The following is a 136421-nucleotide window of genomic DNA, read 5'->3' as shown; positions in this document are numbered from 1 at the left end:
GAGGCCCTGGAGAATAAAATGGTGGTAATTGTTAAGGTGTTCCTCGTACACAAATGTCACCTTCATAAGGGGGATTATTTTCTACTTTCCCCCATTTTCTATGGTGTGATCTTTTCTACAATACTTTTATACATAAAATAGTGGAAAAATGTGTGTAATAACCACAACAACACCTCTCCATTCACATTGGCGTCATGATGAAAATATACAAACAGTAAAAAAAAAAAGCGAAAAAGATGTGCAAACATCACATTCCAAACATTCCTCAAACAAAGTCCATTAATAACTGTGAAGAATAAATCGCTCCACTCCCTTATATATACACCACTTAGTGCTCGTGTCACCCCTCCCCCCTCTGGAAGCCACTCACCGGAACTATATGCCCCCCACTTTCATGGGTGGGAACACACATTATACACAATTTTCAGGTAAAATATAAAAGATGAGGTTTGATGAGTAAATAGATACCAAACATGTCAAGTAATAAAATTGTGTGTGCCTGTGACATGGCAAAATACTACAGTACCTTAAAATCTCCATGGGAGGCGCTTTCCTGCTCATCAGTTTAGAGATAAGTGTGATCTCTGGTGGTAGAATTATTCCTCTCACTCCGACATTCGTGGTGATCTCTCAAATGTGTGGTGCAATCACACTTTACATACACATATTCACAGTATGGGTGTGTTTGCAGGTATGTGCTGGGTAATGGGGGTTACTTTTCATTTTTTAATATACATTTTATGATCATTTTTATTTTTTAACTTAGCGGTATTATTTTTTTTTATTTAGCTGTATTGCTATCACAAGAGGTTAACAAACTCCCATGTGATATCATTGTGCAGGTGACAGGTCCTCTTTATGAGACATGGGGGTGTATTAGACCTACAATGTCTCCTCTACTCTCCAATGCACAGGTGGTGCTCGGTTAGATGGTTCCTTGGCGGTATCATCCGGGGAACGACAACTCAAAAATGGGAAACACTCAGAGCTGAGGACTGCCACCTTCATTCAGTGCAGAGGAGATCGGGGGATGGATGGTCACCAGTCTCCTCCCTCTTGGCCTCCTGAAGCTGTTGGGTGTGGTCTCGGGATCCGAAGATCAACAAGAGAGCCCAGGAACCATTCTGAGGGCAGTCATATTGGGGGGACCGGGCCGCCTGCAGTGTAAATGGGATGATGCAGCTATATAGCCCCCAGGATCACTCTTACTGTGCAGCTGGGACCCGGCTAAAGAAAACGAGCACTGCTACTGCCACCATCAGCTTGTGATTAACCCTTCACTCTCTGGGTGTACTATGGCTGATCGCCTCCATGCCACTCTGCATTGATGCAGGATTCATGCAAAAGGAGCCCTGACCAAGCATTGAGTGCATACTATACTGTACATGGACAGACTTTTCACTAAGCCAACATTACTGTATTAACAATTATTTTTTTATTGGTCTTGTGTATTATTCTAATTAACTAAGATACTGAATTTTGGGGTGTCACTAGCTGTAAGCCATAATCATCAAAATTAAAAGAAAGAAATGCTTGAAATATATCACTCTGTGTGTAACGCATCTGTATAAAATATAGGAGTTTCACTTTTGATTTGAATTACTGAAATAAATTAACTTTTTGACAATATTCAAAATTCAATATTCAAAATGATATCTCTCGGTCTGGCTCCTTCTATATTAGTCATCTTTCCTACCTGGTGGACTCTTTCAATCCTAGGAAAGTCTCCTGGTTCTCTCTCTAGCAGGGGATTGAAAATAGTTTTTATATTTTCCTTCAGGTCTTCTCTCTTTTCTTCATAGACTGCACGTATTCTCAAATTCGACCTTCTGTCTCGATTTGCCTGATCTTCTAATGTATACAGGATATTTATTTGGTTTTGTTGGGCTATTTTCAGCTGTTCCCTTAACCTGCACAGCTCTTTAGCATGTTTCTCAGCTCTATCCTCTGCCACTTCCACTCTAGTCAGCAGGTGTCCCAGGTCTGTTCGCAACAGATTCATCTCACATTTGATCGTTTTCTCTAGTCCCATAAACATTTCTTGAATATCCCCTTTAGTTAATATTGCAGCCGAGACGCTTAAGTCCTCTGCCCTGCTAGAATCCACTACACTTTCTGTTAAAATATCCTCCGCTGAATGATCAGGTGTTTCACTTGTCTTCTTGTCCGACCCCTTTTTCTTATGCGATCTCTCCCTTTGCTGTTCCCCCAGACCACTGGTTTGGGGGGGGTCTCCCTGGGTCATATACATTTGTTTCGTACTTGTTGCTGCCGTTGGGGTTTTACTTCCACCCCGCTTTGGTCCTTTACTCCCCATTTTGCTCCTATAATATATGTCTTTCTATGTTTTGATCCTTCCCTTCACCCTTATTAATAAATCTCAGACGCTTTTGGTATCTCTGCGTAGCAGTTCCAGAGGAGGGGGGGGGGCGTTGTCGCCTTTGACAGGTAGGTGTCAAGCCCAAAGAGCCCGATATCAATACCTGGGAGAGAGGGGGATGGGGGGGGGGGGGCAAGAAGAAAAAGAAAAGAAGAGGGAAGAAGAGAAGAGAAAAAGAGCAGAGGATGGTATGGAGGAGCCGTATTGATAAGCTGGCAGTTGCCACCTCATTTTCCCTTTTTCCTCCCGATAATATGCCTTACTCTTGCTTCCTTCAGTCCACTTTGCTCTCTCTCCTTTGCTACTCCTACTGCCCTTCAATATGTATATGCAGTCGCATACAGTCTTATGTCTTACTGACCTCTTACAGTCTTATGTAGTTGTATATATTCACAGCGACTCTGGTAACACAGGAGGGTATAAGCAGGCTTTCAGCACGGGAAAAAAGAAGAAAACAAGAGATAAAGAAATACCATACAGAGGTTCAAATCCTGTCCCTCACTTCCTAATCTGGTGAAATAGGGTCAATAGTCTTTTTAATGCAAGGCAGTCTGTGCTCAGTAGTCAAAGATGAATAAAATGGCTCCCTTTTATTGCATTTCCAAATACTCTTCTCGAGTGTTATTCTTATTTTTGATGATTATTCGAGTATCTATATAATTTCAAATATTTTCAAGCATTTCCAGGAGGGATATACATTAATCACAGGTCATTACATATAATTACCGTCCTCTATCAGTGCTCAGTCCACAGTTTTCTCTGGCTTTCCTACTCACACTTGTGGATTTTATAGGTTTTATTCCAGAGCCATCCTTGTACAGTGGAAAGCAGTCAGAGGGGGGGTGGGGGAGCGCGGATCTATCACAGTCCTCTGAATTCACTCCTCTCTTGTTCTCCCCCCCTTGCACTGATCAAAGATGAATAAGATAATCCCCTTTTAATGCCTTTCAGACACACTTCTCTGGCATTTATGCTGGTTGCTGTTTAAATGCCTGTATAATTGGGTGTTTCCAAAAACCTTCAGACATTCCCAGGCGAGATATACTTAAATCACAGACAGTTTCATATGATTACCCTTCTGTGTCAGGTCTCAGCCAGGGCCGGACTGGCATACCGGGAGATTTCCTGGTAGGCCGCCAGCCCTGGGGCCGTTTTGCGGCTGCACTGCTACTCTCCTTCTCATGTGTATCACAGAGCTGGCTGGCTCTGTGTTCGGCGGCCGTGCTGTAACACGGCCCGCCCCCCTAAACCTGCTTGTGTGATAGGCGGAATATTGATTCTACTATCACACAAGCAGGTCTAGGGGGGCGAACACAGAGCCAGCCAGCTCTATGATACACAGTAAGAGATGCTGCCCTGTGCCTGGATTGGAGGAGAAGCAGGACATATAGAGGAGATGAGCTTTCTATATTCCTCCATGCAGCCGCTGCTTCTTCTCCTCCTATCCAATCCAACTTCTTTTACTGCCCCCTCCAGTTATCCTTGTGCTCCCTGCCCCCCCCCTGCTCTCCTCCCTCACCACACTCTCCAGCAATCCACAGTGCTCTCCAGCCACCCCCCCCCCCCCCCACAGTGTGCTCTCCAGACCCCCACGGTGCTGTCCACCCCCCCCCCCACAATGCTGTCCACCCCAAATAGTGCTGTCCACTCCCCCACAGTACTCTCCAGCCCCCCACAGTGCTCTGCAGCCCCCACAGTGCTGTCCACCCCCCCCCCCCACAGTACTCTCCAGCCCCCCACAGTGCTCTCCAGCCCCCACAGTGCTGTCCACCCCCCACAGTGCTCTCCAGCCCCCACAGTGCTTTCCACCCCCCACAGTGCTCTCCAGCCCCCCACAGTGTTTTCCAGCCCCCCACAGTGCTCTCCACCCCCCCACTGTGCTCTCCAGCCCCCTACTGTGCTCTCCAACCCCCACACTTCTCTCCAGCCTCCCACAGTGCTCTCTACCCCCCCTCAGTGCTCTCCACCCCCCCCCCACAGTGCTCTCCACCCTCCCACAGTGCTCTCCACCCCCCCCCCCACAGTGCTCTCCACCCCCCACAGTAGTCTCTAGCCCCCGCAGTGCTCTCCAGCCCCCCCAGTGCTCTCCAGCCACCCCCCCACAGTGCTCTCTAACCCCCCCCAGTGCTCTCCACCCCCCCACAGTGCTCTCCACCCTCCCACAGTGCTCTCCACCCCCCACAGTGCTCTCCAGCCCCCCCACAGTGCTCTCCACCCCCCATAGTGCTCTCCACCCCCCCACAGTGCTCTCCAGCCCCCCCCCACAGTGCTGTCCACCCCCCACAGTGCTCTCCAGACCCCCACAGTGCTGTCCACCCCCCACAGTGCTCTCCAGACCCCCACAGTGCTGTCCACCCCCCACTGTGCTCTCCAGCCCCCCACTGTGCTCTCCAGCCCCCTACAGTGCTCTCCAGCCCCCACACTTCTCTCCAGCCTCCCACAGTGCTCTCTACCCCCTCTCAGTGCTCTCCACCCCTCTCCACAGTGCTCTCCACCCCCCACAGTAGTCTCTAGCCCCCACAGTGCTCTCTACCCCCCCTCAGTGCTCTCCAGCCCCCCACAGTGCTCTCCACCCCCCCACAGTGCTCTCCACCCTCCCACAGTGCTCTCCACCCCCCCTCCCCCCACAGTGCTCTCCAGCCCACCCACAGTGCTCTCCACCCCCCCCCCCAACAGTACTCTCCAGCCCCCCCCCCACAGTGCTGTCCACCCCCCACAGTGCTCTCCAGACCCCCACAGTGCTGTCCACCCCCCCCCCCCCCCACAGTGTGCTCTCCAGACCCCCACGGTGCTCTCCAGACCCCCACAGTGCTGTCCACCCCCACAGTGCTCTCCACCCCCCACAGTGCTTTTCAGCCCCCCCCACAGTGCTGTCCACCCCCCACAGTGCTCTCCAGACCCCCACAGTGCTGTCCACCCCCCCCCCCCCCCACAGTGTGCTCTCCAGACCCCCACGGTGCTCTCCAGACCCCCACAGTGCTGTCCACCCCCCACAGTGCTGTCCACCCCAAATAGTGCTGTCCACCCCCCTCACAGTGCTGTCCATCCCCCACAGTACTCTCCAGCCCCCACAGTACTCTCCAGCCCCCACAGTGCTCTCCAGCCCCCACAGTGTTGTCCACCCCCCACAGTGCTCTCCACCCCGCCACAGTGCTCTCCAGCCCCCCCTTCCCACAGTGCTCTCCAGCCCCCCCACAGTGCTCTCCAACCCCCCACTGTGCTCTCCAGCCCCCCACAGTGCTCTCCAACCCCAACAGTGCTCTCCAACCCCCACACTTCTCTCCAGCCTCTCACAGTGCTTTCTACCCCCCCACAGTGCTCTCCACCCTCCCACAGTGCTCTCCACCCCACACAGTGGTCTCTAGCCCCCACAGTGCTCTCCACCTCCCCCCCACAGTGGTCTCCAGCCCCCCACAGTGGTCTCCAGCCCCCACAGTGCTCTCCACCCCACCCCGCAGTGCTCTCCACCCCCCCCCCCCCACAGTGGTCTCCGGCTCCCACAGTGCTCTCCAGCCCCCCATGCTCCCCACCCCTGTTCTTTATGCCCCCGGCACTCTCTGCCCCGTGCTCTCCAACCCTGTTCTTTTTGGCTCCCCCTCCAGTGCTCTCTCAAGCTCCCCCCAGCACTCTCCGCTCCCCACCCCTGTACTCTCCACTCCCCCCTGCATTTTGCCCCCACCCATGTGCTCTCCAACTCTGCCAGTCCTCTCCGCCCCCCATAGCACTCTCCAGTCCCCCGTGCTTTCCACCCCTTTTCTTTCTGGCCCCCACTGGTGTTCTCAAGCTCCCCCCATTTCTCTCCACTCCTCCCTGCTCTTTGTACCCCCAGTGCTCTCCAGCCCTGTTTTTCTTCCCCCCAGTAGTCTCAAGCTCCCCCCAGTGCTCTTCGCCACCCCACACTCTTAGCCCCCCCAGTGCTCTCAGCCTCCCGTGCTCTCCACAGCTGTTCTTTTTGGCCCCCACCATTGCTCTCAAGTTCCCCCAGCACTCTCCGCTCCCCACCCCTGTACTCTCTACTCCCCCTGCATTTTGCCCCCACCCATGTGCTCTCCAACCCCGCCAGTGCTCTCCGTCCTCCATAGTGCTCGCCAGTCCCCCGTGCTTTCCACGCCTGTTCTTTCTGCCCCCCACTGGTGCTCTCAAGCTCCCCCAATTGCTCTCCACTCCACCCTGCTCTTTGTACCCCCCAGTGCTCTCCAGCCCTGTTTTTCGGCCCCCAGTACTCTCAAGCTCCCCTCCCCCCAGTGCTCTTCGCTACCCCACACTCTTAGCCCCCCAGTACTCTCAGCCTTCCGTGCTCTCATCCCCTGTTCTTTTAGACCCCCGCCATTGCTCTCAAGTCCCCCCCCAGCACTCCCCACCCCTGTGATCTCCACTTGCCCTGCTCTTTGCCCCCACCCATGTGCTCTCCAACCCCACCAGTACTCTCTGCTCCCCCTTCTCTCCAGCTCCCACCCAGTGCTCTCCACTTCCCCAGGACCAGAGGACAGGCTGACTGGGGCCGAAAAATAAGGACGGCTGAAGGTGCAGGCGGCCAAGGACCACTCCATCTCACAGCAAACAGATCCTCTGGAAGGAGCACCGTCCCCATCCAAAACGAGAACAGGCTCTGCCTGCTGCTGGCCATCATTGATATCCTGCTGACATGCAAGGTACTGTACCGAGCATCAACAGCACACCTTCTCACAGACAGGGACTGCAGACTGGGACATGCGGCACAGGAGAGGCTGACATGATGGGCACAGCGAGACTGCATTCACGGCACAGTGAGGCTGCATTGATGGACACAGCGAGGCTGCAATGATGGGAACAGTGAGGCTGCAATTATGGGCACAGTGAGGCTGCAATGGTGGGCACAGTGAGGCTGCAATGGTGGGCACAGTGAGGCTGAATTTGGGCACAGTGAGGCTGAATTTGGGCACAGTGAGGCTGCATTTGATGGGCACAGTGAGGCTGCAATGATGGACACAGTGAGGCCAAATTCATGGGGACAGTGAGACTGCATTTGATGAGCACAGTGAGGTTGCATTGATGGGCACAGTGAGGCTGAATTTGGGCACAGTGAGGCTGCATTTGATGGGCACGGTGAGGCTGCAATGGTGGGCACAGTGAGGCTGCATTTGATGGGCACAGTGAGGCTGCAATGATGTGCACAGTGAGGCTGCAATGGTGGGCACAGTGAGGCTGCATTCATGGGCACAGTGAGATTGCATTTGATGAGCACAGTGAGGCTGCATTGATGGGCACAGTGAGGCTGCATTTGATGAGCACAGTGAGGCTGCATTGATGGGCACAGTAAGGCTGCATTTGATGGGCACTGGTGAGGCTGCATTGAGCTCTTGTATCATGCCTGCAGTCTCTGACCATCTCTGGTATTATGTCTGCAGTCTCTGACCATCTCCTGTATCATGTCTGTAGTCTCTGAGGGAGTCTGGAGAGGAGTCAGGATGGGGGTCATGGGAGAAGTCAGACTTGTGTGGACTGTGAAGAAGAGACTATAGGATAAAACCAGAGCCAACCAAGCTGGAACTGACTGACTGAGCCCTGCATGGTGCACCTGAGAGGTCGACAGTGACAGCACCACCAGGCCAGTCTGAAGGGGGGTCACTGATGTAAGGGGGGAGTGAATACGATAATGGCACTTATATAAAGGGTTTCCCCCTTATATCAGTAACCCACCCCCCCCTTACCTTAGTGTATTCTTTCTGCAGAAGGTGGTTCTCCCCCCCCCCCATGTTCTGAGTTCCTCGGGTCCCCCTTGATGATTGACCACTTTTAACTGGAATTTGCTTTTATATATATATATATATATATATATATATATATATATATATATATATACATACATATAAATCCCTATGTGATTTCATATCTGTCTTATCTATATATAATACACTCTTCAAATGTGCATTAAAGTGGTTGTATAGCCAAATTGGAGACTTTTACCTACAGGAAAGCCTATAATAAGGCTATAATAAGGTAAAAAAAAAAATCTCCCAAACCTGTATGGTTTAGGAGATATTCCCCTCGCAATGCGCCGCTGACTGCAGTGGCGCATGCGCACAGGGGATTCCCGGCTGGAAGCCCGGCAGACGTCGGACCCTGCCGGAGAGAAATCTCCTGCGCGCATGCGCGGGAGTAACGATATCACGGCTCCGGCCACTCACAGCGCCGGAGCAGCGATACCCGGAAGAAACGAAGAGGGAACATGTCAGCTCCCTCTGCGTGGATCAGGACAGATGTCGGGCCTCATTCTAAGGTAAGTATTTCATAATGAGCTAGTATGCGGTGCATACTAGCTCATTATGCCTTTTGCTTTGCAGGTGAGGAAAAAAAAAAAATTCAGCGGGTATACAACCGCTTTAAAATGTGTGGTTTTTCCCTTTTATGAACATAAAATAATGACGTTATGCTGTTGCGCTTGTATAATAATGCTGTGGGGCTGGTATGAAATTTTTTCCAGGGCTGGATTTTATTCCCAGTCCGGCCCTGGTCTCAGCCAGAAGTTTTCTCTGGCTTTCGTACTCACGTTGTAGGTTTTATTCCAGAGTCTTTGTGCAGAGAAATAGCCAGGGGAGGGGGGAGGGGGAGTGCCGGTCTCTCAGCAGGTCTGTGTTCACTCCTCTCCAGGGCCGTCTTTAATTTTGATTGGGCCCTGGGCAAACATTTTCTTGGGGCCCCCCCCCTCCATTCTGAGACATACAAAAAATAGCAGGTAGACTCAAAATCAGTTTACTGCAGCAGATCACGCAGTGATTGCAATTGTTTGCCAGAGGTTACAGCCTATCCTTACTGCTCACTGGCTGGTTGCTAAAGGTTACAACACATAATTTCTGCTTGCCGATTGGTTGCTAGAGGTTAATGCACATCATTACCACGTACTGATTGGCTGCTAGAGATTAAAGCAGATCACTACTGTTCGCTGATTAGTTGCTACAGGTAAATGCACATCATTACCTTTCACTGAGCAGTGGAGCAATCCTAAATAATTGAGAAAGTAAAGGGGCACATTAATACACATACTACAGGAGAGTGTCAGAGACTGCGGACATACTGCAGGAGACAATCAGAGACTGCAGACATACTGCAGGAGACAATCAGAGACTGCAGACATACTGCAGGAGACAATCAGGGATTGCAGACATACTGCAGGAGATTACCAGAGGCTGCAGACATACTGCAGGAGATTACCAGAGACTGGAGACATACTGCAGGAGATTACCAGAGACTGCGGACATACTGCAGGAGATTACCAGAGACTGCGGACATACTGCAGGAGACAATCAGAGACTGCGGACATACTGCAGGAGACATTTAGAGACTGCGGACATACTGCAGGAGACAATCAGACACTGCGGACATACTGCAGGAGACAATCAGGGACTGCGGACATACTGCAGGAGACAATCAGAGACTGCGGACATACTGCAGGAGACATTTAGAGACTGCGGACATACTGCAGGAGACAATCAGAGACTGCGGACATACTGCAGGAGACAATCAGGGACTGCGGACATACTGCAGGAGACAATCAGGGACTGCGGACATACTGCAGGAGACAATCAGGGACCGCGGACATACTGCAGGAGACAATCAGGGACTGCGGACATACTGCAGGAGACAATCAGGGACTGCGGGCATACTGCAGGAGACTATCAGGGAGTGCGGGCATACTGCAGGAGACAATCAGGGGGTGCGGGCATACTGCAGGAGACAATCGGGGGGTGCGGGCATACTGCAGGAGACAATCAGGGACTACGGACATACTGCAGGAGACAATCAGGGAGTGCGGGCATACTGCAGGAGACAATCAGGGAGTGCGGGCATACTGCAGGAGACAATCAGGTACTACAGACATACTACAGGAGACAATCAGGGACTGCGGACATACTGCAGGAGACAATCAGGGACTGCGGGCATACACTACAGGAGACAATCAGGGACTGCGGATATTATACAGGTGATAGTCAGAGAACTATCAGCAACGCACAGCTTTACAGTTGAATAGCACAGCTCAGGGTTTAAGCAGTCAGGCATTTTATAGGTGTAAGGACATACCTGGCTAGCGAAACTCATTACATAAATTTAGAGGTGTGTGGGCGGGGCTTCCATTCTCGCCTCTCACTACAACAACCGGGAGCTCCACTGATGCTTTGTAGGGGAGGCCCCGTTACCCGTGAATTGGGGCCCCGATGACGGCTTTGCAGAGTGCACAGAGGACACGGGAATCTGTATTCCCGCGCTAGCCAGCTGAGAGGGGGCGGGGCCGGGAGCTCCACTGACGCTCTGACCCCGCCCCCGTGCAGCCTATATGCTCGGAACAGAGCGGCTGTAGTGAGAGCCAGTTATCGGAGTGGGAGCGTCAGTGGAGCTCCCGGCCCCGCCCCCTTTATAATGGCTGGGGAATACAGAGGTCCGTGGGCGGGGCCGGGAGCTCCACTGACGCTTCCACTCCGATCACTGGCTCTCACTACAGCCGCTCTGTTCCGAGCATACAGGCTGCACGGGGGCGGGGTCAGAGCATCACTGGACCTCCCGGCCCCACCCCCTCTCAGCTGGCTATCACGGGAATACAGCCTCCTGTGTCCTCTGTGCACTCTGCAAAGCCGTCATCGGGGCCCCAATTCACGGGTAGCAGCGCGGGCCCCCCTACAAAGATTGGGCCCAGGGCAGGTGCCCCGTTTGCCCTATGCTAAAGACGGCCCTGCTCCTCTCCCTGTTCTCGCACGCTGTTTACCTCCTCCACGCTGACTATCGGGGAAGGAGATCCTGTCATCTGGGGGCTCTCACTCCCCGTCACCTACAGCGCTGCGGTTGTGGTGCTACAATGGGGAGATCCAGGAGGCCCATGTCCCAGCCGGCCGGCTCCCTCAGGCTCCTCCCTCCGTGATGCACACTACATCATCATGTTGATCGAGAACTACAGTCTTAACTATAAACCGGCATTCCCAACCGTACAATTTTACTGGAGGGGATGAGATCAGTTTTGGGCATGAGCAGGTCGGCCTTGGCATTCGCTGACTCTTTTTTAAGAGGGCAGAGTTCAGGAAGTCAAGATTGGCTCCTTTTACTCTAAGAACTCCACCTTGGACTGCGTAATGCCACAGGGTTCTGCCCTGTCTCCTCTGCTGTTCAACATCTACTGTATATGAGGCCTTTTACTGACCTAAAGACTCACACCTTCCAGTACCATGTATATACAGACAACACCCAGGTCTACATGAGGATTCCTAGGAACTAGCAGGCTGATGCTGCCCTTGCCAACTGCTTGGAGGCCATCAATACATGAATGTCCACCAATTTTTTGAAACTCAATGGTGGAAAAACTGAAGTGATCATCTTCAGTGTTTTAGCTATTCCTCCAGATATTCTGCCTTGGCCTTCCTCATTTGGTTCTCCTCCTGAGGTGGCCTCCCAGGGTTGTGACTTGGGATTCGTCTTAGCCCTTGTACACACAGTCAGAAATTCCAATGGAAAATGTCCAATCGGACTGCGTTGTCGGATAATCCGACCGTGTGTGGGCTCCATAGGACTGTTTCCATCGGAATATCCGACGGACAAAGTTTGAGAGCTTGGCTATAAAATTTTCCGACAACATGATCCGATCTGACTTTTTCCGATCGTTTGTAGAGAATTCCGATTGGACAAAGTGCCACGCATGCTCAGATCAAATTAGGAGACCAAAGCTATTGGCTACTAGCCTGAACGTAGTCCCGCCGCAACGACTGAACATCATCACGTTCTGAACGATCGGATTTTCCAACAACTTTGTCCGACCGTGTGTATGCAACACCAGTTTCGGAAAAAATCTGACGGATTTTGTTGTCAGAATGTCCGACCGTGTGTACAAGGGCTAAGACTCAGGCTTAACCTGGTCCCTTAGGTAATGAGGGTTGTCAGTGCATGCTACTGGCAGCTAAAACTCCTGAGGGTGTTGTTTAAATACTTGGACCCTCCGGACAAGAAAACCATCATCTGTGCCACGATAGCCAGCCGCCTAGACTATTGCAACTCATTATATCTGGGATTGCCAAAGAAGACAGTGCAGAGGTTTCAACTCATACAGAATGTTGCGGCAAGGCTACTTATGGGTGTCCCTTTGAGGGATCATATCACCCCGTTCTTTGTGCCTTGCACTGGCTGACGGTCTACCATCATACTCTGTTTAAAGCAGGTTGTGTCATGTTCAAAATTATGAGAAGTCTTGCTCCGAGTTACCTCTGTTCACGCTTCTACAAACAAGTTCTGGGAAGATCATTTAGATCGAGAAGAAGAGACCTCCTCCACATCTCCGTGCCTAAGAAGACCTGATGTGGTGGCCGAGCTTTCTCCCACCAAGGTGCTGTGCTATAGAACAGCCTCCTTGCTGAGTTCCAGGAGGATCCTACCATCTTGGTCTTTCGCAGGAAACTGAAGACTTGGCTCTTCACACAAGCCTTTCCTGTGTAGCCTCTCTTGTTCCAGCTCTCATGCTGCTTCCCTGCTGCTGTCTCCTCCTAGCCCCTGGGTTTTTTCCAGGGACTCCCCCAAGCGCGTCGGGACCCTACAGGGTAAATGACCGCGCTATATTAAGGTGCCACTCAACTCAACCCCTTGTGACATCACCAACCCAAACATGCACTGGTCTGTGACATCACAAGGGGGGCAGAGCCACCAGGTGGCCCTGCCTTTACTTGTATAGGAACTGTCAAACGGCAAGCCAGCCATTATGCAGTTTGCCTTCACAACGGGCGGATCATTTTTTTGTTCTTTTTCTGGTCTGGCGGCATCGTGATTGATGATAGATTTACATCGGGGATGTCTAAAACTGTCTCTGTGTTTTTATTACTTTTCACACTCTTTTGGTGAACGGGTAGGGGTACTCTGGGGGATCGATCAGTGATTTTTTATTATTTATTGCTTATAACACTAATGATCAATGTTAAAATCAATACTTTTAACTGTTGTGATAGGCTTTTATTCATGACAGCCTGCTTACTATTGTGATGCTGTGATCGGCAACAGCTAAGCGAATCACATGATACCCCAGCCACTAACAGAGGCCTGGTTATGAGCGCCTCAGGGGGTGCCCAGTGCACATGAGCTAAGCAATGTACCAGTACATCACTGCTGCCCCCCCCCCCCTCCACAGTAAATGTACTGTGGGCGGGCAGCAAATGGTTAAAGTGTAGAGTCATTTCTGGGTACTAAAGTTTGTCTTCATTGTACCAATATGCACAATATTTGTTTTTTTCGTTCAATACGTTTTTATTAATAGTTTTACTTCTAGCAAGATTGCAGTAAAAAAAAAAATAAGGAATTAGTAAAGGTATTAGCCACCGTTCACACCGGGTGCAATTTGTCTTGTGACTTGACAGTCTAAAGTCGCATGACAAGTTGCAACAACGTAATCGTTCAGCACAATTCAGGGAAAATGCATGTAGGAATGTATTCTCTCCTTGTGCTTGCAGGCACTACCATCCCTCCTGGCTACTCTGAAGATCTCCCAGGGAAAAGTAATAAAGGGTTAAGCCCAATGCTGTCCTTTAGAAGGCCTGCTACATGTGGCAGTCTCTCCCCTTAAGGAATCTCTGGGTCTGCTGATGTACTCACTCTGTCCTCCTTGCTCCCACTGTCTTTCAGGTAAGATTCGCTCTGCTGAATGGATCCTCCTGAGCCAGTCCGAGCCCAGCCTGGAGATGGGGTCAATCCTATACCTAAGAGACCACCTAGGCCACCAACAGCCTCCTCAACACTCCATCTTCCATATTTAAGGGCTGGCCTAACCACTGTGCCAGGACCGTATGTCGGGTATTTGCCAGGTTCCCCTAAGTATGAAGAGGTATGCCTGACTTCCACCCACTAACTTCTAGAAATTTCTCCAAACTTCCAGAACCAGGGAGAGGCACCAGAGACTTGCCTCTGTGAGTCATCCAGCCTGACCTGCAGTAAACCTTGACCCAGATTCCAGACACCTACCATGAGTCAATAAATGTGCCTGCACTTAAACTAATTACAAACTAGAGGGTGTTACACAGAAAATGAATAAGTAAGAGGGAGAGGCCTTCTAAGTGCAGTATAAAGACATATTTATTGTTAAACACAATTGGCAAATCACATGTATAAATAAGCTATGCGCTCTTCATAAAAAAAGCAAGTCTCTGTAATAAATGTTTCCTTCTCCTTGAGAGCGGTCTGTGTGAGGTGTACACAGAGGCAGTGTTGACCAGTCCCTTAGCTTGCCTCAGAACTACACTGGAACACACCTGGCGAAAGTGACATCAGAATTGGAGGATAACTGGACATGGCTACATGTTTCAGAGCATGCACACTCCCTTCTTAACTGCTTGCCGACCATATACTTTACATATACGGAGTCTACGTGGGTCTCCTGTGCAAGATCACGTACCCATACGTAATCATGCACTTCAGGGTCTGGGGCACGCACGCACACCTCAGATGACCCTCCCCAGCTGTGATTGTAACCAGCGGGAGCCAATCAGCGGTTCTGGAAGACTCTATGTCCGCCAGGACCCGCCCATCATTCGGGACAGAAGCAGAACCACAATCTGACTATGTAAACAAGGCAAATCGCCGTTCTGTAAGGCCGGATTCACACCTATGCATTTTTAGTGCTTTTTGCATTTTGCAGATTTGCATTACAGTCCATTTAACATGGTTTCCTATGGAACATGGTCTGTAGTGCAAATCTGCAAAATGCACAAAAAATGCCTAGGTGTGAATCCAGCTTAAGTAGGGAAGGTTGTGATCCTGTGTTTCTGCAAAGCAGGAACAGGGATCTCTGCCTTCCCATAGTACAAGCACCTCCCCCACATAGTGAGTAAGCACATTTTAGGCACACATTTAACCCTTTGATCGCCTCTGATGTTAACTCCTTCCCTGCCAATGTCATTAGTACAGTGACAGTGCATATTTTTAGCACTGATCACTGTATTAGTGTCATTGGTTCCCAAAAAAGTGTTCGTTAGTGTCCGATTTGTCTGCCGCAATGTCACAGTCCTGAAATAATTCGCTGATCCCCGCCATTACGAGCAAAAAATAAACAGAAAATGCCATAAATCTGTCCCCTATTTTGTAGATGCTATAACTTTTGTGCAAACCAATCAATATACACTTATTGGGATTCTTTTTACCAAAAACATTTAGCAAAATACACATTGGCTAATTTTTTTTTTTTGGATGTGTTATAGCAGAAAGTAAAAAATATAGTTTTTTTTTTCCAAAACTGATGCTCTTTTTTGTTTATAGCACAAAAAATAAAAACAGCAAAGGTGATCAAACACCATAAATAGAAAGCTCTATTTGTGGGGAAAAAAAGGACAATCATTTTTTTGGGTACAGCGTCACACAATTGTCAGTTAAAGTAACACGTGGCGTATCGCAAATAAATGGCCTGTTCAACATTCCGGGGTTTACGTGGTTAAGGGTGGTTAAGCCTAGGCTTCAGAAAGAAGTGCGGGTGCTCCAAAATGCGTCCTTTGAGAAAGCCCATAGAAATGCATTAGGGGTATGGTTTACTACATGTGTGGGCCAGCAGAGACGAGTGGTGGTGATCGGAGGCAGCTGGTGCAATGAGAACAGTCGTATACACACTGACAGTCGCTGGACAGGTAGACAGGTCGCCGTATTGCCGGCGTTTGCTGGGCTATGCTGATTGGTTCTTATGTGAGTGCATAAAAACAATAAGAATTTTACATTATCACACTATTGTGGATTTAATTCAATTTTATTGGGAAGATCCGTGTTGTATATATGATGAGACGGAGCAGTAATATACTTGGAGGGAAATCAAAAGCTGGAGATCCTGTAGAATTCTGAGGCTCGGAAGAGGATATACTGGGAGGACATGCTCGGCTCATCCATCCATCTCGGTTATTATGCTATACGTTTGACTCGAACATCGGCTGTTCGTATGTTCGGCGAAGTCTGAACATTTTGGTCTGTTCGCGCCAAATTCGCGTGGCGCTCACGGCCCACAATGCACTGCGATGGCGCAGTGCATTGCTGGCTCATGATTGGCCAAGCATGCACTGTGACCCCGCATGCTTGGCCAATCGCAGCGCCAGCAGCGAGGAGAGCCATGATTGGCCACAGGCAGGATGCCTGTGGCCAATCATAGCTCAGGCTGTGTAGTGCACGCCCCACACTATATAAGGCCGCCAGCGCGGCGGCCTTGTGTAGTGTGTTGGCGTCTAAAGCAGTGGGTGTTCTGTGTACCTTCAACACAGTACACACCGATCGTTTTCGGACGATTTTCGATCTTGCTGTTGTGTAGTGGTTGTTGTCTGCATGCCCTGACCGCAGTATACACCGCTATATTCACCTCACCTATATAGCTAGTGATCTATCTTTTATAATAGAGCTTGCAGTCAGTAGTGTTAGGAGCTTGTGCGTGCTGTCTGCGTGCTCTGTACCCAGTACATACCGCTATATCCACCTACATAGCTGTTCTCTATTTGAGCCCACTTGCCATCTGCAGGAGTTATTGGAAGTTGTGTGTGCCTCCAGCACAGCACAGTATACATCTGTATATACCCCTTTATCTCTGGTGTTCTATAATAAAGGCATCTGCAGGAGTTAGTGGGTGTTCTGTGTACCTTCAACACAGTACACACCGATAGTTTTCGGATGATTTTCGATCTTGCTGTTGTGTAGTGGTTGTTGTCTGCATGCCCTGACCGCAGTATACACCGCTATATTCACCTCACCTATATAGCTAGTGATCTATCTTTTATAATAGAGCTTGCAGTCAGTAGTGTTAGGAGCTTGTGCATGCTGTCTGCGTGCTCTGTACCCAGTACATACCGCTATATCCACCTACATAGCTGTTCTCTATTTGAGACCACTTGCCATCTGCAGGAGTTATTGGAAGTTGTGTGTGCCTCCAGCACAGCACAGTATACATCTGTATATACCCCTTTAGTGGGCTTAGTGGGTGTTGTGTGCCTCCAGTACAGTATACCCCTTTATCTCTGGTGTTTTATAATAAAGGCATCTGCAGGAGTTAGTGGGTGTTGTGTGCCTCTAGCACAATATACACTACCCAACTGCTTTTTTACCCAACTCCCTTCAGGCCATTACCATGTCTGGAAGGCCAGCAAGGAGAGGCAGACAGGCGCGAGCCGATAAAAGAGGGCAAGCAGGCTCTGTGTCTAGAGACAACAGTGCTGGTCGTGGACGCGGTGCATTGTCATCAGCACGTGGCCATGGGACACGCTTGTCCTTCTTTTCGGCAGCTGGACATGTTGAGCCGCAACATGCCAACGACTTGGTAGAGTGGATGACCAAGCCCTCTTCATCCTCCTCATCCTCTCTCACCCAGTCTCAGGGTACTAGCAAAGCAGCTGCCAACGCATCGTCTTCCCTCCTCTCAATGTCATCATCAGTGACTCCTTCCCTAGACCCACCACGTCCTCCTGAGGAGTCTCCTGAACTCTTTGAGCACAGTGTTGGGTACATGCTCCAGGAGGATGCCCAGTGTTTTGTGGGCTCTGATGATGACACTCAGCTAGAGGAAGGCAGTAGCGTGAGCGCAGAGAGAGGGGATGCTCAAGAAGGACAGCAATCTGGCAGTCATGTTCCACAAGCTGCAGCATACTGCCAGGTTTGCTACAGCGATGAAGAGGGAGGAGATGATGAGGGCACTGACTCCACGTGGGTGCCTGGAAGGAGAGAGGAGGAGGAGGAGGAGGGGGCACATGTCCAACGAGGCAGGATGCCCTCCGGGGGCCAGCTTAGGGGCAGCACACCGACTAAATCACACCGCAGAGCTCCGCCTGTGCAGGGCGCTGCCTCTGCGCGTTATTCTAAAAGTTCTTTGGTGTGGGCCTTTTTTGAGACGAGTGCATCAGATCGCACCACTGCTATTTGCAACATATGTCTCAAGCGTATCTCGCGTGGCCAAAACATCAGCCGCTTGGGCACCACATGCTTGACCAGACATATGTTGACCTGCCATGCAGCTCGTTGGCAAGCGTACCTCAAAGACCCACACCAAAGAACAAAGCGAACCTCTCCTTGCTCCTCATCAGCTGGCATCTCCAACCCCACTAGACCTTCAGTCCTCTCTGAAACCTGCTCTGAGAGGAATGAAAGTGTAGAATTAGGTGTATCACAGCCAAGTGCTTCCGGGAACTCTGCTAGCGGTACACCCACGTCCGATTATAGCAGGCAAATGTCCCTGCCCCAGCTGCTGGACCGGCGAAAGAAGTTCACTCCCAGCCATCCACATTCCCAGCGGTTGAATGCTAGCTTGGCTAAATTGCTAGCACTTCAACTGCTGCCTTTTCAGTTGGTAGACTCGGTCCCCTTCCGTGAGTTTGTACAATGTGCGGTTCCTCAGTGGCAGGTCCCCAAACACCACTTTTTCTCACGGAAGGCGATTCCGGCTCTCTACCGGCATGTGGAAGGCAATGTCCTTGCCTCGCTGGACAGGGCAGTCAGCGGTAAGGTGCATATTACCGCTGACTCATGGTCCAGCAGGCATGGACAGGGACGTTACCTGTCTTTCACGGCCCATTGGGTCACTCTTCTGGCAGCTGGGAAGGATGCAGGACAAGGTGCAGTAGTGTTGGAGGTTGTTCCGCCACCACGCCTACAAAATGCTACTATTGGTTCTGACACACCTCTCTCCTCCACCCCCTCCTCTTCTTCTTCCTCCATGGCCTCTTCCAGTGCTCTGTCCTCAGAACCAGCGGTGCTTTGTAGGCGTTCCAGGGGCTACGCAAGTACGCAGGCAAAACGATGCCATGCCGTGCTTGCGCTGGTTTGTTTGGGGGACAGGAGCCACACTGGGGCGGATGTTTTGTCAGCTCTGCAGGGGCAGGCCGAGAGGTGGTTGACGCCACGCCAGCTTAAGCCAGGAATGGTGGTTTGTGACAATGGCACCAACCTCCTCTCCGCCCTCCGACAGGGACAACTGACCCATGTGCCCTGTGTAGCTCACGTCCTTAACCTGGTGGTGCAGCGGTTCTTGGGCAAGTACCCCAGCTTACAGGATGTCCTGAAGCAGGCCAGGAAAGTCTGTGTGCATTTCCGCCGATCATTTAATGCCTGTGCTCGGCTGGCTGAGCTCCAAAAGGAGTTGAACCTGCCCAAGAACCGCCTTACATGTGACATGCCCACCAGATGGAACTTAACGTTGGCCATGCTGCAGCGGCTGCACGCGCAGCAGAGGGCCATCAATGAGTACCTGTGCGACTACGGCACCAGGACAGGGTCAGGGGAGCTCGGTTTTTTCTCACCACGCCAGTGGGGCATGATCAGGGATGCATGCACTGTCCTGTCACCGTTTGAGGAGGCCACAAGGATGGTGAGCAGTGACAGTGCATGCATCAGTGACACTGTACCTCTTGTCCACCTCTTGGAGCATACGCTGCGTGGAATAATGGACAGGGCACTTGAGGCAGAACAGAGGCAGGAAGAGGAGGACTTCCTTGCCTCTCAAGGCCCCCTTTATCCAGACAGTGTTCCTGCTGTGCCACCCATCACACAGGAAGAGGATGAGGAGGAGGAGGATGATTGTGTCAGCATGGAGGTGGAGGCTGGCACTCAGCATCAGCAGTCTTGTAGGGATGATTTACAGTCCCAAGAAACACGTGGACTTGTACGTGGCTGGGAGGAGGTAGCTGCGGATCATGTTGTCCTTAGTGACCCAGAGGACTCCGGACCGAATGCCTCAGCTAACCTACGCTGCATGGCCTTCCTGATCCTGCAAAGCCTGCGGAAGGATCCTCGTATTCTTCGGATCAAGGAGAGGGACCATTACTGGCTGGCCACTCTCCTTGATCCACGGTACAAGGGTAAGGTTGCCGACCTTATCTTGCCATCGCAGAGGGAGCAGAGGATGAGACGTCTCCAGGAGGCCTTGCAGAAAGGTCTGTGCAACGCGTTCCCAGAGACTGGGAGGTTACAAACTGCTGGTCCTGGACAACGTGTTGCTGAGGCATCGGTCAGAAGGAGCGGTGGAGAAGGTGGCCGTCTGACTGATGCTTTCAGACAATTTTTTAGTCCGCAGCCCCAAGGTATGATCGGTTCCAGCACCCATCGCCAGCGTATGATTTACATGGTGCAGGAATACCTAGGGGCAAGGTCAGACTTGGACACCTTTCCCACCGAAAATCCTCTGGCTTACTGGGTCTTGAGGATGGATCACTGGCCAGAGCTTGCACAGTATGCAATTGAGCTACTGGCCTGTCCTACATCCAGCGTTCTTTCGGAACGCACCTTCAGTACTGCTGGTGGCTTTGTTACCGATCACAGGGTGCGCCTGTCCACCGAATCAGTTGATCGACTGACCTTCATCAAGATGAATCAGTCTTGGATCACCCACAGCTACCAAGCACCTGAAGCTGATGTAACAGAATAATTTGTGTTGAAATATCACATCCCTTCAAGACTGCCTATGCTGATGCTGAGTGACTGTCCCGTTATGTTGATTGTCTATCCTCTTCCTCCTCCGCTGATATGTTGGAAGAACATTTCTGGTTCTGGGTGATGCCATCAGCCCAATTTTTCTGCCCCTGTTTAACAGGGGTATTTAAGTACAATTTTTGATGCAATGCTTTGCAGCAGGGCTAATTCCTGCAATAAAACAAGAGTATATGGCAGAGGTTGCAGTGTGGTGGCACCAGCACCATCAGCCCAATTTTTCTGCCCCTGTTTAACAGGGGCGTTTAATTACAATTTTTGATGCAATGCTTTGCAGCAGGGCTAATTCCTGCAATAAAACTAGAGTATATGGAAGAGGTTGCAGTGTGGTGGCACCAGCACCAGTGCCTAAGGCCCAATTTTTCTGCCCCTGTTTAACAGGGGCGTTTAATTACAATTTTTGATGCAATGCTTTGCAGCAGGGCTAATTCCTGCAATAAAACTAGAGTATATGGCAGAGGTTGCAGTGTGGTGGCACCAGCACCAGTGCCTAAGGCCAAATTTTTCTGCCCCTGTTTAACAAGGACATGTAATTACAATTCTTGATATAATATTTCACAGGAGGGCCCCTTCCTGTGCCCACCCAGAGTAACGGTGAGGACTTATAGTGTTGTGGCACCAGCACCACAACCACCAAAGGTCAATTTTTCTACCACTGTTCAACAATGGCATGTAATTACAATTCTTAATATAATCATTCACAGCAGGGCGCTCCAGCGCCCACCAAGAGTCACTTTGAGGGCTTACAATGTTGTGGCAAAACCAACACCTTGTTCCACCATTTCTGCAGAGCATATAGGGCAGGCCCCTACTTTCAAACATCCAACTTACAAACATCTCCTACTTGCAAACGGAAGGAGACAACAGCAAGTGAGATGAAAAAAGATGGACGACAAAACAAATTATACAGGGGTGATAACCCTTCCCTATGTTTTCCAAAAAGCTTAAAAATAGTTTTTTTGACTGGAGCTACACTTTAAAAATGTACCAGTTGAAAATTACAAACAGATTCAACTTAACACAACAAACCTACACAGTCCCTGTCTTGTTTGCACCGCCTGTATACTGCTGTTCTGAGTATATAGGGCCTGGGGGCCACACGCATTTCCTTTTTTTAATATGGGTACGAGGTTCCCCTTAATATGCGTACAAGACCCAAATAGGCTGGTAATGGGCAGGGAGGGCTACCCATGCCATTTTTCTCAATGATTTTCAACCATCTTGCAGGAACCAGATATAACATTAAAACCGCAAGCAGTTTTAAATGGTGTTATTTCCGTTTAATGTCATTTTGTGCAGGGACTGTTCTAAACACGGGAAACACGTGGCACTTCACAGGCATACTACAGACACCCCCCAGGCACCATATTTAAAGGAATATTTCACTTTTTTTTTTCACTTTAATCGTCATTAAAATCAGTGCTCCCGCCAAAAAGGCCATTTTTAAAAACATTTTAGGCATTGACCCATGTCCCCTGGGGCAGGAGCCAGGTCCCCAAACCCTTTTTAGGACAGTATCTTGCATATTTAGCCGTTAAAATTAGCACTTTTAATTTCGAACGGTCGAGTCCCATAGACTTCAATGGGGTTCTAACGTTCGTACGAATTTGGGGTCCGTTCGAAAGTTCTGGTGCGAACTGAACCGGGGGGTGTTCGGCTCATCCCTATTATGCTGTTTTAGCCCAAATCCAGTAGATGGTGGTCTGCACTCCAGTATTCAAGTCACAGTGGTGAACATATATGAAGATGGATCGGTGTATGTGCATGGAGAGATACACATTATGTGGACTGGATTGTGCTAATAATGACACATTCTATCAGTTTATGTTGTATATTCATTCACTGAGGGGTGTCTAAATAGTCTGGGTATTGACATCCTGAGATTTATTTATTTCATATTGTATTATCATTTCTGACATGAACTGTTGTTTTGGGTAAACTTTATAGTTTTGAAGGTTTATTACTACGGAAGATTTCACATTAGGATCTTGAATCTGGGGTTTGATTTATATTATTTAGAGCCAAGTGGGGTTTCTACTATTTATATCAGGGATATGCAATTAGTGGACCTCCAGCTGTTGCCGAACTACAATTCCCATGAGGCATAGCAAGACTCTGAAAGCCACAAGCATGACAGCCAGAGGCAGAGGCATTATGGGACTTGTAGTTTTGCAACAGCTGGAGGGCCGCCAATTGCATATCCCTGATTTATACGAATACCGCATTATGGCCACTAGATTGAGCCAATGAAATCGCTCTATGAAATCAAATATGTCCAATATTCATCATGGCTGGGTGAATGCCAGTCACATCCATTCAACTATTTTTTTTTTTTTAAACAGACCTGTAAATGTTTGTGAAATCTTACGCCACAAAATGTACTCAAAGGTAATGACTCAATTTTATTTTTCTACTGCTATCAATGGCCAAAACGGTACAACACTTCATCCATGTCTTTGGTGATCTCTGATCTCCTTATCAACTGTTTCTTACATGATGAAGATCAGCCATGGAGTATATCTGAGGTGTATATCAGGGTGTGCTTCTTCCCCACATGAGAGCTGTGATGTCCAGCAACATTCATATAGAAGACATTTCCCGCACTCAAGGCACTAATACACCTCGAGGGTTGTGTGGGGTCCCTGATGTACAGGAAGACAGGACTTCAGTGAGGAACAATTCCCTCACTCAGGGCAGGGAAGTGGCTTCTCCCTTGTGTGAGATCTCTGATGGCTGTAAAGACTGGACTTCTGTGAAAAACATTTCCCGCACTCAGTACAGGAATAAGGCTTCTCCCCAGTGTGAGATCTCTGATGTGTGTAAAGATGGAACTTCCGTGAAAAACATTTCCCACACTCAGGACAGGCATATGGCTTCTCCCCCGTGTGCAATCTCTGATGCCTGTAAAGACCAGACTTCCGTGAAAAAAAATTCCCGCACTCAGGACAGGAATACGGCTTCTCCCCCGTGTGAGATCTCTGATGTCTGTACAGACTAGAATTTTCAGAAAAACGTTTCCCACACTCAGGACAGGAATACGGCTTCTCCCCCGTGTGAAATCTCCGATGTCTGTAAAGACTAGAATTGTCTGAAAAACATTTCCCACACTCAAGACAGGAATATGGCTTTTCCCCGGTGTGAGATCTCTGATGTCTGTAAAGATCGGACTTCTGTGAAAAACATTTCCCGCACTCAGGGCAGGAATACGGCTTCTCCCCTGTGTGAGATCGCTGATGTATGACAAGCTCTGATTTTTGTATAAAACATTTCCCACACTCAGGACAGGAATGTGGCTTTACCCCTGTGTGAGATCTTTTATGAACATTAAGATTGGATTTAAATTGAAAACACTTCCCGCACTCAGTACAGGAAAAGCTCTTCTCTGTTGGAAGGACGGCCCCGTCCCTCACAGTCTGAGGTTCCTCAGGATAAGAGGAATACGATGGTCCATCTACACTGTGTGGTGCCGGATGGACATTTGAGGTAGTCGGGTTTTCTCCTGGACTATACTGTGTGATGTCCTCATCTTCTACTTTACAGTCTGGAGACAAAGTGAGACAATCCTCTGAGGTTTTCCTCATCTCCCGTCCATCTACTAAAATAGAAATACAAAGATTATTACTAGACATCAGCTGATTGGTTCCCCTAAACCAGGACTCCGCCCACATCAGGCAGCTTTGTCTCTGAGGATATTACAATTCCCCCCTCAAGGTAACTAGTAAATGGGTCCTCTGATCTCCTAGCAGATCATTTCTTTATTCATGGACCTTAGTCAGAGAGTGAGGAAACAACGAGAACTGTCTTTTATAGGAGTGACAGTGATGAGGGGATTATAGGACGAGTGTCCCCTCCCCCTCTATCACTCATTGCCATCTTCCCAGCACAAGAAGTCCTGCACTTCCTTATTTAGTCCATGATTTAGTCATGAATAACAGCGGGGCTGAGCCCCACCAGAGGTCAAAGAGTGAGGATGGGGGGAGAACAACCAAGATGAAGACTGGACTGATCCTGAAGACCCCCATCATTGGGTTATTGACTCCTCCCTCATTATCACTTTCTGTTTAAGGTTCCAAACTTTGAGGATGTTATCACATTATCATTAACATGTAAAAGTCTGTGCTCCAATCAAATCATCAGATATAAAATGTTCAGCTGGTAGGAAATGGGTGTAAAAGAGGTAAGGCATATGCAATATGTACAACGTATTATGTAGGATACAACAGTTAGAATTTTATAGTATCAGAATAATGTAATGTACAACATAGAATATATAGTGCAGGGGTCAGGAGTATGTAATGTACAATATAAAGTATACAGTGTAAGGGTCAGGACTCATAATATTGGTATTCAGTAATCATTGAAAGCCTAAATGTTTACACGAGACAAGTTGCAGAGGTCCCACACCGCTGCCTCCCATCTCCTGAGACTGCACTCGGTGACTTAGGTGACCTAGGCCCGGCACAGCCAGCAGACAACAGAGCAAGTAATCCTGGGGGGGATTGTTCTGTCAGACTTCTTTCCATACCCGGGTATGAAGACCCAAAGCACATACCCCAGGTGCCTAGGTCTAGTAACATCTATGGTGAAAATGAACATTTCTTTATTGTACATCACGGGACACAGAGCAGCATAGTAATTATTATGTGGGTTATAGGCCACCTTCAGGCGATGGACACTGGCATACCCAAGACAGGACGTTTCCTCCCTATATAACCCCTCTCATACAGGGAGTACCTCAGTTTTTACAACAGTGTCGGTGACAAAGGTGTTGGTCATGATTAAAGATGTGCTACGAGGAGCTCCTCTGGAAGGATCCTTACTAGATCAAACAGCCTTTTGTAAGACCAGATCCATCCAAAGTGCCACTGAGGCCAAAGTGGATGGTACCCGGGCCTCGTAAAAGAATGAGGTTTTTCCTGTAACGCCTATACTTGGAGGGCTGGACCCAGAGATCCAGTACTTTGGTCATGCATCTAATACCATAACGTTTTCTGGCAGGGTGCTATACAGGTCCAAGGGAGTTGACCTCAGATAAGAAAGGGACCCAGTCCTTGAAGGTTTTTTTAAAAACATAGCCTTCCGTGATGGGTGAAGGTTGTGTCTGTCTGCTTACCAACAGTATCCTGCAGCGGGGAAATGTTAAGTGAAGAATCCTAAGGAACTTTAAGTTCACTTATGAATTTCTTCTTTTTGAGTAAATGTGGTCATGCCTAGTTTCTACCACTAGAGGGTGTGAGAGCACATACCTTTTACATGCTCCTCAGTATCTCGCTCTGTGTCAGTAGGAGACGGCGTGCTTAGCCTCCAGGAGGATATTGCAGGGGGGGATTCTTGGATGTTCCATGGATATGCTTGCACGTTCTACAGGCGGCTCTTTTCCGCCCCGGGAGCAAGGGTGATGGAGGCCACAGCGGATGGACTATAACCCCCCTCGGGGGTCGCGGTAGCTCCCCCCCCCACACCGGATCTGCCGAACGGCGTGCACGTGAGAATCAAAGATATAAAATAATAGAGCGAGGTGTGTTGGGGAGGGAAAGAGTATGGCTTAACGCAGCGCCGCGTGCATGACCCAGAGTTCACATGCACCACGCGGCGCAGGTGCAGGGCTGTTGAGCCCATAAGACAGCCTCTTGTAAGTGCAGCTGACTGATCTGAATGGACACAGGAGCAGTGGGGACATGTAAGCTGGTGCATACGGGCATTCCCAGGACATATTTACTCAGCATCAGGCTGAGCACTGATAGCAGCATTTTATTTTGCTGGACTATAGCTCAGCAGGTGGTGCGTTTGTTTTCTTTTAGTACTGCTGCTTTTTGTGCTTAGGACTATGCCTTCCAAAAAGGGGGGTACAAACACCTCAAAGAAGGGACCAAACGCATCACCTTTGGGCACTGAGGATCCTAATCATGCCTTTTCAATGCCATGTTACCCTGAAGGACCAGAAGTGGCTGGCCAGGGTGAGCCATTGGCACCATTAGATGTTGCAGCTGTTTCCAACATTTCAGCCCCTGTCTATGTAACTGAGGACGTTTTATCCTCAACCCTGCTGGGGTTAGTAGAAAGGCTAGCTGCTTTAATCGCACCTTCGCACCCAAAGTGGGAGAAAATGCGATAGATCCCCCTCCCTCGCCCCTGGTCCTCTAACAAGGAAGCAGTCGACAAAGGAGGATGAGTTACCCTCAGGGGATCGGGAAGAGTGACAGACTAGTGGTTCCTCTTCTGAGGAATCAACTGTGGAGGAACCCTTTTCAGCCTCACAATCTGAACAATTGCTGGTGCAATCCCTTACAGAAATAGTCCATTCTGCATTCAAGCTGCCCCTAGCTGAGTCAGCTGAAAGGCCCGTTTCTTCCCTGGGTTCTCTAATACCTCCTCAGGCTCTGCATGCCTTTCCTGTCCATCCATTGCTGAAGCAACTTATATATGCTGAGTGGGATCACCCAGATAGGCATTATCTCCCTGCTAAAAAAGTTTTCAGCACTCTATCCCATGGAGGAAAAATTCACCAACAAATGGGGTATACCAGCAGTTGACACTGCTATATACTGTGTGAATAAAAATTTTACTTGTCCTGTAGACAATGCTCAAATGTTTAGGGATCCAACAGATAAAAGATTGGAATTCTTATTGAAAACCTCTTTTTCCTTGGCAGGTGCAGTAACTCAACTTGCGGTTGCAGCAGCAGGCATTTGTCAATCCCTAAAAGACCAGTTTAACCACTTCGGTACCGCGCTATTGCCAAATGACGGCATTAGCGCGGACCTACATTTCCGGGACTACGTCTATTGACGTCGTCCCGTGTACGAGCGGCCTGCGCCCCCCCTGAGGGGCGCGCGCGGCGCGCTCTGTGATCGGCGAGTCCATGAGACTCGCCTGATCACCGATCCGTGCAAGGGGTCGATCCCGACCCCTTATCATGTGATCAGCTGTCAGCCAATGACAGCTGATCATGTGATAGAACGGAGCCGGTAATCGGCTATTATTCCTCCTCGCGCTGACAGCGCGAGGAGAAAGAAAAAAAGCCGATCACCGGCGGCCGTGTTCGGGACATCAGTCCCGATCACGGCCAGTAATGTAAGCACTCACCTGCCCCCTGCCAGTGCCCACCTGCCCCCTGCAGTGACAATTTAATAAAAGTTAGTGCCCCCCGTCAGTGCCACCCAGCAGTGCCCACAGTGCCACCCAGCAGTGCCACCCACAGTGCCCACAATCTGCCTCAAAGGTGCTGCACCCCAGTGCTGCCCATCAGTGCCCAGCAGTGCCACCTATCAGAGCCACCTATCAGTGCCACCTATCAGTGCCCATCTATCAGTGGTACCCATCCGTGCCACCCATCCGTGCCACCCATCCGTGCCACCCATCCGTGCCCATCTTATCTGTGCCCATCTTATCTGTGCCCATCTTATCTGTGCCGCCTTATCTGTGCCCATCGGTGCCGCCTTATCTGTGCCTATTAGTGCCGCCTTAACTATGCCTATCAGTGCCCACCAGTGCAGCCTATCAGTGCCCACCAGTGCAGCCCATCAGTGCCCACCAATGCAGCCCATCAGTGCCCACCAATGCAGCCCATCAGTGCCCACCAATGCAGCCTATCAGTGCCGCCTAATCAGCGCACTTCAATGAAGGAGAAAAATGACCCGTTTGCAAAATTTTAGAACAAACTATTAAAACATGATTTTTTTTTTGCATCTTTTTTTGTTTGTTTAGCAAAAAATAAAACTCCGAGCTGTAACTAAATACCACCAAAAGAAAGCTCTATTTGTGGGAAAAAAATGATAAAAATTTCATTTGGGTACAGTGTTGTATGCCCGCGCAATTGTCATTCAAAGTGCATCAGCGCTGAAAGCTGAAAATTGGTCTGGGACTGAGGGGGGTTTAAGTGCCCAGTAAGCAAGTGGTTAAACAGGCTTTCAAGGTGATCACTGTTCAGCAGGCCCAGGACTTAGCTGAGCTGCCAAGGGCATTATGTTTTGAAATTGATGCCATTAATGATTCTATTCACCCAGCGTCACGATTTACACTCTTGCTAGTGCATATGCGTAGGATCCTGTGGTTGAAAAATTGGTCAGCCGAAGCACCGTGCAAAAACTCCTGGCTGAGTTTCCTTTTCATGGGGAATGGCTGTTTGGGGATGATTTGGATAAATACATCCAAAAAATTTCAAGTGAAAAAAGTACCCTTTAAATGTCCCTCCTTTAAACTGGCTTCTTCTCCAGGGCTGGGGCATCAGCATCTAGGCAGTTGTGACGGCCTCCACCATCAGGTTCAAGTTGTAAACCTCAAGGTCAAGCCCAGGGACAAACGAAGTCCTGGGGAAGGAAACCTAGAAAACAGAATTCTAAGACCTCTTTATGAAGGGGTGCTCCCCACTCACTCGGGAGGTTCTCAGAAGTTTGGCAGGAAGAGATTCAGGACAGATGGGTCATCTCCACAATAGCTCTAGGTTACAAACTAGAGTTCAGAGAGTTCCTGTCCCCTCGTTTTTTGAGGTCAAGCGTCCCCAAAGATCCAGAGAAAAGGAAGTCTCTGTTTCTAGCATTAGAACTCTTGATGTCTCAAGGGGTGATCATGGAGATTCCCACGGAGGAGCAAGGGTTGGGGTTTTATTCAAACCTCTTAACGGTGCCCAAACCAAGTGGAGATGTCAGACCCATTCTAGATCTCAAAGATCTGAATTGGTTCCTGAATATCCGCTCCTTTCGCATGGAGTCGTTTGGGTCGGTAGTTTCCATCCTACAAAGAGGGGAACTTCTGGCGTCAATCGACATCAAGGATGCATACCTACATGCGCCTATTTTTCCCACTCACCAGAAATATCTGCAATTCAAAGTGGAACAGCACCATTTGCAGTTTGTAGCCTTGCCCTTCGGTCTAGATACTGCACCCCGGGTATTTACAAAACTTCTTAGCAGGATCAAGTAGGAAAGAAAGCCAGTAATTCTTGTAGCCCCAGCGTGTCCCAGAATGTCCTGGTATGCAGAGTTCATAAAGATGGCAGTAGGGGACCCATGGACCCTTCCACCACATCCAGACCTACTCTCGCAGGGGCCAATATTCCATCCTACCTTACAAACTCTAAGTTTAACGGCTTGGCTATTGAAGCCCACATTCTAAAGAATTGCGGACTCTCCGGGTCAGTGGTTTCTACCTTGATTAATGCGAGGAAACTGGCTTCCAGAGTCGTATATTATAAAGTCTGGAGGGCTTATGTTTCCTGGTTTTAATCCAAGGGTTGGCATCCTCGGAAATATAGCATAGGTAGAATTTTTGCCTTTCTACAATTAGGGGTAGAGATGAAGCTGGCCTTAAGTACTATCAAGGGTCAAGTCTCAGCTTTATCGGTATTATTTCAAAGACCATTTGCTTCGCATTCTTTGGTCCGGGTTTTTATGCAACGGGTAACGTGGCTTAATCTGCCAGTTCGGTCACCCTTGAACCCTTGGGACTTGAATTTAGTTTTGTCGGTATTGCAAAAACAGCCTTTCGAACCGATACAGCATACTGCCTTGGTCCTTCTGACAAGAAAATTTATTTTTCTGGTTGCTATATCCTCTGCAAGAAGGGTATCAGAGTTGGCTACTCTTTCTTGTAAAGAGCCATATTTAATTATTCACAAGGACAAGGTGGTGTTGCGTCCTCATCAAAGTTTTTTGCCTAAAGTGGTGTCAGGTGTCCATCTAAACCAAGATATTGTCCGACCGTCCTTTTTTTTTCCAGAACCCTGTTCTGCGGAAGAGAAATCACTACATTCCATTGATGTAGTGAGAGCAGCCAAGGTCTATTTAAAGACGACTGCTCAGATTCGGAAGACTGATATTTTATTTGTGCTGCTAGAAGGTCCTAGGAAAGGACAAGCAGTGTCAAAATCTACTATTTCAAAGTGGATTCGGCAAGTTATAATTCAGGCCTATGGTTTAAAAGGGAGAATTCCACCTTTTTCAAGTCAAAGCACACTCCACCAGAGCAGTTAGTGCATCATGGGTAGGGATGAGCTTCGTGTTCGAGTCGAACATACGTTCGACTCGGACATCGGCTGTTCGCCCGTTTGGCGAATTCCGAACGTTATGGGCCTTTGGCGCCAAATTCGTGTGGCGCTCAAGGCCCACAATGCACTGCGATAGGGCAGTGCATTGCTGGCCAAGTATGCACTGTGACCCCGCATGCTTGGCCAATCACAGCGCCGGCAGCGAGGAGAGCCATGATTGGCCACAGGCAGGATGCCTGTAGCCAATCATAGCTCAGGCTGTGTAGTACACGCCCCACACTATATAAGGCCGCCAGCGCGGCGGCCTTGTGTAGTGTGTTGGCGTCTGAAGCAGTTAGTGGGTGTTCTGTGTACCTTCAACACAGTATACACCGATCGTTATCGGCCGATTTTCGTTCTTGCTCTTCTGTAGTGGTTGTTGTTGCGTGCCCTGACCGCAGTATACACCGCTATATTCACCTCACCTATATAGCTAGTAATCTATCTTTTATAATAGAGCTTGCAGTCAGTAGTGTTAGGAGCTTGTGCGTGCTGTCTGCGTGCTCTGTACCCAGTACACACCGCTATATCCACCTACATAGCTCTTCTCTATTTGAGCCATCTGCAGGAGTTATTGGAAGTTGTGTGTGCCTCCAGCACAGCACAGTATACATCTGTATATACCCCTTTATCTAGGAGTTAGTGGGTGTTTTGTGCCTCCAGCACAATATACACCTGTATCTACCCTTTATTGCTGTTCTCTAATAGAGCCATCTGCAGGGCTTAGTGGGTGTTGTGTGCCTCCAGTACAGTATACCCCTTTATCTCTGGTGTTTTATAATAAAGGCATCTGCAGGAGTTAGTGGGTGTTGTGTGCCTCCAGCACAATATAAACTACCCAACTGCTGTTTTACCCAACTCCCTTCAGGCCATTACCATGTGTGGAAGGCCAGCAAGGAGAAGCAGACAGGCGCGAGCCGATAAAAGAGGGCAAGCAGGCTCTGTGTCTAGAGACAACAGTGCTGGTCGTGGACGCGGTGCATTGTCATCAGCACGTGGCCATGGGACACGCTTGTCCTTTTCGGCAGCTGGACATGTTGAGCCGCAACATGCCAACGACTTGGTAGAGTGGATGACCAAGCCCTCTTCATCCTCCTCATCCTCTCTCAGCCAGTCTCAGGGTACTAGCAAAGCAGCTGCCAACGCATCGTCTTCCCTCCTCTCAATGTCATCATCAGTGACTCCTTCCCTAGACCCACCACGTCCTCCTGAGGAGTCTCCTGAACTCTTTGAGCACAGTGTTGGGTACATGCTCCAGGAGGATGCCCAGTGTTTTGTAGCCTCTGATGATGACACTCAGCTAGAGGAAGGCAGTAGCGTGAATGCAGAGAGAGGGGATGCTCAAGAAGGACAGCAATCTGGCAGTCATGTTCCACAAGCTGTAGCATACTGCCAGGTTTGCTACAGCGATGAAGAGGGAGGGGATGATGAGGGCACTGACTCCACGTGGGTGCCTGGTAGGAGAGAGGAGGAGGAGGCACATGTCCAACGAGGCAGGATGCCCTCCGGGGGCCAGCTTAGGGGCAGCATACCGACTGAATCACACCGCAGAGCTCCGCCTGTGCAGGGCACTGCCTCTGCGCGTTATTCTAAAAGTTCTTTGGTGTGGGCCTTTTTTGAGACGAGTGCATCAGATCTCTCAAGCAACATATGTCTCAAGCGTATCTCACGTGGCCAAAACATCAGCCGCTTGGGCACCACATGCTTGACCAGACATATGTTGACCTGCCATGCAGCTCGTTGGCAAGCGTACCTCAAAGACCCACACCAAAGAACAAAGCGGACCTCTCCTTGCTCCTCATCAGCTGGCATCTCCAACCCCACTAGACCTTCAGTCCTCTCTGAAACCTGCTCTGAGAGGAATGAAGGTGTAGAATTAGGTGTGTCACAGCCAAGTGCTTCCGGGCACTCTGCTAGCAGTACACCCACGTCCGAATATAGCAGGCAAATGTCCCTGCCCCAGCTGCTGGAGCGGCAAAAGAAGTTCACTCCCAGCCATCCACATGCCCAGCGGTTGAATGCTAGCTTGGCTAAATTGCTAGCACTTCAACTGCTGCCTTTTCAGTTGGTAGACTCAGCCCCCTTCCGTGAGTTTGCACAATGTGCGGTTCCTCAGTGGCAGGTCCCCAAAAGCCACTTTTTCTCACGGAAGGCGATTCCGGCTCTCTACCGGCACGTGGAAGGCAATGTCCTTGCCTCGCCGGACAGGGCGGTCAGTGGTAAGGTGCATATTACCGCTGACTCATGGTCCAGCAGGCATGAACAGGGACGTTACCTGTCTTTCACGGCCCATTGGATCACTCTTCTGGCAGCTGGGAAGGATGCAGGACAAGGTGCAGTAGTGTTGGAGGTTGTTCTGCCACCACGCCTCCAAAATGCTACTATTGGTTGTGACACACCTCTCTCCTCCACCCCCTCCTCTTCTTCTTCCTCCATGGCCTCTTCCAGTGCTCTGTCCTCAGAACCAGCGGTGCTCCGTAGGCGTTCCAGGGGCTACGCAAGTACGCAGGCAAAACGATGCCATGCCGTGCTTGCGCTGGTTTGTTTGGGGGACAGGAGCCACACTGGGGCGGATGTTTTGTCAGCTCTGCAGGGGCAGGCCGAGAGGTGGTTGACGCCACGCCAGCTTAAGCCAGGAATGGTGGTTTGCGACAATGGCACCAACCTCCTCTCCGCCCTCCGACAGGGACAACTGACCCATGTGCCCTGTGTAGCTCACGTCCTTAACCTGGTGGTGCAGCGGTTCTTGGGCAGGTACCTGGGCTTACAGGATGTCCTGAAGCAGGCCAGGAAAGTCTGTGTGCATTTCCGCCGATCATTTAATGCCTGTGCTCAGCTGGCTGAGCTCCAAAAAGAGTTGAACCTGCCCAAGAACCGCCTTATATGTGACATGCCCACCAGGTGGAACTCAACGTTGGGCATGCTGCAGCGGCTGCACATGCAGCAGAGGGCCATCAATGAGTACCTGTGCGACTATGGCACCAGGACAGGGTTAGGGGAGCTCGGTTTTTTCTCACCACGCCAGTGGGGCATGATCAGGGATGCATGCACTGTCCTGTCACCGTTTGAGGAGGCCACAAGGATGGTGAGCACTGACAGTGCATGCATCAGTGACACTGTACCTCTTGTCCACCTTTTGGAGCATACGCTGCGTGGAATAATGGACAGGGCACTTGAGGCAGAACAGAGGCAGGAAGAGGAGGACTTCCTTGCCTCTCAAGGCCCCCTTTATCCAGACAGTGTTCCTGCTGTGCCACCCACCACACAGGAAGAGGATGAGGAGGAGGAAGAGGATGATGATTGTGTCAGCATGGAGGTGGAGGCTGGCACTCAGCATCAGCAGCAGCAGCAGTCTTGTAGGGATGATTTACAGTCCCAAGAAACCCGTGGACTTGTACGTGGCTGGGAGGAGGTAGCTGCGGATCATGTTGTCCTTAGTGACCCAGAGGACTCCGGACCGAATGCCTCAGCTAACCTACGCTGCATGGCCTCCCTGATTCTGCAAAGCCTGCGGAAGGATCCTCGTATTCTTTGGATCAAGGAGAGGGACCATTACTGGCTGGCCACTCTCCTTGATCCACGGTACAAGGGTAAGGTTGCCGACCTTATCTTGCCATCGCAGAGGGAGCAGAGGATGAGACATCTCCGGGAGTCCTTGCAGAAAGGTCTGTGCAACGCGTTCCCAGAGACTGGGAGGTTACAAACTCCTGGTCCTGGACAACGTGTTGCTGAGGCATCGGTCAGAAGGAGCGGTGGAGAAGGTGGCCGTCTGACTGATGCTTTCAGACAATTTTTTAGTCCGCAGCCCCAAGGTATGATCGTTTCCAGCACCCATCGCCAGCGTTTGATTTACATGGTGCAGGAATACCTAGGGGCAAGGTCAGACTTGGACACCTTTCCCACCAAAAATCCTCTGGCTTACTGGGTCTTGAGGATGGATCACTGGCCAGAGCTTGCACAGTATGCAATTGAGCTACTGGCCTGTCCTGCATCCAGCGTTCTTTCGGAACGCACCTCCAGTGCTGCTGGTGGCTTTGTTACCGATCACAGGGTGCGCCTGTCCACCGAATCAGTTGATCGACTGACCTTCATCAAGATGAATCAGTCTTGGATCACCCACAGCTACCAAGCACCTGAAGGTGATGTAACCGAATAATTTTTTTTTAAATATCACATCCCTTCAAGACTGCCTATGCTGATGCTGAGTGACTGTCCTGTTATGTTGATTGTCTATCCTCTTCCTCCTCCGCTGATATGTTGGAAGAACATTTCTGGTTCTGGGTGATGCCATCAGCCCAATTTTTCTGCCCCTGTTTAACAGGGGCGTTTAATTAAAATTTTTGATGCAATGCTTTGCAGCAGGGCTAATTCCTGCAATAAAACAAGAGTATATGGGAGAGGTTGCAGTGTGGTGGCACCAGTGCCTAAGGCCCAATTTTTCTGCCCCTGTTTAACAGGGGCGTTTAATTACAATTTTTGATGCAATGCTTTGCAGCAGGGCTAATTCCTGCAATAAAACTAGAGTATATGGGAGAGGTTGCAGTGTCGTGGCACCAGCACCAGTGCCTAAGGCCCAATTTTTCTGCCCCTGTTTTTTTTTTTTTTTTTGAAACAACGAGTTTATTGGTAAACGAGCCAGTAAAAAAATTTACAGTTTTGGTACATCCAACAATAGAGGGCAGCAACAAACAAAAACAGTTCACTGACATAGAATATTACAGGCCAGATCCATTAAAACTGTAACAATATACATATATGAACACATACACTGTAAGACGTACGGCGCAGACAAAGTGATAGTCTTTAAAAGCATATCCAGATTACCCACTGGTCCCTGGTTAGAGCAATGGGACAAACAACACATCATAAGTTCGCTCAATACATGAAAACTAATACGATCCATCACTGCCCTATCCCGCCCATTTTCTGCCCCTGTTTAACAGGGGAGTTTAAGTACAATTTTTGATGCAATGCTTTGCAGCAGGGCTAATTCCTGCAATAAAACTAGAGTATATGGGAGAGGTTGCAGTGTGGTGGCACCAGCACCAGTGCCTAAGGCTCAATTTCTCTGCCCCTGTTTAACAGGGGAGTTTAATTACAATTTTTGATGCAATGCTTTGCAGCAGGGCTAATTCCTGCAATAAAACTAGAGTATATGGGAGAGGTTGCAGTGTCGTGGCACCAGCACCAGTGCCTAAGGCCCAATTTTTCTGCCCCTGTTTAACAGGGACATGTAATTACAATTCTTGATATAATATTTCACAGGAGGGCCCCTTCCTGTGCCCACCCAGAGTAACTGTGAGGACTTATATTGTTGTGGCACCAGCACCACAACCACCAAAGGTCAATTTTTCTACCACTGTTCAACAATGGCATGTAATTACAATTCTTGATATAATCGTTCACAGCAGGGCGCTCCAGCGCCCACCAAGAGTCACTTTGAGGGCTTACAATGTTGTGGCAAAACCAACACCTTGTTCCGCCATTTCTGCAGAGCATATAGGGCAGGCCCCTACTTTCAAACATCCAACTTACAAACATCTCCTACTTGCAAACGGAAGGAGAATACAGCAAGTGAGATGAAAAAAGATGGACGACAAAACAAATTATACAGGGGTGATAACCCTTCCCTATGTTTTCCAAAAAGCTTAAAAATTGTTTTTTTGACTGGAGCTACACTTTAAAAATGTACCAGTTGAAAATTACAAACAGATTCGACTTAACACAACAAACCTACACAGTCCCTGTCTTGTTTGCACCGCCTGTATACTGCTGTTCTGAGTATATAGGGCCTGGGGGCCACACGCATTTCCTTTTTTTAATATGGGTACAGGGTTCCCCTTAATATGCGTACGAGACCCAAAGGGGCTGGTAATGGGCAGGGAGGGATACCCATGCCATTTTTCTCAATAATTTTCAACCATATTGCAGGAACCAGATATAACATTAAAACCGCAAGCAGTTTTAAAATGATGTTATTTCCGTTTAATGTCATTTTGTGCAGGGACTGTTCTAAACACGGGAAACACGTGGCACTTCACAGGCATACTACAGACACCCCCCAGGCACCATATTTAAAGGAATATTTCTTTTTTTTTTCACTTTAATCGTCATTAAAATCAGTGCTCCCGCCAAAACGGCCATTTTTAAAAACATTTTAAGCATTGACCCATGTCCCCTGGGGCAGGAGCCAGGTCCCCAAATCCTTTTTAGGATAGTATCTTGCATATTAGCCGTTAAAATTAGCATTTTTAATTTCGAACGTTCGAGTCCCATAGACTTCAATGGGGTTCTAACGTTCGTACGAATTTGGGGTCCGTTCGAAAGTTCTGGTGCGAACCGAACCGGGGGGTGTTCGGCTCATCCCTAATCATGGGCATTGCATCACCAAGTCTCCATGGCTCAGATCTGCAAGGCCGCAACTTGGTCTTTAGTTCATACATTCACTAGATTCTATCAGGTGGATATAAAAAGACATGAGGATATCGCCTTTGTGTGCAGTGTGCTGCAGGCAGCAGTATAGGTCCTCAAGTTTGATGGCGCCCTGCTTGTTGTGTCTCCCTCCCCTCAGATAGCATTGCTTTGGGATGTCCCACATAGTAATTACTATGCTGCTCTGTGTCCCGTAATGTACGATAAAGAAAATTGGATTTTTATAACAGCTTACCTGTAAAATCCTTTTCTTGGAGTACATCACGGGACATAGAGTTTCCTCCCCTCTTTTTGAGATATATGTATATTACTTTGCTACAAAAACTGAGGTACTCCCTGTGTGGGAGGGGTTATATAGGAAGTGAACTTCCTGTCTTGGGTGTGCCAGTGTCCATCACCTGAAGGTGGCCTATAACCCACATAGTAATTACTATGCTGCACTGTGTCCTGTGATGTACTCCAAAAAAAGGATTTTACAGGTAAGTTGTTATAAAAATTCTATTTTTGCTGCCAGCTGAACCCCAGAATCTCCATAAATCCAGTCTAGAGACATAAATCGTGTCTGCAACACAGAGAAGGAAGATTATCGGAGAGAAATGCAGGAATACAGGACGGGGAACACAGCTCAGGAAAGTGACCAGGGGGTTACAGGCTGATATCACCCAGCCCCCGCCCTACTCTGGACCAATCAGTGAGCAGTATGGGTGGAGGAATGTATTTAGTGTTAATGACCCACCTGTGCTGATCTCTGTAAGAGTGCCGTCCTCTAGAATTAGCCTCATTATTCCATTCTTCTCCATAGACTGCTGATCATCGCTCACATAAGTCTCTTCTTCTTCTTTCACCTCAACTTTAGAATCTCTCAGGTTTCCACTCTGAATAATAATAAAAATGACATCAGTGGTAACAATTCAGATAATGTACAGATCCTAATGATACTATCAGTGATTGTTCCTCATCTACCTGATGATGGTGGGGGATGATGTGACCTTCCTGTGTGGAATCCCGGGAATACAGAGGACGGGGACATCTCTCTGGTGGGTTCCTGGTATTTGGTGGCTCCATCATATCCTTGTGTCCTTCTGAAATCTCCTCCATCACTCCATACTCCTCATCCTCCTCTTTATACTCTTCTTTAACAACAATATTATCACCCCCGAGGTTTCCACTCTGAATATATAATAAAACATTCATTGTAACAATCATGCTGTGTATAAATCAGAACTACCAAGAATTGTCAATCATCTACCTGATGATGGTGAGGGATGGTGTGACCTTCTTGTGTGGAATCCCAAGATGGTCCCATGGTGTCCTGATACAGATCTTTGTGTTCTTTTAGAGACTCCTCCATCACCCCATCTTCATCATCCTCCTCTTTTATCTCTTCTTTAACCTCAACTTTAGAATCTCTCAGGTTTCCACTCTGAATATAGAATAAAAATGACATCAATGGTAACAATGCAGATAATGTACAGATCCTAATGACACTATCAGTGATTGTTCCTCATCTACCTGATGATGGTGGGGGATGGTGTGACCTTCCTGTGTGGAATCCCGGGAATACAGAGGACGGGGACATCTCTCTGGTGGGTTCCCATTACTGGATCCATCTGTAGGAAACACACACACTGACTGAATACATTGTTTCTATGTGTTTATCAGATGATGGGGGATCTAGGTGGAGCCTCCGTACTGCTCTCTCCTTTACAATAAAGTCTCCTCTTACCCGGTGATGTGAGGGGCGGCTGATTGTCCATCATGACGTCCTTGTAGAGATCCTTGTGTCTTTTTATATCTCTATTCTATCAGGGAGGGAGGTGGAGGCAATGTGATGGTCATATGATCACCAGATTTCACAGGAGAAAAACTGTAGGATAAGAACACAAATATTAAAATCAGATTATATTCCCAGAATCCTCCTCACCTCACCATTCAGGTCTACATTATATTAAAGCCCTACTCCAGACTGAGGTATAATTTTCCCACACAGGACCCCACAGGTTCAAAGCTTGTTGCAGGTATTCTGACGTCATTACATACAATGCAGGACCAACAGTCCCACTTTGCTAGTGAGGATGCCAAGGGTTCCCCCATATCCTAAGAGCATTCCAAAACAAAAAGAGATGGCGGGACATTAAGAGGAGGAGCTGATAGATCAGTGTGATGTCATAAGATTCTCTGACTCTGATTGGAGAAACATTGGGAGGAGGAGCTGTGAGGTCAGTGTGATGTCATAGGACATATAGACTCTGGATGGAGGGACATTTGGATGGGGAGATTTGAGGGGCCCTCTATATGAGGCTCCTGTACAAACCAAATCATTGTTCCTGGGTGTGTCCTTCCTCTCCTAAACTGAAGAGTGAACTTTGACCTTTACCATACAGAAATCTGTCAGGAATGTGAAAGTAAGCTCTCATGTGATCAGGTGACGTGCGGAGGAACGGAGTGTAAATAGCAGACAATTTTCTCCAGAGCTCCTAATGGTGAGGATGGATTTTGCTGAGTGCTGGTGCCAAGTTTCCACCCCCCAGGATCACTGCAGGTGTGGAGAAAAGCTGTGTAAGAGGATATGGAGGAGAGATGAGGAGGAGATCCAGGAATCAGGATAAAGGTCAGGACAAGCAACAGACGAGCGCATCCAAGAGATGAAGCCGGGGTCACTACACAGAAAATCAATCCAAGGAAACAACAGGCAGGACGAGGAATAGCAAGAAGGAGCTCAGAGACAAATGAGAATATTGCTCAGCCAATGGGAGATGATCTCAGCATGACTTACATAATGAAGGAGATGAGGGGGAGGGGAGGAAGTCACTTATGGTGACCATAGAGACATGGAAATTCAGCTGGTTCAGCAGGGATCGGTCACATTTCCATCCATGTGTGGTCACTGCCCGATAAAAGTCACTCCATCAGTGGCTGCAGCCAATAGCTTCATCACTGATCTGTGTATTCTGAGAGCGGAGGAGCGCCCCCCATTGTCAGAATACAATAGTGCAGCGGGGAGGATTCCCCCATCCCCCTCCAATGTGTGGATGGGGGAATCGATTAACCACTTAAAGACCAGGCCTTTTTTTCCAGACTTGGTTTTTACAAGTTAAAAACAAGTTTTTTTTACTAGAAAATTACTTGAAACCCCCAAACATTATACATTTTTTTTCTAACACCCTAGAGAATAAAATGGCGGTCGTAGCGATACTTTTTATCACACCGTATTTGCGCAGTGGTCTTACAAGCACACTGTTTGGGGAAAAATTACTTTTTTGAATAAAAAAATAAGACAACAGTAAAGTTAGCCCAATTTTTTTTATATTCTGAAAGATAATGTTATGCCCAGTAAATCGATACCCAACATGTCACGCTTCAAAATTGCGCCCGCTCGTGGAATGGCGTCAAACTTTTACCCTTAAAAATCTCCATAAGCAACATTTAAAAAAATCTACAGGTTGTGTGTTTTGCGTTACAGAGGAAGTCTAGGGCTAGAACTATTGCTCTAGCTTTATCGATTGTGGCGATACCTCACATATGTAGTTTGACCACCGTTTTCATATGCGGGCGCTGCTCGCGTATGCGTTCACTTCTGAGCGCGAGCTAGTCGGGAGGGGGCGCTTTAAAAAAAAATATCTTATTTATTTTATGTGATTTTATTTATTTTTACACAATTTAAAAAAAAAATGGGTCACTTTCATTCCTATTACAGGGAATGTAAACATCCCTTGTAATAGAAAAAAAAAGCATGACAGGTCCTCTTAAATATGAGATCTGGGGTCAAAAAGACCTCAGATCTCACATTTGGACTTACATGCAATAAAAAAAAAAAAAAATGTTGTCATTTGAAAAAATGACAACAGAAAAACGTCCCTTTAAGACGTATGGGCGGAAGTGACGTTTTGACTTCGCTTCCGCCCTGCTATAGTATGGAGACGGGTGGGGGGCCATCTTCCCCTCACTCATCTCCATACCCAGCCATGGACAGGTCCCAATCGCCTCTGCCGCTGCCGATGGCTCTGGTAAACGGCAGGGGGGGTTTCCCCTCTCCTGCCGCCGATAACGGTGATCATGCGGCAAATCTGCTGCAGAGACCACCATTGTCGTAAACCAGACTGCCAGCTCTAAAGATGGATACCTCGGTTCTGGCAGCAATTGCTACCGCTACTGAGATATCCATCTTCAAACTGCCGACGTATATGTACAGAAGCTGGTTGGCAAGTGGTTACATTATTTTCTCTAATCCCGCTGGATGAACGATGAAACTGAACCATGTATGGCCAGATTTGGAAGCAAAATATATTAATCATCAACTGATCTCCCCTGAAAGGGTTAATCTACATATTACCTCCTCTGCCACCAGATCCAGCAGTGTCTTCTCTCTACTCCTTACCAAATGTAACGCCCTCTCTTTACCTGACATCACTTCCTGTCTGTATTCCATAGAGACTTCCTGTCTGGGTAGAGGTGAGATCACCATCTTGTGGAGCTCAGAGGAACTGCAGCCCCAAGAAACATCTCGTAGCATGAACACGGCTGTTTCAAGCATAGAAATGAAGATGCCGCAAGCTGTTTGAGGAGTCGTGTTGAATTGTATAACAGGAACAGCAAACACAGAACAGGAAACAAGAAGTACAAGCAATGCAATATTACCATAGAATATATTACAATAGAGTCACTGTATTTGTATAAGAAGTCCATAACATCTCACTTTTTTTACATTCAATTCAAAAATGTATAAACAACCTAAAAACAGATTGTGAACTGCAGGGACGGACTGACCATTGGGCCACTCGGGCACTGCCCGAGGGCCCCGGGCCACTAGGGGGCCCCATCAGGGTTGTCAGCCTCAGTAAAACCAGGGACAGTATGTAAAAATCTGTGCTTATTTTTACATCTGTCTCTGAAATGTCCCTTACCGACATCATTTTGGTCTAAAAATTCCGACATTATAGCTGCCCCACCTCTCCAGTACCTTCTCAGCCAATAGAAACATGTCTGTGTATACTGTGTGTACATGTATGTGTATACTGTGTGATTGTATACTGTGTGTGTTTTTGTATACTGTGTGGCCCCATAATCTCTGATTGCCTGGGGGCCCCATAATCTCCTACTGCCCGGGGGCCCCATGAGTTGTCAGTCCGCCCCTGGTGAACAGTGCTAAACATAACATATTGTGTTACTGGTAGATACACTACAGATGGAGTCTATTTGGCGGTCTTGAAACTCTAACTCTGCACAAGGCCACATTAATTTTTCCTGGGGAATGCTGTTCAGCTCCAGAAGGTGTTGAAGAGCTGCTCTCTTTCCTGGCTGGTGTGTTTGGTACAGAAGAACTTTCTGGTATATGTGGCTTCATTATGTCATCCTCATGGTATCCTTCAGATATGACCGTAGTATTGTCTCTGCTTCGCTTATGTGGTCCAGTTGGACTGGGGGCATTGTAGGACTAGGGGCATTGAGCTCCTCGGGAGGATCATGTGCAGGATGCTCATAGGCTTCTGCTGTGAGTTGTTCTGCCACTTGTAGGTCCACTCAATTGCGGTGGTAGACATTGCCTTCCACATCCATAAGATATGAGTGAGGAGCAACTCTCTGAACAGAGGTGCCCAGTCTCCAGTGACCAGTCCTGTTGCCAGGCAGCAGCTTCATATGGATTGATTTTCCAGTTCTCAGCTCAGGTAAGTCTTTGGCAGACACATCAAATGTCAGTTTGGAGACTTGTTTTCTACATCAGAGTTTCTCCAGTACACCTGTAACCACACAAGGTTCAAGCAATTTGTTTGCCACAGGTAATGAAGTCTTCAGTCTCCTTGACCTCAAGCACTCTGCAGGACTACCATCCATGCCTTTGGTTGGGGTGTTCCTCCAATGTAGAATGGCTTTCCACAGGTCATTACTAGGGATGTGCCGAACACCCCCGATTCAGGTTTCACCAGAACATGCGAACAGACCAAAAATTAGTGCTAATATGCAAACACTGTTGAAGTCTATGGGACATGAATGTGAAAAATCAAAAGTGTTAATTTTAAAGGCTTATATGCAAGTTAGCTGGCCCCAGGGGACATGTATCAATGCAAAAAATGTTTTTAAAATGGCTGTTTTTTTCAGGAGCAGTGATTTTAAGAATGCTTAAAGTGAAACAATAAAAATGAAACAATCCTTTAAATATCATGCCTGTGGGGGTCCCCTTAGTCTGCCTGTAGTGGTGCATCTTTCTCACATGTTTTACTGTGCTGCAGCAAAAAGAAATTTCTAAAGGAAAACATTTAATTGAAAATTGCCCGCTGCTGTAATGTATTGTCGGATCTCTTCAGGTCTAGTATGGATTTTAAGGGGAACCCCGTGTCAAAATGTAAGAAAAAATGGCGCGGGGATCCCCAAAATCCATACCAGACCATTATCTGAGCAAGCTGCCATGGCAGGAAAGGGGGTGGGACGAGCGAGCGCCCCCCCCCCCCGAATCATACCAGGCTGCTTGCCTTCAACATGCGGAGGGTACTTTGGGGTCCCCCCCAAAGCACCTGGTCCCCATGTTGATGGGGAAAAGGGCCTCATTCTCACAACTCTTGGTTGTGGGGATCTGCCGGTGGAGGGCTTATCAGAATCTGGGCGCCCCCTTTAACAAGATCCCGGCCCTCCTATGTGAATGGCTATGGGGTAAATTTTACCCCTACCCATTCACCAAAAAAGTGTCAAAAAAGTAAAAGGAACAGGAAACTGTTACTGACTTGTTTAAAAAAAAAAGTGTCCGGCGATGTCCATCCATCTTCAATCACGGCGCTGACGGACCCGGAAAACAGAAGGAAAAAAAAGACGGAAATACCCTGCTTCTATGTTCACCAACTGCTGTTTTTTTGCTGTGACAGCTCTTATATAGGCAAGGGTGCCTCCATACCAGATAACCCGCTGATGTAACCGGATGACCCCACCCCCTTCTGATGGCACATAACGTCGGGAGGGGCGAGGTCACTCAGTTAAGTCAATGGCTGGACCCGACCTTGCCTACATAACGGCTGTCACAGACAAGAGGCAGCAGTCGGCAGATCGCCTCCCATCAAGGAAGAGGTTTTTTTTATAGTTTTCGGGTCTGTAGGCGTGGTGATTGAAGATGGATGGACATCGCCCGCAGACCCCCACAGCCAATGGCCAGGGTTGTGGGTATGAGGCCCTTGTCCCCCATATACATGGGGACAAGGTGTTTTGGGGGGACCCCAAAGCACTCTCCTCCTGTTGAGGGCAAGTGGCCTGGTATGGTTTAGAAGGGGGATCGCTCGCTCGTCCCCCCCATCCTGGCCTTTTTGGTGTGGTGTTTCCTTTAAAATCTATGCCAGACCCAAAGGGCCTGGTATGGGCTGGGGGGTAACAAATGCTATTTTTTTTCTTTATTCAGTCATAGGGTTCCCCTTAACCACTTCAATACACTATATTATATATGTACACTGCACTATATACCCTGCACTTTATTAAATATACTACACTGACTGCACTATATACTCTGAACTGCAGTATACGGACTGCACTATATATACTCTGAACTGCAGTATATATACTATACGGACTGCACTATATATGCTGCAAAAAAATTGGGCCTTAGGTGTTGGTGGTGCCAGAACACTGTAAGCCCTCACAGTTACTGTTGTTGGGAGCAGGAACAAGCCCTGCTGTTAAATATTATTTAAAAAATTGTAATAACATCCCTCAGCCAAACAGGTGCAGAAAAATTAGGCCTTGGGTGTTGGTGGTGCCAGAACACTGTAACCCCTCACAGTTACTCTTGTTGGGCGCAGGAACAGGCCCTGCTGTTAAATATTATTTCAAAAATTGTAATTACACGCCACTGTTAAACAGGGGCAAAAAAATTGGGCCTTGGGTGTTGGTGGTGCCCTAAACCAAAAATATTGTTGGAAGCTAGCATCATCAAGATTCAGGAGGAATAGAGTAGGCAGCATAGGATCCCAGATCCATAGCAAATTCAATCAGTTACATCAGCATCAGGTGCTTGATAGCTGCTGATCTAGGACTGATTCATTTCTATAAATGTGAGCCTATCAACTGAGTCTGTGGACGGGCGCACTCTTTGATCCGTTACAAACCCTCTAGCAGCACTGAATGTGCGTTCAGAAAGCATGCTGATGCAGGACAGGCCAGTAGTTCAACAACAAAGAAGTCAATTCTGGAATATGAAAGTTGGGATGAGGAGAAGTAGGAGAAGTCCCGTTCATTGCTGTGGTGGCACCTCCAAGGGTCATAAAGGTCGTTTGCATGAAGAAAGGGATTTAGGATGGAGCGTTGGGTTTTAGGCATAGAGGTAGTGTCTAAAGAGGAATCCCCAACGATGTTAAAGTCTCCGCCCATGAGGAGCCTCCCCCTTCGAATTTGCATGATTTTTTTGTATAGTCGGTTGTGGAATCGTAGTTGATGTGTATATGGACCGTATACATTTACCAGGGTGTAGGTAATTTGGTTAATGTCACAGATGATAATCAGGAATCTGCCTTGTGGATCGACAATTGATTGATGTAGCGTAAACTGTACAGTGTTTCGTATAGCAGTGAGGACACCATTTCTCTTCTTCGGCCCTGAGGCTAAGAAAATATGGTCATAGTTTTTCATCTTGAGCGTAGGAGATTTTGCCGCAGCGAAATGAGTCTCTTGTACTAAGAGGATGTCAGCTTTTTGGTTGGTAGCCTCTTTAATGAGTGCAGATCTTTTTTGAGGGGAGTTTAAGCCCCTAGCGTTAATAGAGACTAGTTTGAAAGCCATTCTTAGGATTGGATAGTAGTGTGGATGTCCGTAGATACAGCAGAGTAGTAAGATATGTTGGGCTGTTTTGCCAGTCCGCTATATGAGGAGTACGCTGTATGTTATAGTGCTAGGTGCCTCATGCAACTTGTTAGGGGAAGTGGAAGAAGGGTAACTGGTGCTGGGTATGGATGAGGGGTAGGGGTTAAAAAATGAGAGCCCAGTAACAAAAAAGGGTCTGAGCTCAATGTGCAGACACTACTGCAAAAAAGAAAGTGGGGTAGAGAGATCTTACGTCCACAACGTGGGACAGGGATCTCTGAACAGGCAGGCAAGTGCTGGATAGGAATGCTGCAGTTAGCCAGCCATAATGATTTTGTAGAGAAGGGTAAAGTTTACGCTGGATGTCCATCAGAAGGATCTCCACCGGTTTCCATGAGAGTCGGCATTTGGGCAGAAGGGATCGGCGGGTCTTCTGGAATGATACGCCATTGTTTCAGGAGAGAAAGCCCCATAGGGAGAGTACGCACTGCATGGGTTTTGTTTTGATGCGTGTTAAGAAGCTTAGTAGGGAAGCCCCATTTATAGGGTATATTATGATTTCGAAGCGCTTTCGTGATGGTCGCTAGCGGTCTGCGATTATCCATCGTTGCTTTTGAGAGATCCGCATACAACGCAATGTTAGTGAAGGGGTCAGGGAGATTCGTTGCTCGTTTGGCTGCGTTTAAGATTCTGTCTTTGACAGAAAAAAAATGGATGCGCACCAATACATCCCTGGGAGTAGAGTCAGGAAGGTACGACGGCTTGGGGAGTCTGTGTGCTCTGTCGATTTCCAGATCACGGGTAGTAAGGTCAAGTAGAAGAGCCTGCATCAAAGCTTGTATAAATTGTATGAGCTCGGATTGTTGGATCGATTCTGGGACATTGCGGAATTTAATATTGTTCCTTCTGGAACGATCTTCCAAATCTGCGATTTTAAGGTTGATTAATTGTAGTTCATCTTCATGGTCTGCAAAGCCGTCAACCAAATCATTATGTGCAGTGAGCACGTCTCCCAATTTAGTCTCCATATGTGTGATAGCAGTGTCATGTTGATTCACTACAATAGAGAGGGATGAGACTGCTGAGGATATGTCAGAATATAGTGTCTGCCTCAGTGAGAGCAGCATGTTCTTCATGGTGCTTTCTGACAGAGGTTGGTCTGAGGCAGGGAAAGTCTCCAGCACTGAGGCTTGTTGCGGTGGGGGGAGGGAGAACAAGCTGTGAGCTGAGGGAGTTTGTAATGGCTCTTCCGTCCTGAGCCTGGACTTAGCAGGGCTGGAAGTTGTGGGAGAGTTAGGTGGGGAACACTCACCCTGTGCGTTGTGTAGACGCTGGGGTCCCGAAGACAGCAGGGAGCTCTGAGGCGCCTGTGAGGAGGAGGACCGCGCTGAGGAATCTCGGCCGCCGCCGCCATTTTGGCTGCTCAGCGCGTCAGTCCGAAAATAGTCCGTTAGTTTTTTAGGTAAAGAGGATCTCTTTCTTCTTTTAAGCATGATCGCTTATTGTGTGGAGCCTTCGGATGCTCTGTGAGTGTTTTCCCCTTCTCAAGAGCCGTTTTGACTGTCGCTGTGGCTGGGTTTCTGCGGAGCAGGAGAATCAGTCAGCCATCTGCACGAGCTGGCAAGCCACGCCCCCGTCGACAGGCCAGTAGTTCAATTGCATATTGAGCAAGTTCTGCCCAGTGGTCCATCCTCAAGATCCAGTAACCCTGTGGTTGCTCTGTTGGAAAGGTCTCCAAGTCTGCTCTGGCCCCTAGATATTCCAGCACCATATAATGCAGATGCTGGTGATGGTTGCCTGAACCTTGCCGCTGAGAACTGAAGAATTCTTTAAAGGCATCGGTCAGCTGGCCACCCTCTGCACCACTCTTCCTCTGACTGAACAAAGCCTCAGGAACGCATTGTTCCACGCCAGGAAATGGTAACCTCCCAGGGTCTGGAAAGGCATTACATAAACTTTTCTTCAAGGCCTCCTGTAGATGTTTCATCTTCTGCTCCCTCTGCGAAGACAGGATGAGTTCTGCAACTTTACCCTTGTAACGTGGACAAGAAGCATTGCCAGCCAGAAATTATCCCTTTCCGTGATATCACAAATCCTAGGGTCCTTTCACAGGCTTTGCAGAATCAGGGAGGCCATGCAGTGCAAGTTTGCAAAGGCATTAGATTCTGAGTCCTCTGGGTCATTAAGGATCACATTATCTGGAACTACCTCCTCCCAGCCACGTACAACTCCTTGGGTTTCCGGGGACTGAAAACCATCCCTTGAAGACTGCATGTTATCCTCTACATCCATACTGACACAATCCTCCTCCTCTTCTTCCTGTGTGTTTAGCTATCTGCATAAAGGGGGCCTTGAGAGGAAAGGAAGACCTCCTCTTCCTCCCAATGTTCTGCCTCAAGGGCCCTGTCCATTAGTCCATGGAGTGTGTGCTCCAGCAGGAAGACTAGAGGGACAGTGCCACTGATGCATGCATTGTCGCTGCTCACCATCCTTGGCCTCCTCAAATGTTGACAGGACAGTGCATGCATCCTTGATCTGTAGCCACTGGCATGAAAAAAAGAAGCCAAGCTCCCCTGACCCTGTCCTGGTGACATACTTACACAGGTATTCATTGATGGCCCTCTGCTGTGTTTTGCAGCCTCTGCAGCAGTGCCAATGTTGAGTTCTACCTGGTAGGCATGTCAAAAATGAGGCGGTTAGTGGGCAGGTTGCATTCCCTTTGAATGTTAGCCAGCCGAGCACTGACATTGTATAACCGGAGGAAATTACCACAGACTTTTCTGGCCTGCCTCCGGAGATCTTGTAAACCTGGGTACCTGGTCAAGAAATGCTGCACCACCAAATTCAGAATGTGTGCCAAACATTGAACATAGGTCAAGTGTCCCTGTCAGAGGGCAGACAGAAGGTTGGTGCCATTGTCGCATACAACCATTCCTGGCTCAAGCTGGTGTGGCGTCAACCACCTCTGAGCCTGCCCCTGCATAGCTGACAGAATCTCTGCCCCAGTGTGGCTTCTGTCCCCTAGGCAGACCAAGTGAAACACTGCATGGCATCTTTTAGCCTGACTGCTTGAATTGCCCCTTGAACATTTACAGAGCACTGTTGGTTCAGAGGGCAAGAAGAGGCCACAGAGGAGGGGCGGAGCAGAGAGCTGTGGCAGAATCACCACCAGCTTTTTGGAGGTGTGGTGGGGGAACAAGCTCCAACAACACTGAGCCCTGCCCTGCATCCTTACCAGCTGCCAGCAGAGTTACCCACTGGCCCGTGAAGGTAAGGTAACATCCCTGCCCATGCCTGCTGGACCATGAGTCAGCAGTAATATAAACCTTGCTGCTGACCGCCCTCTCCAACAAGGCCAAAACATTGCCTTCCACGTGACAGTAGAGAGCTAGAGAGCCTTACGTGAAAAGAAATGCCATTTTGGAACCTGCACATTCCACAAATTCATGAAAGGGGCAGAGTCTACCAGCTGAAAAGGCAGCAGTTGCAGTGCTAGAAATTTGGCTAATCTAGCATTTAGATGCTGAGTATGTGGATAGCTGGGATCAAATTTATTTTTATGGTTCAGCAACTGGGGTAGGGAAATTTTCCTGCTGAAATCAGCTGGTGGTGTACTGCTAGCAGATTGGCTGCAAGTACTTGTGACACCTATTGCTATATCTTCATTCCTCTCAGTGGAGGTTTTTGAGAGGACTGGAGGTATAGTAGGGTTTGAGATCCCAGATGAGGAGGAAGGAGAAGTCTGCCTTTTTCTATGATGTGGGTCTGTTGCCAACGGACTACATGGCAGGTCGTCATATGTCTGGTCAAGCGTGTGGTGCCCAAGCGGCTGCTGTTCTGGCCATGCTTAATCCACTTCAGACGTAGGTTGCAAACAGCAGCAGAGTGATCTGCTGCACATGTGTCAAAAAAGCCCACACCAAGGAACTTTTGCAAGCCAGTGGGGAATCAGTAGTGCCCTGTACCTGTGGGGCTCTGTGGAGTGATGCAATAGGGAAGCTGCCCCCTAGAGGACATCCTACCTCGTTGGAGTTGTCTCCTCCTCCTCACTTTAATCCTCTCTTCCGTTAGGCACCCAAGTACAGTCAGTGACCTCATCATCCCCTCCCTCCTCGTCACTTGAGCAAACTGCAGCTGCGGAAACATGACTGCCAGTTTATTGTCCTTCTGTGGTCCTCTCTCTAGGTTCACGTTACTCCCTTCTTCAACCTGGGAATCAACATTGGAGCCTTCAAATTGCTGTGCATCCTCCAACAGCATGTAGCCAACACTATGGTTGAATAATTCTGGTGACTCCCCCATGCATGATGGTGGGGCTATGGTAGGAGTAACTGTGGACAAGGAGTCGGTTGAATAGGTTGCTTTGGAAGCTGCCTTGGAAGGCAAACTACTATGAACCTGGGTGACAGAGGATGAGGAGGATGAGGACAGCTTCGTTATCCACCAACTCTTCTGCATGTTGTGGCTCAATAAGACAGCCAGCAGCAGAAAAAAAGGACAAGCATACCCCATGGCCACCTGCAGAGGAAGCACCATGTCCACAACCACCACTGTTTGCTGTAGACACAGAGACTGCTTGCCCTATTTTAGGGGCCTGTGAGTGTCTGCCTCTCCTTGGTGGCCTTTTGGACATGATGGGGATTTTTTTTTCACAGCACACTACACTGTATTATATAATGTGTACATCACCTGAAGTGTATTAGACTCTGTACACACTGTATTATATACTGTGTACACCGGCTGCACTATATTAGAAACTGTACACGGCTGCACTGTATCATATACTGTGTACACCACCTGAATTGTATTAGAAACTGTACACACTATATTATATACTGTGTACACTGCCTGCACTGTATAGTTCATATAGCAGTGGGGAGTTCCATTGCCGTATGCTCTTTTTTATCTGCCAGTTTGGCCTTCCTAAATCCCAGCGCTTATTCAATTATTTCAAAGAAATTAGGAATTAATTGGTTAGACTTATGCGGTCGGATATTCCGAAGGAAAATGTTCGATGGGAGCTTTTTGTCAGAAATACCAACTGTGTGTAGGCTCCATCAGACATTTTCCATTGGAATTTTCGTCGCACAAAATTTGAGATCTGGTTCTCAAATTTTCCGACAACAAAATTTGTGTGTACACAATTCCGACGCACAAATTTCCACGCATGCTCGGAATCAAGCAGAAGAGCAGCACTGGCTATTAAATTAAATTTTTCTTGGCGCATCGTACATGTTGTACATCACAGCGTTCTTGACGTTCGCAATTTCTGACCAACTTTGTGTGACCGTGTGTATGCAAGACAAGTTTGAGCCAACATCCGTCAGAAAAAAATCCCATGGATTTTGTTTTCGGAATGTGCGGTCGTGTGTACGGGGCATAAGATATCTATGTGAATAAGGTAATTTCCTTCACCTAGGTTAAACTAGAATTTTCTCTACTAGACACCAATATTGTCCTATTTAATCATATTAAAATACCTTTCTTATACGGTTTTAGAAAATATTCTTCTCCCTATGGTTGCAACTAGGGATGAGCTCAGTGGTTCGGCGAAGCTAGAACTCTGTGGGCCGTTCGCGACATATTCGTGTGGCGCTCACGGCTCACAATGCATTGCACCATCGCAGTGCATTGCTGGCTCATGATTGGCCAAGCATGCACTGTGACCCTGCATGCTTGGCCAATCACAGCGCCGGCAGCGAGGAGAGTCATAATTGGCCACAGGCAGGATGCCTGTGGCCAATTATAGCTCAGGAGGGTTAAATACGCGACCCACACTATATAAGGCCGCCAGCGTGGCGGCCTTGTGTAGTGTGTTGCGGCGGTCGGGGAAAGAGCAGGATAGGTAGGGACAGGGTCTTTGTTGCTTGCAAACCTAGCGCTGTTAAAGTGGGAGTTGTGTGCCTCCAGCACAGTATACACAAGAATCTGCAGCAGTTAAAGTGGGTGTTGTGTGCCTCCAGCACAGTATATACCTGAAGCTACCCTTTTATTACTGGTGTTCTTCTGTAATGCAGGCATCTGCAGCTGTTAAAGTGAGTGTTGTGTGCCTCCAGCACAGTATACATCTGAAGATACCCCTTATTGCTGGTGTTCTGTAATACAGGCATCTGCAGCAGTTAAAGTGGGTGCTGTGTGCCTCCAGCACAGTATACACCTGAAGCTACCCTTTATTACTGGTGTTCTGTAATACAGGCATCTGCAGCAGTTAAAGTGGGTGTTGTGTGCCTCCAGCACAGTATACACTTGAAGATACCCCTAATTGCTGGTGTTCTGTAATACAGGCATCTGCAGAAGTTAAAGTGGGTGTTGTGTGCCTCCAGCACAGTATACACCTGAAGATACCCCTTATTGCTGGTGTTCTGTAATACAGGCATCTGCAGCAGTTAAAGTGGGTTTTGTGTGCCTCCAGCACAATATACACCTGAAGTTACCCTTTATTACTGGTGTTCTGTAATACAGGCATCTGCGGCATTTACAGTGGGTGTTGTGTGCCTCCTGCACATTATACATCTGAAGCTACCCCTTGTTGCTGGTGTTGTTCTGTTTCTGTAACACAGGCAGGCAGCTGCAGTAATTACAGACGGTGTACTGTGTCATTTGCTCAGTGTGCACCTAAAGCTACCCAATTGCTGGTTTTCCCATCTCCCTGCAGGCCATTACTAAGTCTGGAAGGCCAACAAGGACAGGCAGACAGTCACGAGCCAATAAAAGAGGGCATGCAGGCTCTGTGTCGAGAGACAACAGTGCGGGTTGTGGACGCGATGCATCGTCATCAGCACGTGGCCATGGGACACGCTTGTCCTTATTTTCGGCAGCTAGACGTGTTGAGCCGCATCATGCCGAAGACTTGGTAGAGTGGATGACCAAGCCCTCCTCATCCTCTCGCACCCAGGCTCAGGGTACTACCAAAGCAGCTACCAACGTGTCCTCTTCCCTCGTCTCAATGTCATCAGTCACTCCTTCACTAGACCCAGAATGTCCTCCTGAGGAGTCCCCCGAACTGTTTGACCACAGTGTTGGGTACATGCTCCAGGAGGATGCCCAGCGTTTTGAAGGCTCTGATGATGATACCCAGCTAGAGGAAGGCAGTAGCATGAGCGCAGAGAGAGGGGATGCTCAAGAACAGCAATCTAGCAGTCATGTTCCATCAGCTGCAGCATACTGCCAGGTTTTCTCCAGTGATGAAGAGGAATGGGGTGATGAGGTCACTGACTCCACGTGGGTGCCTGATAGAAGAGAGGAGGAGGCACATCTCCAACAAGGCAGGATTCCCTCTGGGGGCCAGCTTAGGGGCAGCACACCGACTGAATCACACCGCTGCCTCTGCGCGTTATTCCAAAAGTTCTTTGGTGTGGGCCTTTTTTGAGACGAGTGCATTAGATCGCACCGCTGCTATCGGCAACATATGTCTCAAACGTATCTCGCGTGGCCAAAACATCAGCCGCTTGGGCACCACATGCTTGACAAGACATATGTTGACCTGCCATGCAGCTCGTTGGCAAGCGTACCTTAGAGACCCACACCAAAGAACAAAGCGGACCTCTCCTTGCTCCTCATCAGCTGGGATCTCCAACCCCACTAGACCTTCAGTCCTCTCTGAAACCTGCACTGAGAGGAATGAAGGTGTAGAATTAGGTGTGTCACAGCCAAGTACTTGCGGGCACTCTGCTAGCAGTACACCGACATCCGATTGTACCAGGCAAATTTCCCTGCCCCAGCTGCTGGACCATCGAAAGAAGTTCACTCCCAGCCATCCACATGCCCAGCGGTTGAATGCTAGCTTGGCTAAATTGCTAGCACTTCAGCTGCTGCCTTTTCAGTTGGTAGACTCGGCCCCCTTCCGTGAGTGTGTGCAATGTGCGGTTCCTCAGTGGCAGGTCCCCAAACGCCACTTTTTCTCACGGAAGGTGATTCCGGCTCTCTACCGGCATGTGGAAGGCAATGCCCTTGCCTCGCTGGACAGGGCGGTCAGTGTTAAGGTGCATATTACCACTGACTCATGGTCCAGCAGGCATGGACAGGGACGTTACCTATCTTTCACGGCCCATTGGCTCACTCTTCTGGCAGCTGGGAAGGATGCAGGACAAGGTGCAGTAGTGTTGGAGGTTTTTCCGCCACCACGCCTCCCAAATGCTACTACTGGTTGTGACAAACCTCTCTCCCCCACCCCCTCCTCTTCTTCTTCCTCCATGGCCTCTTCCAGGGCTCTGTCCTCTGAACCAGTGGTGCTCCGTAGGCGTTCAAGGGGCTGCGCAAGTACATAGGCAAAAAGATGCCATGCCATGCTTGCGCTGGGTTGTTTGGGGGGACAGGAGCCACACTGGGGCAGATATTTTGTCAGCTCTGTAGGGGCAGGCCGAGAGGTGGTTGATGCCACGCCAGCTTAAGCCAGGAATGGTGTTTTGCGACAATGGCACCAACCTCCTCTCCGCCCTCCAACAGGGACAACTGACCCATGTGCCCTGTGTGGCTCACGTCCTTAACCTGGTGGTTCAGTGGTTCTTGGGCAGGTACCTGGGCTTACAGAATGTCCTAAGGCAGGCCAGGAAAATCTGTGTGCATTTCCGCCGATCATTTAATGCCAGTGCTCGGCTGGCTGAGCTCTAAAAGGAGTTGAACCTGCCCAAGAACCGCCTTATATGTGACATGCCCACCAGTTGGAATTCAACGTTGGCCATGCTGCAGCGGCTGTACGCGCAGCAGAGGGCCATCAATGGGTACCTGTGCGACTACACTGTCACCATTTGAGGAGGCCACGAGGATGGTGAGCAGTGTGACAGTGCATGCATCAGTGACACTGTACCTCTTGTCCACCTGTTGGAGCATACGTTGCGTGGAATAATGGACAGGGCACTTGAGGCAGAACAGAGGCAGGAAGAGGACTTCCTTGCTTCTCAAGGCCCCCTTTATCCAGACAGTGTTCCTGCTGTCCCACCCATCACACAGGAAGAGGACGAGGAGGAGGCTTGTGTCAGCATGGAGATGGAGCCTGGCACTCAGCATCAGCAGTCTTTTAGGGATGATTTACAGTCCCAAGAAACCCGTGGATTTGTACGTGGCTGGGAGGAGGCGGCTGCGGATCATTTTGTCTTTAGTGACCCAGAGGACTCCTGACCGAATGCCTTAGCTAACCTACGCTGCATGGCCTCCCTGACCCTGCAAAGCCTGCGGAAGGATCCTCGTATTCTTCGGATCAAGGAGAGGGACCATTACTGGCTGGCCACTCTACTTGATCCATGGTACAAGGGTAAGGTTGCGGACCTTATCTTGCCTTCGCAGAGGGTGCAAAGGATGAGACATCTCCGGGAGGCCTTGCAGAAAGGTCTGTGCAACGCGTTCCCAGAGACTGGGAGGTTACAAACTCCTGGTCCTGGACAACGTGTTGCTGAGGCTTCGGTCAGTCACAGGAGTGGAGAAGGTGGCCGTCTGACCGATGCTTTCAGACAATTTTTTAGTCCGCAGCCCCAAGGTACGATCGGTTCCAGCAACCATCGCCAGCATCTGATTTACATGGTGCAGGAATACCTAGGGGCAAGGTCTGACTTAGACACCTTTCCCACCAAAAATCTAGCTTACTGGGTCTTGAGGATGGATCACTGGCCAGAGCTTGCACAGTATGCATTTGAGCTTCTGGCCTGTCCTGCATCCAGCGTTCTTTCGGAACGCACCTTCAGTGCTGCTGGAGGCTTTGTAACTGATCACAGGGTGCGCCTGTCCACCGTCTTGGTTGTTCGACTGACCTTCATAAAGATGAATCAGTCTTGGATCACCACCAGCTACCAAGCACCTGAAGCTGATGTAACCAAATAATTTTTTTTGAAATGTTACATCCCTTCAAGACTGCCTAAGCTGATTCTGAGTGACTGTCCTGTTATGTTGACTGACTATCCTCTTCCTCCTCAATGATCCTGCTGATAGCTTGGAAGAACGTTTTTGGTTCTGGGTGACGCCACCAGTGCCTAAGGCCCAATTTTTCAGCCCCTGTTTAACAGGGGCGTGTAATTACAATTTTTGATGCAATGCTTTGCAGCAGGGCTCATTCCTGCACTCCAACTAGAGTATCTGGGAGAGGTTGCAGTGTCGTGGCACCAGCGCCTAAGGACCAATTTTCAGCCTCCGTTAAACAGGGGTATGCAATTACAATTTTTGATGCACTGCTTTGCAGCAGGGCTCATTCCTGCACTCCAACTAGAGTTGCAGTGTCGTGGCACCAGTGCCTAAGGCCCAATTTTTCAGCCCCTGTTTAACAGGGGCATGTAATTACAATTCTTGATATAATATTTCACAGCAGGGCCCGTTCCTGCGACCACCGAGAGTAACTGTGAGGACTTCTAGTGTTGTGGCACCAGCACCACCACAACCACCAAAGGCCCAATTTTTCTACCACTGTTCAACAATGGCATGTAATTACAATTCTTGATAAACGTTCACAGCAGGGCACTCCAGCGCCCACCAAGAGTCACTTTGAGGGCTTACAGTGTTGTGGCAACACCAACACCTTAGGCCCACATTTCTGCAGAGCATATAGGGCAGGCCCCTACTTTCAAACATCCAACTTACAAACGTCTCCTACTTGCAAACGGAAGGCAACAACAGGAAGTGAGATGAAAAAAGACGGACGGACAAAAAAATTATACAGGGGTGATAACCCTTCCTCGTTTTCCAAAAAGCTTAAAAATTGATTTTTTGACTGGAGCTACACTTTAAAAATGTACCAGTTCAAAATTACAAACAGATTCTACTTAACACAACAAACTTACACAGTCCCTGTCTTGTTTGCACCACCTGTATACTGCTGTTCTGAGTATATAGGGCCTGGGGGCCACACGTATTTCCTTTTTTTAATATGGGTACGTGGTTCCCCTTAATATCCATACAAGACCCAAAGGGGCTGGTAATGGGCAGGGGGGGCTACCCATGCCATTTTTTTCTCAATGATTTTTATCCGTATTGCCGGAACCAGACATTACATTAAAACCACAAGCAGTTTTAAATGACTTTTTTTCCATTAAATTTCATTTTGTGCAGGGACTGTTCTAAACATGGGAAACACATGCCACTTCACAGGCATACTATAGACACCCCCCAGGCACGATATTTAAGGGAATATTTCACTTTTTTTTCACTTTAATCATCATTAAAATCAGTGCTCCTTTTTTGGACAATATCTTGCATATTAGCCATCAAAATTAGCACTTTTTATTTCGAACGTTCGAGTTCCATAGACTTCAATGGGGTTCTAAAGTTCGTACACATTTCCGGTCCGTTCGAAAGTTCTGGTGCGAACCAAACCGGGGGGTGTTCGGCTCATCCCTAGTTGCAACGTGCCGCCTTGACCCAGGATCTAGAAGAATTGTCAGAATCAATTGATTCAAGATTTGACTTTAAAGCATTCGGTAGATCTCTTCTCTCTCAGCCTGATAATTACATGCAATTTTGTGAAATGTAAAATGCACATATATACTCATTAGAACTTCTTTGTTGTAAAATGTTTTATTGTTAATATTTTCAATTACACATTCTTTTTTCAGTATCAGCTTCATGCAGCACTATAGTCTCCCGAGGAAGCTCTCTTGAACGAAACATGTTGAGCACAAGTGGTTGCAATGGTGAATGAAATTTATATATTTGACTACTTTTTGTCATTTTAAATATATTGTTATTCAATAAAATGTATAATTTTTTAAACCAACTGTTTAGTTAATTGGTACCCTAAAAGTCTTTCTTTTTGATACCTTTAAAATCCTTCATTCCTTGGGATGTGGTGCCCACTTCGCTTTCTCAGTACCTGCACTCCAGGCACTAATACACCTCAAGGGTTGTGTGGGATCAATGATGTTCAGGAAGACAGAACTTTGAGGAACAATTCCCTCACTCAGGACAGGAAAGTGGATTCTCCCCCGTGTGAGATTTCTGATGTCTGGAAAGATGAGACTTCTGTGAAAAACATTTCCCACACTCAGGACAGGAATACGGCTTCTTCCCTGTGTGAGATCTCTGATGTGTGTAAAGATGGGACTTCACTGAAAAACATTTCCCACACTCAGGACAAGAATACGGCTTCTCTCCTGTGTGAGATCTCTGATGTACGTAAAGAGTGGACTTCACTGAAAAACATTTCCCGCACTCAGTACAAGAATACGGCTTCTCCCCCGTGTGAGATCTCTGATGTTTGTATAGATTGTTCTTCTCTGAAAAACATTTGCTGCACTCAGGACAGGAATATGGCTGCTCCCCCGTGTGACATCTTTGATGTGCGGAAAGACTAGACGTCTGTGAAAAACATTTCCCGCACTCAGGACAAGAATATGGCTTCTCCCCTGTGTGAGAGGTCTGATGTCTGTAAAGATTGGAAATAGATGAAAAACATTTCCTGCACTCAGGACAAGAATACGGCTTCTCCCCCGTGTGAGATCTCTGATGTGTGTAAAGATGGGACTTCACTGAAAAACATTTCCCGCACTCAGGACAGGAATATGGTTTCTCACCTGTGTGAGATCTTTTATGCACATTAAGATTGGATTTAGAACGGAAACACTTCCCGCACTCAGTACAGGAAAAGCTCTTCTCTGTAGGAAGGATGGCACCGTCCCCCACAGTCTGAGGTTCCTCAGGATAAGAGGAATACGATGGTCCATCTACACTGTGTGGTGCCGGATGGACATTTGAGATAGTCGGGTTTTCTCCTGGACTATACTGTGTGATGTCCTCATCTTCTACTTTACAGTCTGGAGACAAAGTGAGACAATCCTCTGAGGTTTTCCTCATCTCCCGTCCATCTACTAAAATAGAAATACAAAGATTACTAGACATGAGCTGATTGGTTCCCCTAAACCAGGACTCCGCCCACATCAGGCAGCTTTGTCTCTGAGGATCTTACAATTCCCCCCTCAAGGTAACTAGTAAATGGGTCCTCTGATCTCCTACCAGATCATTTCTTTATTCATGGACCTTAGTCAGAGAGTGAGGAAACAACGAGAACTGTCTTTTATAGGAGTGACAGTGATGAGGGGATTATAGGACGAGTGTCTCCTCCCCCTCTATCACTCATTGCCATCTTCCCAACACAAGAAGTCCTGCACTTCCTTTTTTAGTCCATGATTTAGTCACAAATAACAGCGGGGCTGAGCCCGACTAGAGGTCAGAGAGTGAGGATGGGGGGAGAACAACCAAGATGGAGCCTGGACTGATCCTGAAGACCACCATCATTGGGTTATTGTCTTTCTAACACAGGAAGTACTGCACTTCCTTATTTACAGAGGCGGCTCTCTAATTAGGCAAATTAGGCGGTCGCCTCAGGCCTTCCGCTTACAGGGCCTCACTGCCACCTAATTTGCCTACCGTGTGTGGGAGAGAATGTTCCCTGGTTGGTGTCCCCAGGCTGGACTGGCTGTAGGGAACACTGGGGCCATATTTACTATCAAGAGCTGCCTTCCCCCGAGCTCCCCTTTCACTCACTGTGTACAGCTGCTTAAACATACTGCCCCCTCCACCACACACTCTGCCAATCAGAGATTACATTACAGCAGGGCCCTGCAGCCCTGTATACAATGAGGGCGCTTCTGACATTTCCCGCCTCACCCACCATGTGTGACTGGTTCTCTGTACTGTGTATGTAGTGAGTGCTCAGAGGAGCATGAAGATGTCGGGAGGAGACCAGAGATGACGGGGTGGTGTGGCTAGGATTGGACACAGGTGAGCTGTGCAATTGCTGCTCATTATCATAGTGGCTCTGTACAGAATTGTCTATGGGAGCTGTATAATGTGTGCTGGGGGCAGACTCAATCTGTATTAGGACACACCTGAAGTGTGGATATGGGGTGGGCACTTCAACCTCCTGCTCTCTCCTCTATGAGATATGTTGGCATGAAGAGTTATGTACAGCTTGGTGCACCACACCATTTACTTGCCACAGTGATGAAAAAATGTGCAAGCTCCAGCTCAGGTTAGGAGTTTCTGCAGGACAAAGGACTCTCTACTTACCCCCACATGAAGGAAATGAGAGTATAAGCACAGTGGGAGAGTCATGTCCACACAGTCTCTGACCATCTCTTGTATCATGTCTGCACATCTCTGACCATCTCTTGTATCATGTTTGCACAGTCTCTGACAATCTCTTGTATCATGTCCGCACAGTCCCTGACCATCTGTTGTATCATGTCCGCACAGTCCCTGACCATCTGTTGTATCATGTTCACACAGTCTCTGACCATCCCTTGTATCATGTCCGCACAGTCTCTGACCATCTCTTGTATCAGGTCTGCACAGTCTCTGACCATCTCTTGTATCAGGTCTGCACAGTCTCTGACCATCTCTTGTATCAGGTCTGCACATCTCTGACCATCTCTTGTATCAGGTCTGCACAGTCTCTGACCATCTCTTGTATCATGTCCACACAGTCTCTGACCATCTCTTGTATCATGTCTGTAGTCTCTGAGGGGCGCTACAGAGGAGTCAAGTGCGGGAGTTCTGTCAGGACAGGAGTCATGGGAGGAGTCACGTGTGTGGACTGTGGAGAGGAGAATTTAGGATAAAACCAGAACAGCAAATCTGAAGCCCAGAGAGAACCACCTGATTGAGCCCTGCACGGTGCACCTGAGAGGAGGTCAGTGATAGTGCTGCAAGGCCAGTCTGAAGGGGTCATTGATGTAAGGGGGGAGTGAATACAGTAAGGTAAGGGAACACTGATATAAAGATTCACCCTTATATTAGTAACCCCACCCCCTCTACCTTAGTGCCTTAAATCTGTGAAATTTTAAAAAATGGGTACTCATAGCATGATTCTGTTTAAAAAATATTTGTTAGCCACACAGTATAACAAGCAGGGCAAATCTAATGGCCGACCAACAGAATAGAGGAAGATAAAATGCAGTAAGCCATCTAAAACCGGCTTGCGTCCCACAGACCGGAAGTGACGTGGGTGCGTACTAAGCTCCGGCTTACACGTTTCATCATAGGACGTCATCTGAGGCGGTGCCATCTTAGCACACCTCACGTCATATATGGTGGACGGTGGTGCTGGGCCAACCTCTTATATTTAGGTGTGTCATATTTGTGGGGCTGAAGACATCAGTTGTATATGCCTACGCCAGCCTAGTTTTGATAAAGTTTTTAGGCATGAACATTTATAATGGGCAAAGTAAACCTCATAGGGAATCCTGCTAGAGTCGGAGACCGGATGCCCCTAGTGGTCATATATAAATGGCCACCAACGTCTTCGGCCCCACAAATATGACACACCTAGTTACAGGAGGTTGGCCCAGCACCACCGCTCACCATATATGACGTGAGGTGTACTAAGATGGCACTGCCTCAGACCTATGATGAAACGCGTAAGGCAGGGCTTAGTACACACCCACATCACTTCCAGTCTGTTTTTTTTCCGGTCTGTGGAATGCACACCGGTTTTACACGGCTTACTGCGTTTTATCTTCCTCTATTCTGTTGGTCGGGCATTAGATTTGCCCCACTTGTTATACTGTGTGACTAATAAATATTTTTTAAAACAAAGTCACACTATGAGTACCCATTTTTTATGTCCATTTATATGAGGATACCCTGCGCCTGGTGTACCATGGATGGGTGATCGGTCCGGATATTTCTACTAAAGCAAAATTTGATTACACGCACTTTACCCCTGCAGGAGTACAAAGATCTGGTGAGTGTGGAACCGAAGGGGAGCACTTCTGTCACCATTTTTGCTGCACTGGAGTCACAAATGCGTGTATGCACAGAGCACTTTGGACATCTGCACAAGTCACTTGGGAATATTGCATATGTTTATACTGTAATATTTGGGGGTTATTTTAGCTTAAATGTAGAGCTTACCAGTGAGCTGGATCCACACCAGATGTCGTTTAAGGGCTCGTAGGCCCACTTTTATTAAAGAAAGAAAAGTCAGATAACAAAATAGTTGCCCACACAGGGGTTTCAGCTTTCCACAGCAGTAATGTATGTAGAACCAAAAATACCAAGCCACCTGGCTCTCTTTAGCAGCACTGCTGCTCAGACTTCTGCTGCAGCCCTCTTGGCTCTTTAACAGAGTTCCCGTACACACAGTACCTCAGCACTCTTTAACAGCGTCTCTTTCAGCCCACAAGCTTGGACCCTCTGTCTACTCTGACAGACCGACCTGTGCAGACATGCACACTTCTTCTCCCTTACACGCCTGGACTCCTCGGGAGGGTGGAGCCCAGAACCATGGTGTTGGCTTTGTTTTAAGCCCAAGACCCACCTGTGCAATCATGCAGCCAGACTTCTGGCTGTTCCCAAAACCCGGTCCCAGGATTGGAGATTCCGTACTACCACATATCCCCCCCCTTTGTTTCGACCCCGAGGGCGGAACACCCAAGTTACTTTTGGCACCTCTGTGCCAGATACCATTTACAGAAGTACCCTCCTGTCCAACCTCGCTTCTCCTAACGGGGAACTCCACCCAATGCCTCCTTTGGTGTCTCCCTCTAAGCCTTACTGTCACCCTGCTATGAGCTTTGATGCGACCTTCCCAACTTTTCTTCCGAGTGAATTTCCATAAGCACTTCCTCTCCTGAAATCTAAATGGGTTCCCGTTGGTCTTTCTACCAACCCTTCTGCCTCCACACTTCAGTTTCCCAGGTTTCCCCAAAACTCTCTCAGCAGTACTGTTCTGAGACTGTAGGGGGCCTATTTCTATAGTGTTTAGAACGGAAACCCACCTCTTATTTCTGGTACCTGACGCAGCAGTCACTAACTGATTACCAGGTTTACCTGTACCTTTGGGCACCACATTATCATGTACCATTAACACATTATTTGGTTCATCATTGACAGACATATTCAAACCAACATTAGACCTCTCAATGTTGCACATGTCACCAATGCCTTTTTTTTCAAAATTTGCTAGGGCAGAGTCTGCAGAGGGCACACATACTGGAGGGCCGCCATCACCCACAGGAACCTCACAGGACGCCACCTCCCCTGGGTTCACCCACTCTGCAGGCAGCTGTCCTATCACTTGACCCGTTCTGATGCCATCTGTATTTTTATCCACCGGAACAGGCAAGTTCTGGTCTGATCCACATACAATTTTTATCACACTCCTTGTCCATTCCCCTGTCCCGGGGACCTTATTAGGTTTGTCACCTAAACCAAGCACTGGACTGGGGACCCCAGTCTCTTTAACCACCTTTGTTTGAGCCCTGGTCAGGATCTCTGCTGCTTTCAGGTCCACACATGGCCCTTCCACCTCATGTGGTTTTTCTACTGGTGCAGTATACGTGCCCTTCACCAACTGACCAGCACCACACTGGACCATAGCAGCAGAAATGCTTCCCATCTGGCTGTTAGGAGGTGTAACCACAGGCAATTTAGGCTTATTTTCAACTTCTCCAACATCTGTCTCAAATATTTCTTCTGGATCTAATCTAGCAGCATACGTAGCGGCAACTTTTAACAAAAGTAGCAAATTTAGGAATAAACCATTCCTGTCCTGTTTTGCTTTGCTCTGTACAGCCTGCCATACAGTGCTCCACCTAGTGGTACTGCGCAGTACCAGCCCATCAGACTGTGGAGGAGACACACTAGTATAGATTGGCTGTACATCCCAAAGTTCAAGCATCTCTTTTAATGCTTCAGTTATAAACCAGGCCCTTGACTCCAGACCTAAGTCCTTCCTGGGGATGCAGAGAGACTCACTTGCTGAGACTTGAAAAGTTGCAATGGTTAACGGAACCTCCTCCCGGCTGGAGGTAAACACAGCCTGATGCTCCACCAGAGCGCTGCCAATTGCTGGACTCATACCCAACTTCTCAGGCTCAGCATCAGTGAACTGCTCCAGCACATTACCAGCGACGTCACGTTGACACTCCATGTCAACCTCAGTTTTGTGGGTCACGGACAACGTCTCTGCTGCGCCCTTATTTGGTTCATCCTGCTCACCAGGGTTAACCCCTGCAGCAGCCACCGTGCCCTCAGGTACAGGCTGTTCTGCAGCCCCTCCTGCTGGCCCAGCAGAAACCGTGTCCACCTTATCTTTGTGCATAAAAGCCTCATCTATCAGGGAGATAAGATTTTTGCTCCAACTATCCCAATCTGTTGTATGTGTGCTCCCTTCTGCGGTACTCCTCAGCACCGATCCATCTGCCCAAGGAGACACATAAGAACAGACTGGCTTAGTTGCAGACTCATTACACCAGTCATTGTAAATCATGTCAGACTGTGGTAGCACAGGTTGCAATACACCATATTCACCACCTTTCTCTGCTTGCATTTCATAAGCCTCACACACGTTTGCATTTTTCACAGGTTGTGTTAATCCACCATTTACCTGCACATTTTTAGTACTAGCAGTTTGCACCAACACATTACTATTACACGGTACAGTTCCATTCTGTCCCACCAGAGTGACATCGCAGTTGTCCAGGGCAACCTCTGACTCCAACACATGAAGTTCCCTGGAGATTCCTGTGGACAACTGTGCTGTCTTACCACCAGTTGCTACAGGCAACCGCCCATTTTTCATAACCCCAGGTTCTTTCAGAGCAAAAGTTTTCCCAACAGCATTAAACTTTTCATTAACAGTAACACTTATAGCATTTTTCACATTTGTAGGCTGTCCTAGCCCATGGTCAACTTGAGCCTGATAGTCATTAGACACAACACTTTTAGACATCAACACAGGTTCTATGTGGATTTTAACCCTTGCATTCCCACTATATAGGGAAAAGTCATTCTCAAGTGCACATTCAGTGGCCCCACTAACTGGGGTCACTCTCACCTCATCATGGACAGTCTTGTAACCAGTCCTTTTACACATGAAATCAGCAGTTCCAGCCATCATTTCATTAAAGACAGTCTTACCCACCGCAGTAGTTGGGGTCACCATCTTCGAGTACGTCGTCTTATGCACCAGTCCTCTGCTGCACTTTTACTGGCCAACTCCCCCTGGTGGCCATGGGATGAAACTACAGCAGGCATCTCCCACCGTTTAGCACCCCCTGCAGGCACAACAGGAAACTTCTTGTTGCTAGGGGTGACTGCAAACATATTTTCACCGGAATCTTGGCCTACAGACAAAACTTTCTCAGCAACATTATCTCCAGCCGTATTCCACAACCTAGGGCAAGAAAACATGCCATGCCTCAGCTGGCCACATTCCAGGCATGGTACTGGACGATTTTTTCCCAAAGCGATTCTCTCCTGGTGATTCCCAGCTGGCCGGAATGCACAGGCCTCTTTGTGGGGACGCTGAACCAAACCTCTACTGCAGCTCCTTTCAGGCATAAATTTCACTCCGGTTGCCATGGGAGACCGCACTCTCCCAGCAGAACTTTGCTGGCTCTCTCCAACATGATAAATTGGCTCCTCCTTAAGCCACTTTCCACGATCCTTATTAGACATAGACCATGGTACAGAGACAGCCCGACTGGCTTCTTTTGCGTTGCTATGGGCAACCACTCTCATCCTCAGCCTTTGATCAGCCTCTCTCCTTGCATATCGCATGGGCTTCTCTCTGCTGGATCCCATCTCATGCTGTGACACATTCACATCTTTCACAATAGCTGTTTTAACTGCAGCAGCTTTGCCAGGGGCAACAACAGCCCTCTTCCAGTTATGGACATCCAGCGGCTTTTCCCTTGCACTGAGGGTTGGCTTCCTTTCCTCTGTAGCTTGGTTCAGTGCTGCTAAATGCCGCTTGCACCAATCCACTGCAGATTCAAATGCTGGTGGGCTCTCCATAACAGCAGTCACCTGTGCACTCATTGCACCCGTGTTGCTAGGGACAACCCCAGCCCTTTTTCTCCTTGATAAACTCTGATCAGGTATGTATGGGTTTCGTTCAGGTGGAAACATCCCCTCCAACCACAGAGCTCTGTCTCTTTTAAAGCAAGTTGCTTTTCTCTTCATGCAAGCTTTCCTCACCTGCACATTGCACACACTGATTGTGCTGTCTCATGCACACAAACACAGTTCATAGCAAGAGAGAGAAAAAAAAAAAATTTTTTGACTTTTCATTCACAGGTACACCACCTGCAACACGCAATGCCTTTTGCCTGGCTGCACTTCCACACACAGCCAACAGTTCCTGACTTGAACTTACTGTGGAGCAAGGACCCGGATTCCACCATCTAATGCCCGCATTCGAACACCACTTGTAATATTTGGGGGTTATTTTAGCTTAAATGTAGAGCTTACCAGTGAGCTGGATCCACACCAGATGTCGTTTAAGGGCTCGTAGGCCCACTTTTATTAAAGAAAGAAAAGTCAGATAACAAAATAGTTGCCCACACAGGGGTTTCAGCTTTCCACAGCAGTAATGTATGTAGAACCAAAAATACCAAGCCACCTGGCTCTCTTTAGCAGCACTGCTGCTCAGACTTCTGCTGCAGCCCTCTTGGCTCTTTAACAGAGTTCCCGTACACCCAGTACCTCAGCACTCTTTAACAGCGTCTCTTTCAGCCCACAAGCTTGGACCCTCTGTCTACTCTGACAGACCGACCTGTGCAGACATGCACACTTCTTCTCCCTTACACGCCTGGACTCCTCGGGAGGGTGGAGCCCAGAACCATGGTGTTGGCTTTGTTTTAAGCCCAAGACCCACCTGTGCAATCATGCAGCCAGACTTCTGGCTGTTCCCAAAACCCGGTCCCAGGATTGGAGATTCCGTACTACCACAATACTAAAGACTGAACTTTGTATTATATATACATATTTTTTCACATGAGGACACTTTGGTTTGGCTTATTATATATATATATATTTTTTGAGGACTATTTTTTAGCGGAGTATATATACTCTTTCATATACTCGCAGGAGCGTGTCCCTAGTGACAATTGGTGCCAGATGGCCTACTTAAAGGGTGTCCCAACCACTGATCAGTGCTAACTGGTATTCTGCTGTGCTCCTGATACCCTGAATCCTGTCTGATACCCATTGCTGACCTTGACTCCCATTTGACTCTGCTACTGGACTCTGTTATACCTGATCCCTGGCTCCTGATCCCGACTTCCCATCTGACCTTGCTTCTGTTTGATGACTGGGTACCTGGCTGCCTGTCTGCTACTGAACCCGGCTATCCTTGCGACCTTGCTCCTGTTCCCTGCTTGGCTCAGCACTGCCATCTGAGGGCCTGTGACTACGGTCCTACGGCCAGCTGCGACTTCCTGCTACAAGCTTCTGGGTTTTCAGTTTTCATCTGCAGGCACTCATGTTCCTCCTGTCCCTTGGCTCCTTCTGTTCCATCCTCAGCGGGACCTGGACTGAAGATACCGAGAGGCTGACCTCATCATTTCAGTCTCCCTTTAGGTACGTGACAACACTTCTGAAGGTCACTCTTCAGTTAAGGGGCAAAGCCACCTTCCTCTTTCCCATATCCCTGTATTTTAGTCGCTTCAATTTTTTTGAGTATTTCAGAGGAGGCAGCAGCCCAACATTATTCTGAGCCGCGGAATCTTATTAACGACATACTTATTGAGTGGGCAAATGCTTGCTTTCGATGGCGTCTGACACTTTGGAGAGGTGTTTCTCTTCACGGATGAATCCCGGTTTTCACTGTACAGGGCAGATGGCAGACAGCGTGTATGGCATTGTGTGGGTGAGTGTTTTGCTGATGTCAACGTTGTGCTGATGTCTGCGTTGTGGATGGAGTGGCCATGGTGGCGGTGGGGTTTAGAGTATGGGGAGGCATATGCTATGGACAACGTAGACAGGTGCATTTTATTGATGGAGATACAGTGATGGAGATACTGTGACGAGATCCTGAGGCCCATTGTTGTGCTATTCATCCACAACCATCTCCTCATGTTGCAGCCTGATAATGCACGGCCCCATGGTACAAGGATCTGTACACAATTCCTGGAAGCTGAAAACATCCCAGTTCTTGCATGGTCAGCATACTCACCGGACATGTCACCCATTGAACATGTTTGGGGTGCTCTGGATCGGCATAAACGGCAGGGTGTTCCAGTTCCTGCCAAAATCCAGCAACTTCGCACAACCATTGAAAAGGAATGGACCAACATTCCACAGGCCACAATCAACAACCTGATCAACTCTAAGCCAAGGAGATGTGCTGCACTGCGTGAGGCAAATGGTGGTCACACCAGATACTGACTGGTTTTTGGACCCCCCCCCCAATACAGTAAAACTGCACATTTTAGAGTGGCCTTTGGTAAGGTAACACAGTGATGTAGTGGTTAGCACTTTTACCTCGCAGCAATAGGGTCGCTGGTTCAAATTCCGCGACACCATCTGCCTGGAGTTTGCATGTTCTCCCTGTGCATGCGTGGGTTTCCTCTGGGTACTCCGGTTTCCTCCCACACTCCAAAGACATGCTGGTAGGTTTATTAGACCCTGTCTAAAAAAATTGGCTAAAATATGTGTATGTGTTTGCCAGCGTGTGGGGACCCCACGGGTAAAAAGCCGCGCTATACCGCAGATGGACAACGGTGGCAAAAAGCGACCTGATGCGATTCAGTTCGCATAGGTAGCGCTATACAAGTCTCTCATATTCATTCATTTTATTGTGGTCAGCCTAAAGCACACCTGTGCAATAATCATGCTGTCTAATCAGCATCTTGATATGCCACACCTGTGAGGTGGATGGATTATCTCTGCAAAGGAGAAGCGCTCACTAACACAGATTTGTGAATATTTGAGAGAAATATGCCTTTTGTGTACATAGAAAAAAAAAATCACAGATCTTTGAGTTCAGCTCCTGATAAATAGAAGCAAACACAAAAGTGTTGCGTTTATAATTTTGCTCACTGTATATAGTGCAGGTGTCAGGAGTATGTAATGTACAATATAAATTATATAATGTAAGGGTCAGGACTCATAATATTGGTATTCAGTAATCAGCGGAAGCTTATATGTTTCCATGAGATAAGTTGCAGAGGTCCCACACCGCTACTTCCCATCTCCTGAGACTGCACTCAGTGACTTGGGTCTGACACTATACAGACATATCCAGGACCGCTGATAGAAATCATGGGGCGCTGTACAGCCTACCTGATGGGGCCCCCTTCAGCCCCACCCCAGCCCCCACCTTGAAATGAAGTGCAAGTTATATGGAATGTATTTATGTATTTTTTATTTATTTTTACTAGTAATGGTTGTGATCAGCAACTTGACAACAGGACATGCCAATGCCATAATGTGCTGCAGACAGTGCCACCCATGCTGCCAGTGCCATAACGCTTGTGCTGCCTGCAGAGACAAGAGTGCCACCCCACCCATGCTGCCAATGCCATAATGTGTAGATGCTGCAGACAGATACGATGCGTAATCATCATATAGTAGATCTTGAATCACCCCCAAGCAAGCACACATCTGTTTTAGCCCCACGAGCCACTTCATCTCTGATCCTGCTGCTGCCTGGAGTCAGTCACAATTTCAAACGTCACCCACTTTCTCTGCCGCTGCCGTTCGCCTCCCTACTTCTCCAGTCTCACTGTCTCAGGCCGAGTGGAGAACAGAGCAGAAAGCCATGACCAGAGGGAGATGAATCACTCCGCCAGGGAAGGCAATATGCAGGCCGGGACTTGAGCCAGCATGCGGAGCGGGCACAGAAGTGACACGCGCCCAAAATAGAAGAAATAGTCCCTCCCACACACCCACAAGAACATCAGTACGGAGTTACCCAAAAAGTAGAAAAAACCCTCAGATAAGTCAGAGCGGAGCCGAGGGGGGTGCTGGCAGAGATACTTTTTTTTTAAATCATGCATTCTTTCATTCCCTGTCCAGATTGCCCAAGCCCGGTACAACAGGGACAGTTTTACTGGCTTATCAGCAGCCCTGGACATATCCCGCCACCCGGCAAGTAATCCTTGAAGAATTGTTCTGTCAGAGATCTTCCTAGACCCAGGTATGGACAGAGGAATTAAAGTACATACCCCAGGTGCCTAGGTTGAGCAACAACTATGGAAAAATCAACATTTCTTCCAGCTGAACCCCAGAATCTCCATAAATCCAGTCTAGATACATAAATTGTGTCTGCAGCACAGAGAAGGAAGATTATCGGAGAGAAATACAGGATGGGGAACACAGCTCAGGAAAGTGACCAGGGTATTACAGGCTGATTTCACCCAGTCCCCGCCCTACTCTGGACCAATCAGTGAGCAGTATGGGTGGAGGGATGTATTTAGTGTTAATGACCCACCTGTGCTGATCTCTGTAGGAGTGTCCTCCTCTATAAATGTCCCCATTATTCCATCCTCCTCCATAGACTGCTGGTCATCCCTCACATACCTCTCTTCTTCTTCTGATTTCACCTCAAATTCTATATCGATTGGATCTCCACTCTAAATCAAGAAAATGAGAGAGAATATCATCCGAAAATTATAAAGTCACATAAAAAAATCCAATGTTCTAGATGCTCCGTCCCACCAACCTTGTAACAGTGGGGGATGGTGTGATCTTCCTGTGTGGAATCCCGGGAATACAGAGGACGGGGACATCTCTCTGGTGGGTTCCTGGTATTTGGTGGCTCCATCATATCCTTGTGTCCTTCTGAAAACTCCTCCATCACTCCATACTCCTCATCCTCCTCTTTATACTCTTCTTTAACAACAATATTATAATCCTCGAGGTTTCCACTCTGAATATATAATAGAACAGTCATTGTAACGAATATGCTATATATAAATCATAACTATCAATAATTCTCAATTATCTACCTGATGATGGTGGGGGATGGTGTGATCTTCCTGTGTGGAATCCCGGGAATACAGAGGACGGGGACATCTCTCTGGTGGGTTTCTGTAGCTGGATGACTCCACCATGGTGTCCTGGTACAGATCTTTGCATATTTTTAGAAACTCTGTTCCTGCCATCACCCCATCCTCATCATCCTCCTCTTTTATCTCTTCTTTAACTTCAACTTTAGAATCTCTCAGGTTTCCACTCTGAATATATAATAAAAATTACATCAATGGTAACAATGCAGATAATGTACAGATCCTAATGATACTATCAGTGATTGTTCCTCATCTACCTGATGATGGTGGGGGATGGTGTGACCTTCCTGTGTGGAATCCCGGGAATACAGAGGACGGGGGGATCTCTCTGGTGGGTTCCCATTACTGGATCCATCTGTAGGAAACACACACACTGACTGAATACATTGTTTCTATGTGTTTATCAGATGATGGGGGATCTAGGTGGAGCCTCCGTACTGCTCTCTCCTTTACAATAAAGTCTCCTCTTACCCGGTGATGTGAGGGGCGGCTGATTGTCCATCATGACGTCCTTGTAGAGATCCTTGTGTCCTTCTAAATACTCCCACTCCTCCATGGAGAAATAGACAGAGACATCCTGACACCTTATAGGAACCTGACACACACAATGATACAGTCACCATCCAGACACTGGAGCCGGGTTCAGAATGCAGGACATGGAGTGCAAGGTGCAGGAGATAGGTGCATGACATGTGGTTCAGGGTGCTTAATGCAGGACATGGGGTGCAGGGTAATGGAGTCACTGCAATGTAGGTCACTGCAGAACATGGGATGCAGGAGAAGGGTGCAGGGTGTAGAATGTAAAACATGGGGTGCAAGGTGCAGGAGAAGGGTGTAGGACATGTGATGCAAGGGGCAGAACACATGACATGGGGTAGAGGGTACCAGAGAAGGGTGTAGGTCACTGCAGGACATGGGGTACAGGGGAAGGGTACAGTGATCAGAATGCAGGACATGTGGTACAGAATATAGGACAAAGCGTGCATAACATGGGGTGCAGAACGCAGGATATGGGGTGAAAGAGAAAGGTGCAGAACACAGGAGAAGGGTATAGAATGCAGGCCAGTAATCCAATCACCCCTCCCCCTGTGTCCTCCTGCATGTCCTGTACATCTCCCCCCAGCAGTGTGTGAGAGCAGAGTGGATGGAGAGGACATCTTGTGTACATAAAGCAGCATGTCCCTCCCTGGCTGGTCTCTTAGCTGGCTGCTTTGCAGGCTTGTTCTGGTTCCTCCTGTAAGGACTCTGTAGTCCTGTTTCTCAGCACCTTGTGGGGATCTTTGTGGCAGTGCCGAGGTGGCGCCATGTTGGAGATTCGGTCCCGCTCCTTCCTCTCTGTTCTGCCGGAGGGCTCTGCAGGGACACAGGCAGCTGTGGGCGGAAGCAGGAGCCGATGGTGACAGTAATGCGGCCGCGGAAAGGAGAAAGATCGGCAGCGGGAGCTCAGTGAGATGAGTCCTCTCATGCCGCTGTCCTGTCCAGTCCACCCCTGACTTCACAGGTCGGGTGCCATCATCTCCTCCTCCCCTCACCCTCCCGCCTGGCCCTGCTCCGAGCCACATTCCTGTCTGAATAATGTGTCCGGGTTTCAGGCAGAAACATTATTCAGACCAACAGTGAGAATGGGCTGACAAGAGCCCAGGGGCCAGGACACCATTTCTAGTCACCATGGTGACCTGGGATTTGTTGTGCCCTGACTTAAGGTGACCATAGAGACATGGAAATTCAGCTGGTTCAGCAGGGATCGGTCACATTTCCATCCATGTGTGGTCACTGCCGGATACAAGTCACTCCATCAGCGGCTGCAGCCAATAGCTTCATCACTGATCTGTGTATTCTGAGAGCGACGGAGCGCCCCCCATTGTCAGAATACAATAGTACAGCGGGGAGGATTCCCCCATCCCCCTCCAATGTGTGGATTGGGGAATCACTTCCGTTTTTTCCTCTCATCCCGCTGGATGAACGATAAAACTGAACCATGTATGGCCAGATTTGGGAGGAAGATATATTCATCATCAACTGATCCCTCTGAAGGGGTTAATCTACATATTACCTCCTCTGCAGCAAGATCCAGCAACGTCTGCTCTCTACTTTCTATGGAACGTCCTGTTTGTAACTGACATCACTTCCTGTCTGTTTTCCATAGAGACTTCCTGTCTGGGTTGAGGTGAGATCACCACCTTGTGGAGCTCAGAGGAACTGCAGAAACATCTCATAGTGTGAACACGGCCTTGTGCTGTGTGTGTATGTACTGTATATCCTTATAGATGGGTCATCTCCACTCCCGCCAAGGGGGATAGAAATATAAATACCCCTCACACTTCCTTCTCTTTCAGACAAACAGCAGGAACAGTCTTTCCCCGTGCAAACAACAATGATACACAGACAAAAAAACGCCACTCCACTATCTTATTACAGATTACCAAAGAAGAAGAAAGAAAGAAACAAAAGAAATGTCACAGGAGAGGCAAACAACGAGGAGGAGGAAGAAGATGCAGGTCCCTCGAACAGAAAATATCCACAGAGGAACAGAAAATAGACTCTGATGTGTCCTGTACCTCCACAGTTGTGAATTTGATAGATATACAGTTATCTGAGTATGAGGTCTCTTTATTGTCTCGGGGTCTCTCCTTTTCACCCACCTATCACTTCAATGTCTTTGATATTATTTTAGACATAAATAGATTTATTTATACGTAATCTTTCATTAACCACTTCAGATTTTACCACCTTCCTGACCGGAGCACTTTTTGCGATTCGGCACTGCGTCGCTTTAACTGACAATTGCGTGGTCATGCGACGTTGTACCCAAACAAAATTTACGTCCTTTTTTCCCCACAAATAGAGCTTTCTTTTGGTGGTATTTAATCACATCTGCGTTTTTTTATTTTTTGCGCTATAAACAAAGAGTATCCAGAGTATCTCCCTTCCACCCCCTATTCAGATTAGGAGAGGGGGTGTCTGCAGGTCCTAGACTAGGGCAGCAGGTGTCTGAAGGCCCTGGACTATGAGAGGGGGATCGTGGAGGCCCTCTGAACTAGGAAAGAGGGTGCCTGAAGGACCTGTCAGCTTCAGGGTGAAAGCCTGGATCTAAAGCCTGGGCTGATGAAGAGCCAGCCTGGTCCTGGAGGCTTGTGTTGCACTCCTGTGAACCATTTCCAGACTAGAGCTGCAACTAACGATTAATTTGTCTGTGAACTAATCTATCGACAATTTTTTCGATTAGTCAACGACTATCCGATTATTTTTTAATGAATCTAGTGTTTTTTTTTTGATTAGCTAATTAATCCTTTGGATAACCTTGAGAGTATTGTATTTCAGAGTATTGTATTGCAGAGTATTGGGCTGGCAGAGTATCGGGCTGGCAGAGTATCGGGCTGGCTATGGAGGGATGGCTGCTTCCATCCGACCTCTCCCCTCCACTGCACAGATCAGTACAGAGAGGGGAGAGAAAAACATGACGCCGGTTTGTTTACAAGTGATCGCTCCGTCGGAGTGATCACATTGTAAACGCCTGGGTGTAGAAACATGACCGCCGCTTTGGAGCTAGGCCGAAGCCACGGCCTCTCCTAAGGCTGAGACCGCGGATCGTTCCACGGATCGCGGCATGTGCCGATCCGAGCGGGGAGACCCGTTCGGATCACGGATCGGTGACGATCCGTTGCACCCCTAGGGACGGCGGCACGGAGGGGGAGAAGAGAGGGGGACGGCGGCACGGAGGGGGAGAAGAGAGGGGGACGGCGGCACGGAGGAGGAGAAGAGAGGGGGATGGCAGCACGGAGGACAGCGGTAGATACTAAGCACTGTGACGCATCGACGCCCTGCACGCACGTCAACGTATTTTTGTAGTCGATGTAATCGATTACGTCGACTCGTCGTGGCAGCTCTAGTGCAGACTGAAGCCCACTGTCAGCTGACATCACAGAGCCGGTCCAGGCTGGGGAAAGATTGCAATCATATAGTCTGGATCCATTCATATGCCTGAATTGGCACCCGGCTCAGCCTCTCAGACAGACGTCCCATCCCCTCCACAGCCCAGTATTTCAGTGAGCGGGTGGAGGGGCAGAGCAGAGAGCAAGAGACAGACAACCCCCAACTTTCAGCTCAGGAAGCTGTGAGAACGGAGCGATCAGCAGTGTTTGATTACTCGGTTCTCAGCCTTAGAGCCGGTGGGGGACAGATGCAGAATCCATCCAGGTAAGTATGATTCAAAAATAAAATTCCCATACTTCTCTTTTAATTACTCGACATCTCCTCTTTCCTGCTATCTGGCCCACATGACAATTACACAAACAAAATCTTTGGGGGGCACACCCTAAAAAAATGCATAAAGATGGTGCTGCCTAAAGACCATACAACAGAACAAAAATATTACAGCGCACACATGCAAAACTAACAACATTTACCTCCAGCAAGGCTTTTTAAAAACACCTAGACATTTTCAAAAAACATTATCAAAAAATATGGGGATTTGGTCACACCATATTGCTATACGTGCTTAAGCCCACTTACTGCGACAAAGTACCCCCCTCCCTCAGTAAGTATCTCTCATTAGTGACCACCTGTGTCATGGTGGAGACCTCATGTTCTCCCATATAGAGGAGTTTAGCTCCCATGGTTCAGAGAAGCAGGATCTCCTAGTCTATGCATGGTGTAGGATCCACTAATTATGGGGTACTTTGTCGCAGTAAGTGGGCTTAAGCACCGTCTAGCAATATGGTGTGACCAAATCCCCATATTTTTTGATAATGTTTTTTGAAAATGTCTAATGGTGTTTGTGTGGGGATACATGTTGTTCTGTTCATCTCTGTGCAGGCAGTCCAGTCAAAGTCAATTGGGACGCAGAAGCTGCATAGACATAGCCAAATGTCAAAATTTGACATGCAGACAGGAAAGGATGCATGTATCCGAACGCACAGTAGTCACACTCCTGATTGGCTCCCGTTGCTGTCAATCACAGCTAGTGAGCCAATCAGGAGATGGGGTTGGCGGGGCTGAGTCATGGCTCCGGGTGTGAATGGACACAGAGCCACAACTTGGGAGCACGCCTGATTGGGTGCTCCCTGCAAACTGCTTACTGTGGGAGCACCCAGCAGGAGGGAGGGGCCAGCGGTACCGGCGAGGGACCCAAGAAGAGGAGGATCTGGGCTGCTCTGTGCAAAACCACACAGAGCAGGTAAGTATGACATGTTCATTATTTAAAAAAAAAAACAAGACTTTAATAGCACTTTAAGGGTAACTGTGTGTAGTAAAGGATATGCAATAGAAAGAAATGTTTTATTTTATTAAAAATGAGTGTACTGAGGTTTGTACTGTCTGCATATGGCCCTTTAAGCCCCTCCCACTGTTGGTGCAATCTGACCACATCCACAGTTTTGCCACAGTGCCACTATATTGCCACATTTTTCTTGGGGGAGGGGTGCAAAAAAAATGTGCTAGCTATGCCACTGGGTAGAGGGGAGGGAGGAGAGAGGACACACATCTGCTCTTCTCCCCTTCTTGTTCCTGACCCGGAAGTAACATATATGACATCACTTCCGGGTCTCCGACAGTTTCCCAGCTATAAAGACCAGGAAAGAATATAATGCAGTGTGATCTGTATTACATTACATTCAGTGGAGCACAGGGGGGACATTGAGGGTCTTTTAGACCCTGGATGTCTCATTAAAGAGAACCTGTCACAAAAAAATCAGGGGACTTTGTCATCTATGTCAGTGTTTCTCAACATTTTTCCAGTCAAGGCGCCCTCCAAAATTATGGACAATCTTGAGGCGCCCTCTAAAATTATGGACAGTCTTGAGGCGTCCTCCAAAATTAAGGACAGTCTTGAGGCGTCCTCCAAAATTATGGACAATCTTGAGGCGCCCTCCAAAATTATGGACAGTCTTGAGGCGCCCTCCAAAATTATGGACAGTTTTGAGGCGCCCTCCAAAATGATGGATAGTCTTGAGGCATCCTCCAAAATTTTGGACAGTCTTGAAGCGCCCTCCAAAATTATGAACAGTCTTGAGGCGCCCTCCAAAATTATGGACAGTCTTGAAGCGCCCTCCAAAATGATAGACATTCTTGAGGCGCCTTCCAAAATTATGGACAGTCTTGAGGCGTCCTCCAAAATTATGGACAGTCTTGAGGCACCCTCCAAAATTATGGACAGTCTTGAGGCGCCCTTCAAAATTATGGACAGTCTTGAGGCACCCTCCAAAATTATGGACAGTCTTGAGGCGTCCTCCAAAATTATGGACAGTCTTGAGGCGTCCTCCAAAATTATGGACAGTCTTGAAGCGCCCTCCAAAATGATAGGCATTCTTGAGGCGCCTTCCAAAATTATGGACAGTCTTGAGGCGTCCTCCAAAATTATGGACAGTCTTGAGGCGCCCTCCAAAATTATGGACAGTCTTGAGGCACCCTCCAAAATTATGAACAGTCTTGAGGCACCCTCCAAAATTATGGACAGTCTTGAGGCGTCCTCCAAAATTATGGACAGTCTTGAGGCGCCCTCCAAAATTATGAACAGTCTTGAGGCACCCTCCAAAATTATGGACAGTTTTGAGGCGTCCTCCAAAATTATGGACAGTCTTGAAGCGTCCTCCAAAATTATGGACAGTCTTGAGGCGCCCTCTAAAATTATGAACAGTCTTGAGGCACCCTCCAAAATTATGGACAGTTTTGAGGCGTCCTCCAAAATTATGGACAGTCTTGAAGCGCCCTCCAAAATTACGAACAGTCTTGAGGCGCCCTCCAAAATTATGATGGACAGTCTTAAAGCGCCCTCCAAAATTATGGACATTCTTGAGGCGCCTTCCAAAATTATGGAAAGTCTTAAGGCGTCCTCCAAAATTATGGATAGTCTTGAGGCGCCCTCCAAAATTATGGACAGTCTTGAAGCTTCCTCCAAAATTATGGACAGTCTTGAGGCGCCCTCCAAAATTATGGACAGTCTTGAGGCACCCTCCAAAATTATGGACAGTCTTGAGGAGACCTCAAAAATTATGGACAATCTTGAGGCGCCCCAATCTAAAATGCAAAAACTATTCTAATAGTTCTACATAATGCAACAACATCCACACACGCAGGACACCTAACTTTATGAGTGATTTATTCTTCCAAAGCAAATACACTTTTGCAAACTGGTACTGACTAGTATTTCAATGTTTCTCTTCTCCCTCAGGACTTTATAGGCGCCACAACACACCAAGTCATCTTAAAGAATATATTTTTATTTGTACAAAACACAGAAAAGTTAAAAAGGACAAACAAAGTGAATTAAAAATCCTAGCAACAGCAGCGAGTGCAACTACCATATACAGTTGTGCTCATAAGTTTACATACCCTGGCAGAATTTATGATTTCTTGGCCATTTTTCAGAGAATATGAATGATAACACAGAAACATTTCTTTTACCCATGGTAAGTTTTTGGCTGAAGCCATTTATTATCAATCAACTGTGTTTACTCTTTGTAAATCATGACAACGGAAACTACCTAAATGGCCCTGATCAAAAGTTTCCATACCCTGGAATGTTTGGCCTTGGTACAGACACAGAAGGTGCCACACAATTAAAGGTTAATTTTGCACATTTGTGGCTTTTTAAATCACAATTAAGCCCCATACACACTATTAGATTTTCTGCTGATTTTTGTCTTCAGATTTACCAAAACCATGTAGTGCAAGGGCTTGCCTGATTACATACACATTGTAACTCCTAATGTTTGAGGTCATATTATATGGTTTTGGTAAATCTGAAGGAAAAAAAATCAGCAGTAAATCTGATAGTGTGTATGGGGCTTTAGTGTCTGTGTATAAATAGTTAATGAGTTTGTTAGCTCTCACATGGATACACTAAGCAGGCTAGACACTGAGCCATGGGGAGGTAGAAAAGAACAGTCAAAATACCTGCGTAACAAGGTAATGAAACTTTACAAAGATGAAAAAGGATATAAAAAGATATCCAAAGCCTTAAATATGCCAGTCAGTACTGTTCAATTACTTATTAAGAAGTGGAAAATTAGGGGCTCTTTTGATACCAAGCCGGTGTCAGGTAGACCAAGAAAGATTGCAGCCACGACTGGTGGAAGAATTGATGAAAAACAAGCTCTGGACTGCCGCACTCTTCACAAGACCACTTTCTTTTATTGGAAAATCACATCACAGCTCAACAAACACAGCGAACAAGGAAAAATTGCTATTGCTTAGCAATTTTTCCTTGTTCACTGTGTTTGAGCTGTGATGTGATTTTCCAATAAAAGAAAGTGGTCTTGTGAAGAGTGTGGCAGTCCAGAGCTTGTTTTTAGTCTGTTGCTAGTGGTAATAGCCAGAACCTGTGGCTTCCCAGCTGAAGAGACAGTTTACAGCCTGCATGTGTGCTCCTGGAGCAGTGAGATCCCTTCTCCTTCATATTACAATGGCGGAAGAATTGCTCAGGATACAAAAAAAAAACACTGGCAACCGCAGGAGAAATACGGGTTGCTCTCCAAAAAGACGGCACGGTTGTTTTTAAAGGAGCACAATTCAACGATATTTGAACAAAAAATAGCTGCATGGTTGAGCTGCCAGAAGGAAGCCTTTACTGTACCAATGCCACAAGAAAGCCAATGAGGCACGTCAAGGTGTTGTTGGGCATATTGTAACCGGGCTTTTTTGTGGAACTCGTGCAGTAGAGGCGTCTTTCTGGCAACTTGAACATGTAGCTATTTTTTGTTCAAGTATCATCGTATTGTGCGCCTTAAAAACAACCACACCATCTTTTTCCAGAGCAGCCTGTATATCTCTTAGGGTTACCTGTGGGGTTTTTCTTTGTATCCCGAACAGTTCCTGTGGCAGTTGTGGCTGAAATCTTTCTTGATCTACCTGACCTTGGCTTGGTATCAAGAGATCCCCAAATTTTTCACTTCTTATTAAGTGACTGAACAGTACTGACTGGCATATTCAAGGCTCTGTATACTTTTTCATATCCTTTTCCATCTTTGTAAAGTTGAATTACCGTATTTATCGGCGTATAACACGTACCCCAAGTTTAGGAGGGAATTTTAAGGAAAAAAATGTTTTAACCACTTGCCGCCCGCCACATAGCAGAATGACAGCAGCAAAGTGGTTTCAATACCCTGACTGGCCGTCATATGACGTCCTCAGGATATTAAGCCGCTGCGCACCCCCAGGGGCGATCGTTGTTGCGGTGTGTCGGTCTGACACCCCGCAACACCGATCTAGGTAAAGAGTCTCTGACGGAGACTCTTTACCACGTGATCAGCTGTGTCCAATCACAGCTGATCACAATGTAAATAGGAAGAAGCGGTGATCGGCTTTTCCTCACTCGTGTCTGACAGGCGCGAGTAGAGGAGAGACGATCGGCGGCTCTCCTGACAGAGGCGGTCTGTGCTGATTGTTTATCAGTGCAGCCCCAACTCAGATCCCACCCAGGACCACCATCATGCCACCCAGGACCACCAGCATGGCCATCCACACTGGACCACCAGGTATGCACCCCCTAGACCCCCAGGGAAATGCACATCTGTGCCCAGGCCGCTGCCAATCAGTGCCCACTGACAATGCCTACCACTGCCAGTGCCACCAGGGATGTCCATCAGTGCCGTGTATCAGTGCCCATCGGTGCCACGTATCAATGACCAGCAGTGCCGCCTATCAGTGCCACCCATAAGTACCCATCTTTTCAGCCCTTCAGTGCCCAGTGTCGCCTATCAGTGCCCACCTGTGCTACCCATGAGTGCCCACCAGTGCCGCCTATCAATGCCCATCAGTGCTGCATATCAGTGCCCATTGTCTGTGCCCGTCAGTGCCCACTCATTGGTGCCACCTCATCTGTGCCACCTTATGAGTGTATGTCAGTGCCGCCTTATCAGTGCCCATCAGTGAAAGAGAAAACTTACTTATTTACAACATTTTATAACAGAAACAAAAGCAAAACTTATTTTTTCAAGGTTTCCGGTCTTTTTTTATTTAGCAAAAAATAAAAACCGCCGGGGGTGATCAAATACCACCAAAAGAAAGTTCTACTTGTGGGAACAAGAAGATAAAAATTTTGATTGGGTACAGTGTAGCATGATTGTCATTCAAATTACGACAGCGCTGAAAGCTCAACATTGTCCTGGGCAGGAAGGTGTATAAGTGCCCTGTATTGAAGTGGTTAATGAAAAAAAACTTACATTTAAATGCCCATCAATGCAGCCTTATCAGTTTCCATCTGCAGCCTTGCTCAGTGTCATTTGCAGCCTTGTCCAGTGTCATTTGCAGCCTTGTCCAGTGTCATTTGCAGCCTTGTCCAGTGACATTTGCAGCCTTGTTAGTGTCATTTGCAGCCTTGCCCAGTGACATTTGCAGCCTTGTCAGTGTCATTTGCAGCCTTGTCAGTGTCATTTGCAGCCTTGTCCAGTGTCATTTGCAGCCTTGTTAGTGTCATTTGCAGCCTTGTCCAGTGACATTTGCAGCCTTGCCCAGTGACATTTGCAGCCTTGCCCAGTGACATTTGCAGCCTTGCCCAGTGACATTTGCAGCCTTGTCAGTGTCATTTGCAGCCATGCCCAGTGACATTGCAACCTTGTCAGGGTCACTGCAGTTTAAATATGGCACCACCGAGATACACAGAGCCAGTCCTTTGTATCTCGGCTCCTCTCGCAGTCCAGTTACTGGACGTAACTGTGAGCGGAGCCGAGCGCTGCCGAGATACACATAGTTGAGTGTACTCGGCTAGGCTCAGCTCGGCTCCGCTCACAGTCACACCCAGTCCCTGTGTTATGTCCATCATAGGGCGGAACTGTGATCGCAGCCGAGCCTAGCTGGGTACACTCGGCTATGTGTATTTCGGCGGCGCTTGCTCCTCCACTCACAATCAGCGGGGGAATACGCTCCCACAATTTTCTCCTGATTTTAAGGGGAAAAAAATGTGTGTTATACGTCGATAAATATGGTACCTTGTTATGCAGGTCTTTTGACTGTTCTTTTCTACCTCCTCATGGCTCATGGCTCAGTGTCTAGCCTGCTTAGTGTATCCATGTGGGAGCTAACAAACTCATTGACTATTTATACACAGAGACTAATTGCAATTTAAAAAGCTTTAAATGTGGGACATTTAACCTCTAATTGCCATTTTAACCTGTGTGTGCCACCTTCTGTGTCTGTACCAAGGCCAAACATTCCAGGGTATGTAAACTTTTGATCAAGGTCATTTCGGTAGTTTCTGTTTTCATTATGATTTATAAAGAGTTGATTGATAATAAATGGCTTCAGCCAAACACTAACCATGAGCGAAAGAAAAGCTTTTGTGTTATCATTCATATTCTCTGAAAAAGGGCCAAGAAATCATAAATTCTGCCAGGGTATGTAAACTTTTGAGCACACCTGTATACATCACCGTAAACCAAATATACTGTAGGCCAAACTTTTTGTGCGAACTTCAGTGTGCTTTTTACAAAAATGTTGTGTTTTTTAGACTTTTGCGGTAATATCATGACATAAGAAATTGGAACTACCACTATTTTATTCTCTAGGGTGTCTGCTTTCAGAAAATATATCATGTTTTGGGGGTTTTATATAATCTTCAGGCCTAAAATGATTTTTTAACTCCTTCCCACCTTACCAATAGCAGAATGACTGCCAGGCGGGGGTACCATTGTCCTGAATGGACGTCATATGACATCCAGAAGAATAAGCCGCTCTGGCGCGCGGCGATTGATGGTGTGGTGTGTCACTCTGACACACCGCATCTCCAATCTCGGTAAAAAGCCTATGATGTGGGCTCTTTACTATGTGCTGTGTCCAATCAAAGCTCATCACAGCGTAACCAGGAAGTGCTGGTTATCAACTTTCCTTTATTCATACCGACAAGGCGCGAGTAGAGGAGAGCCAATCAGTGACTCTCCTGACAGGGGGGATCTGCACTGATATTCAGCATTGATTATCAGTGCAAGCCCATCAGTAGAGATGGCCTTGCGGTTGACCCGGCGGTCGGTACGCGGCAAATTTTGCTCGTTCGCAATTCGCCAAACTGGCGGACTTCTGGCGCTGTTCTCGTGGCGGACCTATGCGTTTACATTGTGAAGAACTTTGACCCATGATGACACATCCATCATGGGGTACAGGAAAGCCAATTGAGACATTTCAGCACATGGACAATTGGACATTCCTCCTACCTTATAAATAGACCTGATCTGGCGGCCATTTTAAATTCTGTCTTTTGTCAGTGTAGGGAAAGGACGCTGTGTGGAGCAGGGACAGTCAGTCTAATCACTAGCTAGCTATTACTATTAGGTCCACAAAAGTCCTTTTAAGGACTGGTATAGGTGTACAGTATATAGGGTTGTACACGTATAATATACTTTCTTTCAAATATAGAAAGCATATTATACTTCACTGCTGTGCTGCTGAGTGCTGACCGATTCTGCAGCTGTCTTTTATCAGTGTAGAGACTGAGGGACAGTTTAGTGTTTGGAGAAGGGACAGTCTGCAATTCACTAGCTACTAGGTCCACAAAGGTCCTTTTAAGGACTGGTATAGGTGTAATACACATATAATATACTTTCTTTCAAATATAGAAAGCATATAATACTTCACTGCTGTGCTGCTGAGTGCTAACCGATTATGCAGCTGTCGTTTCTCAGTGTAGGGACAGTTTGGTGTTTGGAGCAGGGACAGTCTGCAATTCACTAGCTACTAGGTCCATAAAGGTCCTTTTAAGGACTGGTATAGGTGTACAGTATATAGGGTTGCACACGTATAATATACTTTCTTTCAAATATAAAAAGCATATTATACTTCACTGCTGTGCTGCTGAGCTGAGTTCTGACCGATTCTGCAGCTGCTGTTTCTCAGTGTAGGGAGGGACAGTTTGGTTTTTGGAGCAGGAACAGTCTGCAATTCACTAGCTACTAGCTAGCTACTACTAGGTCCACAAAGGTCCTTTTAAGGACTGGTATAGGTGTACAGTATTTAGGGTTGTAATACACGTATAATATACTTTCTTTCAAATACAGAAAGCATATTATAGTGCACTGCATGCAGTGCTGCTGACCGATTATGCAGCTGTTGTTTCTCAGTGTAGGGACAGTTTGGTGTTTGGAGCAGGGACAGTCTGCAATTCACTAGCTACTAGCTAGCTACTATTAGGTCCACAAAGGTCCTTTTAAGGACTGGCATAGGTGTACTATTTGGTGTGCAGTATATAGGGGTTTAATACACGTATAAAATACTTTCAAATATAGAAAGCATAGTATAGTGCATTTCCACTGTGCATCATTGTGACTGCTGAGCGGTTCTGCAGCGATATTAGAAAGAGTGACAAACACAATTAGAAAAAAGTATTATAACTGGTGTGATAGACCAGTAGACATGGGCGCCGTCAATATATTTGTTTCGTTCTGTTCCGTTATGGTTCGTATTAAAATTAATTCGTACTTCGTATTTTGTGTCCGAAATTCAATTTCAATTCATACGAAATACGAATTGTCGTTAGGTTCGTTAACTTGTACGAACGTTCTTTACGATGAACTTAAAGGAAAAAGCTCCCTGACATTCGCAAATATAACATTGCTTGCCATTTGACCAGAATAATCGATTGGCACACTCACGATACATCCAAAGATTGGGTTCGTCTTGAACAATTATTTTCTCCTATACCACTGACATCCCTCCCATGGATCAAGAGCCAATCTCATGAACGACTACACAAAACCCACCCACTAATCGACCCGACCTTACATTCTTTCCGTTGGGCTTGCACTAATCACGGAATCTCATCCATAAAGGGACCTATGACCCCACTTAGGGGAAACCCTGACTTCTTACCGGGTATGCACCCATCCTTCCTGACATTACACTGGCCGCAAAACACAGTGAGGGCTTACCATTTTTTCCACAATGATACCCTTTTATCACATTCACAACTAAGAGAACTCATGCCTAATACATCCTTCCCCTTCTGGACATACCTTCAACTCCGCCACTTTTTTCGCACCCAGAACCCCCAAACTCAATGGTCCAAAACCTTAACCACGTTTGAAACTATATGCTCTAACGGAGAACATCAGCGCCATATGATATCGTTTACATATTCACTGTTATTCTCTGATTGTGATCGAACAGACCTCCAAACGAGACAAAAATGGGCTGCTGAACTTCACTGATGTTCACCTCTCTGATGCTGACTGGGAAAATATTTATAGGTATGTCCATAAGGGAACGGTTAATGTGCAAACACAGGAAAATGCCTTTAAAGTAGTTTCGAGATGGTATCATACACCCCATAAACTACATCGAATTCACCCTTCCAAACCCCAGACATGCTGGAGATGCAACAATGATATAGGGACATTCCTCCACATATGGTGGACATGTCCACTCCTCCAACCTTTTTGGCTAGAAGTCCATAAAATAATTGAGACTGTCACAACCTACCGATTGGATTTTTCACCTGCCCAATTTTTATTACACTATACAACCACCTCAGACCGATCTTACTTCAAATCCCTGGCCATGCATATGGTCAATGCCGCTAGATTATGTATTCCATCTAAATGGCGCTCCCCAAATCCTCCACTTATCACAGAGTGGTTCAACCGCATCAATGCAATAATGCAGATGGAAGACCTTATTCATCAAACGAAAGACACCCCATCGAAATTTACAACCACTTGGTTGTGCTGGATCCATTATAAATCCACAGAAGCATTCAGGAATGTATCACCACAGCCCTGAACCGTCTGACAGAGAGTGTAGATATTCTTCTGAAACTATGTACCTATCCCCTTCCAGACACCCTCCCTCTACCCCCGACTATACATCACTTTGTTAGAGTTCTAAGTTCGCTCTCCCCAAAGCTACTCTAACCCACCCATTCCTTTTTACCTTTATATTATTTTATTGTACTATATGTAGTGTAGTAAAATGAGTCAAATTTACAGTATTTTGCTATTGCCTAGCGGCTGCGTCCGCACTTATTATATGTCCAAAAATTTTTTTTTTACAACCTGTGATACATAAGGCTTTTGCCATCTTGTTTATGGTCTACTTATATTTTGCAATAAAAAATGTTTATTAAAAAAAAAGAATTTAAAGGAAAAAATATACCTCGATATGACAGTCGATGCTGATAAAAGTTTGGTTTTTAACCGAAATACGAAATTCCGTTGAAGCAAAAGTTCGTATTTCGTACAAAATTCAGACGCATGGCAATTCGTATTTCGAATCCTCCCGAACGTACGAATTTAGGAAAATTCGTACGAATTTGAGATTCGTACGAAACTAATCGCACATGTCTATAGACCAGTGGCCCCCCAAAACGACAGATTGAAGCGGGGTGTTATATACTTTCTTCCACATACTGTATACTGCACTTCTCTAGAGACTTTTGTCACAGGATCATTTAAAAAATGACAGGCAGAGGAAGAGGCAGGCCCTTCCGCAAAGGTGGTAGGGCAGGAGCAACAGGCTTGAGCCAAAGTGGCAAATTGCAGAAGGTGCGTTCGATTACGTCAAAGGACGCACCAGACTTGGTTGAGTGGCTCACTCAGCCTTACTCTTCTGCCCCCTCCTGATCCTCTCGATCTGCACCCTCTTCTTCACTCTCTGCTGTGTGCACCGCCAAAGACACTACCACCAACACCACCACCACCATATACCCTCTGCTTGAGTCACAGGAATTATTTTCTGATCCATCAAAAGACATTTCCGATGCGCGGCCACTCTTGGCATTGAATCAGGAAGAGGAGGTAGCATCAACCTCCACTCAGCAGTCTGACGACAGTACTCAGATCAGCCCAAGGAGGAGGTTGGTCCCCAGTGTTGCTGCCTACTCCGAGATCTCTAATTATAGCGGTGGGGAATGTGACGTTGATGATGACGTGTCTAGTGATGTCACGTGGGTGCCCACAAGAGAGGAAGAGGAGGGGAGTTCAGAGGGAGATATGGACCAGCAGATAGGCAGGAGAAGCAGGCGGAACTTAGATTGCACAGGAGGGACAAACCAGACTGCTAATGTATCAGGAGCGAGGCATCAACCATGTACGGTCATATCTGGCTCTACCAGGACACCAGCACATGGCTCCGCAGTGTGGGCTTTTTTTAACGTGTCCGCTGCTGACAATAGTGTTGCCATCTGCAGCCTTTGCAGTCAATGCATAAGTCGCGCGGTAAGCCCAACACTCACCTATTGACGACCGCCTTAAGAAGGCACATGAGCTGCCATCACCAAGCCCAGTGGGAGCAACGGAACCCACAAAGTCACACTCCAGGCTCTCACCGTCCAGCCTCGTCTTCTATTTCTCCTTCTCCTCAGAATTGTCCTCCACTCCTACACACCTTCCATCATGCCGTCCTCACGTTTTTCTGAAAAAAGGCAGGCTTCCGTGGGCCAAATGTTCGAGCGTAAAAAAAATGATGACGCCGGATAACCCTCTTGCCCAATGGTTGACCGCTGGCTTGTCAGAACTGATAGTCTGCCAACTACTGCCATATAGACTGGTGGACTCGGAGGCCTTTTCGAAAATTTGTGGCCATTGGAACACCACAATGGAAGGTCCCAGGAAGGAAGTATTTTTCACAGAAGGGCATCCCAGAGCTATATGGCCATGTTCAGCGGCAAGTGAATGTATCTCTGGCACACAGTGTCGGTGCCAAGATACATCTGACCACAGACACGTGGTCTAGCAAACACAGGCAGGGAAGGTATAGAACTTTTACTGCGCACTGGGTGAACCTTCTGATGGCCATCAAGCGTGTAACCCGTGGCACCCGTGTAGATTTGGTTTTACCGCCATGGATTGCATGCAGGCCTGCCTCTTCTTCTCCTCCTACTCCATCCTTCCTCTCCTCCTCGGCTGACGCTGCTAGCGTCTCTTCCGCTGCGCTGCCCCAGCTACCTAGAACCTATTCGACATGACAGTTGAGACGTTGCCATGCTGTGCTGCCTCTGTTGTGCCTGGAAGCCAAGAGCCACACTGGCCCTGCACTCCTTTCAGCTTTGCGTTCACAGGCAGATCAGTGGCTAACACCGCTCAATTTGACAGTTGGTAAAGTGGTGTGTGACAGCGGCGACACAATCTGCCGGTCACACGTCTTATTTGCGACTGCCTGACGCAAAGGAACTCAACCTTCTATATGCTCGATAGGCTGCTCCAGCAGAAACGTGCAGTTAACAACTACCTGTACGAACTCTGCGGCAGAACAGGTTCTGGGGAGCTGGTTTTTTTTTTTACCGCGCCAGTGGCTGCTCATGTGCGACGCATGCAGACTTCTGCGGCCATTTGATGAGATCACCAAACTGGTCAGTCGCAGCCATGGCGCCATCAGTGACATGGTACCTTATGCCTTCTTTATGGAGCGTGCATTGCGTTGTCTCATTGATCAAGCCGTGGAGGAGCAGGAAGATGAGGAAGTCGCAATGCTGGATGAATTCCCAGGGGGCCTACTCTATCTGAGACAAGTCAACAACATGAGTCTGAGGAGGAGTCAGAGGAGGATGGTGCCGGGGCGGAAGAGGAGGAGCAAGAAGAGCATGCTTTAAACCTAGGTCTGGGATCCCTGTTGTTGTCTGTGGATGGGCAGAGGAGAACGAGGAGGAAGACATTATCCTGGATGATAAGCAGGAGCCACGCCACCACACCACTTCCAGTTTAGTGCAAATGGGGGCCTTCATGCTCCAGTGTTCTAACAGGGACCCCCGTATAAAAAACATAAAGGTCAAGGACCAGTACTGGGTGACAATGTACTTAGACCCCCGGTACAATCACACAATGGCGGAAATGTTACCACCATAACATAGGGATGTCAGAATGGAGCACTTCCAGGCCTTGCTTCGAGAAATGCTGCATTCTGCTTTTGCGTGCGCTTGCAGAGGAATTCCCACTCCCAGAGAAAGAGTTGCGGGTACCAAGCCAACAGCGCCTGCAAGAAGAGGGCGGTTTGAAGATGTGTTTGTGACTTCTGATATGAGATCATTCTTTCAGCTGACCCATCGACAGGTCTCATCCGGATCCAGCATCAGGGAATGCCTAGACCGACAGGTGTCCGACAACATCGGGTTAACGGCCGATGTGGACGCTCTGAGAAGTGATGAACCCCTGCACTACTGGGTGGGCAGGCTTGACCTCTGGCCAGAGCTTGCCCAATTTGCAATGGAACTGTTGGCTTGCCCCTCGTCCAGTGTCCTGTCCGAAAGGACGTTCAGCACAGCAGGGGGGATCATGACCGATAAGTGCACTCGCCTAGCTCACGACAGTGTTGACTACCTCACATTTATAAAAATTAATGAGGCATGGATCTCGGAGGAATTCAACACATGTGACCAGTAGACCATGTATATGCATACCTTTGGCTCACTTCCTTGTACAAAAAAAGCACACTGTACTATATGCCCGTACCCTCCTGTTTGAAGAGGTTGAGCGGTGTCATATTTTTGGGTCCCGTAGCGAGTTGCTGGTATCAGTGCTGGTGTCAGTGCTCTCTGTCTCAGTGCTGGTGTGGTGTCAGTGCTCTCTATCACGGTGCTGGTGTGGTGTCAGTGCTCTCTATCACGGTGCTGGTGTCAGTGCTCTCTATCATGGTGCTGGTGTCAGTGCTCTCTATCACGATGCTGGTGTAAGTGCTCTCTATCATGGTGCTGGTGTCAGTGCTCTCTATCACGGTGCTGGTGTCAGTGCTCTCTATCACGGTGCTGGTGTCAGTGCTATCCATCACGGTGCTGGTGTCAGTGCTCTCCATCACGGTGCTGGTGTCGGTGCTCTCCATCACGGTGCTGGTGTCGGTGCTCTCTATCTCGGTGCTGGTGTCGGTGCTCTCTATCTCGGTGCTGGTGTCAGTGCTCTCTATCACGGTGCTGTTGTCAGTGCTTTCTATCACGGTGCTGGTGACGGTGCTCTCTATCACAGTGCTGGTGTGGTCTCAGTGCTCTCTATCACAGTGCTGGTGTCAGTGCTCTTTATCACGGTGCTGGTGTCAGTGCTCTCTATCTCGGTGCTGGTGTCAGTGCTCTCTATCTCGGTGCTGGTGTCAGTGCTCTCTATCTCGGTGCTGGTGTCAGTGCTCTCTATCTCGGTGCTGGTGTCAGTGCTCTCTATCTCGGTGCTGGTGTCAGTGCTCTCTATCGCGGTGCTGGTGTCAGTGCTCTCTATCTCGGTGCTGGTGTCAGTGCTCTCTATCTTGTGCTGGTGTCAGTGCTCTCTATCACGGTGCTGATGTCAGTGTTCTCTGTCTCGTTCTGGTGTCAGTGCTCTCTATCACGGTGCTGGTGTCAGTGCTTAGTCTCTATCGCAGTGCTGGTTTCAGACAGTGAGGGAGATAGCAGCGGAGAAGCCAATCAGCAGGCAGTGCCAGCACCATGGCTGAGGATCAGCACTGGACTGGCACCTCTGGACCATCGCAGTGGAGCCCTGCATAGGTGGGGGTAAGGGCCGGGCAGAGGGAGGGGCTCAAGCACAGGTTGGCACACTGGCACAGGACTGCGCTGCCTTGACTGTGGCACTGATCATCTCCTGCACCCCCTTCATAGCTTGCCCTGACCTTGCCTCTCCTCCATGGCCTTCATGCGCTCCTGATTTGTCAAAATTTCACAGATAAAAAAAGAATGCTTGTCGTTGTCGATCCCAGATTCACTTAATACTTTTGTTATGTGAGTGTCCATGTGGTGGGACTATGTGTGCACAGCTAGTAAGTATTTTGTGGCTGAAAATATGACCTGGAGGTTTTTAAGGTTCGCCTGCCATTAAAGTCAATGGGGCCCGAACTTTTGGCCATGTTCGTGGTTCACGAAACGTCCCGTCGGAAGTTCGTCCATCACTACCCATCAGTGATGGCCACCTGTGCCCTACCAGTGATGTAAATGAGTGCCCAACTGGTATGCTTGTCACTACCTCCTCATCAGTGCCCATCAGTGAAGGAGAAAACTTACTTACTTTCAACATTTTATAACAGAAAAAAAAGAACAACTTTTTTTTCCAATATTTTCTGTCTTTTTTTATTTGTAACACAAAAAATAAAACCCCCAGTGTTGATCAAATACCTTCAAAAGAAAGCTCTATGTGTGGAAAAAATATATAAAAATGTAATTTGGGTACAGTGTTACATGACCTCACAATTGTCATTTAAAGTGTGAGCACGCTGAAAGATGAAAATTGGCCTGGGCAGGAAGGGGGTGAAAGTGTCCGGTATTGAAGGGGTTGAACATGTGAAGCAAAAAAAAAAAAAAAAGAGCTCTGGCAGTAAAAGGGTTAAAAGGAAACGTTTACCTTCAGGAAGAGGTTACATGTTTCTGCTCCTGTAGCGGGTCAGCTATCTGAGTCCTCTGTGTGACAGCAATGCGGGCAGAAGTTCCCCGTACTGACTGTCACTTTATGAAAAGAGCGCGGCCGTGCCATTCATTCACAGAGTTCTGTCCTTTGCTGATGTCGGCTTGTAGTTTTCAATGAACTCCCACAGCTCTGCTGAGCTCTCTGGTAGATGAGGGACAAGGAGATCGTCATAATAGACAAGAAGATTGGGACCCCGATTTGGTCCTTCGGACAACTGTTTTTTTTTTTTAAATGTCCACACTCCTGAAACGGTTTCCTACATGATGAAGATCAGCCATGGAGTTTATCAGGGTGTGCTTCTTCCTCACATGAGAGCTGTGATGTCCAGCAACATTCATATAGAAGACATTTTCCACACTCAAGGAACTAATACACCTTGTGGGTTGTGTGGGATCCCTGATGTACAGGAAGACAGGACTTCAGTGAGGAACAATTCCTTCACTCAGGACAGGAATACGGCTTCTCCCCGTGTGAGATCTCTGATGTGTGTAAAGATCGGACTTCGCGGAAAAACATTTCCTGCACTCAGGACAGAAATACGGCTTCTCCCCCCTGTGAGATCTCTGATGTCTGTAAAGACTGGACTTCTCTGAAAAACGTTTACCGCACTCAGGACAGGAATGTGGCTTCTCCCCCGTGTGAGATTTCTGATGCGTGTAAAGACTGTACTTCACTGAAAAACATTTCCCGCACTCAGGACAAGAATACGGCTTCTCCCCCGTGTGAGATTTCTGATGTTTGTAAAGATTGGTTTTCTCTGAAAAACATTTCCCGCACTCAGGACAGGGATGCGGCTTCTCCCCCGTGTGAGATCTCTGATGTGCGTAAAGACTGGACTTCTCGGAAAAACCTTTGCCGCACTCAGGACAGGAATGTGGCTTCTCCCCCGTGTGAGATCTCTGATGTCTGTAAAGATGGGACTTCACAGAAAAACCTTTCCCACACTCAGGACAGGAATATGGTTTTTCCCCTGTGTGAGATCTTTTATGCACATTAAGATGGGATTTATAATGGAAACACTTCCCACACTCAGTACAGGAAAAGCTCTTCTCTGTTGGAAGGACGGCACCGTCCCTCACAGTCTGAGGTTCCTCAGGATAAGAGGAATACGATGGTCCATCTACACTGTGTGGTGCCGGATGGACATTTGAGGTAGTCAGGTTTTTTCCTGGGCTATACTGTGTGATGTCCTCATCTTCTACTTTACAGTCTGGAGACAAAGTGAGACAATCCTCTGAGGTTTTCCTCATCTCCCGTCCATCTACTAAAATAGAAATACAAAGATTATTACTAGACATGAGCTGATTGGTTCCCCTAAACCAGGACTCCGCCCACATCAGGCAGCTTTGTCTCTGAGGATCTTACAATTCCCCCCTCAAGGTAACTAGTAAATGGGTCCTCTGTAGGGCGACAACTAATGATTATTTTCATAATTGATTAGTTGAACGATTATTTTTTCGATTAATTGGATCCTCAAAAAAAGTTTGGTGTATAATTTAGTTATTAATTGAGTTAATATTCTTGAATATCTATATACAGCAGTAAATATAAATCTCCAGATATATAGTTGGATATTTAATCCACTCTGAGAATAACAGACAGATAGATGTATTATTAGAGGGAGAATCTGCTACATATCAGAATCAGATCAACATTATTAAAATGTAAAAAAGAGGTAAACCGCTGTTTTGCAGATGATCAGACAGGAGTGTAATATAATATGATGGATGACAGACTCCCTTGTCATAGACAGGTAGGTGGGTACAAGCTCCCTGCACCTGATGCCACTTATACTGGCCTTACACAAACTCATTTTTCCATGAAAAAACATTCATCCAATTTTCTAACCATTAGTGGGGTCAAATCGGCGTTCATTTTCCACCACAGTGATGGGCAAATTCAAAGGAACAGAACAGAAAACTTTTCTCCATCGAACAAAATTTCAAATAGTGTATGTGGTTTTTGCTCAGAAGTTACATTAATTTTAAAATTGAATGTTAAAAGCAAGTGGAAATTTGGAACTACACTCGTCCATTCATCGAATGTACAAATCATTTTGGTACACATATTTGTGCGAATATTCTCGTCCAATAATCGATCCGTATATATGGCCAGCGTAGGACATTTAGTAGCAGTAGCATGATTTTTTTTTTAATCATCTGTTATGATGGGGTTAAAGAAAATTGCCCTTTAGACCCCTTTCACAATGGGCCATTTTACAGGTGCTTTTGGGCTAAAAATAGCACATGTAAAGCGCCTGAAAAACGCCTCCCCTGCAGCCCCCAGTGGGGCAGAGGCCGAGTGCTTTCACACTGGAGCGGTGCACTTGCAGAACGTTAGAAAAAGTAGCATCTTTCAGGCAGTGCGGGAGCGGTGTACACACCGATCCTCCACTGCCCCTGCCATTGAAATCAATGGGCACCTCTGCCGAAGTGCCTGCAAAGTGCAGGCGCTGCTGCAGGTACGAAATTAAAGGAATATTTCACTTTTATTGTTTCACTTTAAGCATTATTAAAATCACTGCTCCGAAAAAACGGGCGTTTTAAAAAAAGAAATTTGCATTGATACATGTCCCCAGGGGCAGGACCCGGGTCCCCAAAAACTTTTTATGACACTAACTTGCATATTAACCCTTAAAATTAGCACTTTTGATTTCGAATGTTCGAGTCCCATAGACTTTAACGCGTGTTCGAACAAGTTTTTTGCCTGCTCATTGCTGCGAACCGAACAGGAGGGTGTTCGGCTCATCCCTAGAATACAGGATGGGGAATACAGCTCAGGAAAGTGACCAGGGGATTACAGGCTGATATCACCCAGACCCCGCCCTACTCTGGACCAATCAGTGAGCAGTATGGGTGGAGGAATGTATTTAGTGTTAATGACCCACCTGTGCTGATCTCTGTAGGAGTGTCCTCCTCTATAAATGTCCCCGTTATTCCATCCTCCTCCATAGACTGCTGATCATCCCTCACACTCCTCTCTTCTTCTTCTGCTTTAACCTTAAATTCTATATCAATTGGATCTCCACTCTAAATCAAGAACATGAGAGAGAATATCATCTGTAAGATAGAAGATTTATTACTGTGACATCACATAAAAATCCACACATTGCCTCTATAAGTCTGTGCTTTATAACCTCTGTCTCACCAACCTTGTAATGATGAGGGATGGTGTGACCTTCCTGTGTGGAATCCCGGGAATACAGAGGACGGGGACATCTCTCTGGTGGGTTCCTGGTATTTGGTGGCTCCATCATATCCTTGTGTCCTTCTGAAAACTCCTCCATCACTCCATACTCCTCATCCTCCTCTTTATACTCTTCTTTAACATCAATATTATCATCCCAGAGGTTTCCACTCTGAATATATAATAAAACATTCATTGTAACAAACATGTTGTGTATAAATCAGAACTACCAATAATTGTCAATCATCTACCTGATGATGGTGGGGGATGGTGTGATCTTCCTGTGTGGAATCCCGAGAATACAGAGGACGGGGACATCTCTCTGGTGGGTTTCTGTAGCTGGATGACTCCACCATGGTGTCCTGGTACAAATCTTTGTGTTCTTTTAGAGACTCCTCCATCACCCCATCCTCATCATCCTCCTCTTTTATCTCTTCTTTAACCTTTTTAGACTCTCTCAGGTTTCCACTCTGAATATAGAATAAAAATGACATCAATGGTAACAACGCAGATAATGTACAGATCCTAATGATACTATCAGTGATTGTTCCTCATCTACCTGATGATGGTGGGGGATGATGTGACCTTCCTGTGTGAAATCCCGGGAATACAGAGGACGGGGACATCTCTCTGGTGGGTTCCCATTACTGGATCCATCTGTAGGAAACACACACACTGACTGAATACATTGTTTCTATGTGTTTATCAGATGATGGGGGATCTAGGTGGAGCCTCCGTACTGCTCTCTCCTTTACAATAAAGTCTCCTCTTACCCGGTGATGTGAGGGGCGGCTGATTGTCCATCATGACGTCCTTGTAGAGATCCTTGTGTCCTTCTAAATACTCCCACTCCTCCATGGAGAAATAGACAGTGACATCCTGACACCTTATAGGAACCTGACACACACAATGATACAGTCACTATCCAGACAGGAATCTGTGAAAGTAAGCTCTCATGTGATCAGGTGACGTGCGGAGGAACGGAGTGTAAATAGCAGACAATTTTCTCCAGAGCTCCTAATGGTGGGGATGGATTTTGCTGAGTGCTGGTGCCAAGTTTCCACCCCCCCAGGATCACTGCAGGTGTGGAGAAAAGCTGTGTAAGAGGATATGGAGGAGAGATGAGGAGGAGATCCAGGAATCAGGATAAAGGTCAGGACAAGCAACAGACGAGCGCATCCAAGAGATGAAGCCGGGGTCACTACACAGAAAATCAATCCAAGGAAACAACAGGCAGGATGAGGAATAGCAAGAAGGAGCTCAGAGACAAATGAGAATATTGCTCAGCCAATGGGAGATGATATCAGCATGACTTGCATAATGAAGGAGATGAGGGGGAGGGGAGGAAGTCACTTAAGACAGGGCTTGACAATTTTGCTTTTAATCTAGGAGATAGCTGGAAAAATTAGGAGAGTTGTCAGCGCCCAGGGCAAGTCAAGTAATTTGTGAGGTGAAGAATGCAGGCTATGGGTTTCAGGGTGCAGGACATGTGGTGCAGGGTCCTGGAGAAGGGTGAAGGTCACCACAGAACATGGGATGCAGGAGAAGGGTGCAGAATGGCAGACATGGGGTGCTGAACAAGTGGTATGGGGTGCATAACGCAGACCATGAGGTACAGAACACAGGACATGTGGTGCAGAATGCAGGACAGTAATCCAATCCCCCCTCCCCTGTGTCCTCCTGCATGTCCTGTACATCCCCCCCAGCAGTGTGTGAGAGCAGAGTGGATGGAGAGGACATCTTGTGTACATAAAGCAGCATGTCCCTCCCTGGCTGGTCTCTTAGCTGGCTGCTTTGCAGCCTTGTCCTGGTTCCTCCTGTAAGGACTCTGTAGTCCTGTTTCTCAGCACCTTGTGGGGATCTTTGTGGCAGTGCCGAGGTGGTGCCATGTTGGAGATTTGGTCCCGCTCCTTCCTCTCTGTTCTGCCGGAGGGCTCTGCAGGGACACAGGCAGCTGTGGGTGAAAGCAGGAGCCTGGATTTTGAGGGGAACCCCCACGCCCCAAAAATGGCAGTGGAGAGAGGAGGAGAACCAGAGGATGAAGACATCACCAGGGGGAGAAGAATTCGGAAGAGACGCTGGAGCTGCTTTAATAAATTACTTTGTGTACTGTTTTTATTTTTGACACTTTTTTTGGGTGAATGGGTAGGGGTACAATGTACCCCATATTCATTCACATAGGGCGGAGGGCCAGGATCTGGGGGCCCTCTTGTTAAAGGGGCTATTCGATTCCGATAAGCCCCTCGCGTGCAGATCCTGACAACCAATAGCCAGGGTTGCCGGGAAGATGCCCTTGTCCCCATCAACATGGGGACAAGGTGCTTTGGGGTGGGGGGTTTTCAGCCCCCCTCTGCCCCAAAGCACCCATCCCTCCCCATGTTGAGGACATGTGGCCTGAAATGGTCCCGGAAGGTGGAGTGCTCGCTCATCCCTTGGGCGGTACAGTGGTGTAGTGGTTAGCACTCTCACCTAGCAGTAAGAAGGTTGCTGGTTCAAATCCCAACCACGACACTACCTGCCTGGAGTTTGCATGTTCTCCCTGTGCCTGCGTGGGTTTCCTCCGGGTACTCCGGTTTCCTCCCACAATCCAAAGACATGCAGGTAGGTTAATTGGCTTCTGTCCAAAATTGGCCCTAGTACTGTATATGAATGGGGACCTTGGATTGTGGGCTCCTTGAGGATAGGGATGTGGGTGTAGCAATGTACAGGGAAAGGGACAATTGTAGACACTCACTCAGGTTGAACTGGATGGACTGATGTCTTTATTCAACCTAACTAACTATGAAACTATGAAACTATGATCCCCCCCTTTCCTGACCTTCTGGGCTGCATGCTCGGATAAGGGTCTGGTATGGATTTTGGGGGTGACCCCACGCCATTATTTTGGCGTGCGGTTTCCCCTTAAAATCCATACCAGACTCTTCGGTCATTTTTTTCATTTTGGTGAGAGTTCCCCAGATTTTTTGCAGCTTGAAAACACCTATGCCACTTACAGCTCCTACAATAGAATAATAATAGGTAGAGGCGTTATTAATCTGCAAAAAAAAAAAAAAAAAAGTCTGAAGCTGCTAAAAGCAGCTGTAAAAATGTCCCATGTGCATGAGTCCTAAGTCTAAGCCCTTGTACACACGGTCAGACATTCTGATGGAAAATGTCCAATCAGATCATGTTGTTGGATAATCCGACCGTGTGTGGCCTCCATCGGACTGTTTCCATCGAAATATCCGACCGACAAAGTTTGAGAGCTGGGCTATAAAATTTTCCAACAACGTGATCCGATCTGACTTTATCGACTAAATAACATAAGATTTTAGTTGACTAAATATATAGTAGATTTAATCAACTAAAATGTAAAAGACAGAGATTACATACTTGTAGAGTTGCCACCCATCCGGGCTTAGAGTCGGGTGCCCGTGTTTCAGGCTGCCTGAAACCCGGACACCCAACTCAGCCGAGACCGCGCAGCAGCCGTTAATTGATCTCAGTGCGGCCGGGTCATTGCGGAACTGCAGGGCACACAGTCCGTGACCCTCCCCTTTGGGCCAGAGACGGGGTCACGGAGTGTGTGCCCTGTGCGCTGGCACACACCTGTTACGGGCAGCCCTGCAGTTCCGCAATGACCGGCTGCACTGAATTAGAGCTGCACAATTAATCGTTAAAAAAACGCAATCTCGATTCACCCCCCCCCCCTCCCCACGTTCTCTTCCGCTGAGAGTAGGCGATTCTTTCATATAAACAAGTGGAGAGATTATCTGCTCACTCAGCTGTCAAAAGAAAGCATTGGGAAATCTGCCAAGTATAGACCTTGAAAGGTTGTAATTTAGGTTTACTTCTTAGATCAAAGGGAAAGAACTTCTTGTGTAATCAAATAATCTGGGCAGTCTGCCATGCTTTCAACCATGTGTAAATGCAGGAAGTTTAACCACGTAAAGTCTAAATCTTTTTCTGACACTTCTTTCTTAAAGTGGTGTTGCCATCAAAAAATAAAAAAGTGATTAAAAATCTTAAAAAAATAAAAAATAAAATAATTGGAAAAATAAAATGTTTTACTCACCTCTAAATACCTGTTGCTAGGGGGTCCCTCGTAGTCTGCCTTCTTCCTTGTCCGGGCTGATGACATCACTTCCCCTCGTGCCGCACAGTCATCTGGGACCTGTCACGTGTCCCAGATGACTGTGTGGCGTATCGCGTTCCCCCGCATCGCTGGACCCTGGGACAGGTAAGTGTCCGATTATTAAAAGTCAGCAGCTGCAGTATTTGTAGCTGCTGACTTTTATTTTATTTTTTATTTTTTTAGGGGCACCCCACTTTAAGTTAAAATCAATATTTTTTGCTAGAAAATTACTTGGAAACCCCAAACATTATATATATATATATATATATATATATATATATATATATATATATATATAAAATCAGAGACCCTAGGGAATAAAATGGCAATTGCTGCAATATTTTTGCAATATTGCAATACCAGCGCTCACTGGCCTATTTAGAAACTTCTGCTTTGAGCGTGATGTTGCTGGATTATCATCAGCTCCCCTGTGTTCCTTGTGCCTCTGTATTCCTGATTCTTGGACTTCGCATCACTGACCCAACTTGCCTTGACCCTGCTTCCTGATATCCTGGTTTGACCTCTGGCTTATACCTCTGACATTGCTCCTGCTTGCTTCCCAGTAAGGATGAGCTCTGGCGTGTTGGCACACTCCTCGTGCGGAGCCCGCCAGGTTGTCAGCGCGAATCTACGCAGTGAGACATTGCCCCGATGCGCAGCTGCAGAGATCGGGCAATGTCTCTGTTAGAAGTTTTTGAGTTAATTAATATTTTAAGTGATAAAAGTTTCTGAAAATATATGTAAGTTATATGTACGGTAATAAGTGATGGTCTCTGAAGGTCACAGAATAACACAGAGAGGAGTGGTTTTGCTGAGTAGGTACTTCTATTTTTGAGTTACTATGTCAGGACAATGGGTGGAGTTTTGCTACTTAACTTTAGACTGAACCATATTAGGTATATATGCAAATATGGGTGTTATTAGAATATGCTGACATAACATCATGAAACAGTATAAGAATGGCGTAGGATTATGAGAGTGAGAGTAGATCGGTGGGAAGAGAAGGAACTCTACACTTTGGAGAATGTAACACCAGAAGTTCTACCTTAGAAGCCATCACCATGCCATATGTTACCAGATGTCAGTCTTGTCTTTGCTTATCTTTCTGAACAATAAAACAACTATTGTTGAAGTATTGAACGAACAAAGGAGTCTTCAATTTCTACTCCTGAAAGTACGTTGCAAATGCGGCCTTGGATAAAGACATACATATCTCCGCTACACACCCTTTAGGAGAAGGAATACTGATTCACATATTACACAAAGACTTTACTATTCATTCAGAAACGCCCCTGTGAGTATAGTAGAATACTAGAGTAATATGTATTTTACTAGGAAGTGTAGAGTATGTAGAGTTTTTTCTACTTTCTACACGCTTGCTTTCTTTCAGTCTCACTGCCTGTGATTAGCGCAGCGCTGCGCCGACTTCCTGGCAGGCTCTGCACGTGTCGAGTGTGCGAACACGCCGGAGCCCATCCCTACTTCCTGGTGTTTAAACCCAGCCTGGCTCACTGACTCTGCTTCTCCTGTCTATGACCCCGGCTTGTTCCGTTTCCGCTGCCTGACTGATCCACCGTGTATGACTTTTGACCTGGCTCTCGGTTTCCTCTCTACCAAGCACCTCAGCATACTCTGCTCTTCCAGTCTGCTACAGCCATCTCTTGGTGATCAGCTCTTCTGACTACAACTGCCTCTGACAAACCGTGCCTCTTTGGGCACTGTACTCCCTGTACCATCTCCAGGGGTGTGTGTTCCACTTAGCCGCAAGTGGAGCCCTCTCAGCAGCCTCCAGCCGGTACGTGACACTATGTAACCAATGGGTTGGTATTTGGGGCTCTGTATCTTTTCCACAGTAAAATCATACCGTATTGTAAGATATCATAGAGGGGGGTGTGTATGACACATCTGCATTGTAAACGTATTGTTCCAATGGGAGATTTTTTTTTTTTCATAAACCCATTTAGTTATGCAAATATGTCAACTTTAAATTTCCACAGTAAAATCACACCGTATTGTGAATGTTAGAGAGGGTGATGTATGTGTGACAGCTCTGTGTAATCATTATTTTATATATTACATTATTTTATATCTAGCTTTTCTCTGTTGAATTTCCAACCCAAAAAAAACTTGTCTGATAGCATGACCACTGATTGGGAACTGTCTGATCACTTGACTCCAGTTGATGGGCTCGGGTGTGTTCCAAACCCCAAGTTCCCGATCCCACCAGGAAGGCGACACTGCACAGCGCTAATCACAGTCAGTGAGACATTTCCCGATTCTCGGCTGCAGAGATCGGGAAATGTCTCTCTGCCTGTGATTAGCGCTGTGCAGTGTCGGCTTCCTGGCGGGATCTGGAATGTGGGGTTTCCAACACACCCGAGCCCATCACTAAGGATGAGTTCAGGCGTGTTCGCACAGCCCACGTGCAGAGCCCACCAGGGGGTCGACACGGCACTAATCACAGGCAGTGAGACATTTTCTTGATGTGCGGCTGCAGAGATCAGGAAATGTCTCACTGCCTGTGAGTAGCGCAGCCCTGACTTCCTGGCGGGCTCTGCATGTGGGCTGTGCGAACACGCCTGAGCTCTTCCTTAATCATCATCTGCTGGAGATAAAAGACATCACAGTGACTATGGAGGAAGAGGACGGACATGACGGGGGGGGGGGGGTTGGGTTACTGGGTGTAAATAGAAAATAAGATCTTTTATTACCACCTATGCTGCCACTTTCAGCAAGGTCTCCTCTCTACTTCCTCCCAACTCACCTCTCACCCGGAAATTCCTGTCTGTACCTGACATCACTTCCTTTCTGTACCTGACATCACTTCTTGTCTGTACCTGACATCACATCCTGTCTGTGCAGTGTCGGCTTCCTGGCGGGGAACACCCTAGGATGAGCTCAGGCGTGTTCGCACACTCCACGTGCAGAGCCTGCCAGGAAGTTGGCACAGCGCTAATCACAGACAGTCAGACATTTTCTCGATGTGCGGCTGCAGAGATCGGGAAATGTCTCACTGCCTGTGAGTAGCACAGCTCCCACTTCCTGGCGGGCTCTGCAAGTTTGCTGTGCGAACACGCTGGAGCTCATCCCTACCCATCACTATTTATCATCAACTGATCCTCCCTGAAGGAGTTAATCTACGTTTCCACACTATATATGTGTGTATCATAATTAGGGATGAGCTCCGGTGTGTTCACACAGCCCACATGCAGAACCCACCAGGAAGTCGGTGCTGTGCTAATCACAGGCAGTGAGACATTTCCCGATCCATGCAGCCGCACATCGGGACAATGTCTCATTGCCTGTGATTAGCGCAGCACCGACTTCCTGGCAGGCTCTGCACGTGGGCTTTGCAAACACACTGGAGCTCATCCTTAATCATCATCTGCTGGAGATAAAAGACATCACAGTGACTATGGAGGAAGAGGACGGACATGACGGGGGGGTTACTGGGTGTAAATATAAAATAAGATCTTATCACCTCCTCTGCTGCCAGTTCCAGCAACGTCTCCTCTCTACTTCCTCCCGACTCACCTCTCACCCAGAACTTCCTGTCTGTACCTGACATCACTTCCTATCTGTACCTGACATCACTTCCTGTTTTCCATAAGGTCTGAGAGGGGTCTGGCTGCAGACTGGAGCTCTACCGATGACAGATATCATGTGTCCTCCACTCATTTTTATTTATTTTTTTACTAAACTTTATCGTGAATATCTGCAGCTGGAGCTCCACTGTCACAGGAAACATGTGTTCTCCACAACTTTCATAGTTGCCAACTGTCCCGAATTTCCCAGGACATTCCCAGGATTAGGACATTTGTCCCGATTTAATTTTGTCCCGGGAAATGTCCTGGGAAATTCAGTTTGTCCCCGTTTTTCGACGCCGGCCGCTAGAGGTCCGCGGCTGGCGGAGACAATGTCTCCGCCGGCTGCCATTTTAAAGAGATGCTGCGGCGCCGCCCATCCCCGCTGCCAGTGTCTGTGAAGTGCATGGAAGGTGGGCGGTGCCGCAGTTCAAAGTCTTTCCGTGTGGCAACGATGGTGTGCCACGTCTGGAGGCTGCTGGGGGCCAGTCTGTGGATGTCGGGGGCCAGTATGGATGTCAGGGCCAGTCTGTGTATGTCAGGGGCCAGCCTGTGTATGTCGGGGGCCAGTCAGTCTGGATGTCAGGGGCCAGTCTGTGGATGTCAGGGCCAGTCTGTTGATGTCGGGGGCCAGTGAGTCTGGATGTCGGGGGCCAGTCTGCTGATGTCGGGGGCCAGTGAGTCTGGATGTCGGGGGCCAGTCTGTGGATGTCATAGGGGCCAGTGAGTCTGGATGTTGGACCCCTTTGAGCCACGCCCCCATGTAAACCACGCCCATATTTTGCACGCCGCATTTTCACCTTTTTCTACGCCACACCTATAACCGCATGGCCCGCCCCCTAATTATAATACAACCTCACCCACTGCCAAAAAAGTGTCCCGAATTTTTTTTTTACAATGTTGGTAACTATGAACGCTACCTTTTTTATTTTTAACTGAACTTTAATGAAACAAACAACAAGATACCACAGGAAGTGGAGGCCACATGATTCCTATGTAGAATGGAGATCCAGTGACTGCAGTCTGCAGCACATACTGATCCATTCTGTTGGGATTTGCAGAAATAGAAGAATTTAGTTTTGGGAGGTTTTGTACTTTCTGGTAAAGTGCTCTCCTTGTAAAAGCAATTTTTTTATTATTTCCCAATGTACATGTTTGGTGATGATGGAAGTTGATGTTTATGTTGGAAGAAGAATACAATCCATGTCTCTAATCACAATCTCATTGTCCTTGTTTGCTCCACCTTCATACCAACTAATAAGACCAAGACTGAGACACACATCCATCTCCACACAGAAAATGTTTTACGTTCCAACAATATATCGGCATTAAACCTCCATCTTCCTGAAAGTCATATCTGTTCTGGTGCAAATATTATCCACTTAACAACCACTCGGCTTGTACTGAGGATGGGTGACATTATACTGAGGACAGGTGGCGCTGTACTGAGGATGGGTGGCGCTGTACTGAGAGCAGGGGGTGCTGTACTGAGAACGAGTGGCGTTGTACTGTGGACGGGGGGGGGCGCTGTAGGCAAAGCGATGTGCTGGTACGTCTCTGCCTACTCCCAGGTTTAGGATGCGCTCATGTTCACCCCCACCCGGCTCCCGTTGTGATTGTACACAGCGTCCCGGCCAATGATTCACACCCGGGAAAAACTGATCAGCTCAGAGCTGTGTGTTGGGTTGTGTACAGTGGGAGTGATCTGTCAGTGATCATTAGTATAAAGCCGACAGGCTGGCTCAGAGACAACTACTGACCGCAGTGCACCCATTACCAATTCCCAGCTAACCTCCGTTAGCTGGAACACCACCATCAGGACCCCTACCAAAGATAGGTCCTGAACTCTTCCTTCTGAAATATCTTCCTTCCCCTGCAAAGACCAACACCCCCAACAGCACCCAAGGAAAAACACCTTACCCTTTGGGTACTCCTCCACACCCGAAGTGCTCTCTGAATGCCATCCTGCAACCCTAAAACCCACATGTCAATTCCCACTTTGTTCAGTTGTACTCCATCATCCCTCAGGTATCTCCAAGTCTCCACCTCCAACTCCAAATGCCTGATCGCCAGCCCTCCATTCTTAACCACAAACCTGCTCACATCCTTATTAATCTTCCTCTGGGCCCTGTTAATCCTCTCCACAGACCTGGCCATCCTCCATGTTGTACGAGCCACCATGTCAGACCAGACAATGAGCATGTTAGGAAAGTCCATACGTAACCGCCACACATCAAATTTGATGTCCCGCGTGATGTCCAACATGGACCGCACCCTCAGATCATTGCTGCCCATGTTCAGAATTAAAACGTCAGGCGGCCTGTCCCTTCGTGCAAAACAATGCACCTCCGGAACAATCCTACCCCATAACATCCCAGGGACCCCTAGCCACTGAATACAGGCTTGCTGTCTAGAGAAACCCAACTGCCTGCCGTCAAACCTTACATCACCCCTCCATGCTCCCCAGCACACATAGGAATGGCCCATTATCCAGTCCAGTCCTTCCTTTGCACCTGAAAATAGAAGAAAACAAACACACAACTATGACCACTACTACTCCAATTCACACAGACCCACTCATTAACTCCACCCCACCCAAACACCTCACAACCCAACCATGAGGTGGGGACGAATATATATCTGAAACCTCCTCAATTCCCACTGACCAATTCATTTCACCGACTCAGCATCCATCCCTATGCATCAAAAAGGACCCCGGGATTACTGGGTACATCTCCAAGAACCCCTTTACAGCCCCCACTGGGCACAGCAGCGAGTCCGGTAAGGGAAAAACCTGCAATGACCTGCCTTTGCCTAATTGATCCGTCTTTGATCTTCGCAATAATAAAGACAACCCCTCATCCCTGCATAGCACCTTGTGATCCCAAATTCCCCCATGCACCTTTTTGGAACAGTTAACCAACTCCCCTATCTAAAATGCCCCAGAAAAAGGTCAATAAAAAGGCCACCTTGAACAAGGCCACCTCGTAGGCTGAAGATCACACCCCTCCCAATTGCACCACAATACCACGAAGGATGTCGAATGACACCGGTCGACTAGTATCCTTGCGGGCAACTGATCACCTATAACCCTTCAGAGCCTGTCACACCCAAAAATCTTTTGTGAAATCAGGCTGCCCTTGCAATTTAAATAGGAAAGCTAAACCTGATAACTTCTTACTCATGGCAGACATGGACACCCCCTCCTCCATGTGCCTAGCAATGAAATACAGAACAATAACTGAACTGCCAGGCCAACCGGCTCTTCAGCAGCCCCGTAAACGAGCGCCAACTCCTGTCATACCTTGGTGTATGCAGCCCACGTGTCCTCACTCATCGACTTCCTGATCCATCGGAGACTAATCCACTGCAATCCCTCACAACCATTCGGGACAGGGTACCCCCCGTTACTCCGCTGCCGGCGCCAGCTCTCGGAACCTGTCCCACTGGAAGCGAGACAATGCATCACACCTGGGAGGTGTACCGCATAAATGAACACATTCAGTTGCAAGCAAGTGTTGCGGTAGCCTAATAACCAGGAGAGATGATGCCGAAACCCTATTGATCACCTGCTCACTCCCATATTGTCACCATGGAAACGCACCTTCAGATCCCTGAACAATGCACCCCACAATTCCACCGCCAGACCAACCGGAAACAATTCCAGCAGCACCAAATTTTTCATAAATCCAGCCTCGTTTCATGATTGTGGCCATGGGCCGGCACTCCACTGGACTTGGAAGAAAGCCCCAAAACCCGTAGAGCCAGCAGCATCTGTGAAAAGTTCCAGGTCAAAATTGCTAACAGGCCCTGACATCCAGAGCGCCCGCCCATTGAATGATTCCAGAAAGGTATGCCATACCCTCAAGTCATCCCTATGCACCTTCACCAAATGCACAAAGTGCTAGGGAGACCTTTTTCCAGCAGTACTTGCCGACAGCCGATGGCAAAAAACCCATCCTATTGGCAGAATGTGACACGCAAAATTCAGCTTACCCAACGATTGCAGTACTCGAAGCTAAACTTTGCGTACACAAATCCTACCTGCAATTTCCCCCTTTAAATCCTCCAACTTATCCTCAGGCAACCGACACTCCATGGCACCCGAGTCCAGAACAATGCCCAGGAACGTCATGACCGTGCTAGGTCCCTCCATCTTCTCAGGTGCCAACGGAATGCTAAACCAATCCGCTATGTGTTCCAACATAGCCAGGAGCACCACGTAGATTCTGGAAGAAGCTGGGCCCACGCAAAGGAAGTCATCCAGGTAATGGATGATCGAATTCACACCCGACACATGAGCTAAATTGCTCAAAGATTGCACAGGATATAGAGCACCCCTTCGGCAGACATTGGTCAACATAAAACTCGTCTTACCAATGACACCCCAGCAACCGGAAACTATCCGGGTGCACTGGGAGTAACTGAAAGGCTGATTCCACAACGGCCTTAGCCATCAATGCCCCTTTTCCATAATGACGCACCCAACCCCCCGCATCAACCAATGATGTATAGCTCATAAACATGCCTCCGGGTCAATGGAATCATTAACCGACCCCCCTTTTGGAAAGGAAAGGTGGTAAATCAGCCTAAATTTGTTGTACTCCTTCTTCGGCACTACCCCCAAGGGGGACACTACCAAGTCAGCGAACAGTGCGGATGGAAAGGGACCCCCCATGTGACCCAAAGCAACTTCCTTACGTAGCTTCCTTACGTAGCTTTTTTTTGTTTTTTGGTTTTCTTTTAGCAGAATTTTTTTTTGTTTTTTTTTACAGGGGATAGTTAGTTAGATTTTAAGGTTTAAGTATACAAATGTGCACTTTAAGAAAGTTGTATGAATTGCTTATATGCAGTGGATGATGGGATCAGTACTGGAGTATATTAGTATAAATATAAGCATCTTTGGGGGTAAGCATTTGCAGGGGGCACATTTGCAACTGGGGCTCTTTCTATAAGTGGAATTACGTCTGACTCTGCACTTTAGCGAATGCACAAAGCAAATGAACACAAGAAAATACTTTGAAAAACACCACACAGGCATCATGTGACCTTGTTTACCCATTCAGCTCTTTCTCCTTGTAACTTGCACTCTCTACCACTTCTTTTGAAAGCTTTGTCCTCTATCCTTAAACTACCTCTCCTTCACCCCTCTCCCCCCCACAGCATATATATATATATCACCCTCACTTCTGTCCTCTCCTTATTACTGCACCCACAACTCCTGCTAATTCTAAATCCACACACACTAAAAATCTCCAGGACACTGGAGAATGTCCCATCATATAAATCCCACTCCCATATTACCTCCATCACCCTTATGCTTCTCCTAACCTCTGGAGATATAGCCCCAAACCCCTGGGCCTCCATCATTTAACTGTATTCACCCATGCACCCATCACCCTGCACCCTTTAACAGCAGCCGCAATCAACACAATTTAGTTCCCATTTCTCTTCTTCCCAATACCAGACTCCCTTTCTCTTGTGCCCTCTGGAATTCCCACTCTGTCTGTAACAAACACACCTCTCTCCAAGATCTCTTTATCGCGAACTCATTTAATCTACTCGCCATTATCGAAACCTGGCTTCATGAATTTGACACTGCGTCTTCTGCTGCCCTATCTCTTGAGGGTCTACTCTGGACTCACTCCACCAGGTCCAGTGTACGTAAGGGAGGAGGTGTCGGAATCCTTCTAGAACCACATAGCACCTTTCAGGTACTTCAACCACCTCCCTCTCTGTCACTCTCCTCTTTCGAAGCACACTGCATTTGTCTTTTCACTCCAGTTTCTCTAAGGAGAGCTGTGATCTATAGGCCCCCTGGACCAGTATCAACCTTTCTTGATGACTTCTCTGCCTGGCTTTATTTCTTCTGAAATCCCCACAATCATTTTGGGTGACTTCAACATCCTTATTAATACTAACTAACTACTACTTGCCAACTTCTCAGCCTAACCTCCTTCTTTGACCTGAAGCAGTGGATACACGCTCCTACTCACTCTGAAGGCAATACCCTTGACCTTGTTTCTCTCACCTTTGCACTCCATGCAACTTCTCTAACTATCCATTCCCTCTCTCTGATCACTACCTTATTGGTTTCACTCTCTCCCTCTCCTCCACCTCCTCTCCCTCCAACCGCCTAAATGTTACCTGCAGAAACCTAAGGCCGCGTACACACGCGGGGACTGTTCGGCCAACTTTGTCCGTCAAACAGTTTCGGCAACCAGTCCGCTCAAAATTAGCATGGACGGACATGGCCACACACGACGTACGAACAGTTTGCTGAAACCGTGCGCGATGACGTGAACGGCACGTACGACGGGACGAAAAATACGACGTCCTATACACTGCATTATAACTTTCGGCGTGTAAATCCTTTCTGAGCATGCGCGGAACTTAGTTTGTCGAACAAGCCTACACACGAGGGAACTGTTCGCTGAAACAAAGTTTCAGCGGACAGTTTTTCGGAAATTCCGAAAAACCTTGTTCAGCGGACTGTTCGCTGAAACTGTCCGCTGAAAGCCCACACACGGGCGGACTGTCCGCCGAAACACTGTTCAGCGGACAAAGTTGGCCGAACAGTCCCCGCGTGTGTACGCGGCCTTAGTCATCTCAACCAGTGATGGACGAACTTCCGACGGGACGTTTCGCGAACGCGAACCGCGAACGCGGCCGATAGTTCGCGAACCGGAACGTTCGCGGTGGGCCCCATTGACTTCAATGGGAGGCGAACTTCGCAAACCTACAGGTCAAATTTGCAGCCACAAAATAATTAATAGCTGTGCAAACATAGTCCCACCACATGGCCAATGACATAACACATGTATGAGGTGAATCTGGGATCGACAACTACAAGCATTCTTTTTTTATATGGGAAATTGTTGTGACAATTCAGGACTGTGGAGCGCATTAAGGCAATGGAGGAGAGGGAAGGTCTGGGACCAGGGTAGGCAAAGAAGAGGGTGCAGGAGATGATTACTAGCAGCGTGACATACAGCAATGACATCTGCACCGTGATAGAGTCATCTGACAACAGCACCGTGATAGAAAGCACTGACATCAGCAGCGTGACATAAAGCATTCACACCAGCACCGTGATTTACAGCACTGACAGCAGCACCGTGATAGAGAGCACTGACATCAGCAGCGTGACATAAAGCACTCACACCAGCACCGTGATATACAGCACTGACAGCAGCACCGTGACAGAGAGCCCTGACATCAGCACCGTGATATACAGCACTGACACCTGCACCGTAAGCAGCCCCAGGAGGAAGTCAGCATAGCATAGGTATGGTGGGAGCCCCTCATAATGAGCATAGCACAGGGATGGTGGGAGCCCCTCATAATAAGCAGCCCCAGGAGGATGTCAGCATAGCACAGGGATGGTGGGAGCCCCTCATAATAAGCAGCCCCAGGAGGATTTCAGCATAGCACAGGGATGGTGGGAGCCCCTCATAATAAGCAGCCCCAGGAGGATGTCAGCATAGCACAGGGATGGTGGGAGCCCCTCATAATAAGAAGCCCCAGGAGGATGTCAGCATAGCACAGGGATGGTGGGAGCCCCTCATAATAAGCAGCCCCAGGAGGATGTCAGCATAGCACAGGGATGGTGGGAGACCCTCATAATATGCACAGCAGAGGTACAGCCCCAGGAGGAAGTCAGCACAGGGATGGTGGGAGCAACTCATAATAAGCAGCCCCAGGAGGATGCCAGCATAGCACAGGGATGGTGGGAGCCCCTCATAATAAGCAGCCCCAGGAGGATGTCAGCATAGCACAGGGATGGTGGGAGCCCCTCATAATAAGCAGCCCCAGGAGGATGTCAGCATAGCACAGGGATGGTGGGAGACCCCCCTATGTATTGTGGACCTATACCAGTCCTTATAGAGTAGCAGACTGTACCTCACTCAACCCTATGTACTGTAGCACCCTAGACAGACCAAGTTACCAGTCCTTATAAGGACTTTTGTGGACCAAGTAGGTTGTGTGTGAGTGATTAGCAGATTGTACCTCAGTCCCTATACCGATGAAGGACTGCTGCAGTATAGGGCAGCGGTCAGCAGTAGTGCACCTCAACCCTATGTATTGTGGACCTATACCAGTCCTTATAGAGTAGCAGACTGTACCTCACTCAACCCTATGTACTGTAGCACCCTATACCTTACCAGTCCTTATAAGGACTTTTGGGGAACCAAGTAGGTTGTGTGTGAGTGATTAGCAGACTGTACGTCAGTCCCTATACTGATGAAGGCCTGCTGAAGTATAGGGCAGCGGTCAGCAGTAGTGCACCTCAACCCTATGTATTGTGGACCGATACCAGTCCTTATAGAATGGCAGACTGTACCTCACTCAACCCTATGTACTGTAGCACCTTAGACAGACCAAGTTAACAGTCCTTATAAGGAGGTTTGTGGAACAAGTGGGTTGTGAATGATTAGCAGACTGCAGCAGAAGGGCAGCAGTCAAGTATAATATTCTTTCTATATTTGGAAGAAAGAATATTATACGTGTACAAGCCTATTACCATACCAGTCCTGAAAAGAACCTTTGTGGAACTAATAGTAACAGCTACTGATTAAACTGACCCTCACTGCCTGACACACTGCTTCCTGCCTGTCCCTATATAAACTGACAAAACAGAGGCTACTGGAACAACAACTGGAATAGCACTTTTGTGGGCCTGATAGTAACAGCTAATGATGATGACTAAACTGACTCTCCCTGCAGCACACACCGTCCTGTCCCTTTCTCTAAACTGACAAAAGACAGCAAACCTATATACACCTAACACCTATACCAGTCCTGAAAAGAACTTTTGTGTACCAAATAGCTAGCGATTTGGGTCACTGGAATCTCTCCCTGCTCCACACAGCAACCTCTCCCTATAGTGACAGAAGAAAGAATGTAAAATGGCCGCCGGATCGGGTGTATTTATAGGTTAGGGGGAATGTCCAAGTGTCCATGTGCTGTAATGTCTCAATTGGCTGTCCTGTACCCCATGATGGATGTGTCATCAGGTCAAAGTTCTTTTACACAGAAAACACGGAAGTCCGCCGGGCGAACGGCGGCAATAGTCCGCCGATCGGGCGAATCGCGAACAGCCGAAATTCGCCGCGAAACGACCGCCGGGCGAACTGTTCGGCCATCACTAATCTCAACCATTCTCTTCTCTGATACCGGCGACCTCTACAACAAAATCTCACCCCTATCCTGCACCGACCTAGCCACTTCTGTCTACAACACTTCACTTCTAGCTTCACTGGACTCACTGGCCCCCCTCACTACACACAGAATCAGGGCCCGACCCCTTCAACCTTGGCAAACAGATGATACAAGAAGTCTGAAAAAACATAGTCATGCTCAGAGGCGGCTGGTGCTGAAAACTTTTTTTGGGGGGGGGGGGTGCAAACACACTATAAAATTCGGGAAAAAAAAAACCCATCAATTTTAGTCTCACTGTGCCATAAAACACAGCCACTGTGCCATCAAATGCAGCCACTGTGCCCCATCAATTGCAGGGAATGTGCCCATCAAATGCAGCCACTGTGCCCATCAAATGCAACCACTGTGCCCATCAAACACAGCCACTGTGCCCCATCAAATGCTCCCACTGTGCCCCATCAAACGCTCCCACTGTGCTAGCAAATGCTGCCAGTGTGCCACCCGCTTGACCTTGGTCTGCCTGGTACTTACCCTGTCTCAGTGGGGCAGCGGGAGACGGCGGCGGGCAGGGGGCGGTGAGCGGTGTCCTCACTCCTCCATGCTCCTCAATGTCTTCTCCTGTCCTCTCTTCCCATCCTCTGCTATGATTGGACACCTCATCCAATCATAGCGCCTGTGGTTTCAGCCAGTCAGGTGATGGGTAACAGACCCGAGCACCTGAATGGCAGAGAGGCAGTTCAGTGTTAGAAAAGCGAATATTCATTCACTTTTCTAACACAGCTGGGTGAACTTGCGAGCTCTCGCTGTTAACCTTTTTTGATGCCTATTAGAGCTTATGGCTCTAATCGGGTGCCTCAAAAAATACCCCGCCACTGTAATTCAGGCGCCCAGCGCCCAAGAAGGGGCCAGGCGCCTGAATAGGGGGTGACAGCGGCGGCCATAGATAGATAGATTCATGCAATGCATGAGTCTATCTATTGGTGATAGAGGGGGTGGCAGGAGAGAGCGGGCGGCGCCCTTATGGACACACCGCTGGTCGTGCTCATGAGCGCCTGTGGCATAAGACTAAGTCTCAGAAAAATTTCAATCAGTATAAATCTGGCCTCCAAAAATACAATTCCAGCTTCCTCACTGCCAAGCAGACCTATTTTATCACTCTCATTAACAACTTATCATCACGTCCCCTTATCTACCTTCAACTTTCTACTACGTCCTCCACCGCCTCCACCTGCCAACTCACTCACTGCCCAGGAGATCGCCAATCACTTCAAACAGAAGATCGATACAATTCACGAGGAGATCTGTACTGTTCAGATACCCTCCATGCTTTATACTTCATACCCACAGGTACATTCATTACTTCCCTCTTTCAACGCCACCGTTATAGACGAGGTTGCTAAAATACTTGCTAATGTCCACCTTACCACCTGCCTTCTGGATCCTGTTCCCTCGCAAATTCTACGTTCACCCTCTGGCTCTATTCTACACTTTCTAACCCACATCTTCAATCTCTCACTCTCTTCTGGGATCATCCCCAACTCTCTAAAACATGCACTTGTCAGCCCCATACTTAAAAAGCATTCACTGGACTCATCCAATCTTAACAACCTATGCCCCATCTCCTTGCTCCCCTTCTTATCCAAACTCCTTGCACGTCTGGTCTACAACCGACTGCACCTCCCCCTTGCTGATGATAGCCTTCTTGATCCCCTTCAGTCTGGATTTTGTCCTCAACACTCCACAGAAACGGCTCTCTTAAAACGAACAAACGATCTACTAACGGCCAAAACCAATGGACACTATTCTGTACTCCTACTCCTGGACCTCTCTGCTGCCTTTGATACGGTTGACCACCCCCTCCTCCTCAAAAAACTCCACGCCTTCGGTCTCTGTGACTGTACTCTTCCCTGGTTCTCTTCCTACTTATCCTACCTTACTTTTAGCATTTCTTACAACTCTACTTCCTCCTCTACTCTTCCTTTCTCTGTTGGGGTCCCCCAAGGTTCTGTTCTTGGACTTCTCCTATTTTCAATTTACACCTCCTCCCTGGGTCAGCTTATAGCCTCCCATGGCTTCCAATACCACCTCTACGCTGATGACACCCAAATCTAGTTCTCTAACCTTCAGCTCACTTCCTCAATCTCCTCACGTATCACTAATTTACTATCAGATATATCAGTCTGGATGTCACACAAAACATTGTTGGTGTCAATATGATAAAATAAGTGCCTTCCTTACTGTCAGTGGTATATAATAAGCCCCAATCCTCCTCAAAAAACTCCACGCCTTTGGTCTCTATGACTGAACTCTTCCCTGGTTCTCTTCCTACTTATCCTACTGCACTTTTAGCATTTCTTACAACTCTACTTCCTCCTCTACTCTTCCTTTCTCTGTTGGGGTCTCCCAAGGTTCTGTTCTTGGACTTCTCCTATTTTCAATTTACACCTCCTCCCTGGGTCAGCTTATAGCCTCCCATGGCTTCCAATACCACCTCTACGCTGATGATACCCAAATCTAGTTCTCTAACCTTCAGCTCACTCCCTCAATCTCCTCACATATCACTAATTTACTATCAGATATATCAGTCTGGATGTCACACAAAACATTGTTGGTGTCAACATGATAAAATAAGTGCCTTCCTTACTGTCAGTGGTATATAATAAGCCCCAATGTTGGTGTCAGTGAGATAAAATAAGCCCTATTATTGGTGTCAGTGAGATAAAATAAGCCCCATTATTGGTGTCAGTGAGATAAAATAAGCCCTGTTGTTGGTGTCAGTGAGGCCGCGTACACACGCGGGGACTGTTCGCTCAACTTTGTTCCTCAAACTGTTTCAGCGGATGTGACGGACTGGGGTTTATATGGTCACAAAACAGACACCCCAAAGCAAAGTACATATTCATTTTTTTTTTATACTTCTAAACATCTCCCTTCTATTCTATTAATAACCAGTAGATGGCAGAGAAGGTACACAAACAGAGTCTATATAAGGCCACACACCATGTGACTGGAAATTAAACTACTTCCAGTCATAAAGTCAGTGGTCATATCTCATGCTGTTTGTGTGATTCTTTGCAGGTATGTACTCTAAATTGTTCCTAATCTGTATTAACCTGTGATAGAAAGATTCCTAAACATCTTGAGCAGATGCAGAAAAAAGTCTCAGCAGATTTTATGCTATAGTTTTGCTGTAATTAGAAGTTTAGAACAGCATGTGTCAGAAACAAGTGAAAAGTGCATAAGAACATGAAAATACTGCATTAGTCAGAACAAATGACTATGATAAACATTAAACCTTTCTAAATAGGTATATTTAAACCTGATTTATTGAAAATGGCATAGATTTATAGAAGCACATGTTTTCTGTTATTTAATATAGAAAAAAACCTATTGTATGTAAAGCTTATGTATTGCATCATACAGACATGCAATGTGCACCATCTAGTGGTTAAAAAAGAGTACTACCATGAAAATATTTGTATTAAAGCAATGCTTTGCTAGTATGATTATTGCACACTTAAAATGTACTAGAGAGATAAAGATAATTATCTATAACACTGAATAACAGGGATATATATGTTATTAAAATTTAGTAATGTTCATTGTTATAACTACGTTTTAAAATACTTTAGTTAAAATCGGTATTATATATATTGTTAATGGTTATAAACATGTGACTGGAAATTAAACTACTTCCAGCCATAAAGTCAGTGGTCATATCTCATGCTGTTTGTGTGATTCTTTGCAGTTTACGCCAAGCTGATCACCTTATCTCATCGCGTCTACAATCATCGGCTCTCTTAATTCACATTTAGAGGCCGGTAACACGGACAGTCCGCTCAAAATTAGCATGGACGGACTTGGCCACACATGACGAACGAACAGTCCGCTGAAACCGTGCGCGATGACGTGAACGGCACGTACGACGGGACTAGAAAACGACGTCCTATACACTGCAATGCAACCTTCGGCGTGTAAATCCTTTCTGAGTATGCGCGGAACTTAGTTTGTCGAACAAGCCTACACACGAGGGGACTGTCCGCTCAAACAAAGTTTCAGCGGACAGTTTTTCGGAAATTCCGAAAAACTTTGTTCAGCAGACTGTTCGCTGAAACTGTCCGCTGAAGCCCACACACGAGCGGACTGTCCGCCGAAACACTGTTCAGCGGACAAAGTTGGGCGAACAGTCCCCGCGTGTGTACGCGGCCTGAGATAATTTCCATAGTTGGTGTCGGGGGGGGGGGAATAAGCGCCATTACTGGTGTCAGTGAGATAAAATAAGTCCCATCATTGTCATTGAGATACATAATATATAAAATTCTCCACGATGCAGCGCAATCCTGTCAGATAATATAACAGTCCTTAATTCAAAACAATACAATGGTCCTTCAATGTCCCATACATGGATTTTTTCCTCCACCACCATGATGTGATTTATCTGTTCCTTCCTCTTCTATCAGACTCGGTGACAAATACACACACCCAGTGATAATGTGATCGCCTTGTGCATGGACCTCAATACAGATCAAGGTCTTAACCCACCTGAGGCCTCCTGAGGAAGTTCTGGTACAGGAGGGAAACACGCACAGGTTTGGAGTCGCGCTGTAGGTATGAGACCACTGGCTGTATTATGACCACTGTTTATTCATGCTGAGATACACTATATTGTCAAAAGTATTAGGACACTTGCCTTTCCACACACCTGACATTTAATGGTATCCCAGTCTTAGTCCGTCCTAGTCCGTAGGGTTCAAAATTGAGTTGGCTCACCCTTTGCAGCTACAACAGCTTCAACTCTTCTGGGAAGGCCGCCCACAAGGTTTAGGAGTGTGTCTATGGGAAGGTTTGACCATTCTTCTGGAAGCGCATTTGTGAGATCAGGCACTGATGTTGAATGATAAGGCCTGGATTGCCGTCTCCACTCTAATTCATTCCAAAGGTGTTCTATCAGGTTAAGGTCAGGACTTTGTGCAGGCCAGTCAAGTTCCTCCACCATGAACGCGCTCATCCATGTCTTTGTGGACCTTGCTTTTGATAATATAGTGTACATAGCACTGTGTGTGCTTTTTAAATGTAAGTGTTGATTTTGGGAGCTTTTAATAAATTGTTACAATTCTATTTTTGTATATGAAGTATAGGTGCTGAGGAATTCTGAGGAGGAAGAAGCAAAGGAATAGCTGATGCCACATATGCCCAAGGTGGGGCAACAACTGTGTTATGACCTTGATTCGTAATATGGAAGTATGCCCCCTACAGCTTCAGGGTGGTAGTTTTGGGAGAGGTTTCCTGAAATCACCAGGAAAGTGAGAGTACTCCCAGGAACCCAAAGCAGAAAAGTAGAAAGGTTGGTAAAGAGACCTCCTTCCATGCTTGCCTGCAGGACTCCTCCTTCTCTCCCATCCTCTGGTACTCCCTACCCCAATCTATCCGACTATCTCCTAATCTATCCATCTTTAGATGATCCCTGAAAACCCTTCTCTTTAAATTGGTGTCGATTTACTAAAACTGGAGCATTCAGAGTCTGGTGAAGCTGTGCATGGTAGCCAATCAGCTTCTAACTTCAGCTTGCTCAATTTAGCTTTGACAAAAAACCTGGAAGCCGATTGGCTTCTATGCAGAGTTGTACCAGATCCCGCACTCTCCAGTTTTAGTAAATCAACCCCCAATGTGTTTTTATTTTCTCATCCCCCACAGTTATTACGTTTTGTATCACTTGACCCTCCCTCTTAAATTGTAATTTCTAACAAACAGGGCCCTCTGATTCCTCCTCTATAGAATTGTATTGTAACTGTAATGACTGTCTTCATTTTGTAAAAGGCAAACTGTTGGCCCTATATAAATGCTGTATAATAATAATAACATGCCAAGGTAGGTGGTCCTTGGCACAGAGGTGCCAAGGCTCGGGATACAGGCTTATGTGCCCCCCTCTTGGAATGAAATGGGGGGGGGGAACATGTAGGTCACACAAGGTTCTCACTTATGCAGGTTGAGGGGTTCTGGTTTTGCACTTTTCTCCAGGATTGGTAACTCCTGGATTGGGTTCTGTAGTACAGACGCTTTGTAGAGACTTGTGAGGGATGAAGCCTCTAACCCTTGTAGCGGATGACATTTTGGACAAAATTTAGTTTTTGCTTCAGAACAGTAGGGGTTCTGCGGGTTAATTACGTAGGTTGGCCTTGACATCAGTCTGGCTGGGCTGTGTTGGAAGTTCTGCCTGGTCATGTGCGCAGTGAGGTGCACATGACAGGCCAGAACCAGTCCTGGTTGAACGTTTTGAGTATCAACCTTTTCGGAACCAATCAGTGGGAGTGCTGGGCCTTGCTAGGGAGTCTGGGAAGTCTAGGAAGGGGTGCTTAAAATGTGTGGGTCACGTGGTTGAGAGTGAGGAGTTTGTGAGGCCCGTGTGGTCTGTTCTGGTTCCAGGACCGGGGTAGCCCCGTAAGGGGTCGCGGTCATGGGGTGTTTGACCTCCCGCAACATGTTCCTGTTAGAAGCCCCTAATAGACCTGCCTGGTCTGGGGTAGGGATCTATCTGTTCCAGAGTCTTGGAACCTGCTGGTCCGAGGTGTAGTAACTGAGGGAGGATTCAAGGTGTCCGGGTGTGCTCTCGGCTTGGAGGGGCACCGCAGCTCGTGGAAGTGACCGGGGGAGGACTCTTTGGAGGAGGGCCGGCAAGTGGCATTCTGAGAAGTGCCTGGTTACTGAGTTGGGAAGGACATTGACCAATTCATGTTTTTGCAGTACCATTGAGGAGACAGAGAACGTTCCAGGTACTGAGGAAAAAGTTTCCTGTTCACCCTTAGGCCGCGTACACACGGGCGGATTGTATGGCCTACTTAGTCCGTCATACAATCCGACGGACAGTCCGTCATACTTTCGAATGAACGAACTTGACCACACACGGATGCACAAACAGTCCGTCGAAAGCTTGCGCGATGACGTGTACAGCACGTACGACGGGACTAGAAATAGGAAGTCCAATACACAGCAATGCAACCTTCCACCGTGTAAATCCTTTCTGAGCATGCGCCATACTTAGTCCGTCGAACTAGCCTACTCACGAGCGGATTGTCCGCTGAAACCAAAGTATGACGGACAATATTACGGAAATTCCGAAATACTTAGTACGCCAGACTGCATGCTGAAAAAGTCCGCTGAAGCCCACACACGAGCAGACTGTCCGCTGAAATGTGTTTCGGCAGACTAAGTAGGCCATACAATCCGCCGGTGTGTATGCGGCATAAGTTACAACTTGTACACGTTCATAGGATTGTTTCCTATGATTGTTTCAAGTTTTGAGTCAACGTGCTGACTGCCATGATCTCTGGCTAGAGATCTGTTCAGCCTTGAAGTACCCAGCTAGCCAGTGGCTACTCTCTGGGTGGAATTAGAGACTTTGCTAGACTTGCAGTTCAAGGTGCCTGAGTTCTTCACCCGTGCCCTCTGTTCCCATGAGAGAGACGGTGTTATTGGATGTTACTACTGCAAAATAAAACCTTTTAAAAAGGACTTTTTCCATGTCAGCATTCAAGTTGTTGGATATCAAACCTGGGAACCCCTAGACGTGGAAGAGCAGGCCGAGAGGAGGTAACTGGTAAGCCAAATAAGGCTGCCCTGCAAGGGTTATTGCCGCTACACCCTGTAGCCACATTTTACAGGAAACCAGCATCGTGATTGTACAGGTGTGCGCAGCCCTTATAGTATAGGGACTGTCTATGTTTCAGGGCTCCTTCACCTTGAGACAAGGGCTGTCTATGGTTCAGGGCTCCTTCTCCTGGAGACAAGGAACTTTCTTTAGTTCATGCACCCTCCCCTGGAGACAATGGCTGTCTATGGTTCAGGTCTCCTTCTCCTGGAAACAAGGGTCCATCTATGGTTCAGGGCTCCTTCCCCCGGAGACAAGGAGCGGTCAATGGTTTAGGGCTAATTCCCCTTGAGGCAAGGGTCTGTCTATGGTTCAGGACTCCCCCCTGGAAACAAAGGGGGTTATTTACTAAAAGAAAATCCACTTTGCACTGCAAGTACACTTGGAAGTAAAGTCGCTGTAGATCCGAGGGGAACATGCAAGGAGAATAAAAAACAGCATTTTAGCTTGTACGTGATTGGATGATAAAATCAGCAGAGCTTCCCCTCATTTCAGATCTACCCCTTAGATTTAGAGCGACTGCACTTCCAAGTGCATTTTCCGTGCAAAGTGGATTTTGAATTTCGTAAATAACCCCCAAAGTGTTTATGGTTCAGGGCTTCTTCCTCTGGAGACAAGGGGTTGTCCATGGTTCAGGGCTTCTTCCCCTGGAGACAAGGGGTTGTCCATGGTTCAGGGCTTCTTCCTCTGGAGACAAGGGACTGTCCATGGTTCAGGGCTCCTTCACCCTGGGACAAGAAGCTGGCTATGGTTAAGGACAGTTTCCCCTGGTGACAAGGGTCTGTCTCTGGCACAGGTCTCTTTACCCTTGAGACAAGGAGAGACAGAGTTCCACTTTGATCTCAAGGAGAAGAGATCAGGTCTGACCAGGTCATCACCTGAGAGAGGTACTAAGAGATTGTGTGTGATCAGTCAGGATCCTGTACAGACCACGTTGCACAGCTGGTGGGTAGAAATCCCTAAAATGCCCTTCACTGGCTGGGCTGAATTCATGGAAGGAGCTACATTTGAGTCACTCACTCCATACTTATCTTCTGCATAATGATCAATCTGTATGATCAGATCTTATTGATCGGGATTTATAGAATTGTAGATCCTCCATCTCAGTCTGAAGAAGGAGTACTCTTCTGTGAAAAGCGGAGGTCGGTCCTTTGGTCTGTCTGTTGGTGGGCTTTGTGGTAAATAACCGGTGGTTTAGGTCTCACCAGACTGGGAATTCCACCAGTCTGTGTATGGCAAATGTATATATGGAGACAATGGATTATCGTATCAAAGTCTGAGGAGTGTTTCTGATGGACCATCTTTTTATTGTTATATAATGAAGTTTTATTGGAATTCTAAATAAAATATTTTTTTTTTACATTTTCTGTTGATTCTTCTGAATACCAACATATTGACCCCCCTTTGAAATCCTCTGACCATATCACTCCAAATGTACACCCCCCATACACCCAGCCTGAGGAAGGTTTAGACTTGTTCTGATCTCTGTGTACAAAGAGGAAATGGGATGCACCCAGAGATAAGTTCTGTAAGAAATGACGGAAAGCATAGCAGACTCTGACAATGGCGTTATCAGGAAACCCCCCTCCCCCCTCTTCCTCCGCTCTCCTCCATTTCCTGTGTCAGATATAATTTCAAGTAAAATGCAGAAAAACAACTCCGCTCACTTCTGGTCTTCTTACGGTAAGAAGAAGTTGGAGCTCCCAGTGCCGTGGTTCCAGGTTTTATCTTCTAGAATCTTCTGTGATTGGACTCGTCACCTTTCTGGGAATATCTTCAGGTCTCCTCATTGTCGAGAAGTACAAACAATCTGATTGGAGGATGTATGGGCAGATCTAACAAGGTGAGACCCCGCCAATCATTCTTCTGACTGCTCTAACCAAAGCGGAGTTCCGTATTCTGAGAGCCGTCAGGAAATGGGAACTCCGCTCACTGCTCACAGCACTCTAATTCCACATAGACCAGAAGTCTGTATATTGTATAGCCTTCATATAGATAATGTATAAATGGATGATGTATACTATATATAGAGAGGAGAGCCTGTGTCATTCTATATATCCCTGTGTATAACATCCCCCACTTATATCATAGATCAGAAGTCTGTATATTGTGTAGTCTCCATATAGATAATGTATAAATGGATGGTGTATACTGTATATAGAGAGGAGAGTCTGTATCATTCTATATACAGTGGTGTGAAAAAGTGTTTGCCCCCTTCCTCATTTCCTGTTCCTTTGCATGTTTGTCACACTTAAGTGTTTCGGAACATCAAACCAATTTAAACAATAGTCAAGGACAACACAAGTAAACACAAAATGCAATTTGTAAATGAAGGTGTTTATTATTAAAGGTGAAAAAAAATCCAAACCATCATGGCCCTGTGTGAAAAAGTGATTGCCCCCTAAACCTAATAACTGGTTGGGCCACCCTTAGCAGCAACAACTGCAACCAAGCATTTGCGATAACGTGCAATGAGGCTTTTACAGCGTCCTGGAGGAAATTTTGGCCCACTCATCTTTGCAGAATTGTCCTAATTCAGTTACATTAGAGGGTTTTCGAGCATGAACGGCCTTTTTAAGGTCATACCACAACATCTCAATAGGATTCAGGTCAGGACTTTGGCTAGGCCACTCCAAAGTCTTCATTTTGTTTTTCTTCAGCCATTCGGTGGTGGACTTGCTGGTGTGTTTAGGATCATTGTCCTGCTGCAGAACCCAAGTTCGTTTCAGCTTGAGTACACGAACAGATGGTCAGACATTCTCCTTCAGGATCTCTTGGTAGACAGCAGAATTCATAGTTCCTTTTATCACGGCAAGTCTTCCAGGTCCTGAAGCAGCAAAACAGCCCCAGACCATCACACTACCACCACCATATTTTATTGTTGGTATAATGTTCTTTTTATGAAATGCAGTGTTCCTTCTACGCCAGATATACTTGGACACACACCTTCCAAAGAGTTCCACTTTTGTCTCATCGGTCCACAGAATGTTGTCCCAAAAGTCTTGGGGATCATCAAGATGTGTTGTGGAGAAATTGAGACGAGCTTTGATGTTCTTTTTGCTCAGCAGTGGTTTTCTCCTTGGAACTCTGCCATGCAGGCCATTTTTGCCCAGTCTTTTCCTGATGGTGGAGGCATGAACGCTGACCTTAACTGAGGCAAGTGAGGCCTGCAGTTCCTTGGACGTTGTTGTGGGGTCTTTTGTGACCTCTTGGATGAATCGTCGCTGCGCTCTTGGGGTAATTTTGGGCGGCCGGCCACTCCTGGGAAGGTTCACCACTGTTCCATGTCTTCGCCATTTGTGGATAATGGCTCTCACTGTGGTTCGCTGGATTCCCAAAGCTTTGGAAATGGCTTTATAACCCTTTCCAGACTGATAGATCTCAATTACTTTCTTTCTCAATTGTTCCTGAATTTCTTTGGGTCTCGGCATGATGTGTAGCTTTTAAGGATCTTCTGGTGGACCTTACTGTGTCAAGCAGCTCCTATTTAAGTGATGCCTTGATTGTGAACAGGTGTGGCAATAATCAGGCCTGGGTGTGGCTAGAGAAATTGAACTCAGGTGTGGACAACCACAGTTATAGTATGTTTTAACAATCACTTTTTCACACAGGGCCATGATGGTTTGGATTTTTTTTCACCTTTAATAATAAACACCTTCATTTATAAATTGCATTTTGTGTTTACTTGTGTTGTCCTTGACTATTGCTTAAATTGGTTTGATGTTCCGAAACACTTAAGTGTGACAAACATGCAAAGGAACAGGAAATGAGGAAGGGGGCAAACACTTTTTCACACCACTGTATCTCTGTGTATAACATCCCCCACTGATATAGATCAGAAGTTTGTATATTGTGTATTCTCCATATAGATCATTTATAAATTAAGGATGTATACTGTATATAGAGAAGTAGAGTTCTGTTTCCAGTGCCCAAGCTGCATGTCTGGATGTGGTTGTATGGAGGGGTACCCGGATTCTTGACTTAGAAAGGAGTCCTGAGACGTAGTCCTATACATGATGACAGGCATGTACTGGCCATCGGAACTACTGGGAGTTTCCCGGTGGGCCGATGGCTCAGTGGGCCACTCTGATGTAAGGGGGCTGGTGATGGGACACTCTGATGTAAGGGGGCTGATAATGGGACACTCTGATATAAGGGGGCTGGTGATGGGACACTCTGATGTAAGGGGGCTGCTGATGGGACACTCTGATGTAAGGGGGCTGGTGATGGGACACTCTGATGTAAGGGGTGCTGATGGGACACTCTGTTGTAAGGGGGCTGGTGATGGGGCACTCAAAATGTAAGTGGGCCGGTCTGGATGAAGTCCAGGGCCAAATTTCTGTCCCAGTCCAGCCCTGCACGATGACAGGCTCTCTTTAATCCATGCAGTAGTTCATGTATCCCCAGGAAAGGTAAACACAACTCAGGAAACCGTACCCAGCTGCATCTCTGTCACCTGTTCTTCCTCTTCCAGCATGACCTCTAGGGAAGAGCCGAACACCCCTCCGGTTCGGTTTGCAGCAGAACAGGCAAAAAATTTGTCAGAACACACGAACACCGTTAAAGTCTATGGGACACGAACGTGAAGTGCTCATTTTAAAGGCTTATATGCAAGTTATTGTCATAAAAAGTGATTGGGGACCCGGGTCCTGCCCCAGGGGACATGTATCAATGCAAAACATTTTTTTTTAAAACGTCCTTTTTTTCGGGAGCAGTGATTTTTTTAATGCTTAAAGTGAAACAATAAAAAAAATTCCTTTAACCACCTGCTTACTGGGCACTTAAACCCCCCCTCCTATCCAGACCAATTTTAAGCTTTCAGCACTGTCGCACTTTGAATGACAATTGCGCGGTCGTACAACACTGTACCCAAATTACATTTTTATAATTTTTTTCCCCCAAATAGAGCTTTCTTTTGGTGGTATTTGATCACCTCTGCGATTTTTATTTATTTTTTTAAAAATGTAAAAAGACTGAATTTTCTTTTTTTTTGTATTAAAATTTTGTAAACTGGTAATTTTTGGCTGTCATTGATGTACGCTGATGAGGCGTCACTGTTGGGCACCGATAGGTGGCAGTGATGGGCACTGATGGGTGGCAGTGATGGGCACTGATCGGTTACACTGATAGGTAGCACTCGTGGGCATTGATACGTAGCACTTGTGGGCATCGATAGGTGGTACTTGTGGGCATCGATGGGTGGCACTTGTGGATATTGTTACTATTATAAATGAGGCATAATTGCCTCTTCCGTCTCGGGACCAATGTCCCTTTAAGCTGAGCCAGTGATCGGCTTTTTTTTTTTTCTCCTCTGCTGTCAGCGTGAGGAGAAAAAAAAACGATCACCAAGCTTTTGTTTACATCATGTGATCAGCTGTCATTGGCTGACAGCTGATCACATGGTAAGGGGCCGGGACCGGCCCCTTATTCGGATCAGTGATCACCCGAGTCTCAGTGACTCAGTGCACAGTGGAGGCCTTCATATGATGGCCTCCCAGAAATTGTGAGGACTTAAAGTGTTGTGGCACCAGCACCACCACCACAACAACCAAAGGCCCAATTTTTCTACCACTGTTCAACAATGGCATGTAATTACAATTCTTGATATAATCGTTCACAGCAGGGCGCTCCAGCGCCCACCAAGGGTCGCTTTGAGGGCTTACAATGTTGTGGCAACACCAACACCTTAGGCCAAAATTTCTGCAGAGCATATAGGGCAGGCCCCTACTTTCAAACATCCAACTTACAAACGTCTGCTACTTGCAAACGGAAGGAGACAACAGGAAGTGAGATGAAAAAAGACAGACGGCCCAAAAAATTCTACAGGGGTGATAACCCTTCCCTATGTTTTCCAAAAAGCTGAAAAATAGATGTTTTGACTGGAGCTACACTTTAAAAATGTACCAGTTCAAAATTACAAACAGATTCTACTTAACACAACAAACCTACACAGTCCCTGTCTTGTTTGCACCGCCTGTATACTGCTGTTCTGAGTATATAGGGCCTGGGGGCCCCACATCTTTCCTTTTTTTAATTTGGGTACGGGGTTCCCCTTAATATCCGTACAAGACCCAAAGGGGCTGGTAATGGGCAGGGAGGGCTACCCATGCCATTTTTTTATCAATGATTTTCATCCGTATTGCCAGAACCAGATAATACGGTACATTAAAACCGCAAAATGACTTTTTTTCCATTTTGTGCAGGGACTGTTCTAAACACGGGAAACACGTGGCACTTCACAGGCATACTACAGACACCCCCCCAGGCACCATATTTAAAGGAATATTTCACTTTTTTTTCCCTCTTTAATCGTTATTAAAATCAGTGCTCCCGAAAAAACGGCCGTTTTAAAAAATACATTTGGCATTGATACATGTCCCCTGCGGCAGAGCCGGGTCCCCAAACAATTTTTAGGACAATATCTTGCATATTAGCCATTAAAATTAGCTTCTAGACTGCAGGATAATTTTAATTCTTTAATCTTATAAAAAAAGTTTTTTTACTAAACCCACCCTCTCTTTCCACCTTTGTATTATCTCTATTGCAATGTATACAACATTTTTGGTTTAATTTCAAAGCTCATTTCTGTTGATATGAGCTCAACCTGCCCCATCCAGCCTTACACACCAGCGCCCACTCTGTAATTAGATATCTGTTCCGTGAGCGGTTGCCATGGCACTGCATCAACATCTCCTGGCAAAATGGACTATAAAAAACACTTCAAACATGGCGACCACTATTGCCTGATGAAGGAGCATGCATGCTCTGAAAGTGCGCTCCTCCCCACTCCCTCACCATCCGGAAGTGACGTGTCCAGCCGCCCCTCTGCCAATTCTGAGAACCAGGAAGTGCTGGGAGCCACCAGCGCAGCCGGGAACTTGAGCTGCCTCTCCACCTGCGAGCCGACCACCTTCCCCCAGTAGTGGATGAACCTCTTACACCTCTTATACCTTCCTATATGCGCTGTGATCTCTACCATCTTGTGAGTTCCAAATTGTCTGTCCTATATCAAAATGTTTTAACATTTCTGCACTTAGATGGCGCTGCTCTCTTTTGTGTTTTACTGTCTACAGAGCCCTTTCTAGCTTGTTATGAGCTAGTGCTCTGGCAGATAGTGTCCTGCCATCATATATTGTCCGCCCCGTACTGCGCATGCGCATGTAGTATCGGACAGCCATGTCTGAGCCCGAGCAGGGAGCCTCCCCCATGGAGGAATTGTGCAGACACCTGGCAGGTCTCAAACAAGCAGTGAAGAGCCTGCAAGAAGGCTACATCAGACTGGAAGGTCAAATCTAGCATCAGCACCCTCTGTAGTAATGCTACCTCCTGAGCCCAGGGTACACTCCCCCCGAGAGGTTCTCTGGAGACCGCAGTAAGTTCTGGTCCTTCCGCAACGCTTGCGAAATTTACTTTGCTTTACAACCCCGCACCTTCTCCTTGTAAGCGTCTAAAGTGGGCTTTGTAATTTCGTTTTTGTCCAGAGAACCTCAGACCTGGGCCCACCGCCTCTTGGAGCAGAAGTCGACCTCCCTTGATAACTTGGACACCTTCTTTGCCACTATGTCCCAGCTCTATGAGGATCCCCAGTTAAGAGCAACTGCAGAGGCCGCCTTGCAGCAGGGGCGCAGGGCGGTAGAAGACTATGTGGTGGAGTTCAGACGTTGGAGTTCTGACACTAAATGGAATGACGCTGCCCTGCGCTACCAGTTCAGCATGGGATTATCCGATTCGCTTAAGGACGAGCTGGCACGGGTTGGTATTCCTCAGTCCCTGGAGGAGCTCATAAATCTCTCCATCCAAATTGATCGACTCCTCAGGGAACGTCGTTCTGAGAAGTCCTCCAGCCAGTTTCGGCCCACTTGGGTCCTCCCCAAGGTCCCTAGTGCTTCCAGCTGTTTTCGGCCGACTGCTCTTGCTCCTCCGGCTCCGGGACTTGACTCCCCTGAACCTATGCAGCTGGGTCTCATCCATCCATCCCTCACTCCGGAAGAACGGCAACGCTGAAGAGCCAGTAACCTTTGCATGTGCTGTGGTGAACCAGGTCACTACGTGAGATCTTGTCCCAAAAAGACACGTAAGTCCTTTCTGATTCCTTCCAAGCATACATCTACCTTGCCTAAGTCTACTTCTCACCTTGCCCTCTCTGTCGTTCTACAGCTTCCCGACAAGTATATCCCAGTTCCAGTCATACTTGACTCCGGTGCCTGTAGCTGTTTTATTGATCTGACATTTGCTGCCAACCACCGCATTCCCCTCCAACCGAAAACTCAAAGCCTGGCGGTGCACCTTGCTGATGGCTCCATCCTCAGTTCTGGTCCTGTCACTCAGGAAACCATCCCCTTACTGGCCATCATGGGTCCTAACCACCGTGAAATCTTAAGCTTGGACGCCATTTCATCACCTCTTTTTCCCATTATCCTGGGAATGCCCTGATTACAGGCCCACAACCCTAACATCGACTGGGCCACAGGGAGAATCCAGTTCCTTTCCGGATCTTGTCAGCAGCACTGCTTGCATGAAGTCCCTTCCACATCTACTCAGCTCCTTTGCCTGGACACCGACCCTAAGTTACTACAAGTGATCCCTGCACCTTATTGGGATTTTATGGACGTATTTAGCAAGAGAGGGGCAGAAACTTTACCCCCGCATAGGTCCTACGACTGCCCGATAGAGCTTCTACCAGGAACCGAAGTTCCCTTCGGGAGAATCTTCCCATTAACTGAGCAAGAGCTGGAAACCCTAAAGGGCTATATTGACTAAAATCTCAAGAAAGGCTTTATTCGCCCGTCTACTTCTCCGGCTGGAGCTGGCATCTTTTTTGTCGAAAAGAAGGACCACTCTCTATGGCCCTGCATCGACTATCGGGAGCTAAATAAAATCACCATCAAGAATCACTACCCGTTGCCCCTAGTGCCCGAACTCTTCCAAAGATTGGGATCCGCGGTCGTGTTCACCAAGTTAGACCTCCGTTGTGCCTACAACTTGATCCGCATTTGTGAGGGGGGCGAATAGAAGACTGCCTTCCGCACATGATTCAGGCACTTTGAATATCTCGTCATGCCCTTCGGTCTATGCAATGCACGCGCAACATTCCAACATTTCATAAATGATATCTTCCGTGATCCTCTGGACTTGTACGTCATAGTATACCTGGATGACATCCTAATCTTTTCCTCTTCAGTCAGAGACCATCGTAGGCATGTCCAAAATGTGCTGACACGCCTTAGGCAGCATAGACTCTACGCCAAGTTGGAAAAGTGTGAATTTGAGCTCCAGTGTATACAGTTTCTTGGCCTGGTTATCTCTGTTGACGGTATCAAAATGGATCCTCGGAAGGTGTCCACTATCCTGGACTGGCCTGCTCCTACCGATTAAAAAAGGAGTCCAGCATTTTATTGGCTTCGCCAATTTTTACCGGAAATTCGTTAGGGGCTTCTCTGCAATAATTGCCCCATCACTGAACTCACCAAGCAGGGGAACCATTTCTGTTAGTCCCCTAAGGCCCAAGCCGCTTTTCGAAAAAACTGAAAGAGCTATTTACTTCTGCTACCATTCTGAAGCACCCGGACCCTGCCTTGCCCTTTGTCCTTGAGGCAGACGCTTTGGAAATTGCGGTGGGAGCAGTGCTTTCCCAGCGGCAAAGTGCCAAGGCCCTCCTCTACCCAGTGGCCTTTTACTCATGCAAGCTCTCCGCAGCGGAGAAGAGACTACGACGTGGGGGACCGGGAGCAACTGGCCATAAAGGCAGCTTTGGAGGAGTGGCGTTACTTGCTAGAGGGTGCTGCACACCCAATCCTGGTTTATACCGACCACAAAAACCTGAAGTATCTGAGAACAGCGAAAAGATTGAAACCACGGCAGGTGAGATGGGCCCTGTTCTTCTCCAGATTTCACTTTCACATCACATACAGACCTGGTTCCAAAAATATCAAACCGGATGCTCTTTCCCGCATGTTTCATAATTCCGTAGATACTTTGCTCCCGGATACCATCCTTCCTGCTGGAAATTTCTTGTTACTCCAGGGGGACCTCCTGTCCCGAATTAAACAAGCCTCTGTGGGTTGGACCCCATCGGTTGAAAATGATGTAAGGTCGCAAGATGGCATGTTCTGGTACAAGGACAAAATTCTGGTTCTGGGGGATGTAAGGGTGGCAATTTTGGAGCTCTGCCACGACCACAAGCTAGCCGGTCACTTTGGCACTCCGAAAACGGTGGAGTTGGTGCAGCGTGCATTCTGGTGGCCGCAGCTGACTAATGACTGCAAGAAGTATGTGGAGTCTTGCACCACCTGTGCCCGGAGCAAGACTAGCCGGACAAGAACCTGGGGTTTGCTAAGACCCTTGCCAGTTCCAGAAAGACCTTGGAAGATGATTTCAATGGATTTCATTGTGGAGTTGCCCCAGGCAGAAGGCTTCCCTACTATTTTCGTGGTGGTCGACAGGCTGTCTAAAATGGCTCACTTCCTGCCTATGAAGGGCACACCTTTGGCCTTGGAAACTGCAAAGGTGTTCACCAAGGAAGTAGTGCATGGGGTCCCATCAAGCATTGTATCCGACCGGGTTGTTTAATTCACCTCCAGATTTTGGAAGGCTCTTTACGGTTCCCTCGAAATTGAGTTGACATTTTCGTCTGCCTATCACCCCCAGACGAATGGGCAGACAAAGAGAACTAATCAAAACTTTGGAACAATACCTCCGCTGTTTCTCTGCCTTCTCACAAAATGACTGGGTCTCTCTCCTGCCTCTTGCCGAGTTTGCCTACAACAACTTGCTGCATTCTGCATTCAAACAGACACCATTCTTCGCAAACTACGGTTACCATCCATCCTTCCTGCCTGGTTCGGTACCTGAGTGTGCCATTCCTGCAGTGTCCGAAACAATGGACTTTTTTTTGACCAACAACAAATTGCTGCAAGAGACTATGGCCAAAACTCAGGAATACAACAAGAGGATGTTTGATAGGAAGAAGCGTGGAGAACTCATCCTAGTACCGGGCAATCAAATTTGGCTTTCTACGGCTAATCTAAAGATGGCTTGCCCCTCAAGAAAACTGGGTCCTAAGTTTTTGGGCCCCTGTGCGGTCAGGAGGAAAATTAATGATGTAACTTATGAGCTGGATTTACCCGGTTCGCTGAAGATTCATCCAGTCTTTCCCGCATATCACTGTTGAAACCCGTTGCCCCTAATCCTTTCACCAGCCGGAATACGGGCCCATCTAAACCCGTAATCATCAACAATGAAGAGGAATTTGAAGTGGAAGCGAAACTGGACTGTAGAAAGAGGGGTAACCAAGTCCAGTATTTAATCAAGTGGAGGGGGTACGGACCAAAAGATAACTCCTGGGAACCAGAAAGCAATTTACATGAGGAAGAACTTCTCAGTGCCTTTAAGAGTACCCACGCGGATAGATTGGCCCGGATTGGCATCCGGAGGCTGCCCTTGAGGAGGGGGCACTGTCAGAGAAATGCCTGTAACGGACATGCCACTGGGCGCTCTGCGGTGCGCCGGTATGTGCATGACGCTTGGCGCCAAACGGCCTATTTAGGTGTCCCCCGCAGTGTGCTCGGTGCTGTCCGATCTGCAGCTCCCAGTATCTTAGTACCCGTGATTTTGCTTGGAATTCCTGACCACCTGTTTACCCGGCTTGCCCCTTGGATTGTCCTGCCTGCCCTTGACCTCTGCGTGTCTGTGACCCCGAATCTGCCTGCTCCTCTGTACTGCGCTGCCCGCCTGTTGCCAACCCTGCTTGTGACCCGGACTTTGAACTTGCCTTACCCTTTGCACTGCACCACCCGCCAGCTGCCAACCGTGCCTGTGACCGGACCTGCCTTATCAGCTCCTGCTCTGCAACTGCTGCCTGCATCCAGCTGTCTGGAGACTACCTACCCATCTGCACCAGGCCATTGGACCTCTTCTCCTGCATCCAACCCGCCAGGCTCTCATACCCGTCTGCACTCCCGTGCCTCCTGTCCATACTACCAGGGGCCACGAACCAGACCCGTAAGGGAGACCTTCCCCTGCTATCTCGGGCTCACCTGTCAGGTACGTAAGCTACATCCTTCCTGAAGCCCACCTGTCGCCATATTTCACCGTGGAGAGGGCCCATTGCATGCCATCACAGCCAGGGCCGCAAGGAGCCCCCCCACCCAGCTTTATACTGTGGCTGCTTAATTTAGGGATCGAGATGAGATATTGCAGGCAGCAAGGATGGCTGGTGAGCTGCACTACAAGAACAATCGGCTGTTTATGTTTCCTGACTATTCTGTGGAGACACAGAAACTCTGCAGGTATTTTGATTCTGTTAAAGCTGCTCTCCGTACCGTAGGGACCCGGCTAGGTTCTCTGAGCTCAGTATACTTCTGCTTCTCTCCCAACTTTGTGAGAATTGTGCAGCATGGTCCACTTTACCTTTGAACCTTATGGGACGAATCAATCTCCTGACGATGGTCTTCCTCCCCAAGTTTTGGTTACTGGCCGGTGGTGGTTCACGCATTCGTGGACGAATGCAGCAGTGGGTCTAGAGGCTGCCAGTCTGGGTTCTCTTATGGAGCTGGGGAACGTGATCTACCAAGAACCCCGGGCTTACCCTATTCTACCGTATCCTACTAGGACCACACTCAGGGTTTGGGCTGCAGCTAGGAAAATATTCCATTGGCCTAACAGATTTCCCCCTTGCACTCCACTATGGGGTAATCTCAAACTCCCACATCTTCGTTCTATCCCTGACCCCCAGCTTTGGGCTAGGTTTGGTGTTAAGATTCTGCGAGACACTATGATAGCTGGCAGGCTTCTTTGCTTTATGGAGCTTAGGACCCAATTCCATTTACCAGGCTGGATGGTCTTTGCGTACCTACAGCCTCGTCATGCGGTGTGAGCTCAGTTCACTGTTTCACCAAGTCTGACTATGGACCCTATAGAGGAACTACTGGCCCAAGAATGTTTTTCCAAACCTCTATCTGCCCTGTACTTTGACTTATTGAGTGTTGATTCTCCTAAAATGGACTACTTTTGGGATAGGTGGAAGGCTGACATACCTGGACTTGACAAAGAAAACTGGGAAGACTGTCTGGGGGAAAGTGACAAATTATTAATCTCCTCCCGGTATAGGTTGATCGTGGTATAATTTTTACACAGGGTCTACTATATGCCCCAGAGGTTGCATAGTATCTATCCTGGGAGGACCTCAGAATGCACTCACTGTGGTGGAGAGGTCGGTACATATTTTCATATGTTCTGGAGTTGTCTGGGGCTAGCCCGCTTTTGGACTGAGGTGGTTGATCTTATGAACTTCCACCTCCAGCTAATTCTTTCATTCACTCCCGAATTGTTGTTATTAGGTATTCACGATGATGATGAAACTACTAATTTAATTTTTGTTGTACTATGCTAGGAGAGAACTCATTTTTAGGTAGGACTCCCGGTCCCATCCCTCCGTAGTCTCTTGGGAAAAGTCAATTAACTCTGTTCTTCCTATATGCAGACGTATGTCAATAGAAATTGCTCTAAGAAATATGAACAAGTATGGCAGCCCTGAACCACATAGAGTGGGAATAACCTTTGTGGATTCTGTTCTTTGCAGGTTGGCTGCTATGGTCACTCATGCAAATTCTTGCCTGTATCTGCTGTAGGGTATTGCTGAAGTGTTCTCTAATGCCACGTACACGCAATCAAACAATCCAGCGGAAAAAAGTCTGGCGGACTCTCCGCCGGACAATCCCCCCATTTGTGGGCTCCGGCTGACTTTTTTTTACCCAAAAGTCCGGCGGATTTAGAAAGTAGTTTTGCATCAAAATTTGTCCACCGGACTCGCAGTCCGGCAGACAATTTTTCCAAGTAGCCGGGACTAGCAAAGGAAGTCAATGTCTTTAAGTCCATACCAGATGAAGGGGCCAGCGACGTGTCAATCTCGCCACCGAAGGCGGTGACATTGACTTCCTTCGCTAGTCCCGGCTATGGGCAAGTCTGTTCATTTCAAAAGTACGGCGTGTGTGGGCACGTCCGCTCATTCGGATAGTCCGGCGGTTTGTCCGCCAGACTAAGTCCGCCGGATAGTCTGATCGTGTGTACGCGGCATATCTCTTACTTTGTTATTGTATAATTTTGTTATGATGTTTACGCTCCTCACTCATTATCAGTGTATTTTATATAACTTTACTTATTTTCAGGCTGTATTTGACCAATATATCATGTCCATGTTCAATAAAGGAACATTCTGTTTTTGTTAAAAAAACAAACAAACAAAAAAAACTGCCTCCTAAATCTTTTTATCTGGCTCCTAGATTTAAAGCAAATTTATCAAGCCTTTCCTTAAGTGACTTCCTCCCCTCCCCCTCATCTCCTTCATTATGTAAGTCATGCTGAGATCATCTCCCATTGGCTGAGCAATATTCTCATTTGTCTCTGAGCTCCTTCTTGCTATTCCTCGTCCTGCCTGTTGTTTCCTTGGATTGATTTTCTGTGTAGTGACCCCGGCTTCATCTCTTGGATGCGCTCGTCTGTTGCTTGTCCTGACCTTTATCCTGATTCCTGGATCTCCTCCTCATCTCTCCTCCATATCCTCTTACACAGCTTTTCTCCACACCTGCAGTGATCCTGGGGGGTGGAAACTTGGCACCAGCACTCAGCAAAATCCATCCCCACCATTAGGAGCTCTGGAGAAAATTTACACTCCGTTCCTCCGCACGTCACCTGATCACATGAGAGCTTACTTTCACACATTCCTGACAGATTTCTGTATGGTAAAGGTCAAAGTTCATTCTTCAGTTTAGAAGAGGAAGGACACACCCAGGAACAATGATTTGGTTTGCACAGGAGCCTCATATAGAGGACCCCTCAAATCTCCCCATCCAAATGTCCCTCCATCCAGAGTCTATATGTCCTATGACATCACACTGACCTCACAGCTTCTTCTCCCAATCTGCTTTTTTTTCTGATGCTCTTAGGATGTGGGCGGACCCTTGCCATCCTCACTAGCAAAGTGGGACTGTTGGTCCTGCATTGTATGTAATGACATTAGAAGGCCTGCAACATGTTTTTAACCTGTGTAGTGTGGGGGTCCTGTGTGGGAAAATAATAACTCAGCCTGAAGTGGGGCTTTAATAAAATGGAGACCTGAATGGTGAGGTGAGGAGGATTCTGGGAATATCATTTGATTTTACTATTTGTGTTCAGATCTAGAGTTTTCCTCCTGTGAAGTCTGGAGATCATATGACCATCACATTGCCTCCACCTCCCTCCCTGATAGAATAGAGAAATACAAAGAAGATTCTAGAAGTCACCAGAGAGATGATGGAGGAGAGGTGAGTGGTGCTGGGAATTCTGGGACATTATCCAGTAACAGACAAGGGATGTGTCTGGATGGTGACTGTATCATTGTGTGTGTCAGGTTCCTATAAGGTGTCAGGATGTCACTGTCTATTTCTCCATGGAGGAGTGGGAGTATTTAGAAGGACACAAGGATCTCTACAAGGACGTCATGATGGACAATCAGCCGCCCCTCACATCACCGGGTAAGAGGAGACTTTATTGTAAAGGAGAGAGCAGTACGGAGGCTCCACCTAGATCCCCCATCATCTGATAAACACATAGAAACAATGTATTCAGTCAGTGTGTGTGTTTCCTACAGATGGATCCAGTAATGGGAACCCACCAGAGAGATGTCCCCGTCCTCTGTATTCCCGGGATTCCACACAGGAAGATCACACCATCCCCCACCATCATCAGGTAGATGAGGAACAATCACTGATAGTATCATTAGGATCTGTACATTATCTGCATTGTTACCATTGATGTCATTTTTATTATATATTCAGAGTGGAAACCTGAGAGATTCTAAAGTTGAGGTTAAAGAAGAGATAAAAGAGGAGGATGATGAGGATGGGGTGATGGAGGAGTTTCTAAAGGAACACAAAGATCTGTACCAGGACACCATGGTGGAGTCATCCAGCTACAGAAACCCACCAGAGAGATGTCCCCGTCCTCTGTATTCCCGGGATTCCACACAGGAAGATCACACCATCCCCCACTATTGCAAGGTTGGTGGCACGGAGGTTATAAAATAGACTCATGGATACTCTGTGTGGATTTTCTATGTGATGTCACAATAATAAATCTTCTATCTTACAGATGATATTCTCTCTCATTTTCTTGGTTTAGAGTGGAGATCCAATCGATATAGAATTTGAGGTGAAATCAGAAGAAGAAGAGAGGTATGTGAGGGATGATCAGCAGTCTATGGAGGAGGATGGAATAACGGGGACATTTATAGAGGAGGACACTCCTACAGAGATCAGCACAGGTGGGTCATTACCACTAAATACATTCCTCCACCCATACTGCTCACTGATTGGTCCAGAGTAGGGCGGGGGCTGGGTGATATCAGCCTGTAATACCCTGGTCAGTTTCCTGAGCTGTGTTCCCCGTCCTGTATTCCTGGATTTCTCTCGGATAATCTTCCTTCCCTGTTCTGCAGACACAATTTATGTCTCTAGACTGGATTTATGGAGATTCTGGGGTTCAGCTGGCAGCAAAGTGTTCATTTTCACCATAGGCATTACTAGACCTAGGTACCTGGGGTATGTGCTTTGGGTCTTATGACAAGATCTCTGACAGAACAATCCCCCCAGGGTTACTTACTCTGTTGTCTGCTGGCTGTGCCGGGTGGAGGGATATGTCTGTATAGTTTCAGACCCAAGTCACTGAGTGCAGTCTCAGGAGATGGGAGGCAGCGGTGTGGGACCTCTGCAACTTGTCTCATGTAAACATTTCATCTTCCACTGATTACTGAATACCAATATTAGGAGCCCCGACCCTTACCCTGTATAATTTATATTGTACATTACATACTCCAGGAAAGCCCAGAGCGAAAACAAATAAAATGAAGAAATAGCAGAGGGAGGGCATGACAGTGTTAACAGGGTGCAGACAGAAATGAGAGGTCTTAACTGATTGGAGGAGCTTTGGGAGAAGGGGTCAGGAGAGTAAAAAGGAGCTCCCCCCGCATTAGTTCAGCGTACAGGAGAAAGCTTGGAGCAGCAGGCAGGAATAAGCTGGTACTGCAGGGCAGCTAGGGAGGGGTATGCCGGCATGGGGAGCGGTATGCATGCCTTCGGGAGAAGAAGGGTGCGGGGTGAGCGCCCACAGGTCTGAGCCAGGAGTGGGGGGCCCCCGGGTGCTGGGAGTTCTGGCCACCGAGCCCCTCTCCCAGTCCTCCTCACACGTGGCAGTCTGCAGGCTGGATGGCCGTTCAGGCCCACCTGGGATCACGGCGCCCACGTTTGGGTGGCACTCGGTGGGCGGGGGGGGCCCAGGGACTGAGTTGCCGCCCTCCGGGCCGAGGCCTACGTAGTAATGGCAGGAGGCGCCATCTCGGGCACCACCTCGGGGGTCGGGGGCTGGGGGGTCCCAGGATTAAGTTGCGGCCCTCAAGGCCTGGGCCCATGGAGGCGGGGGCAGAGCCTCGGGGGGAGGGGATAGGCACAGCAGCAGCCACCAGGGCTACGCTACCACAGGGGACAATATGTGATAGTACACCGGCGGCTCTTCCGGCACCAGGGGAGGACAATAAGGACGCATGGCGGAGGCGGAGTTTCAGCGGGGTAGTGCGCTGGTCAGAGGCGACCGCCGGGCCTGCACTGCCACGGCAGATGGCTCTCCGGGCTCCAGGGGAGGTCAATAAGGACACATA

General features: G+C 47.6%; 3 protein-coding genes across 5 annotated transcripts in view; 1 reads left to right on the top strand and 2 right to left on the bottom strand.

The window, feature by feature from the left end:
- Window positions 1-23193: 23193 nt before the first annotated feature.
- On the bottom strand, window positions 23194-41702 carry LOC143989674 (uncharacterized). 2 transcript variants are annotated; one of them, XM_077489938.1, is made up of 7 exons: window positions 41599-41695; window positions 38992-39132; window positions 38778-38875; window positions 38515-38688; window positions 38229-38435; window positions 38002-38140; window positions 23194-24404 (listed from the first exon to the last, which is right to left on the bottom strand). In XM_077489938.1, the coding sequence occupies exons 2-7, from the start codon at window positions 39023-39025 to the stop codon at window positions 23494-23496; spliced, it is 1563 nt and encodes a 520-aa protein (XP_077346064.1). In that variant the 5' UTR covers window positions 39026-39132; window positions 41599-41695; the 3' UTR covers window positions 23194-23493. The 2 variants fall into 2 exon arrangements, with proteins under 2 accessions (XP_077346064.1, XP_077346065.1); XM_077489939.1 differs by lacking the exon at window positions 38515-38688 and having other exon boundaries at window positions 41599-41702.
- Window positions 41703-57514: 15812 nt separating this feature from the next.
- On the bottom strand, window positions 57515-101927 carry LOC143989928 (uncharacterized). The gene is made up of 8 exons (XM_077490199.1): window positions 101826-101927; window positions 95004-95127; window positions 94790-94887; window positions 94482-94700; window positions 94196-94402; window positions 93932-94073; window positions 91502-92308; window positions 57515-58609 (listed from the first exon to the last, which is right to left on the bottom strand). Exons 1-8 carry the CDS (start codon window positions 101910-101912, stop codon window positions 57912-57914), a joined length of 2382 nt encoding a protein of 793 aa, XP_077346325.1. The 5' UTR covers window positions 101913-101927; the 3' UTR covers window positions 57515-57911.
- Window positions 101928-133497: 31570 nt separating this feature from the next.
- Window positions 133498-136421, top strand: part of LOC143989661 (uncharacterized) — an 8963-nt gene continuing 6039 nt past the window's right edge. Inside the window, exons 1-5 of one of the 2 annotated variants that reach the window (XM_077489922.1) lie at window positions 133498-134034; window positions 134121-134244; window positions 134361-134458; window positions 134548-134769; window positions 134891-135032. In XM_077489922.1, the coding sequence (XP_077346048.1) occupies window positions 134160-134244; window positions 134361-134458; window positions 134548-134769; window positions 134891-135032 (547 nt within the window). In that variant the 5' untranslated portion in view covers window positions 133498-134034; window positions 134121-134159. The remainder of the gene's footprint in view (window positions 134035-134120; window positions 134245-134360; window positions 134459-134547; window positions 134770-134890; window positions 135033-136421) is intronic. The other variant, XM_077489921.1, reaches the window with a different exon arrangement.

Source organism: Lithobates pipiens, unplaced genomic scaffold (assembly GCF_037356315.1).
Source record: "Lithobates pipiens isolate NorthernLeopardFrog02 unplaced genomic scaffold, aLitPip1_a1.2 Scaffold_18, whole genome shotgun sequence".
Lineage (NCBI taxonomy): Eukaryota > Metazoa > Chordata > Amphibia > Anura > Ranidae > Lithobates > Lithobates pipiens.
Note: the sequence above shows the minus strand (reverse complement) of the source record. Positions and strands in the feature narration are given on the sequence as shown.

Excerpts from the sequence above, each read along its gene's own strand:
- LOC143989928 (XM_077490199.1), bottom strand. The coding sequence starts at position 101,912 with ATGTCAGGTACAGACAGGAAGTTCTGGGTGAGAGGTGAGTCGGGAGGA. Across the intron at positions 94,403-94,481 it reads CCATCCCCCACCATCATCAG|AGTGGAAACCTCTGGGATGA; the intron begins GTAGATGATTGA and ends TTATATATTCAG. Across the intron at positions 92,309-93,931 it reads TCCTACAGAGATCAGCACAG|TAGATGGACGGGAGATGAGG; the intron begins GTGGGTCATTAA and ends TTTCTATTTTAG.
- LOC143989674 (XM_077489938.1), bottom strand. The coding sequence starts at position 39,025 with ATGATGGACAATCAGCCGCCCCTCACATCACCGG. Across the intron at positions 38,436-38,514 it reads CCATCCCTCACCATCATCAG|AGTGGAAACCTCGGGGGTGA; the intron begins GTAGATGATTGA and ends TTATATATTCAG. Across the intron at positions 24,405-38,001 it reads TCTTACAGAGATCAGCACAG|TAGATGGACGGGAGATGAGG; the intron begins GTGGGTCATTAA and ends TTTCTATTTTAG.